This window comes from Festucalex cinctus, chromosome 7, assembly GCF_051991245.1.
Source record: "Festucalex cinctus isolate MCC-2025b chromosome 7, RoL_Fcin_1.0, whole genome shotgun sequence".
Taxonomy (NCBI): domain Eukaryota; kingdom Metazoa; phylum Chordata; class Actinopteri; order Syngnathiformes; family Syngnathidae; genus Festucalex; species Festucalex cinctus.
In genome coordinates this window covers 25,475,094-25,612,558 of record NC_135417.1, presented here as the reverse complement: position 1 = coordinate 25,612,558, position 137,465 = coordinate 25,475,094, and the positions used below count along the sequence as shown (strand labels likewise).

Here is a 137,465-nt window from a genome sequence, read left to right as displayed (position 1 = left end):
CTGATTTCATCTCTTGAGAGGTCAAACTTCCAAAACGTTTAAAGGGTTCAAATCTCGGACGATGACCTTGGCTGTGATTGGAATTGACTTTCCACTGATATTTTAACAGTTACTGAAAATTTCAGGTTTATATATTGTTCCTAAGGTACTGGTTGCTATGGACATTTGAAAGACGCAAGTACCAACACTTTAAACCCCCTTTGTTTTTTTTGTTTTTTTTTTAATCAAAACTAGGGATTTCTACCTTCCAACATAAACACTGCTCTAACTTTGTCAATGTTTGAGCTACATCCATGTATTATATATCATTTTAAAGGGGATTAAGTGCAGAATTCGAATATACCAATATCTCAATTTAGATTTTTTTTGGCACATGAGGACCCTTTTGTCACATATAGTGAATGATGGGTTAGGGGATAAGGATGGACATTCAGACAGCACCATTATAGTGCATGGACTTCAGTGCATATTTCTGAAACGTGCCCCCAACTAGTTCGCCATGCAACTACTTGTCTGTATGTTGTCCACCACTGTGTGAAATACAGATCATTCTATCTTGGAGAGAAAAACATGTCTGCCTCATTGGTTTGGGCTTCAAATCTCAGCACAGGCCTTCCTGTGCTAGTGTGAGTTTTCTCCAGCTGTTCCGTCTTCCTTCCACATTCCAAATGACGTTGAACACTCTAAATTGTGTAGGTGTGAATATGAGCGTGAATGGTTGTCTGGCTTGTCGCCCAAAGTCAGAGACAGTCAGTGACTGTTCCACTTGACTTTGGCCCAAAGTCACAGGCTTTGGCTTACCCTGCAAGGTAATGACCTTAATGATGATAACAGCTATAGAAAATGGATGGATGGATTCAAGAGAAATAGGATCAGAGTAGCCAATATGTGCGTTAACAACGCTTCAAAAAAATCCAAAGAATTTACTACCCTATGTTCTTGAATTTTTACCAGAAAAAATATATAACCTACATTTGAAATGTTGTCAAATGCATTATAAATAAAATACTAACTCAAATGTGCATAAGTATTCACCCACTTTTTGTCTCACTTTGTCTTCTTGGCGGAACTGTACTGATGACAACTGTTAATGATGTAACTGTGTGTGTGTGTGTGTGTGTGGGGGGGGGGGGGTATCTTGTTCAAGGATATACCTCAACATGGTCACAAGGGTTGAGAATCAAACTCACAAGGGAGACGACCTCTTCAGCACTTAAGCCACACCTTCATTTTGTCAGTGATAGATAGCCCTTTTATCCATCCATCCATCCATCCATCCATCCATCCATCCATCCATCCATCCATCCATCCATCCATCCATCCATCCATCCATCCATTTTCTGAACCGCTTGCTCCTCACACGGTTTGCAGGGGGTGCTGGAGCCTATCTCAGCTGGCCATGGGCAGTAGGCGGGATACACCCTGAACTGGTTGCCAGCCAATCGCAGGGCACACAGAGACGAACAACCATCCACACACACAAGCACACCTAGGGACAATTCGGAGCGCCCAATTAACTTGCCATGCACGTCTTTGGAATGTGGGAGGAGAGATAGCACTCTTATTTCTTATTAATTTTGTTTTAAGTTGTGTGGAATATTAAGCATTCATAAATCACAGCATTATTTTTGTTTGTCCGAACTTTAGTTTTGTTTCCCTATCTGTAGGTGTGTTTCCATTACTCTGAGTTTTGCACAAAAGGCAAGTTACGCAAAAGCAAGCTGGTAATGGAAACACTGGATTTGCGAAAAAAACAAAACAAAAACAAAAAAACTCTCAAATATCGCCAGAAAGTTTTTCCGCTCTTGTGAGGTGGTTCTTGAGACGTGTCGAAATAGAAGTATTTCGTAAAAGTGTAATGGAAACACTTTTTGTGCATTCCCTGGAGTCATGTGACCCCCGCCCGGTAAAGGATGTAGGAAGTATGGGGCCACTCGCTTTTGTGTCAGAACTGCACGCTCCATATCGTTGTATGAGAAATGGCCGTTTCCCCCATGCAACAAGCTATCGGGCGACATGCGGCGCATGTTGTCGTTGAAATCCGTTCTATCCGTCCGCGCCATAACACAATTAAGTTATTAGTGCGCATACACGCAACACCAACACCAAATGCCCGATCCCTTCCGATGAGGGCAGAGAGATATTTTGAAAGTAATCTTAATATTTTCGGACACCTGTCTCCCGTAAACATCATGAGCACCTCCTACAGAACTGTGAGATCTCACGAGATGGAACATTACAAAATTGCGCCTTAGAACCAAAACGCTCTTCATTGGAAACACCAACAAGTTGAAATTGAAATCAAAATATTTTTGCGAAAAACTAATGAAAATGCAGCTAGTGTGGAAAATAAACAGACATACACATACACACATTTTGAAATGTTTCCACACGACGTTGCGCACCTTAGCTGTGTTTCAGCCGTTTGCATCAGATTTTCTGACATGACAGTTTGGGAGGCTCGCTCTCTTTTCATTCTGCACAAAGTGGGTGGATTTTGCTTGGCATAGCAAGCGAAGTAGTAGACATGTTTTATGCAAGTAGCTTCAAGAAAACAGAGTGAAGTGAAACAATGAAACAAAAAGTGGAGAAAAAAAAGTAACCATTTGTGGTGGCATGAAAAGCAGAATGATGTTGCACACCATCCAAACTAAACTCAACATTGCAAAAAGAAATGGCAACTGTTCTTTTTCCTCAGGTGAACCATGTCCGAACAAGAATAAATCTCCCTTAACTACTAGTCCAGAACAACACAGCTGTAACAGCAAAAGGAAGCCAGTCCATTCCTGGAGTGTCCAGGTCCAGGGGTGTCAAGAGAGCTGACCCTCGCACATAACAAATAAAAATGATTTAGTGTTGCTTCAGCGCTTGCACCACACTTTATAAAACTGTCCCGGGCAGAGTTACGGCACCAGGTAACGCGTCTATAGACACACATTCACACAACAGACACAGATGCATGCAGACACACTTAACTTAGGAACACGCACACAGATACAAACATAGATCCAGTGATAGATGAGGAGGCTCAATAGGAAGTTGATTGTCTCTGAAGATATTTTCACGACATGCACCCAATCCATCCTTTTAAGGCAAAGAAAATGAAGCTCATGAAATGATTACATGCCCTTACATGTGCTACAATTTATAGAGGTATTAATGTTAACTACTCTTCTATAAATGTCATCTGTGGTTAGTGTAAATGTATGTCATTGTTTTTGTGGTTTGTTTGTGCTGAAACTATGGGTAGGCTACCAGATTCACCAGATTCACGTTTGAGTTGGCAAAAAGGATTAATATGATATTACCATAAAGGAAAAAATGGAGCTCGGATAGTGTTTGTCCTGGCTGTTCAGAACAATGCTGCATGCTGAAAGGGACCCTTCCATCATAATCATTTCCTCCCCACTGTTTTATGCATAACATGTCAAAATGAGTGTGCCATTAATGTTGAATCTCAGCAGTTTGTTGTTTGTATGCAGTAGCGTTTGAATGGCGAAAGGGTGCATAAAACAAGCACACTTGAATTTTGTGGTTGCCACACACCCACTGAACTCAGTGAAAATGACTGTTCCAATTTATTTTGGGAGAAATCATTTGGGAACCAGAACTGAGCTGTGTTCGGCACTTTCGTGGAGGACGGCTTTGTCAAGTCAAAGCTATAAGCTTTTACACATGCCCCAATCCATAACGCAGGTTTTCAGTCCCCTCTGGAAGCTGTGAGATTATGCACCGTTACCACAATAAATTGTTGATGTTTTTTTAAATCACCGCATCAGTCACCCTCAAAGTGCTTGCTAAGCGGAAGCAAGGTTTCCTTCCAGGCGGCACCATGGAGATGGAAGAATTGTTTTTTTGTTGTTTTTTTTTTTTGTTTTTAATCCAACGCAAGTCTTCTGGTCCATAAACCGGACGTCGGAATTACAACTGGCTGGCAGTCGCTATGTTCATGACTATGGTGTTTTGTTCTGAGCTTAGTTTAACCTGAGGATACTCATACATAGTGTATAGTAAGCAGCTAGCCGACGCCCACCCGTAGTCCTCAATGAGCATTCCGATGGACTTTCCAACTTCCAACGGTATCGAATCCTGGAAGGCAAATGTTGACCGTACTGAAATGTAGATCCCCTGAAAATAAAGGTGCAAGTCTGCAATTAAAGCACATCTTGTCCGTTTCATTTGAAATCCAGTGTTTATAACATGAATGAAGAGATGACTAAAGTTCCATAGCTACTAGAGCAGAGGTGCCCAAGTCCGGTCCTCGTGACCATCACAGGTCTCAACAGAAAGACCAGAGCCGTAGGGGGGACAGTGGAGAGGGCAAACAAACTAAATGACTTTTTCAATAGGTTCAACCAGCCCCCCCCCATCACCACTCCTCACCACTCCTCACCACGGAGCAGGTCAGAGGACAGCTGAGGAAGCTCCGACCCAGGAAAGTGTGTCCAAGACTACTGAAGGCCTGCGCTGCAGAACTGGGGGAACCAGTACAATGGATCTTCAACCTCAGCCTGCAGACTGGGAGAGTGCCAACACTCTGGAAGACATCCCGCATCGTTCCTGTTATGAAGAAGAACCCAGCGAGCTGAATGATTTCCGGCCAGTGGCACTCACTTCACATCTGATGAAGACGTTGGAGTGGCTCTTCCTCAGCTTCCTCAGACCTCAGGTGCAGCACGCCCTGGATCGCTGGCAGTTTGCATACCAACCAGGTGTTGCCATGGAGGATGCCATCCTCTTCCTGCTCCATCGAATCCACTCCCATCTGGATAAGGCATGTGACAAAATGAGGATCCTCTTTTTGGACTTCTCCAGTACCTTTAACACCATCCAGCAACCTCTGCTTTGGGACTAACGACGCAGGATGGGAGTGGACCCTCACCTGGTGAACTGGATCTCCGATTACCTCACTTGCAGACCACAGTACGTCGGGCTGAATGACATCACGTCTGACACGATGGTCAGCAGCACAGGAGCCCTTCAGGGCACAGTGCTAGCTCCTGTTCTCTTCACTCTGTACACCTCGGACTTCTGCTACAACTCTGAGATGTGTCATGTCCAGAAGTATGCCGACGACACAGCCATCGTTGGTGCATTCAAGACGACGGAGAGGAGGAGTATCGGAGACTGGTCAGAGACTTTGCTGCATGGTGCCACACCAATCACCTACAGCTCAATAGCTCTAAAACGAATGAGCTGGTCATTAACTTTAGAAGGTCCAGACCAGGACCGTGACCAGTCCTGTTAGAGGGAGCTGAGGTGAAGGTGGTGGACAGTTACAAATACCTTGGGTCGTGGCTGGACAATAAACTGAACTGGACAACACAGTCACCTGTACAGGAAGACACAAAGCAGGATGTACTTCCTGAGGAGACTCCGTTCTTTCAACATCTGCAGCAAACTTCTGAAGATGTTTTACGAGGCTGTGGTTGCCAGCGTCCTCTTTTACACCGTGGTATGCTGGGGGGGCAGCATATCCAAGAAGGACTTTTACAGACTGGACAAGCTTATCAGGCGGGCCGGCTCTGTGGTCGGCATGAAGCTGGACTCTCTGGTGACAGTGGCAGAGAAGAGGACTCTGGACAAACTGCTGGATATTATGGACAATACCAGCCACCCTCTGCACACTGTCATCAGCAGTCAGAGGAGCCTGTTCAGTGGAAGGCTGACGCTCCCCAAGTGCCGGACCAACAGACTAAAGAACTCTTTTGTCCACCCTGCCATCATACTCTACAACTCCTCACTGGGGGGGAGGAGGGTGTAGAGTGCACTACACTGCACAAAAAAGGCACTTTATTATACTGTATTTAATGTGCAATAACCAATCTCCGGTGCAATAACCTTATTTATTGATGCATTTAATTTTTTTTCTCTTCCTGTCTGCATGCATCTGTTCTTATTGATACTGGAAATGTAAATTTCCCAGAGGGAGTCATCCCAAAGGGATCAATAAAGTCAAATTAAGTCTAATGCCGATGTCAGACTACACGAAAACAGCCCGATTTCAGCCCGACCGACGTGTCGCGGACAAACGGGGCATGTCGTAAAGGATTTTGGGTTGTCTTGACGTAGCGTCGCCCATGTAATGTGTCACCTTCAACGACTGGCCGCCTGTTGTCCGGGACGGTTCACGACCATCACGACGAAAGTCTAGCATGTTAGAATTTTTGCTCGTCTTGACGCATAATGTGACATACCTACGTCGTCGTCCGTTTGGTTCCACAGCATTGACCAATAGGGAGAGGGAGCGAAACGTCAATCACACACTGAAAAGCACTTTATAGCTCTTTTTATTTATGTATACATTTGTTTATTTATTCATTTATGTATTATATATTTCATGGGATGTTCCAGACAGGTGCATCTCTCGGGGGGGGGGGGGGGGGCGCCCCGCTGCAGCGCTGCGGCTTGCATGGAGCGAGCACGCATCCGTGCAACCCGTCAGGCAATGGCGATGTGAATAGAGGACCAAAATATATTGTGACTGTTGTTCAGAGATTTGCGCATATGAGTAGGGATGGGCACATATTTAGTGAGGATCGATCACATTTTCATATTTGCGGGGCCAGGCCTGGCCGCGTTGTCACCCGCTCTCACTTGAAAGTTTTTTTTTGTTTGTTTTTTCCCCTCGGAGTGAGTAGCGTACTATCCAATGCACCATACTAAAACAAGTCAAATATGAATAAATGAAGCAGTAAAAAATACTCAAACAATATAATATTTCAGTGTTTGATAAAATAATAAAACAAGATGTCATCCGGCAAATTAATGAAAAAAATCGGCTATGTTGCCCCGTCGCATATAGGCCTAAATAAATTAAAATACAGTGTTGGCTACTAAATCATATTTTAAACACTATTGCGGAGCAGGGAGCACAAGCAATGCGCTCACATCACACTTGTCCCATCCGTGCTGCATTCACGCAAACACTCCCTGTCCTTGCCTCTTTTTTTTTCTTTTTCTTTTTTTTGTCCCACCTCCCCGACAAACAGTGGCCGACGCGTCTCTCTTGGCAAGACAACACGCGATGATCGGCAGGTGTCTTGTCACGTTCAGACGTGTAGTGTGACTACGCGCCCCGTCCACGACACAGAGCGAATTTGTCGTGCAATGTGACAGCGCAACTGTCGTGTAAGACAAAAAAATCGCGTAGTCTGACATCGGCCGAAGTCTAAGTCTAAGTGAGCCCCTATCCAGCCTGTTTTCCATTTGTCTCTCCTTCAGCACAGCTGGATCCAATGATCAGCACATCAGTCAGTTTTGCAGTGGCCTGATAACGATCCTGCTCATGAAGTGTCTTGGTGGAGAGAAAGGTGGAATGCAGGCTGGATAGGGGCTCTGGAGGACCGGACTTGGCACCCCTGACTTAGAGCATGAGTTGAGCTCATTCACACATCATGTAGACAGTGTAATAATACACAAGATAGTCATTACTCTATCCATATTAGATATGAATTATGACACATCTTTGTCTTATATCTATCAAATAAGACATACTTAGTAATTTCATTTCAACAGCATAATTGTAATTTGATCGGTAAGATCAGGAGCCATTGTTTTCCAACCTGTGGAGCCAATGCATATATTTTACATTAAAAAAAACTCACGGTAAAACAGCACAAAAATAAAAGGTTTGCAGACTGAAATAAATATTTAACCCTGGTCTTGTATAGTTGAACACAAAGCTGATATATTTGCAGGTAACCATGATTAGTCTGTTACATGAATGGCATCAGATGGACACACATAGGTTGGTTTTGCCTTTTGCCATCCAATTGAGCAGTTATTGTCATGTCTAGTGCCGATAGGCTCTGCTCTCAGGCTATGTTTTGTTTTGCAGCTACAGCTTGACCATATATATATATATATATATATATATATATATATATATATATATATATATATATATATATATATATATATATATATATATATATATATATGTGTATATATATATCCATATATATGTGTATATATATATCCATTTTTTAAACTGCTTTTCCTCACAAGGGTGTGTCTGTGAGCCTATCCCGGGGGTACACCCTGAACTGGTTACCAGCCAATCCAGGGGACACAGAGACGAACATCCATCCATACTCACAAGCACACCAAGGGACAATTCGGAGTGCCCAATTAACCTGCTATGCGTGTCTTTGGAATGTGTGGAGGAGATGTGTGCTGCAATGACGGCAGTGGTTCAAATATTTTTTTTTGTTTTTTTTTTTCCCACAGGCCTCCTGGTGGCACCCCTGATGAACAACACCAAAGTAGAAGACATATATAGCCTGGGAGATAATTACAGTGGAGTGCATTAAAATGTGAATTTTGCTAGGTGTAAGCCTTTTTGTAAGAGGATGAGCAGAACCTTCAGCTGGTGACTTTAAATCAGCCAACCCTGCCACACATTTCCCTCATCCCTCCAACCCTTAGCTGTGCTGACGCTAAGCAGATGTGCTGTGTTTTATCTTGTCATGACACAAAGCTACTGAAGAAACTGCTGGATGCTTAACTATAGGTAGAACCGTGTGGACTGGAAACATAATTAAGGAATAAGATTCGGATAAGAAATGCATAAATGAGAAGCCCACTATCTCATCAGGAGCGTGCCCAGACATTTTCAGAGTGCAAACAGGCTATACTGTAATGACGCTAGTTGGCTATACTATCGTTGGCGTCCATCGCTGCCAAGTCTTTATTAATCCAACGCAAGATTTCTGGTACATAAACGGTTGTCGGAAGTACAACTGGCTGGAAATCTTTACGCTCATGAGTCATATAGCTTGGTTTTAGCCCAGGTATATTCGATGTTAGCATAGCATACAGCTAGCAAATGCCCATAGGCCTCGAGGCCCATATAAGCGCATATGCCGGGACAATTTTCCGACTTGGGAGGCCTGGTGACCGTACCGTAAATTCCCTCAAAATCTGCAATCAAAGCACATCATGCCCATTTCATTTTAAATCTAGTGTGGTGGTGTTTAGAACATGAATGAAGAGATGAGGTTGCAAACTTCGAGCATCGGCTGAGCTCATTCATACATCATGTACACAGAGTAATAATATACACGAGATAGTCATTACTCTATCCATATTAGATATGAATTATGACATGACACATCTTTGTCTTATGTCCCTCAAATAAGACTTATTTAATAATTTTATCTATAGTTATAATCGTATAATTCTAATGTGATCTGAGAGTAATTCTAATATCAGTGTTGGAGCCCTGTGGAGCCACGACATTTATTTTACATAAGAAAAAAACAACCTGCAAACAAAATTAAAAAAGTTTGCACACTAAAATAATGATCATAACTCAGTTTAGTCACAAATGTGTGAAATCTGGGCTTGTATAGTTAAACACAAAGCTGATATATTTGCAGGTAACCATGATTAGTCTGTTGTATGAATGTCAACAGGCGGACGCCGGACACACAAGTTGATTTTGCCTTTTGCAATTGAGCAGTTATTTGTTATGCCTGCCAGTATATGCCACTGGCATAAATAGAATAATAATAATTTAAATGATAATCTGCAATTGGCTGGCAACCTGAATGGCAACCAGTTCAGGTTGCCAGTTGGGACAGGCTCCAGCGCCCCCGCGACCCTTGTGGAAAGCAAGCAGTTAAGAAAATTGATGCGTGGATTAAATGATAATACAATAATAATAATAGTAATTAGTTGTGAATAGACACAGCCACAGGTTGGTTTTACCCTTTTCTATCCAATTGAAGAGTAGTTGTGTTATGCCTGCCATTCTGCTGCTCTTTCGCAATTTAATTTTTTTTATTTTATTTTATTTTTTTAGAACATTTATTGTGCTGTATTCAAAATGTCAAAGTCAAAACACAGGACTCTATTGTACAAACAAAAAACAATCATTACTGATAAATTATAACTAATTCATTCAATAATAATTCATACAATATTAATAGTATTAACGTTATAGGCTACATACACTATAGCGCAAGATAATTTATTTACAGTTCCGGGGCCTCATTTATAAAGCTCGCGTAAGATCAAAACCCTACGCACGAACATTTCTGCACCAAAGGTGGAATATATAGAAAACAAATCAAACATGAAACCATGTCAAGTCTGTACCTACTGTACGCAGTCCGCACATTCTGGAGATAAGGGGAATCAGCGACACACACAGCTTTGTGGTGCATTTCAATTCCTCAAACACCGTGTATGGTGGTTGTTGGGTCGCATGAATGTTTGTTTTGCTCCAGACTTGCTCCGACGTCACAAGTTCGTGGGGCAGAAACGCCCGTCTTCTCTCATTGATCACCTATCTTGAAAAGCCTCATGCAACAAATCAACATTAATGACAACTAATGTGGACACATACAGTACTGCACGCATAACAGCATTGTGCCGCTCAACAATATGTGTCTACAGTAATTTTACAACCCCCAGCCCTCACAAATGTCATTAAAGGCTAAATAAAACTTTTGACACAAGACAGTAAGGATAACAATTACCTAGAAGAATACATTCTGGTACAAGCATCTTTGCTTAGGAGCTTGATATAACTATAGACTTTTGTTCTGCAAATAAATAAATAAAAGGAAGAAACGCACACGTCAATAAAGTCTGTCTTAAATGTTCATAATGCAATCCACACAGCCGAGATATATATATATATATATATATATATATATATATATATATATATATATATATATATATATATATATATATATATATATATATATATATATATATATATATATATATATATATATATTGGACATATATATTGGATATATATATATATTTCCTCTCGTCCAACACTGGACTAGAACTCGTGTCACAGAACGCTGTCAGGGGTAAGTCAGTGCTGATCGCACACACTGGAGGTGAGGATGAAGTAGAGATTCATGTCAAAAAATCCGAACGATCCTTTCAAGATTTTTATTTTACTTCTATCCCAATCTAGTCTGACTCAGACCATAGAAATAAAGACACCACCATTTGCTGCTGGCGTGGCTCGTAAAAGGGTTCATTCCACTGTACATCCGGTTCCCAAGAACTCTTCACATGTTACGAGTTGAGCATAGCAAGAGCGTTATACGACATTTTATCCAGTCCTGCTAAATCCCACGAATACCAAGATTAAGCAAATGTGCTGTACGTTATCTTGTCATGCTACAGTGGTAGCAAAGTCAATCCCTTCTTGGTTGCCTGCTGCCCTCTCATGTGGTCCGTGACGGCTCTAACAGTCGTTTGATTAACAGCAGCTGTTTGGGCAACAGAAACCTTGCATGTCAAACTGTTGGATTCCCAAGAATACAGGTATGTCATCACAAAGACCATCTTGCCAACACTCAGCCCTGGTTAAAAAAAAAAAAATATATATATATATATATATATATATATGTATAAAATATTGAGAAATCTGTGAACTTTCAAATATTGGCACCTCCAAAAAGACAATGATTTCTTCATCTGGAAAAGTGTATATCAGCTTTATGTTCAACTATACAAGACCAGATTTCACATCAATTGTAAAATGTATTGTAAAATGTTATTGTAAGGCAATAATCAACAAGTACAGTATATGACAAATAGATGGATTGTTATGTGCATTTCCTATACACCATGTCACCAAGTTATGCGGCTTAAGTTAAGGTTTCTTTAATGCTTTTTGGCCAGCCGATGTGTTTTATTTTGAAAAATGTAAAGCTATTATTTTCGCTGCGTTTAATATATATTGCCTCTTACACATCTTACTGAAACCCTTGTACACATCGAGATGAACACTCATAAACACAGTTGAAACACGCTTACTCACAGAACTGAAAGTCTTTCACACACCTATATACAATTATATTACTGAAATATATATATATTTTTTTAAAAATGGCAGCAAAAACACGTTTATATTTTTGCTGCGTATATTGGGAGTAACTCTCTCTCTATATATAAACAGAAGCCAACCATGGGAAGGTCTTTGATGTGTACTGTAGCTTGCAATTGAGACCTAGCGCTGTTTGACATGATAATGAGTGTAAGAGATGAGAAATGAATCAAACTAAGCAGCACGGGATTGCCTCTGTCCCCAGGTGCAGCACCTATTCTGTTTCAGATGGAAGTTATTGTTATTGTAAGCGAGCAGTGGACAGGATTCTTCAGCGACTCTTTGCTTTGACAATAGGATGACTTAGCCTGGCTAAACTGTGGGTTTTTGCTTGGAGGGGAGGAGTTAGGAGTCCACAAAAGCGCAAGCACGCACACAGATTGCTTCTATACTGCTTTGACCCTATGCTGACCTCAGCTAGTCTGGTTCTCCTGTCCTCAGGGTGTCCTCGTTCTTCATCACCTCCTAGTGCCCACTTACAAGTATTATATGGCTGCACACAGGAATCGATGAGATTGTTTTGAGGTGAGGAAGGTTTTATTTTATCACCAGTCAATACAAAATAGACACTGTATTGCACAGACAAAAATGTGTACCACAGCATCACCCAAAAATACTTAAAAAAGAAGGAGAAAAAAAAAGTTTCTCTTTTTTTTAAGCAGCATAGAGCTGAGGTAGAGGTTTTATGTAGCTAATGAGAAGCAGCCCTTTTGCTCCCTCCAGTGGGCAAGAGTCACGTTTTACCTGCAGTTAACCCTTGCATAGTTGCAATTCATGAGGTGACCATTATTTGGTCATAATTGTTTTGAATAGAAGTAACACTTTTCAATATGCCAGTAACTTTTTATTTACACATATGCTGTAACTGTTTATATAGATGCAGTTAAAGAAGATGATTTACATGCACTTCCTAGCAGCATTTCTTAAAGAGACCGAAAACCCTGGTTGTAAAAACGTATTTCTCCTTTCCAATACAGCACTTGCAGTTGTTGTGAACTTGTGAGTTGGAGTTAATACTAGAAAATGTGAATTCACATAATGCCTAAAACAAGAGACCAAGATTTAGCCTGTGCTCGACAGTGTTGTCTACAAAGCTCCTGGGTGGCAAGTAAGACAACAACAACAACAAAAATGTTTTGTGATGCTTTATGAAATTACAAGTGTACTGCTCAAACTGGCATCTATTACATTTACTTTCCCTCGCAAGGATTGTGCTCCCTCGCGAAGATTTGATTGCGAGAGAATGTTTTTGAGAATTTTTTTTTTTTTTTTTTGCTTTTGTCCATATCACCTGAGGCGCTCCATAGTTGTCTAGTGGCTGATGCTGAGAGTAAAGTACGTCCTTCACCTTTACATGACACCCATCCATCTACCATTGTAACTACAGCACAACAGAGCAATTCACGCGTGTGTGTGTGTGTGACAGAAATGTCCATGGTTTGGACTACTTAGCCTGTCCTATCATCAAAGCTCACAGGTGAGAGCAGCATTGTGGGTACTGACTTCTCATGTTTCCCTTTCAACTCTGGGAGGGAGGCAGATCAAAGACAAAAACATACATGCACACGCACACACACAAAAATTGGGCCCACAAAAAAAGTTTATTGATCACATCCTTCTATACACATGGTGCTCCTAAAACTAGGAAACATACCACGGGAAGTAAAGATGGAAGAAAATGGGGAGTTGGTCCCTGCCTTTCACTCATGACTGATGTTGTAGTATGTCACAATCTCAGTTTTAGTTCATTCCAAAGGTACTGATTGGGTTGAAGTCAGGACTGACTTGTTGCGGACCTCATGCTGGATCAGGAAAGGCCTTCCTACTACAACTATGGAAACAGAATTACAGTGTTCCCTCGTTTTCCGCTGGGGTTAGGTTCCAAAAAATACCTGCAATAAATGAAATCCGCGAAATAGTTAACTTTATGTTTTACAACTCTTATAAATGTTTTAAGGCTCTAAAATCCCCGACCGCACAATTTATACACTTTTCTCATTGAGGCATTTACATGTTCTCACATTTCTCTCTTGTTCAAACATTGACAATGTTCAAACCTTCATAAATTTTATAAAATGGGTATATTACTGTAAAAAAAATATGCAAAATTGCACTTAAAAAAAAATCCGCGATACAGCGAGACCGCGAAAAGTGAACCACATTATAACGAGGGAAGACTGTACCCCCAAATGTCTTGGTAAGATAAAGGTTACAACCCAACCCTGACTGATTAATTCACTACCAAATAATAGCTAAGACACTTGTTTACCTTATCGTAGGCAGGTTTTTATGATTGAATTTTCAGCCCCCTTCTCTTTAAACAACTTTGTCTGTGTCACTCTGACCTTACCCTGACATAAACTGTACATCTCTCACTGTACATCTGTATCTCATAATCCTCCGTGGAATATAGCATGGACATCTCCTTCCTGACTCAAATATGAATGCAGGCTTATAAATAAGGCTATTGCTGCTTGGGTTTGGCCATTACTCATACCCTCATCTGGCTTATGTGGGGATCCTGGGGAGATACTAGTAATGACCTGCCAAATCTTTCGGCCCATCTTTGACTGTTTTCCTCTCCTGGACTTGCATGAAGCAAACCTGTCAGACCTTGTTAGCAAGACAGTTGGGGTAGGCCAGGTGCTTCATAGCAGAAGCCAGAGCACGCTTGACACACCACTTTCAGGCGAGAGGAGCACCCAGCTCCAAACCTCAGGCTGTGGAGCCAACCACTTTTCCAAATCACCCTTTGTTTCTTCTCTTGGAATACGGTTAACGTTTAGTAACATGAACTCAACTTTGTTTCAAATCCTTGTTGTAAAGCCTTCCAAGTAATACAGCACTCACAAACGTCTAGAATTTTGTTGTTTTTGTTTTATTTTTAAGTACATCTTTCTCTTTGATGGGCAGCAAAGACAAAGAAAAGTACCTGAGGTAATGTTTTCCAGTTGTAAAGTATAGCTGCTCATGTCAGCTTTTGGCCTGTTGTGCTACTTTGAAGTCAGATCCTTCATTTGATCCAATGTCTGCTTTAATTTTTTATTTTGTCTTTGTTATCTGTGATATGCTCAGCTTGCAAATATGCATTCAAAATCCAAGTATATCTTGGTGAGATATCTAAGAGAAGACTGACCAACCACTTTGAACGAATCATCCCTGGGAGCAACCACTTGGGATCTTCAATAAACTGTTTGAGAAATATAGCTTTAGGAAAGAAGAAGAAAAAAAAAAAAAAAAAAAAAAAAGTCATTTTGTGGCACAACTTGCCCCCAGTAGGTTGTGCTATTAGTCAGAATTCAGTGGGGTAAATTCTGCCATTGATTAATTAAGTAAAAACGATCATTTTAATGTCACAAACGATAATGCTATATAAAAGGAAGACAAACTCAATAAGTAACTTTGATTTGCAGGTTTCAGAGGCCTTTTCTTTCATTTTCTTTTCCTGTTCATCCTTTTTATCTTCTCTTTCTTTGTGAGTCTTCTCCAACTCCTTCTCAGGTGTGTCAATCACAATTCTTGTTTTCACTTTCTTAATCTTACAATCCTGTCCTTTCTTTTTGTGGATTTTGGCAAGGGAAAAATCATTTCTGAAGACACATAACCCAAGTGAGCATAACAACCAGATAGATTTGTCACTCAGTGAGTGCTTGGGAGGGTAAGCCTGAACCTATTTTGGGTTTGGGTTTTGTTTTATTTTGGTGAGTGTGTTGGTTGTCTGGTGTTCATGTGTGTTTTTCCCCAGTCTCATCATTGTTAACCTTGTCCACCTGCGTGTGTCTTCCCTTCCCTTCCCAGTATGTGTGACCTAATTAGTTCCCTCTGCCTGCTGTGTGTCCCAGGTGTGTCTTGTATGTGGTTCATTAGTGTTGGTGTAAGGGAGTGGTGTTTGTTTCACGCAGTTGTGGGAGCATTGTTGTACTGTCTTGTCCTGTCAAGGTGTGTATGCTTGTAGAGTAGAGTAGAGTAGAGTAGAGTAGAGTAGAGTAGAGTAGAGTAGAGTAGTGTCTAGTTAAGTTTCTCCACGTTAAGTCCAGTTTCTTCCCGTCTAGTTCAGAGTCTTCTCCATGTCAAACCAGGTCACGCCACGCCAAGTCTTCACGCCATGCCAAGTCTGTCTGCCTTCTGTCCATCATCATGCCAACTCTTCTCACGTTTCGTCCAGTCCTTTATTCAGCAACTAAAGCTCCATACATTGTCCTTCCTGTTTGTCTCACTGCCGTCTTTCTCCGCCTTTGGGTCCCACAACATCCACATCGTAACAATTTATTTTTTATTTTTTAAATGGCCATCCTGCAGATTTGTATCTCCTTTCCCCTCTTTCCAACTCCCCAAGAGGAATGGAAACCCTGTCTTCATTTTGTATCTGGTGGCATGATGAATTTTGGTTAGAAGTTAAGAATGGCACATACTTTTAGTGATCAAATGTAAGAATACAGTTTACAACAACAATAAAATACAATAAAGTAAGATAGAGTAAATAACCATTATTTAAGGGAAGTGCCATCGGCACAACTTAAACCAGGTCCTTTGGTACAAATTACCCCAAGCCCACCATTTAGGAAAAAATGCATCCCCCAGCTGCTTTGTGCCAGCATCATGCTGACCATAGACTCATAACGTACTAACGCACCAAAACGTGTGAACTGTTTTCAAAGTTGTCTATAATTATTCAAACATAACCAGAAAAAACCTATCATAGAAATTTTATTTTGGAGTGTAAAAAATGTTTTTGTTTTTTTTAACTTATGCGCTTACCTCTCATAAGTCTCCCTTTTTTTCTTTTTTTTTACCGGATGAGCGAAATGGATGTCTCTTCAAAGATATGCGGTCACATGACCAACTTCTTCTATGGTTTTCCAAATAACAGGGGTAAGAAGTACTTGCCCCTTGGCTAAAAGTACCCCATTCTCCCCTACACATTTGTAATTGTGTGCAGCTTTAATACTCAATACTTTTTATCGTGTTATATCTTCAGAGGAGAATAACGATAATATGAGCACCAGCATTTCTGCGTAGAAATGGCGGCTGTGGCTCAGTTGATAGAGTGGTTCATCCAGTGGCTGGATGGGTCTGGTGGATATCCCATTTTTCCCCTTCTTTTTATTTTTTTTTCCATTTTCTGGTTGGGAGCCCATGATTTTGAAGCCACATTTAAATGAGGGCACTGCTTTGCTTTGGATTTGGACCCAACTTATGCCTGAATTTATTTGCTGAGTTGTGGATGTTGTGAGGCATCATCCACTTGATTTATTGGCAGTCCAGACAATATAGTGTTTCAAGCTCCTAAATTGAGCTTCATGGATTTATTGGTGGGCTCAAAAGCAAATGTTGCTCAAGCCTGATTTACATGTTAGCAGATTCAGCAAATTCATCTATATCCCAAAATATTAAACAATGTTGGCATGATAGACTTAGTATTCCATCCATCTATCCATTATATGAACCATCCTCACGAGGGCCGCGGGGAAAAAAAAGGTGCGACAACTTTGAAGTGCGAAATTGTTGAGGCCTTCCTACAGTGTTTACACAGACATCAACTGGATGTTAACCTCAATTATTGGGCCATCAACTTAACTGCTGCTGTGATTCCATTTAACTTGTGAGCAAAATGCTTTAATTCAGAAATACCTTAGCGCCGAGAACTATATGCAGATGTGTCTTCCTACCAAAGATCTTTGGCCAATTTCCCATGCATGCTTGTGTGGGTTTACTCCAGGTATACCGGCTTCCTCCTACATTCCAAAAACATGCATGTTAGGTTTATTGACTATAATGGATTGATGTTTCATGGAATTTTAAACTTTTCAGACACAACTGTTTGGTCAAAGGAAGGGAACCATCAACAACATACTATATAGTCATGCTTGCAGTTAATTGTTACGAAAGACACAAGCTATAGAGGTAAAAAGAGATTTTGTTGCCTGCAAGATCAAGCCTAAAATCAAACAAGCAAGTCTTAGTGGTTAGGGGTGGATAAACAAGTCAAGCCTTGGCTATCGGTCATGTCCTAAACTTCATCATATACATATTTATGAAAAATCACTGAAACAAAAGCTCTCACATTCTAGCAGAGGTGGCCTGTTTGTTGGGTCTCAGATTTGCTCGCATAAATTGAAGAGAAAGAAAACCTGCAACAGATTACATTGTGTGCAACTTTGTCCCAGCAGGACTCCAAAAAGCGTTGCCTGAATTCAAGCTTTGTCTACGCTCTAACAGCATACCATACATTCAGTTTACATTGTGCACATGTGGGCAGTATATTTTTCTAATAAGCATAACCTTGACCTGTGCACATTCAGTGCCCTCTGCAAAGACAACAAATGAAGGTATGGGTGGATCGCAATAAATTACACGAGTGATGTCCATCAAACAGAAGAACTCAGCCATCTTTCATTTCTGGAACGTACAGTATGCTATTCCCTGCTGTGCATCACAGAGGGATATACCGGCTGTACTGTGTAGAACACAGAATTGATACTGAACGTGTTGGTTAGCGATGGATGAGAGACGACTGAAGACATCTATTTTGCTTATATTACATTACAAATCACTGTAGTCTATTACAACTTCATAACCTCTGTTATACAGTCATTCTCTGTGCGTGTTTCTCAATCAAAAATATTGCAACACTACAAGAATGACAACTGCTCACCTGTTGAGCATTTTCCAAGGTAGCACAGTCCATGTCGGACAATAACACATCTGTTCACACTGACCTAACTGACTGTAAGTCACTTTTATGAGCGTCACCTTACATTCTAACCTAAACTTTAAATGCTAGCACCCATTATTCACCGTTAGGACTCTTCGGAGATTCTAATTAGATTAATTAGATTAATTAATTAATTATTATTAACTAATTAAAGAGAAGAATAAATAATGACATAAAAGATAGTAAAACAAAAATATATATATTTTTGTGTAAATGTAGATATAGAAATGAAGGATCATGCAAGAACATATGTAATGTAAAAATAATAGTAATTGTGTATGATGATAATAATAATAATCATCATCATCATAATAATAATAATAATAATAAACAGACACTGCCAAATAAAGTATAAAAAAAAAAGAAAAGAAAACAGACACACACTGCATGGTGAATAAAAACAGTGCGGGACAGCATCATTTTGTTCTGTGAGAAAAAAAAAAAATCATTGTGGTGGTGAGACTGGAAGGTATAGATAATATTTACATGGAGTCATGTGGCCCACATTGTGTGCCGTTCACGGGTGCTGGGAATGTCAAATGTGAACAAACAAACAAGTGTCTGGAGAAGAAACGCATGGATTGCAAGGATAAATTAAAAAGATTTCTAACCAACAAAGTCTACCAAAGTGTTCTGACCATTTTGTTTAATTAAGGTAAGTATTATTGTAAGGTGGTTAATTAAAACCCCTTAAAATTCGGATGGTCTCTGGCGGGCAAACATTCTTAAATTTTTTTTTATAAACTATGCCGATACTCTAAATGGTTCAGGAACAGCTTCAAACTTACTTTGAATGCAACTTTTTTTAAAGCATTTTCGGCTAAATTGCTCGTATGACAAGGGGTTAAAATGCATTTTACCATAATGCGATCGTGATACATGTGATCTGCTCTGGCGAAAAATAGATCGAGTGGTCCAAGATTTTGTTGCCTGCAACACAAGCTGATTCCAATCAACAGGATCGTGAACAGGCTATGCAGAGCTTACTGCTGAGCTGATTATATATCAGCTGTTTGGAGAAGGGAAACATCCAAAACCGGACCGAGTTTACCCACCCCTGTATTATGAGATTTCTTCAAATACCTGCGTTAAGGTCTCTATTTTCCATTCCTAGCAGCCCAAAAGTTGAAATTATAGTCATACGTACTAGTCAAAGTGTATGAAAACAATTGATGAGTTAAAGGTGGGTTCAAGGATATTTTTGTGGCTGCGTCTTCCGGGTGGATCATCTTAACGATTGTTTCGCGATTCTGTCAATCAATCTGCATAACGACGTCGTGCGTGCTCATTCCTAGCCGCGCATGCACACTTTGAGTGTTTGCTTCGTGTAGTGAGCTTCGGATTCGGCCATTCATCGTTGTAGCTCCACCGAGCTGACCGCGTACTTTGAAAAAACCTGAGAGCCGCAAGAGGGCATCCGCATGAAGCGAGGCCGGCTGCAGGGACTGATTAAGATGATGACGAAGATGAGCTCGGAGTCTCGGACATTAGCGACAATTGAGAGGCGTTTCCCCCAGACGAGCAGCAGAGCTGGTAAGATTGTCTTCCGTATTAGCAGTTTTTTTTAAACGTGACAAAGATGTTTGGCTTCCACTTTTCGAGAACATCATTGAATCCACATTTAACTATGTTGTTGTAGTAAACATGCTAGTGCTTGAAGCTAGTATGTGATTGGGGAACTAACTTGGTCTCAAAATAACAAGATTCTGTTATGTGCCGTGAGGCAAAGCAAGGCCAGGACCCAGGATGCAGAGTGAGAGACAAAGTCCACAGTTTATTGTTCACAAAAGTATCAACAGAAAATCACCTTGCTCAGGGAAAAAGTTCTAGAAAACAAAGTAGCAACCAAAAATCACCTTGTTCAGGGATGAAGAAACACTAAAGCGCAAAGTAGCAACATAAAACACTAGGGACCAAAGTAGCAACAGAAAGAGCCGTCTTAATAGACCGGTAGAACGAGAAACAAAAAACCACTACAAGCCGGAGACCAGGGACTAGAACACAACAAGGGTGTGGCAGGAGGAGACAAGCAAACGTAGCAGGTATGGCAAGGGAATGTTCCGGCACAGAACCAAAGGAGGGGCTGGTTAAATAGGTTGTTGGCTCATCAGGCTGATGAGCCTCAGGTGTGGGAGCAGGCCTCTGCCTGCGAGGTTGGCGCCGCCTCCTGCCACACTCTGGAACTGCTAGAGAGACAACAGAACCATCACAGTACCCCCCCCCCTAAGGAACGCCACCCGGCGTTCGACCAGGCTTATCAGGGTTACGGGCATAGAACTCACGCAGCAGTTGCGGGTCCAAAATGAGGGCACGTGAGATCCAGGAGCGGTCCTCCGGGCCGTACCCCTCCCAGTCGACGAGATACTGGAACCCCCTGCCCCGCCTGCGGACATCAAGGATGCGATTCACGGTGTATGCAGGGTGTCCATCAACGATCCGGGGAGGAGGTGGCGGTGGGGCGGGTGGCTGGAGGGGGCTATCCACGACCGGTTTCAGGAGAGACACGTGGAAAACGGGGTGGATCCTGAGGGATGACGGGAGCCGGAGTCGGACAGCATTCGGGTTGATGATCTTGTCAATGGGAAAAGGGCCAATGAAGCGTGGAGCCATTTTGCGGGAGTCCACTTGAAGGGGCAGGTCACGTGCGGAAAGCCAGACACGCTGTCCCACTTGGTAGTCGGGGGCTGGGGTTCTCCTCCGGTCAGCCAGGCGTCGGTTGCGCTCCGCTGTCCTGGACAGCGCTGCTCGAGCCTCCCTCCAGACTCGTCTGGCACGGCGGAAGTGGGCATGGATGGACGGGACGGCAACCTCGGACTCCTGGCTGGGAAACAGAGGGGGTTGGTAGCCCGAGGTCACCTTAAATGGGGACATGCCTGTGGCAGTGCTGATCAGTGTGTTATGCGCGTATTCCACCCATGGGAGGTGCGCGGACCAGGAGGCAGGAAGGCGTGAGGTTACGCAGCGCAGAGCTGTTTCCAGGTCTTGATTTGCACGCTCCGTCTGACCGTTGGTTTGGGGGTGGTAGCCGGAGGAGAGACTGGGAGAGATCCCCAGTGCCCGACAGAAAGCCTTCCAGACTTGAGAGGTGAATTGTGGACCCCTGTCCGACACGATGTCTGTGGGGATTCCGTGGAGCCTGAATACATGTTGGACCAATAGGTTAGCAGTCTCCAAGGCGGTGGGGAGTTTTGGGAGGGGGACATAATGAACTGACTTGGAGAATCTGTCGACGATGGTAAGGATTGTGTCATTGCCCTCGGATGGGGGAAGTCCCGTGACGAAATCCACCGCGATATGCGACCATGGCCGAGAGGGGATGGGCAAGGGGCGTAATAGGCCTGCCGGGGCTTGATGAGAAGGTTTATTGCGGGCGCAAACTGAGCATGACGCAACAAAAGCCCGAACATCGGCAGCCATGGTTGGCCACCAGAAGCGCTGTTGGATCAGGGAGAGTGTCCGGTGGATCCCAGGGTGGCAGGCGATTCTTGAGGTATGTCCCCAGAGGAGCACAGGAGTCCTGGCGGCAGGTGGCACGAACAGTTTCCCTGGAGGACATTCATTTGGAACTGGTTGGTTGTCAAGTGCCTCCTGAACTTTCTTCTCCACTCGCCACCGCATCGCCCCGACCACACACTCAGGGGAGAGGATCGTGCTTGAGTCCCTCTCTTCCTCTCCAGAGGCGAACTGCCGGGAGAGGGCGTCAGGTTTCAGGTTTCGGGAGCCGGGGCGGTAGGTGAGGGTGAAGTTGAAGCGTCCGAGGAAGAGAGCCCAACGAGCTTGACGAGAGTTCAGTCGTTTGGCGGTGCGGAGATAGGACAAGTTCTTGTGGTCCGTCCAAACAATGAAGGGATGAGCTGCACCCTCCAGCCAATGCCGCCATTCTTGGAGGGCTAGGACCACTGCCAGGAGTTCGCGGTTGCCCACATCATAGTTGCGCTCCGCCGGGGAAAGCCGGCGGGAGAAGTAAGCACAGGGGTGTAGTTTTTGGTCCGCAGGCAGGCGCTGAGAGAGGACGGCCCCCACTCCTGAATCTGACGCATCCACCTCTACCACAAACTGCTGCTCGGGATCTGGGTGGGCGAGAACAGGGGCATTAACAAAGAGTTCTTTCAGACGGTTAAAAGCACATTGAGCATCGGCAGACCACACGAAGCGAAGTTTGTTTGAGGTCAAACACGTGAGAGGGGCAGCTATACTACTATAGTTTCGGATAAATCTCCTATAGAAGTTAGCGAATCCAAGGAAACGTTGCAGCTGCTTCCGATTGGTAGGCAGAGGCCAATTTTTAACCGCTTCGATTTTAGAGGGATCGGCCCTGAGCTGCCCCTTTTCTATCACATAGCCCAGGAAATTAACAGTGGAAACATGAAATTCACATTTCTCAACTTTAACATACAGTTTGTTTTCTAGTAACCTCCGCAGGACATCTCTTACGTGCCCCACATGCTCTTCATGTGATCGAGAAAAGATGAGAATATCGTCTAGATATGCAAAAACATTCTTATCGAGCAGGTCTCTGAGTACATCATTCACAAATGACTGGAATGTTGCTGGAGCGTTTGTGAGCCCAAAGGGCATGACCAAATACTCAAAATGTCCCAAATGGGTATTGAAGGCAGTTTTCCACTCGTCGCCGTCGCGTATCCTTACCAGGTGGTAGGCGTTTCGGAGGTCCAACTTGGTGAACACCATTGCATTGTGGAGAGGGCTGAATGCAGCGTCCAGGAGCGGCAGAGGGTACTTGTTTTTAACTGTGATGGTGTTTAAGCCAGTGTAGTCAATGCAAGGACGCAGAGTTTTATCCTTCTTTTCCACAAAGAAAAACCCTGCGCCTAATGGAGATGAAGACGGTCTTATAAGTCCTGCAGCTAATGAGTCGGTGATGTATTTTTCCATTGCTTCCCGTTCGGGTTTGGTTAAGTTGTATAGTCTGTGTGTTGGGAGTGGAGCCCCAGGGAGCAGTTCTATAACACAGTCATAGGGTCTATGTGGGGGAAGGGAGCACGCCAAGTCCTTTCTGAAAACTGCCTTTAAATCGTGGTATTCACTGGGGACGTTACTTAGGTCAATATCTTTTGAGTAGTGGGGAGAGTTAGGACCCCTGGCAGGTAGGGCTGACTTTAGACAGTGGGCATGGCAATAGTTGCTCCAGTTCCGGATTGTGCCTGTGGACCAGTCTATGTGGGGGTTATGCAGCTTCAACCAGGGAATCCCTAGAATTGCGGTGTTGAGGGGGGAGGAAATCACATAGAACTCAATTACTTCATGATGGTTACTAGAGAGTGTCAGTTTAATGGGTGTGGTTCTGTGTGTAACCCTTTCTAGAAGCCTCCCGTCGACTGCAAGAACTTTCTTGGGGGAGGTCAGTGGAGTCAGGGAAAGATTGTTGTTTTTAACATAGTCAATGTCTATGAAGTTGTCATCGGCTCCGGAGTCTATCAGCACCTGGACAGGTAACGAGCAAAGTGTCGTGTGAATCATACCTGGTACCTGTATTTGGGAGGACGAGGGGGAAGATATTCGGCTCACCAGTGCCTCCCTTCCTACTGGTGAGCCCCGGCTTTTGGCAACTCGGGGCAGCTTGCCAAGAAGTGGCCCCCCTGGCCGCAGTACAGGCACAGTCGGCTCCTCATGCGTCGCTGTCGTTCGACAGGGGTGAGTCGAGCCCTGCCCAACTCCATGGGCTCGTCGCGAGGTGTCGTGCTGGAATGGAGTTCAGGAGCGGTGCTCGGAGATGAGGCGGTGGAGTTCCCCATGACGGTTGAGCTGGACGGTGAGAAGGTTGACGAGCGACGAGCCATGTCCATCTTCCTCTCCCGCCGTCTCTCCCTGAGCCGATTGTCCATCCGTGTTGCTAATGTAATAAGGTCATTTAGTGAGTTACATTCATCCCTTAAAGCCAACTCATCTTTTATCTCCCCAGCGAGCCCCTTTTGAAAAATAGTTTGTAGCTCAGAGTCCCCCCATCCGCTACTGGCTGCCAGAACCTGGAAAGTTAATGCATATTGAGAGACAGAGTGGCTACCTTGACGCAGATCCAGCAACTGGCCAACTGCTTCCTTGCCTCGCACCGGGTGATCAAAAATGCGTTTCATTTCTCCGGTAAACTGTTCATAATCATTTAGCACTGCCGATCCTTGTTCTGTGATTGCCAAGGCCCAAGCGGCCGCTTGTCCTGATAACAGACTCATAATGAAAGCGATTTTTGACTGGGCAGTAGCATAAGTACTGGGTTGCTGGTTAAACACTAATCTACATTGTAGCAAAAACTGAGCACATGTGCCTAAGTCTCCAGAATACCTAGCAGGAATCGGAATAAATGGCTCTCTGGGAGAAGACGGCTGGGAGGCTGGAGGGGTTGCCGCCGATGGAGAGGGCGAGCAACCAGAGGAGCTGGACGACGGCAGTTGGTGACTCATGGCTGCCATCTGCTTGTTCAGCTGGTCCACACTGGTGGTGAGTTGCTGTAGATGGTCCATCACTTGTTGCAGGGTTGATTGGTGTTGTCCCACAAGTGCTCCTTGTGCCGAAAGCGCACTCCTTAAGCGCTCTGACTCTGCTGGGTCCATTATGGCCGGAACATTCTGTTATGTGCCGTGAGGCAAAGCAAGGCCAGGACCCAGGATGCAGAGTGAGAGACAAAGTCCACAGTTTATTGTTCACAAAAGTATCAACAGAAAATCACCTTGCTCAGGGAAAAAGTTCTAGAAAACAAAGTAGCAACCAAAAATCACCTTGTTCAGGGATGAAGAAACACTAAAGCGCAAAGTAGCAACATAAAACACTAGGGACCAAAGTAGCAACAGAAAGAGCCGTCTTAATAGACCGGTAGAACGAGAAACAAAAAACCACTACAAGCCGGAGACCAGGGACTAGAACACAACAAGGGTGTGGCAGGAGGAGACAAGCAAACGTAGCAGGTATGGCAAGGGAATGTTCCGGCACAGAACCAAAGGAGGGGCTGGTTAAATAGGTTGTTGGCTCATCAGGCTGATGAGCCTCAGGTGTGGGAGCAGGCCTCTGCCTGCGAGGTTGGCGCCGCCTCCTGCCACACTCTGGAACTGCTAGAGAGACAACAGAACCATCACAGATTCTTTGCCTCTAATTCACAATTAATTTATATAAATACTAGTGCTGTCAAAGTTAAAGCGTTAACTAATTAATTAATCACAAAAAATTATCGCACTAATCATGCATTAACGCAGATTAATCGTACTCTTAATTTTGACTGCAAATGATCCTTTAGCTTGACAGCGGATGGCTACGTTAAAGGTAGCACAGGTTGTGTTTGAACAATAAGCATAACATGCATTAAAGTGAAGCATTTAATAAATGTTTGCGTGTGACATTCAAAATATTTGTTGATGTCAAACTATGGGGGTCATTTGGCGGGCAAAAAATGTTGATAAAAAGCCTTTTTAATTAAGCGATTAATCGTGATTAATCAAAATTTTAAGATGTGATTAATCTGATTAAAAAATGTAATCGTTTGACAGCCCTAATAAATAAACAGAGGAACCATTGAAAGCCAAAAGAACAGAAGACGGAAGAACGTCCGTGTTTTGAGATCGAGCCATCCTACCTCAGAGCATACGTGAATGTTGCCATGGACTCCGTCACCAGCAAATGTTTGTAATCCAATCGATTCCCTTCATCAAACAACGTTTCAACTTGTACCGCTTCAAGGACTGTTGATCTAGACATTCTGCATACGTCTTCTTTACACAAGTAACTTTAGAATAAGCTGAGGATGACATTATCAATAACAACATAACATTTGGTGTAAACAATAGAAGCACAGCTGAGAAACCGAGATCATGTCATCCCGTGACATCAGGGAATCCTATCGACACAACACAGCCAACTTCAAATAGTGGCCGGAGCCGAGCTTGGAGAATGGGGAGCGAGACACCGAGATGGTTCATAGATGTATCTGCTGCTGAGCGTATTGGCTGATCGTTTACAACTGTTGAACTGTCAACCAATATAGCATTTAGCAGCCAACACATCCACTGGTCATGAGAATGACTAGCGATGTTTTGTTATGAATAATAATTTTTTTTTAAAATAGCGATGTTTGACTTTTTTCTATATATTGGAGGGGAAAGAGGAGCAAATCCTCTTCTCTCCAGCAACAACAAACAAAACCACGCGAGACAACATCATTACAAACATGACACAACAGAACGTTGGAACTAAGAGAGTCTAATTCATCTTAAAAATGTTTAATTGGGGTTGAGCTCAGGGCTGTCTTCTCTCTTCCACACCAATCATCAAAACCATTGCCAAAAAGTTGGGTTAGTCTTGTTGAATAACAAATCAAGTGTTAAATATGTCCATTGTGGGCCATGAAGGAGGGGACAAGATAAATAGGATGAAATTACTGCAGCATGGTTCATACAAGTGTTTTGATTTCCTTAAAGTTGTGCCCATGAAACACCACCCTCTTCCTGAATTTTTCAGAGTCCTGGTGGGATCGTAGATTTCAGTCAGTCAGGTTCTCAGCAGAGTGACGGAAGTGCTTTGATTTGCCCTTGTCTTTGGTCGTGACCTTTTTGGGGGCCCCAAGCAAGATTCAAAAGAGGGGTACACCTATTTGACACATACTGTGACATGCAAAACATTTGCAGCTTAGTCACACTCAAAGCTACTAAAAAAAACTTGCTCTACATATCCTATGTTAGGCTTGCATCAAATTTGCCAAAGATGAGCTTGATCTACCCAACATTATCCAGTAGACCTCTAATCCACACATCCAGTCACGCATTATTTCCACATTAACCGAGAGACTGCACAGTTACTGTCTTGATTCAAAAGCCATGTGTGTGTCTTGAGGTGTGATCATGCTCATACATTGTCTAGACGGGTTGTGCGTGACTATTTGACGTTAATCCTTGACATGGTTGTCTTTTCCGAGCAAGAGGTTGTGAACACAGCTGGCATTTATCAAATGTAATAAAATTGAAATCAAATTCATAATGTTGGGGAAATCTCTAAAGTAAAAAGTGGATTAGTTTAAAAATTCCATCAAGGTAGAAGTGGCTAGCTATTTGCCTTATCGAGCAGTGTTTTGCTTGTGCTTGCAGCCTCATGAAAAAAAAAAAAAAAGTGACCAATATCATCTTTGCGTCCATGCCTTGAAACATTCCTCATAATTTAACGTATCCCCTCATCAACACCTTTGGGTCGTGCTGTCAGCTAATCAGAGCTTTGCGTGGCATGTCTGTTTTTCATTACAGTTGCAATTGTACTGTATTGTATTTTAACCCTGCTTAGCTTTCGTTACAGAAATGGATGACCCCCACCCCCCACGTAAATGATGATAAATGACTTTTGGAAGCATGTACAATGTTACACTTTAGGCACATACATCTGATGAGAATATAGGCACAGATGACAGGTAGGAAGGATGTTGGCGTGTTTTTTCCTTTTTCAAAATAAAGGCTCCCTTGACAGTTTTTTTTTTTTTCTATTTAGTCATCTAAATGTAAATTGGTCCATTTATTTGACTGAATGAGAGCAATCAAAGCTTATGACATCAGGCTGGAATTTCTTGCCTGACTTCCTCTTATTGTGTGCGTTGCATAAGATGTCATTTATAATTTATTTCCATGGATCACACTATGATGCTGGCTTGCTTCTATCTGAGCCCTTAATGAAAGCTGAAAAACGTTTGATCACTTTAGAGACAGAACAGAATGTGTTTGCCATCATCATTAAAAATTGGAATGCCTCATGAAAGCTTTAAGTTTACTGAAGAGATTGTTGAAGAGTGTAACCTTTTTTTTATTTTTTATTTTTTTTTTCAAATGGATGCAGCCTGTTAACAGAATGGTGTGGATGTATTGTTAGTTGGTGCTACTATAGTGGAAAATCTACCAACACCTGCCATTCAAACTCACTGTGGCTACAGGTTGGCAAGCCTCCAGTATTAGTTCCTGATTTTACAACAACTCTGTCTGGAAAAGCTCTGATGAGGTGCTAAGCATCTCATAAAAGGTGAGATAAAACTTCTTAAATACGGACATGACGCCCACCACACTACGGCAATCTCTTCATCACTTGCCAACAATTGCACTGCAGCACAGATGGTGACAATCTCATTCAAAGTTAAAAAGAACTGTGATCTTGAGTGAATAGCAATCATAGGGGCCTATTCACTAAAGGTTTGCGTCGCCTTTGCACGGCGTTAACCGTTAAAAATGGAGCAATCCGGGAGCGCCTAATTCACTAAACACGCGCAGATGGGGAAATCCGTCACTAAGTGCGCTGCCACCCAGATTGCGCCCCGGTGCGCCGGTGGTATTTGCGTGTATGTAAATTAGGTAATTTGCATACATTTGATGCAAAATATGCCCACCCCAATGCAGATGAGACTCATTGATATGCGGCGTATAATTCACTAACACCAGTGCAAATAGCCACACCGCGTTTGCGTGACGCAAATAACATTTTTGGAAAGCATGTATTAACCTGACGCAACCTCGATCCCGGGATCATGAGAGCAGTGCATGGCACAGTGCACCGTCGCTCTCTGGCTGTTCACGCAGAGAAAGAGAGAGAGAGGGAGGGGGGAAGTGGGCATTCCTCAATGTTGGTTTAGGACAACTGTGGGTGCAGCTGTAGTGCAATATTTTGCGCTATTACCGGACGCAGTGCATTCTTAGTTTTCTTTCTGATGACCCCCCCATATCACATTGCATTATTGTTTAGTGGCTAGACAACTCATCACTGTAGAAACGTGGTTATAATTCCAGTCATTTCTCTTTTTGGCAGTTCCTCACGTGACCTCAAACATGATCATATTCAATTTTAAATCCAACTATCTGAAGAATCTGTCACAATGTGATATAATTGCATTTGAACATTTTGTCCGAAATCCCAACTTTCTTTATGTCTCATCCTGCTGTTCTGTTTGAATCCACCACATCTGGTTCAGTTCTCAGAAATATCAGCAGACATTTTGAAGTGTGCCGATCGCTCCTGCCTTGCCTACAGAACTTGACATAAATGTCAGTTTATATCAGAGTATACATTGCAAACACAACTCAGCTATATTTTGTGGAGCAAAAATAGAAGAGTATATAATGAATAGGCTGCAAGTTTGCTTCATGACCATGCAGATACAGGCAGGAGAATGTACTGCCCCGTACTCTCCCTAAGCGAAAATTATACTTAGGAATAGTTGAAAGTGCCTCATTCATCAATTGTGAAACACTATCCATCCATCCATCCCTCCATTTTCTTAACCGCTTGCTCCTCACAAGGATCACGGGGGTGCTGGAGCCTATCCCAGCTGGCTTCAGGCAGTAGGCAGGGTACACCCTGAACTGGTTGCCAGCCAATCGCAGGGCACACAGAGACGAACAACCATCCACACACACAAGCACACCTAGGGATAATCCGGAGCGCCCAATTAACCTGCCATGCATGTCTCTTGGGAGAAGACCCACGCAGGCACGGGGAGAACATGCAAACTCCGCCCAGGAAGTCCGAAGCCTGTACTCAATCTTGCGTCCTCAGTACTGGGAGGCAGACGTGCTTACCAGTAATCCACCGTGCCACAGTACTATAGAACCACAATTTATACACTCCTTCACACAAAAGCGAACCGTTAGTGACTTTCTCAGTAAAATATACAAACCAACGTAATTTATTATTAATTTAAATATTATTAAGAAATATATAAAATCATGAAGATATTGTAGGTTAGGTGGGCACTTTAGCTATAGAGTGACCATATTCTGATTTCTAAAAAATGAGGACACTCGGCCCAGCCTCGAGATACGCAAGTGATAGTTTACTCAAACATGCCATACAATATAACTATTTTAACACGTGCCTCTCCTGTTTGAGTAAAAAATAAATAAATAAATAAATAAATAAATAAATAAATAAATAAATAAAACAAACCGGACAGGGTTGGGTTGGGGGTGAGAGTGGACATGGAACCCGCACCACGACCACATCTCTGGTTTAGGAGCGCAAAGCGCTACCAGTGAGCTAACATTCTGGGCCCCCAATGTATCTTAGAACCTTATATGAACACTCAAGTGAGATACATAAAAAGCTGAACTACTTTTGTCTTAAAAATAAAATGCTTTTTAATTATATAACAATAACACGCACGTGCAAATAAATCCTGACCCCCCCAATCCCTACACCCTCCTCCCCTACACCCCTCGACATTGACATCGGAGCAGTTTGCGATACAGTAGTCATGGTAACAACATGGTACACTCTGCTTCTTGTTTGCCTCACAATAACTGAACATTTTCATGAATTTATTAAAAAAAAACAAAAAAACACTCGTTTGCTGATGAACGAGATGAGACAGGAGGAAGTGTTGTCGAGTATGTTAAGTATGTCTCCCACCGTTTGATTGAAAGCTGGAAGCCAAATCAGGTTATATCCAAATAAGCGAGAGTGGATGATGGACTTTAATCCAGAGGCAAACGATCTGGCGTGTCACTATGAGTGACTATTGTGTCATATCCTGTTTTCTTCTGCCCTCTACTTGTCATGTGTTTCATTCATTTCAGTGGAGTATCGGTGGGCGGAGTCCTCTGTGTCTCAGCTACTGGCAACCTCAATCAGCGGACTATTTAGACGCAGGACTCACGGGAGGTAGATTGCAGTTATTGTTCTCGCTTGTTGCCATTGCCACAACATTTTCTTATTCTTGTGCTTGTACCTGTAATCTCCTAGTACAAAGGTCTCAAACTCCAGTCCTCAAGGGCCGCAGCCCTGCACGTTTTAGAGGTTTCTCTCCTCAAACACAGCTGAATCATATGAGAATCGTTATCAGGTTCCTGCAGAGCTTGCTGATGAATCAGGTGCGTTTGAGGAGCGAAACCTCTAAAACATGCAGGACTGCAGCCCTCGAGGACTGGAGTTTGAGACCTGTGTCCTAGTAGCCTACCTGCCAGTAGTAATGCTTGTCTTCTGTTGTTTCCAGTAAGTACTACTGTGATTTTATTATTGTTGATTTTAACAATGTGGTGACGTCATATCCGCCCCAAACATGGTGACTAGTATTAAAATTAACGAGCTAGCTTATTTTGGCAAATAAAAAATAGACACATAAATGGGAACACTAAGTATTTATCACAATTTACAATATATGTATCAATACTTCATAAATGTTGTTCCGGAGATACACTTTAATACGGACCATGAATTATGAAGGGCTGTATTTTGCATCCAGCGTTTCTTTGTATAGATTGTGCTATATCTCCGTGTTAATTTTGACAACACAACAGATGGAGATGCTGATCGACTTCCAGAGGAATGCAGCCCCGCCTCCTCCCGTCATGCTGGGGGTATCGAGGTATCCCTTGTGGTGTCATGCTGCTTTCCTGGCATAATCATCTCCCAGGACCTAAAGTGGGAACACAACACCACAACCCTGTAGAGGCTGTACTTTCTTCAGGCAACTTATCAAATTTAGACTGCCGAGGTCTATGATGGCCCATTTCTATATGGCCATCATCGGTCCCGTCGCCATGGGCGGCCCTTGGGGGTCCGTGCCCGCCCTGTCAGTCAGCCGTGCCCGCCCTAGCAAGATGACTCACCAACTATTCGTCCTATCAGTCACGTAAACTTGCGCCTTCTGGTTCAAGTAAAGCATGGCGTGCCAGCCAACCACATACCTCCTTTCAAATTTGGCTTTGATTGACAACTAAGGCTAGCCAATTACAATCCGGATCACGAGGGGTGGGGTGGGGTGGGGGGTATGACGCGCGCTCTGCAGACGTGCCTTAGCCAAATCTACTTCCGGGTAGATAGTGCGCATTTGCCGGGTGGCGCTGGCATAAAGACTGAGCAGCGAGCACGTCGTGCCGCTTTAATGGAAGCCACCAAACCCCGATCCAGGATGACACAGTTGACATCATTGGGAATCCTGAGTCCATTGGTTACGTTTACAAGTGAGTGGCAAACTTTTATTTTAATTAGTCAAGCCACACAGCACGGATGAATTGTAACAATACACAGTATGCGGTTAACAGACCCAAGCAGTCACACATACACAACAACAACTAAGGAGCATAAAATTATTTATCACTAAAGCAGTTGCAGTACAATGTGAGTTGAATTCTCTTTTTTTATTGCCAAGTTTGTTCATGTTGATGACTGTCACGAAGTTCTAATTTTTAAAAAACAGCACTTTACACATCCTTTTGGATTGATATTCTGCTTAGTTTTTCCACTGAACCCATATGTTGTTTCTGTATATCATCGACATAACTCAACCTTATTTCTAAATCACTTTAAAACATCAATTGCTGCATACAAAGTGCTGTGCATGGAATAGAAATTAGTCTTTTAGTAGACACAAGTGAAATAAAATAACACAAAATAAAATTAATTAGAGTAAATATAAGTAGATAAGTATACACGCAAATAAAATTAATACTAAAAAAGAAATCTGTATAAGTATAGAAATAAAATAACACAAAATACAGAAGGCACCATAAAAAAAAGTAAAATGATGTGAAGTCTCATGCTGAGTCAAAGATCAAAGAATAGAGATGTCTGGCAAAAATGATATCCATATCGTACAGCCCTATTCCAACATGCAAATGAAGACAACTGCTAGCCAATTCCAGATAGAAGGGGCTGGGTTGCAGTCATTCATTCGGACATAGTTGTTTATAGAAGTGAAGAGTGGATTTGTTTCAAATGAACTTTTGAGTTGAATAAATGCAAAATTAACTACACATTTTTTTCAGTTTGTCTTTTAGATTTCAGATTTCCGCTTTTAAGTGACAGAAAATATTTCTGAGCACTTTTGCAGTTGTCACAATGCCGCTGTTCAACCTGATGAACATTAGATTTAGGTTGATGAAGTGTGCCCCCCCAAAAAAAGGTAATGCCCCCCCCCCCCCAATTTCTTTATGGTGATGGGTCTGGCCATCATTGAATCCATCCTCACAAAATTCATCATCACCTGGTTCCCCGCCACAGTGGCAAGAGATCTCGCCAAGCTGCAGCGGGTGATTGGTTCTGCACAGGTGGTGATCGGCTGCCCTTGCCTTCCCACAAGTCAATGCACGATTCCAGTGCACTGAGGAGGGCAAGGAAGACGCTAACTGACCCTTCCCATCCTGGTCATGGCCTCTTTACCCTGCTCCCCTCTGGGAGAAGGCTCCATTTGCCCAAGGCGGTGAAAACCGCCACAGACTGAGCTTTTTCCCCTCAGCAGGCAGGATAATTAACGACTCTGATCTCCCGACTACCAGAGTGACACTGGCATATTATTATCCTCAGCACTTTTATGAGTTACCTTCACTTTGCACTGCACTGTATGTTGTGTGATAAGAGGTAAGGTCCCAAATGCAGACACAAATAAGATTTTATCAATTTTATTCACATTGAGAAGCAGAACCTATTAGAGCTGTACACAGGAACAGTTGAGCAATAATCCGGCAAAACACACACAATTCTCAGACCCTTAAATAGACAGTCAATCAATCTCATTGGTTGTGGCTAGACATGTGAGTAATAGTACTGACATGGAATTCTCTGATTGGCTGTTGACTCCGTAATTACAGATAGTTCCTGACATCAACAAACATCATATAGCATAAAAGATCCTTCTACGGAAAGAAACTCAGTCAAACTGTTAGGCAGAACCTTGATAGTTCTCAGCAGGCTTACTTGTTCAGAAAAGACAGGTGTGATATTGTTGGTAGCCAGGACCCACTTCACCCTGCAGTGATATGGGTGATCGAATCCACAGAGTACGGGAAGAGAAAACATTGGAACATACATCATAATGCATATACCCTGGCCACAATCAACTAACATACACATACCCTCATGGATAAGACATTCCAGTCAGCTAAAGGGCATGATAGTAGTGGGCAAGATGTTCACACAAATGGTGTATACTCTCATTTGACACATGAACTACACCTGCATGATCTGACTTTCAAAACGAGGTCATATTAAAATGGCATTCAGTAGAGCATATACCAGTGATAATTTCGTCGTCAAAATTTTTTTGTCATACTTTTCATCATGAAATTTTTTTTGTCAGACGAAAATTAAACAAAAACTAAAGTAGAAGCCATTCATTGGGACTATAACGATAACGAAAATTGACTGACAATTTCGCCAATGACTAAAACGAAAATGAAAACAACACAGTGACGAAAATGCACACAATCCAATCAGAAGGACTGAAACGCGGGTGGGAGAAAAGAACCACTCAAATTGTTTAGTGTTCACTGCACTTTATTTAGTATGTTCACACATGTTTACATTCATTGTGCAACTGTAAGATTAATCTCAAGCAATAATGTACCTTTTTTTAATTTAGGTGAAAACTAAGTTATATTATTGTTAGTTCAACATGTTTCGTGGAAACAATTAATAAACAGTTGTATTAAATGTGTCTTGCTTGTTAAACTACAATTACAAATAGGTGTGTTATAATTTTCTGTTGAAATGTTTTAAGTTGAAATGTATGTAGAAGAAAAATAGGCTGAACTGTTAATTTAGTCGAATAAAATTACTCTTTTTTTTTTTTCTTTGATTAAAATTGCTCTTTATTTTCGTTGACTAAAATTGGACTAAAAAATACAATCAGATGACTAAATTAGGACTGCAATTTCAATTTTAGTCAAACGATACTAAATTTACCAATCACTGTGAAAAGCGCTATACAAATAAAGCTTACTTACTAACTTCATCCCTCCAGTTTCCTTCACAAATATGTCCGTTACAATCTGCACTAATCCAGAGTCTCCCTGCCTGGGATGCTCATCACTACTTTGTTTCATACATTCTCTTTCTCCTCAAGTTCACATCCAACCTGTGGGGCAAAACCACTCATTACATTAAAAATAACACCCTTGATTTCAAGTTTCAGCCTCATTAATCTAGCATTCTTTGCACTTCCAGGACAACCCCTACTTTTATCTGCCAAAATCGGTATCAGTCTAAAAGAAATGCATATTGGCCGGGTCCTAATTAGAATGGAATGTCCTTAAAAAAAATTATGTGAGGTGCTTTGATATCTGGTTTACTATATATGGGAACTCATTATTGGTATTGGACACTGGATGTATTTGGTGAGATTGTACCATCTCAATTCTGTGGCAGTGATAAAAAAAAACAAAACCTTATTTGGTGACACAATAGGGGCAAAATAAGAGAAAAGCTTCTGAGAGGGATGTGGTTCCTACACAAATTAGTACCTTTGAAAATGTCATTCCAAATTGAAGCGGAAGTTGTAAAACTTGTAGTCTTACGGATGCAACTCAAACAAACTTTCCCTTTATGTGATGTCACCTTTTGTGAAGCATCAGGAGCGTCCAGTTTTCCAGTTACATGTAGTGAATGTAATAGAATACCAGGACGAGGGTCTACATATTTGCCCAGTACGGCACAATTAGTTGTCCGGCCTGTTATTAATGAATGCTGTCATTGTGTCCATTTCCTCTTTGGTGTTTGAAATTTAGCCAAACTACAGACATTTGTTGTTTATGATTCCATTGAGAGAAAAGGATATGCGTCACAATTGCCAATGTTTGCCATTATTCCTGCGTGCATGTGTATGACCACTTGGCAGTTACAGTAAGTCATCATAGTTGGGCTTCAGGGAAAAGCTTTGGGCATGAATAAAGAACAGCACTCGCTGACCGCACACCAACATAAGCAGTATGCGCGCAAATTGAGCAGACTTCCTTCTTTTGATGGAAATAATGATGTAAGACAGTTGCAAACAAAAAACGGAGTGGAAAATTATTGGTTTATTTAAAGAAAAGCATCAGTAGATGTAGCTTCCTGCGATAACACACTGCATGGTGACATATGAGTCAAAAAAGCTCACTGAGAGCAAACTAGATGAAAGAAGGAAAAGGAAGTTGGCTGACAGGACGTTCAGTAACCCCTTTCTCTTCCGAGGCTAACAAACTTCTTTGCCACTTCCCGGCGAGTGTCTGAAAGAGGATGTTGCGTGTTCAGGGCTGCTCTGCACTCCCTCAAGTGTAGCTCTATCACTTCAAAAGTGTGGCCTCTTAACTGTTTGTTTACAAGCGACACAACACTGATGATAAATGGTCTGTAGCCTGGACTACAGCGCTTACAAGTCAGAGTGGGACACAATCAATATGAAGGCTTGCTATTGCTCAAGTCTGTCATCTAGTGGCACTTGCATTCAGTAGCTGACTGCTTCCCTGGAGGTCTTTTTCTGGTTCCTTTTCTTTTCTTTTCTTTTTTTTACTCTGAACATGGTTTGAATTTCACAAAACTGAAAGAGGTGAGACTCTTTCTGTGATTTGTTTCCCATAATAGTTCAACTGTGACGGTAATTTTCCTCCCAGACATGGTGATAACAGTTCTCACCTTACCTCGATCAGCGAGGGGCTGTGCTGCGGACAGCTTCCCGAGGGCACTCTACTGACCTGAGGTTAAGTGAAGCAAGGTGGAAAAAGGGAGGACAATCTGCGGATGTCAAAAATCCCCCAGCTATGGAGAGGTGCAGTGCACCTGCGCCACACACAATACAGTAGTCACAAAAAGTTAGGGGTACAGTATTGGACTGTTGGGTCAAGATGAACCCAAAGTAGTCTAGAACCTAAAAGATTAACTTAATTTGACCTTCTCTAAACTCTTTGTTCAACTGTTGAATTTGACTTTTTTTTTTTTTTGCACGAGTACTGAAACATTGAACAGAAAAGGTCAAATTAGGATCACCTGTGAACGTAGGAGGACAGTTTAGGTTCATCCTGATGTCTAATCTGAAATTTGAATATCCCTAAACTGTTGTGAGTCACGTATGTGTGACGAACAAAAATCATCCTAACACAAAAGCTCCGAGGGTCATCGATGTACCACTTTCATGACTTCATGTGCAGCCCTACGGAGATTAAAGGAATGCAAGGATTTACGATGGAGCTACGTTTCAGCACTGTGGTGGCAGTCCAAATGCGTAGGTACCGTAAGTCAAATTCCCGAGAATACATCTTGTACAGAGTCTGCTGATTTTCAACAATATTAACCACCAATCACAAAGCAACATTGTCTTTGGGGGCGGAATATGCAGCTGTGATGAAAGTGCCAAAACCGTGGGAAACAAACAAACTGACGAATGCATGGACGCTACAATTAATTGTGTTCTTGCAGAATTACTTGAGTGAATCACAATATTAATCTGGCTATTGCCAGGTTAGGAATATGCACGTCCAGAAAAAAAAAAAAAAAAAAAGTCCATCTCCTACATCTCTCAATATGCCAGCAAATGGGCAAAAGACTATAGTAAATAGAAGCAACAGCGAAGGAACTTCAGGCAGCTGATCGGATTCAGCAGCTTTGTGGACTTAGCAACATTTTTGTTGAAATTACCACCTTTTTTTGTTAAATAGGTTTGATACAGTTCATAAATAACAATGCTAAATCAATGACTGTTATAGTAACATAATGCTACTCGTGCAGCAGCTGTGGCTAGGCTTTGTGTGGTGTTCATGCTAGCTTAGTATTGCTACAGCTGCTATTTTATTGAAGCTCGATATTAGGGGTGTGCTCAAAAAATTGATACGGCAATATATCGTTGCGGGCTTCATTACAATACACACATCAACAGAAGAGCTACTAACAAAATTTTTTTTTGTCATCCAGCATAATAAACACATCCACCCAAACATATGACTGTTATTATACATAAAATGCAAGTAAATTAATGTAAAATACCGGGATATGTATCGCCTTGAAGATCGTGTATTGGGATACATATATATCGCGATACGTGTCGTATTGTTACCCGTGTATCGCGATACGTATCGTATCGTGAGGTTTGCAGCAATACCCAGCCCTACTCGATATATGTTCTAACTTCCCCTTTTTAAGCTAAATGTGTGTCCTCTGGAGGTACCAGTGCCACCAGTCAGCACTGTCAAGTAGTGATGCAACGATAATGGCAATATCATGATATTGCGATATTAAAACTGCCACAATATATCGTTGTTGCCATGTCACGATATTAACTCATTCACTCCCAAAATTTTAGGTTTTTGTTTGCTAGAGTTTTTGTATGAAGGCTTTGATGCAGTTTCTGGCCTGAAGTGGTCGCTTAAAGCGATAGTAGTTATTACAAAAAACAAAAAAAAGTGTGCTTCATCTGTTTCATGAATGAAACTTTTTTTTGTAATAACTACCATCGCTTTAAGCTTCCACTTCAGGTCAGAAACTGCATCAAAGCCTTCATACAAAAACTCTAGCAAACAAAAACCTAAAAAACGTATAAATACGTCTTTGGGAGTGAATGAGTTAAAAGCGGCACATCTGTTAAAAAAGTCCGGTTGATTTACATTTCTGCAGTTCTAACACCCTCTGGTGGCTATTTTTTTTTTTTTTTTGCCAGTTTAATTTTCACCAGACATGTTTTGGCCCTTCTGTTTTTAAAATCCCCACTGATGGTCAGATCAAGGAGAACGTAATATGCTTGTGAACCGAGTTAATATTTGGAGGAACTCAATGTGTGCTTACACTATCAAGTAAGTGCCTCAATCATAAGTATTGTTTACAGTATATGCATTGCTGTATTGTACAAAAGCACTTTTTTTTTGTATGATTTTTTTTTTTATATATATACAATATTGTGACCTTTTTTGTATCACCATCCTCCCCACAATATCATGATAATTATCGTATTGTGACCTTCATATCGTGATAATAGCATATCATGTTTGGATATCGTTACATCACCACTGTCAAGTAGACTCGTCTAAAGCTGACTCTCCTTGAAGAGAGCCAGAGTGAGGAGAAGATTGCAAATGGGGGGGAGCTTGAGGGCGGAGGTGAAGACGAGGAGGAGTACTTAGTAGAACTGAGGAAGATAAGTGGTGGGGCATTTAATTGGTCAGTGTGAGACAGAAACACAACGTTTGGCTGAGATTTGACACTTTGGAGGCTAGGCACAAGACCACAACACTATCTATTAAACACTAGATACTCAAATTCACACACAGTGAACATTTATGCAATGTCTGGAGAGAATTACTATATGTGCTTTTGAAAGAAGGAATCCCCTCCGAATTATAGTCTCTAGTCTCTAATTATGAAGATTGTGGGCTTTTCTGTCACTGTTTTGTGGCACCACAAACAAACACAAACGCAGCAAGCTTCAAACAGAAATCCAAGCAGCTCTTTAAACTTAACACGCTTGGTTTTCCATGTGGAAAACACACGACTTGTAAGACAAGTGATAAGTGTGAGGTTTCCAATTGTTTGCCCTTGATGAAGATGTGTAACAAAAGATCATGGAGGGTACAATAAACAACATGCGCCACAAATGATGCGAGCCCGGCCTAATGTGAATGTGCCAAGGACGCAATACCTTTGGAAAAAAAACCCGAACAGGGTAGTGTGGTGGTCTAGCTGATAAAACATAAGGGTCTGCTGCATCATTATCAGAAGAAGAAGAATGAGCCAGACTGAGGGTTGTTTTACTAATTGTCTGCTGTCTGCTCAATAAACAGGCTGCCTTTGTCTAGCACAAATAGACTCTGATTTAAGACTCAGACTCCTAAGTAATTCCCGCCAAAACCAGGTAATATAAGTAGTTATGCTGGAAGATTTTTGTTGTTGTTGGTCATTGCCTTGTGAATCATTCAGCTAACTTCTAAGTTACCATTGGAATCGAATCGTAAGGAGAGATTTAAAAGAAACAATCCATTATGTTTAAACGAGTTGCAAATCCAGCTCTGACATTCCCTCTTGTTTTTCTAGTATACTTCAGCAATTCTCAAATGGCATAAAACATTTGATAACCTCATCTCCGGGATTCTACTTTGGAAAATGAGGTGACATCATGCAATATAAATATAAAAATATTAAAAGGTTTGGTTTGTAGGATGTGGAGCAGAGTAGGGGAATGTATTGTATTGTAGAAATTTAGAAAAACATCCCATAGCCTTTTTAGATTTTACACTGCTATGGTCACTAAACAGAGACAATGATCACTCGGAATTTGTTAAAAGGTCATAGATTTCTTAGAAACAGTAATTAATAATAATAATAATAATAATAATAATAATAATAATAAACTAAAAAAGTGTTAGTTTGCTACCTTCACTATAGGTTACACTCACATTATATACACTTGCACAATCCTTGGATCAACAAGAACTGTTTATAAAAAACAAAACAAAACACCTTTATAACCGTAAGTTGTCCGATTCATTTAGCAATGTGTAATTTTGTTGTCAAACTGCTAAAACAGTTTGATATTCACGTCATATACCTCTCTGGTCGTGTCAATCAAAACAAACAATTAAAAAATATCATTATTTTTGCAAAGGCTTTTCTTTTGGACATTTTACATGTGAACTTATTGAAATGGCTGGCGTTTGTCTGTTTTCTTTTGGAGCCTGCCAACAGTCGTTACTTGAGCTTTGCTCTATTTGAATAATTGAGTCTCCATTGGCATCATATTTGTTCTCTTTGCCTTTTGTTGAGTCCACTGAAGTACTTTTCTCTGAAGGTGTTGTGTCCCTGGTAGGCGCTGAAGCGAGGATCTGACAGATGTGCCAGACTTTCCAGTCCCTTTGAAAGGATAGAAAAAGGTTACAGGTGATGTTTTAGGACGCCAGTGGAAAAAAAAAGCATCTATCTAACAAAGCAATTTCCTTTCAAATTTCACTTGAGATCAGTAGACTGATCATTTTGAAATGAACTTTCAGTCTACTAACATGACTACGACCCAGTCTTCCCACACTCTTAAAAACAATTGGTTCAATTTGATCCAACTTTCTTTCCATTTTTGGGGTTATAGAAAGTTGGGTGAAATTGATCCAAGTAGTCTTATTTTTATTTATTTTTTATTTTTTTTATTTTTTTTACTTAAATTGGGTTATTTTTGAACCAGCTGTTTTCGAGTTAAAGCAAAAAAACCCTGACTTGGACCAACCAGAGAATGTTAGTCCAGTGTTAATTAGTTAATATTGCTTAGCAGAATGTCTATAAATGTGACAATATGAAACTGTTAATGCATCTCAATCATATCACTTCAACATAATTAAGCTTGACTTTAACATAGCCACAAAAAAGGAGGTGTGAAGTGAATAATCTGAGTGGAAGTGATGACTCAAATTGCTGGAACTAATTTGTCAACGTTTCTTTTTTTTCTCTTTTGTTTTGCTCAGCATAAATGAGTACATCCCAACAGATTTCTAAGAACACTTTGTTTCCTTTCAGAATTAAGATTTTCTATGGGATACTATACTACAAAATACTCCCACAAATGTTGTTAATTAGTCCTGCAAAAAAGTGTTTTTTTTTGTTTGTTTTTTTAATTGTGAGGAATAAGCGGTCAAGAGGATGGATGGATGGATGGATGGATGGATGGATGGATGGATGGATGGATGGATGGATGGATGGATTAAAGTACATTTTGCACAAATAAGTAGCCCCCAAGAAAAAGACTGAAAACTTGTTAATTCCAGGCCTAGCAGACATGTTGCTATCCATAACAGTCATGGAGGTCATAGAAAATACTAGATGTAGTTGTTTTTGTTGTGGGTTGCATTAATTAATTTGATTAAATTGAAGATTTTGTAATCTATGAATTCTATTATAACCGTTACTTTCATGTTGTGAGTTAAGTGCATATTCTACAGAAAACATTTTGTCAACATTTTGGAAACTGTCCTTATGTTCATTGAGATATTGAATAAAATCTTTACATTATTCGAAGGCGGTGTAGTCATATATGCTGAGCACTGTATGCAACACAAAAATTAGTTTTCCAACATAAGATTTACAAATGCCCAGTATGTAAAGTAAAAATATAGTAAAACGGTGCATCACCAGTATGGAGGACAAAAACTGCCAAATTCGAAATAACTAACTAACTAACTAACTAAATAAATAAATGACTATAAGTGAACACAACAGTTAATATAAAAAATATATAATTCAAAAATTATATTTAAAAAAAATAATATAAATGAAAATAAATCCGTTTTTATTTAGTTTTAGTTTTATTATTGTCATTTATTTATCTATTTAGTCATTTATTCATTTATTTATTAAGTCATTTATTAAGTCATTTATTTATTTTGAATTTTGGCAGTTTTGGGCTGTACTGCCAAGTCGAAATGTTGTTCAAATGAGGGGGCGGTCCTAAGCGTGTCTTGGGTTGGACTCCGCCGTTGCAAACTGCCTGTCATTGGTCGAGTGAGCAGCTCGGCGAACACGGAAGTCTCGCCGGCTTACAACTTGCGACTTGAGTTGTTAGACAACAAGTGAGAGCAGACAGTGGACACGATAGTCGTCCATTGCTGGAGGTCTCCATTGAAAGCCGGCGAGACTTCCTCGTATATGATTTTATTTTTATTTTTTTTTGACCCAAACTGAAAGTTTGTGGAGTAACCTGAAGAGAATTGTGCGAGCAAAAATATATAGTTTTTGTTATTTTTATCCGAATACCCGGCCAGCTATTCTATAAAATTTTCAGTAGGATATCCGAATACCAACATATTTGATAGCTGCAGCACTAAAATTATTCAGTAAGAGGAAAATCTCAGCTGAAGCTGCTGTTGCAGCAACATTTGAAAAATGAGCCAGCCTGTAACAAAAGTGACATTTGCACTTCAGAGTGAAATCATTAATTTTCTTGCTGTCCGCTTAATAAAAAGAAAATATTTTGAAAACTGGAAAATGTATACATATTCGGCATTATGTTACATTAGAAATTTTGTGAAAATCTCATCTCGTTCTGTTGGACTCAATCTCGTGAGACATCTCATCTCGTGGGATTTGTGTCGTCCCATCCCTAAAATAGACGCTAATACCCATCCATCCTCTCGCATGCACACGTGCACACACGCACATTCACATCCATTTATTGCCAGAACGCTCAGAACAATTCTGTGATAACACAGACCAAGAAAGGCATGCTGGTGAATGACTAGATGGGAGCGGAAGGAAACCTTCAAAATATAAAACACTCCAGCAAGAATAAATGCATTGAGGGGCACCTCTTGGTGAAAGTGATATCCAAGAGGGATGGTTTGTTTTCCATATGAAGTGTGATTAAGCCATTTGGGTTTCCAGTAGGGAAGAAATAAGTTAAGCACTGCCAGATGGTGAAGCTTCAGTCAAAAATGACACCGTGGCTTCCATTCTACATGCATGTACATGACACATACTCATGTGGTTACACATAAAAGAAAGTTGATGCAACGCAATGAAGGGGGAGTATAGACATTCAGGCACATGCTCCCATTTTACATGAATTATGTCATATTTTTGTTGTTGTGCATGCACACGCACGTACTGTATTGTAGTAAATGCACACGTTGTTACTGTGCAGATGTGTTCCTGTCACTTATATTTAGGAAACCACAAGATATAACTTAAAGCAGCACACACTGAAAAGTTCTGACTGCAATTGTGATCTGAATTTAATTACATTATAAGATGAACTATATGCACAGCAGAAAACAATATTCTTGAACTCAGAACTGGGCGATACGGAACAAAATTCATATCACGGTATCAATTGCATCCCTTCACATTAATGATGTATATAGCAATATAAAATTAAGGTTAAAAAATACTTCACTCATTTCATCAATTATTCATTTCAGGACAGTTTTAATCATATAGCACATTAGATAAATAAGGATGAAACAAATGTGAATTAAGAGAGCATTTGTTATGCAAATTTCACGTCAGTATTAAAAGTTAGCACGCCCTTGTGCAAAATAGTGCAAAAAATACAGCTGACACATGAAATAAAAAATAATTTTCTATCATTTATTCAAATATCCATGTTCACTGCGATTGGTTGGCAACCAGTTCGGGGTGTACCCCGCCTACTGCCCGAAGCCAGCTGGGATAGGCTCCAGCACTGAATCATTTAGTCATGTAGATGTAGCTCGAATGTATATTAAAAAAACAAAAAAAACAAAAAACAAAAAAAAAAAACCTCCTGACCCTTCATTGGCAATTCAACCTGTCCACCTCGCGCATGTATGTCATGTCTTTTTCATCAAAGTGACTGTCAATGCTCTTGGATGGAATAGCCCTCCTCGCTATAGTCCATTGCGCCGCTACTTCCCTGCCACAGGGGCGTGTTCAGAGAAATAGTCATGTGACGTCCGGATCTCTATTAGCAGGTAATGGGATCATCTGAGATTTGAACCCCTTAAAAGATTGGAAGTTTGACCTCTCAACAGATGAAATCAGCCTCACCTTTGAAGATCACATTGAGCTTAGAATTCATCTTCTGAGATGTCAGCAGCCAAGGTTTGATTATTTTGTTGTTGCTCCTTGTGGTATTTTCTTGTTCAAATGAGGTCATATAACCACAGTGGGAAATTTGATTTAATAATTTTGGTGTATTTTGACTTTTTTTTTTGGTTGCTATGTCCATTTTTAAGACAAATACATACCTCTGGTTCTTTGACCTTCTCCATGGTGATTAGGCGCCGAGACGTGTGGCTTGAGAGTATCTGTTCACAGTTGCTAATGAGCCGCAGACATGGATGGAGAGGAACCATCTCCTCACAGTATCTGCAAACATGTCAGGCTATTAATTAGTCCCCAATTAGTCAGCCGAAGGGAACCCTAAAGACCACAGAAATATGATTAACAAAAATACTTATCATTGGAATATACTGCACAGTACAGAAATGATAACTTAATTCTAATTAATCAAATTCACATTCAAATCAATAACTTTAGCTTTAGACCAAATTTAACCCAAGGTTCAAGAATGTGTTTGCACATTTGTGACAAATTAGCATAAATGCTACAAATGCAGGTTAGGTCTGCTAATTACAGTTTGGCCCAATGCCATGACGACAAATAGTACAAAACCTTTGTTTAGTTGTCACATTAAATAGACATGAAGGCAGCCTACAATTCTCCGCGGCCTATCGGAAGTCACATAATACAACTGTGCGCCATATCACACAAAACACAGATGAATACATGCTGTGTTGGTGTTCATCCATCAATTTTGTATACCGTGTGCATTCAGTACGGTCAGAGATGGTGGTCATTCCAGCTGAGCTTTGGCAAGAGGTGGGTTACACACTAGCGATGTAACAATAGCCAAACATCACGATACGATAAATATTATGATACTGTGGGGAGGTTGGCGATATAAAAAAAAAAAAGCTCATGAAACTGTATTAAAAACTTGATATTGTTAAAAAAATTAAAAATAAATTAAATCTCATATCCTCCTTTTGATATTCCCCAATCTTTGTGAAGTAACGAGAATACTGCAAAAGAAATAAATAAAAAAAAAAAGTTTTTATTGTAAAGCTATGATGTGTCCACTACAGAGGACATTTTTTTAAAACTTAAATGCTAGGCTCAAATACAGTTAAAATAATTCAAACAACACTTTAATGTGTTCTTAAGAGTCTTATAGAAAACATGCTAACAACATTTAAAGCCTAAATTTGTTCAATAAAAAGCGTTATACACTTACTTTTCCTCTTTCCTAAAAAATACTTGCATTGGGGGAAGCCATTTTGTTTTATGATGCATCAAAGGCAGCAAAGCCCCACCCCTACACACATTTGGTATCATTGGAAAGCTCTGAGTGTCCTCGACAGAGCACAAAAGGAGTTAATTCAATTGTATGCACTCGGTGGGAGAAAATCAGGTTTAAAAAGGTCCACTACAGAGGACAAATTTGAATTGCTGGTAGTGAGAGGATATTGGGAAAAAACACAATAGTGGTTCATAAATAATAACAGAAATGACAAAAATAATGTCATTATCATGTGCTCCATTTGGCTCAGTGGCGCAAAGTATCATGGTCTATATCAGGGGTGTCAAACTCATATTAGCTCGGGGGCCGCATGGAGGAAAATAGATTACCAAGTGGGCCGGATCGGTAAAATAATGGTATATAACAAAAACAATTGCCATCAATTATACGCAGATTTTCGCTGGGGCTCGGACTTACAGAGCTCAACTGTCATCATATTGTACCAAAAGTAACAAATTCAAATGGAATGCGGCAACACTTTTGCTTGGTTGAGTTCCAGATGTGTTTAAAAATAATAATAAATGTTTTGCATATATATATTGTTCCCAGAATGCATTGTGTGGCACAGTTATTGAAATTATAAGTTAAGTCAAGTCATCTTTATTTATATAGCGCTTTCAAACATTGACATTAATCCTTGTCATATGTATTTGTGTTACCAGTTATTTAATTTGTGTCAAATTTAACATGTTTATGTTGGTCTCTGATTAAAAAGAAATAAATTCATTAAACAAACCGCAGCTTTAGGGTGTGTGTAAAATAATAACATCCAGGACGATTCTGTGTACAAGTTACATTGCTTATTTGAGCCCTGCTTATGAAATTACAAATTTATATGTTTTGATTGTGACCGGCTGATTAATTGGTCCGACATTACATTTTTTTTTTTTTTTTACTTTACAAAATTGTCTCGCGGGCCGGATTACACCCCTTTGTGGGCCTGATCCGGCCCGCGGGCCGTATGTTTGATATCATTGGTCTATGTAATTCACAACGCTGTGTGAGGGGGAAGGTAACATTTTTTGACGGAAATGTTGAAAAATATTTGCTGGTATGACTGATTTATGGGATTGATAACTGTAACAGTGGCCAAAAACACTCTTACTTAAAAATGAACCACCACTAATAAACGAACCACCAGAGGGGTGGTAGTATTGCACAAATACGTACAACCTTACCTTTTTAACAGATGTGCTGCTTTTAGTATCGTGACATGACGATGACAATATTGTGGCAATTTTAATATTGCAGCAATTTTAATATTGCAATACCGCAATATTGTAGTTATTGTTACATCCCTAGCACACATTGAACTAGTTCTATTCACACGGATGGACAATTAGAGCTGAGATTTGAACCTAAAACCAATAGTGCGCTTCTGGTTCGATACGCATCAAAGGTACATATACATCTGCACACACACTAGCATGTGCAAGAGCACACAGAAGGCAGACTGACGCATAAGCTTACCATCATTCCAATTATCTAATCATGGCTGCAGATATTTACACAAATTGTGTGTTGGGGGCGTGTACAGTAACCTGATAGCTGCCATGTAGTGCTTCAGATTAGGCCCAAGAGACACAGCACATTTGGGCTTCTACACAGACACATATGAAAGCACGCAGGGGTCAGCCGACACAGCACACAGACAGACAGTTGACATACATCTGACGTGCCTGGCCTCAGATGTTTATTTTGGCAGTGCTCTGACAGACATGGAGTCAAGCACTAGTAGATGAGTAGGAAAGACAAATGTGTGAACTTTATGATACATGTACGAACGTGCTTGCTGGGAAGGCCACACACATTCACGCAAACTGTGTGTGAATGCAACCACATACAGAAAGTATGTGTAAACAAACAGTAGCAAGTAAACAAAAGTATGCATCAAAGTAGAGCTGTGGGGAAAAAAAAGTCGGAAAAAAAAGTCGGATAAGTCGCTTTAAAAAAAGGTTGACTAAAATGTTCTGCCTTGAAGCTCCGCGCCGTAACCATGTTTGTACGGAGCCCCTCTGGTGTCAGGGTCTGATTTATTTATTTATTTATGGCTAATCTGTACCCACAGTTTAGTAAACGTTACCCACAGTTTAACAATCTGTACCCACAGTTTAGTAAACCGTAACCACGGTTTAGCACTTCTGTGGCGTTATGTAATACGCATGTGCACGCAACGTTCGAGTGGTTGCTTGACAGCAGTATTAACAGCGAACGGCTGCTTCTTTTCATCTTAAACTGTAGATTTATGCGTTCAGCTGATGTGTAATGTTGCGCTTGTGCCACTGTGAGGTGCTCGAACACTTTTCTTTTATCTTTCTTTTACTTCCGTGTTAAGCCTGAAGGCTGTTGAAATGCAAACGTGTTTTGTTGTGCTCCACTATAAATACGCCATACTTGGCTAAAGAAACGTCATCTTTCCGTCATCCATTCATCTGAATGCATTGTTAAAGGGGCAGGATGCAAGATTCAGAGTTTTTGCACATTTGCGACCCCTCTGGCGAAACGTTGAATGGACCCCAGCGACGTGACGTGTACACGGCCAGAAGCGTGCGCGACGTTTCGGGACCGAGCAAACCTCCAAGTTAATCAAACAATCGTAAACACGGAGCACAACACCTTTTTCATAGGCTTAATAATGTCTACAGAGGTAAGAAACGTATTCATCTTCAAGTTACTTTGTATGTGAAAGTCATTTTGAGTGCCAAAAGCTTACGTAATTACAACCTTCCAAACGTAAATAGTGCATCCCGTGAATCCGGTGACATTGAGGATAGCAATACGTTGCTAATATGCGGAGACATTAGTTAGCGACCGTGTGGTAGTTTTATTCTGCACTGCTAATCATAAATAGACCCGATCGTATTTTCGTTACGAAGTCTTACCTTTTTAGCAAAAAGTCAGGAAGCTAAGGGTCCCGTTTCACCCCCATGGTAGTTCTTAGGTCTCTCCACCTGACGAACGCTGCTCCTATATTTATCCGCGTCCTTCCGTGACGCTGGTCTGAAAGTTTTTTTTACTACTCTTTGTCTTCCGTGGAGTCTCCATAAGGGATTGAGACGTATCGGGTGCAGGTCTCTTTAAATCCAGTTTGAATTAGCTGTCCTGTCCGTGAAGTTGCGTGAACAATCGCGAGAGCTAACAGGGACAATAGCGAGCACGCGCATGACGTCATGCTCACAGCAAAAGCTAAAGCTTCCGGCCCGAATCCTCCAACATTTTTTCCTTTAACAGAAAAATAGGGGCAACAGTCATTGTGCCACAGTAGTGTCTCCTGTCCATTATACAATTCTTAAAACATGTGCGGGTGAAAAATATGGTTATTTTAACACTCAAATTTGAGTGTAATCTTGCATCGTGCACCTTTAAGCTGCCAAAACTGTAGACTACAGTTTAAGATGAAAAGAAGCAGCCGTTCGCTGCTAATACTGCTGTCAAGCAACCACTCGAACGGTGCGTGTGCATACTGTATTACATAACGCCACAGAAGTGCTAAACCGTGGGTACAGATTGTTAAACTGTGGGTACAGTTTACTGAACTGTGGGTACAGATTGTTAAACTGTGGGTACAGATTGCTAAACTGTGGGTAGAGATTAGCCAAAAAATAAATAAATCAGACCCTGACACCAGAGGGGCTCCATATGTTTGGCCTGCCATGACTGTTTTTTTTTTTTTGCAGACACGCAGTATTGCAATGGTGGCTGTAATCTGATCTTTATTTCTTCTGTTAGTGCACCATCTAGTGGCCAAATGGCAGATGTTATTTTGTCTGCTAAAAAAACGCTCACAATTATAACCTGCCACTCGGTTTTAGGTGTTCATCACTTAATCAGTAGAGGGAAGTCATGCACTGAACGTGCCCAGAAGAAGACAGGAACAGGAAGTTATTGACCTCATGTAGTTAACAGCTAGCTTTACTCATGTAATAGTGTTTGTTCACCTTGAGCGGTAAACGCTAGCACACTAATTTAAATTAGTGTTTAATTTGTATAGAATATAATAAATTATGAGTACTAATATCCACTCAATTGAACTTAGGTCCAACCTTAGTGGAAAAACAAGGGTGTGTTCGTGTGTGTGTGTGTGTGTGTGGGGGGGGGGGGGGGGGGGATCAATTATTCGATGGAATAATCAATACGATAATTGATTTTAAAAAGATTCTATAGTGACAGCACTATGTCAGAGGTTACTAACGTGTGGATTTGTTGACAAACTTGCCGAAAAACCCAAACAATGCAAAATTAATCTCATCCACATCTCCCTGCAGGCTGTTCTTTTACAAATGTCCGTCGTGGCTGCTGCTGTTTGTTGTGGGTTTTACCTTTTCCAATTGACACCTGCGTATGCAGTCAACACTACGTGTGTACGGAACATTCAACAATAAACACTTTGTTTCACGTGATGTCGTACACTTGTCAAGTCAAGGTTAAAAGGGAGGTTAATTTTTTCAGTTGTGGTTTACTGGGACCTAAAGTGACACACCTGTAGACTACTCACAGAAAACATTGTCATTTACACAGGTGAGTATGCGCTTACAGGAAAATGTTTTCTATAAGTGCCAATGGAACAGTGCTTGAGGGTGTCTTGCAAGGCAATGGGAAATTTTCCTTTGTGGTTCTGGTTAACAGCACAAACTGAGACAGATGGTCAAACTGCTGAAACATTTCCCCAAAATATCTCTCAGGTCTCTAGTTTTTACTGTATACAAAACAGTGTTGAACTGTAGTATGTGTTCTATGCTGTTTTTTGGTGCAAAGATGCCCCCTCTTGGTAGCTCATTGCATTACCTGACAAGATGATAAGATATGTTAGTGAAACGCAGCACATTGAGTAAATCACAGGGAAAATCGACTGACTTGAGTTGAGTTCCAAAGAACCAGGCACGAATTTAATTTATCATGTGTCACTGCCTGTGTCAAGTTTCCTCTCTGTCTCGGACATATTACTGGTCGATGACTGCAGCAGGTCACATTGGAACAATATACTCAAAGTGGTTATTACTTACTCTGGCCTATAAACAGGTAGCCAGTAGACCAGCCTTCCACCCATGACCAGACGATGTGCAGAGAAGTTTAGCATGTCCGCTAATATCTCACTCAGTTGGTAGGACTGGGAAACGGCCACGTGCGACTCGGCATAGCTAGAATGAACAAAATATTTTAGCATTTACTGATCCTGTAACGTTTTCTTTAACCTTTTTGGTGGTAGACTCGTAAATAAACTTACACGCCCTCCACAGGTTTTGTCGTTTCTTTCTGGGAGCCTGTTCTCCTTGTGGACTCGCGTATACCATATGGAGCTGACCACACGAGACAAAAAAAAAAAATATATACATATATACACACACACAAAACATTTTTTTTAAACACATCTGGAACTCATCCAAGCAAAAACAGTATTTACAATATTAAACTGGGTTAAACTTGTAGCCTAAGTTTCAACTACTCTAAAATAAGCATTGCAATTTTTAGAAGGGAAGAATATTTAATGTGTAGCTCCAAATGCAAAATTGTGAAAAATGACACCGATGCCACGATGACAAATGAACATACGATCAGTAATGATGGCATCAAAGAGAGCGGTCTCTCTCCACACAGGCTTGGATGCATCAGACACCATCACATCCACGTACATCTTCTCTGTTCCGTACTGTCGCAGGTTGGCTAGGATGTTCTCATCTGGTCCTCGCCACTTCTGATCTTTGCGGCTTGACCTTCCTGGGGATAAAAACGAAAATAACACTTGGTGGTACAGCTGAATAATAGCCCAAATTCAGACCTTGACCTTTTATAACACTTCCACTTCTTTACTAAAATACAGAATGACTACAACTATGATTATGGAGAAAAAATGATACCTTTGCCATGGACAGTGTTGTAATCAATATCTGATCCACACACATAGGCTCCAAAATGAGAACAAGCAACCAACAGGCTTCCTTTAACAAATCAAAAGAGAACCATTAAGACATTCAATACTTTGTGTGATCAAAATATCTGAAAGTCACTGCATTTTTCAAAATTTGAATGTCACTGTTACTTTAATTACAAACTGATAATTACTATAAAGGCGCAACTTGATGTTTTCATCTGCATGTGCACGAAGGAAATACAGTAAGCCAACTAACTCACCAGTGCCAACAAACGGGTCAAAAACAAGATCATGCTGTTTGACCTTGGCATGGTTTGCCATGATGAAGGAGAGGCCCGCATCCATACTCGTGTTTCCAATGAAGTGTCTGTTCTTCACACTGTGAGAGCGTATCAATTCACGCTGACCATCTGCTACCTGTGTTGAGGTTAATCACAAACCGTATGGCAAAAAGTTAAAAATAAATCAGATCTGCACATCTTAAAGGTACTTTGTGTGTCCACATGTGTTCATAGCACTGACGCTCTAATTGAAATCACAATTATTGATTTGGATGCTTGTTCAAATACAGATGTCATTTGCAGTCCAGTCTCTCCAGTTTCTCACCCATCGGCCAAAATAAACACAATATGGATGCTGGGGGATGTTGTTTGGGTCAGTGCCGTAATCTTCCAACAAACAGAAGACATGCTGAGGACTGCTTAGACTTACACGACCCTCAAATGGAAGATAATCCATTGCCTGTAGAGAGAATACACAATAGTTACTTTTAAACTTGAGGTACACCTACACCTCTAATGAGCTCCAATACAATAGGTGTGCGAAAAGTGAAAAATAAAAATAAAAAATGAACACGGCAGCCCCTGATTATAACTGACTGTCTATCTTTTTTTTCTTTTTTTAAAAACTTGTATTAGATCATATTAGATTGTACTGGCGTATGCCAGAACACAGTGCGGTGTTGGGTGATTTGATGCACGAGCTGAGCTTAAATTCAAATTCAATTTCAATTCAATTCAATATAACTTGATTTATCCACTAGGGGCAATTAAGAAACAGCAGCAATTGAGCAGCATTACATTTAAAAGAGAATAAAACGTATAAAATGAATATACAGACAAAATCTAAAATTATATAATATAAATACACATTATCAATAAGGTGACTCGATACATAGGATAAAGTGTCAACAATATATATATCAGGGGCGTGCATGAACTTTTGAGGGGCAGAGGATGGATGGATGGATGGATGGATGGATGGATGGATGCCTTGTAAGATTCATCTGTGTTGCTGAGTTGGAGATCTGACTTCAGGAAGCGGGTTGATTAAAACTCTAAGTCAAGAGTTATAAATTCCGATATTTTCTGTGTATCTTAAACGTATTAGTAGTTGTAGCAGATGGAAGAGGAAGGTTAGTTTTATCTGAGATTTTTGCCATGGCGAAAGTGGATGGGACGGGTCATCGTCTTTATGAAACTGAGGGGGACGTGTCCCTGTCATCCACGTCCTCAGTGACGTGACTGCGCTGAGTTTTCTGCCTTATATGAACTTTGCTTTTGTTTATTGTTAGTGAAATTAAAATAGAAATTAGCGACTGCAGGTGCAGCAGCGAGCGACACGGCTTAGAATGAGGACACGTCTCATAGCATGACGTCATCTTTGAGGATCTCATGATGAAAGATATCATAATAACTTATGGAAATTATGTTGTTGAATGTTTGTTTTGAAAAGCAACAAAATGACTTTCATCCCCCCTTCTGCACATACCTGATATTCATATATTAAGAAGATCTGTCCGTATGTTAGAAAGTATTGCTACTGGAATTAAGAAGCAAAATTGCTTTGGGGACAAAAGTGGCTCTCCTCTCTGTCCTGCAGCGAAGGCGCCACCCGGAGGGGAGCCACTGAAATGCAGGATGAAAAATGCGAGAGGGGTCATTTACGATTTTAGCTGTCTGTCTGAGAGCCTGCCTGTTGGTTAAAAACAACACACTGATATTTTTAACTATTACCTAACTATATTAACCATTGCCTACAGGGCAGAGAGAGGAGAAGAGCCACTTTTGTCCCCAAATTTACATATTAATTTCAAACACTTACATCAATTCGTTTAATTCTCTCTGTGAAATCCAGGGTTTTGTTGAAGGTGTAAACATTTATTCTGTATGTAGACTCTTTATGCATGAATGGCACCTGCACAGATAAAGTGGAGCATTTATGTTTTCGTAGAACCATAAAGTTTGTTTAACATTACACAGCAAAACTTGGTATCACTAACCATCTTCTCTGCTGGGTAGTTCAGTAAGGATGTTCTCAGCTCACTGTGGTTTCGTCCGCGGCCCCACAACTCAAATGCAGACCTTGACGTACGTTTAATAACAATTACAAATATCAGCGACACACACCAGGAAAAAAAAACCTCATAAATGGCAATACATGAAAACATTGTAAGCAGTGCAATATGAAGGCAAGCACCAAAATTCTTACTTTGCACAAACAGATCGGGCCATAACGCAGCAGACATCGTCCTCTGTCAAATCCTCCAGACACCAGAAAGGACACTTGGAAAGAGTTCAGGTACTGTTAGTGTTAACATTACATTTAACTTAAAATGACCTGTTTTGTATCATTTACATGATATAATCCTGCTCAGGGTCACAGGGAGCTGGAGTTGATCCTATCTGACGAGAAGGGAAAGCCAGACTACACCCGGGATTGGTCATCAGTCAATTACAGGGCACATACGGAGACAGACAATCAAAGTCATCTAAGATTGGCTCCAGCTCACTTGCAACCCTAATGAGGACAAGTGGTCTCGAAAGGGATGGATGGGTGGATGGGTGGCTGGATGACTGGATGGATGGATAAATGTCGCCTCTTAACAAATACAAGTGGCTGAATTTATAAAATGGAACAAAAACATTTGCTTCATTTTTTTTCTGAAAATCAGAGTATGGGTACTTGTGTTGTGTCGCCAACTAATCTCATATAAAAATAGGGATGGGAATACACAGGATATATACAGTAATGCTCGGTGTCTGTATGTTGGGATTCATCCCGGTAGATAAGAGGGGGATCTCTCTCTACCTTTGGGTGGGAAATGAATGGGTCCAGACTGTTGTGTTTATGCACACTTGTTACAGACCTGGGATTTAAATGTATTACATTACAGTGAAAAATTGTTGCAAGCCAGATGCAAATGCGTATGCTTTTGTTCATATTCAACTTTGTCCATTAATTTATTTTACTTTGTTTTATGTGTTGTTTTTTTTTTTTTTTTTTTTGCATTGTACACGCACACACACTCTTTACTCCCATCTCCACATTTTAATAGCAAGGAGTTTTTCATTTTTATTGCCATGATTGCCTTAATTTAGGACGAAATAAGTTATTTTTATGGGCTCCAATTGCTACAAAAACAAAATGGTGTTGGGTTTCTCACCTGTTTCCCACTCTACACCGCCACATCTTTCAAATGAGAGAATTATAAAATAAATAAATAAATAAATAAATAAATACAAATCCGATTGGCATAAAAAATGTTAAAAAGTTCGAAGTGTCCAACATAGGTGTTTTCAATGCCAAAACAACATCAGTTTTGGATAAAAGCAATAATTTTGATGGGCCCCTATTACCACAAAATAACAACATGACATATTGATAATAATAATAATAATAATAAAACATGATACACCATTACGTCTTTGAAATGAGAACCTTTGTTTAAAAAACAAAAAACAAAAACACCCATTTGGCAAAAAATTAAATACATAAGTTCCAACATTAGAATTTTCAACACCAAGATTAGATACACTTTGGATGAAATCAGTGATTTTGATGGGCCCCTCTATTGAAAAACACAATGGTGTTGGGCAGACTCTACACCCAGGGGTCACCAACGTGGTGCCCACCTTCACCAGGTAGCCCCCAAGGACCACATGGGCAGCCCACAGGCCTGTTTCATAAAATAGCTCATCAGTGATTGTTGGTCATAGTGATATTCGAGGAATGTTTTACAACAACAAAAACAGTATGGAGTCATAAGGACTGAAGGTCAATACATCCAAGACAGAGGTAATGCTCAGTAGTAGAAATGAAAAGATGATTGACATTGATAATAAAAAACTCCAGGCTAGGTAAAGGTTTTTATACCTAAGTGTAACGCTAAATAGGAAAGGAGGCTCTGAAACAGTGGTAAGAGCAAGAGTCACAGCAGTATTAGCAAAGTGGAGAGAATGGTCAAGTGTTAATGGGAGATCATTTCAAAATGTAAATACTGGCAGAGATTTACAGAAAAACTGTTGTATATTTATATGTGTAATTATTAATCTGTTTCCTATAAGAAATCATTACCATGATCAGTGTCTTCAAATGAACATCATTAGTTAAACTTATGAATGATGATGATGATATTATTATTATTATTATTAGTATTATTATTAATAATAATAATAATAATAATAATAATAATAATAATAATAATAATAATAATAAATAAAAAGTAATTTGAACAAATTCGTTATTTCAGATGTGTATATTAAACTGGTAGCTCTTTGCACTAATCAGTAGCCAAGAAGGAACTTTCAGTTTCAAAACGTTTGGTGACCCCTGGACCACACCCAAGTCCAATTAACCATGATGACCCATTGGTCACTGGACAACCCACAACCAACTGAGCAACAGCCACCCAAAACACGTCATTTAAAAAAAAACCAAAAAAAAAAAAAACATCAGATCAAAAAAAGGTGGAGGTAGAGTGGCATTCTGGGGCTACTCATCCGCTTCAAGGCCTGGACAACTTGCTGTGATTGATTGAACCATGAATTAATTTTACAAGAAAATCCTGAGAGAGACTTTTCGGCCATCAGTTTGTGGCTTGTACAGAAACCAAAACATCCTACACATTTTGTTTTTGTGGCAATGGCAGGCCATCAAAAGCATAGATCCCATGTAAAATTGATGCAATCTCGTCATTCAAACCGCAAATATTGGACACTTTGAGCTTAATTTATTCCCATTTTTTGGCAATCACTTTCCATAACGAGTTTCATTAGAACGCTGAATTCAACACCGTGTTGTTTTTGTAGTAATAGGAGCCCATCAAAATCACTTATTACATCCAAAGTAGATGTAGTCTTGGCATTGAAAATGTCCATTAGACACTTGGAACTATCTAAAAGACTCATTGATAATCAAAAATTAATTATCAATTCATTTGATGATTGCTTACTGGTCGATTAATTGTTTCACCTCTATTAAATGTGCGTGTGCGCGCGTGTGCGTATGCAGGTGTGTGTATGTGTTTAACTGTAGACAAAAATTAATTAGCGTCGTCTTTACCCATGCTAAACTGTGAACATTGCGATGTACAGGACAGAAAGCACAACTGCAGTCTTTCATGCTTTAAAGCAGAGCTGCATAGATGGGAGCCCAACGGTAGAGCCACCTTAGTGTTGTTGGTTTATAGATACCTTTTCTTTAAAGTTCTCCCCAGGGTTGAAACCTTTTCCCCTGAGAGCCAGCAGAGCCTTTATTTCCTGGAGACATGAACACATAATTATTTGACATTATTAGACTTTGGCACACCCAAGTGAGGATAAGCAGTTCAGAAAGTGGATAGACAGGAGGAAGGAAGGATCCTTGGCGCATTTTACTATTACAACTAATTGAATTTTGTGTTTTAAATGATTGTATACTCTGTGTGAATAGTGCTTGCTTGTTTTATATTTGGAATTTGTTTTGTAAATTATGTGTAAGCAAATACAGTTCTGTAAAAAACGGAAGGAAGGATAATACCGGCCCTATTTTTTATTTTTTTTAAGTATGGTCGCACCAGTCATGAGAGACGAATGATTATGATGACAACTAAACGCCAATCACTATTCGGAATGGATAAACTCTCCTCTCACACAGTAGGCAAAAGTTGGCCCATTTAAATGCCAAAAACTAACGATTTACAACAGCAGAACCAAAAGTTAACCCCAAAAGTGTAATTTTCAATAGTCACTGATAATCAAACCCTTCATCCATTTGGCTTGATTCCACCATTTCCTCAAAGCTTCCGATTGCATTAGCAGACAGCTAACACATGACAGACGGATGTCGTCTATGGCTCCGCTAATTTCTAAAAATATATGTATTGTCTCATGAAAATAGCAGGATGGAGTTGATGTCAGCTTATCCACATTTACCGGTAACCTGAAGTCTAAGTTATCTTGAGCAAGATGAAATAAATATTGACGGCATGCACGTCTACTGGAGGCCGCCATCTTTGTTGTTAGTTCAAAATACGCCCGGCTAGAAACAAAGTTGAGGGGTGAGAAGTCCCACCCATCGTTTGGTAGGACGAGACTCGACCAAAGACGTATCTTTTTATTGAGCACGTTTTAATGTGTCACTCGTGATTATATAACTGCGTACTATATGAAAAGAATAAGTCCTATTAGTTGACTATTCAAAGTCTCAAACGGGTGTATGTGGATTGGTTTTAATAACACTGGCGTACGTGTGGTTTTGAATGTCAAACTGCGCTATCCCTCGAGATGTCATTTAATTATAAAATGTGGATGTTGTTAATTACAAAAATAACTAACACTAGTAGTACTACACGTAACTTGCGTGTCAAAACCAACTAGTTCATTCCAGGTTGTAATCAGCTTTGCCTCAACAGGGCAGGCTCTTGTCTGTCCCGCGTTCTCTCCGCTGCGATTGGCCGTTTGGGTCACCTCGAAGAGTTCATTGGTTGAAGAAGTGTCTATCGGAGAGCGGTTTTCATTTGGCACAGTAAAGTATCTGTACACTTGCTATTGTCAAGCAATGCTGCTGCACCGTCTACAGGAGCTGATTTTAATACCAGTGGGCACTATGCACTTGTGCTCACTTCTGCTCAAGTGAACTTGTATTACACCAGAGGCTTACAGTTTGAGATGTAAGTTTCATCACATTTGTTTACTACTATGCATACCATTCCTTAAAAGGGTTAGTTATAAAATACAAAGATCATATATTTTTATTGTCCATACAAACTGTTCTGTTAAAATGATATGAGGATGCCTTCTGTTTCGTAGGTTTGACTTAAGCCATAACTCTGAATATAAAATCTAATTTCAACGTTTCCTCTCTAACAAAGCATTAATCCCTGGAAACTAACAGATACAGCCAAATCATGGATGGAAATACTTCTGCTCAGTTCGCGGATGACAAAGCAGTGTGCATCGTGTCTGTTAAGGGCCTGAAGGACAACTGGCAGAAATGGTCTGAAAACCACCAGGAGCACCAGAAGCACAACCCCTTCAGTCATGACACCAGACCCATTGCAGTGGTCCCCCAGAGGGGTCAGGATGACTATGGGAGGCCCCTGCAAGGTTCATTGACAGCACAACGTGGGGAGGATGCTCACACACACATCAGCAGAGAGGTTCAAGAGTTGTGTGATGTAATAAAAGACATTGGAGTGCAGGGCCACGAAGATGGGAATGGGGGCAATATCTCTGTAGCATTTGGCAGGCTGTTTGAACATTATGTGACTATCTCCAACAAACTGGTGGGGATTCTTCTAAGAGCCCGGAAGCAGAAGCTGGTTGACTTTGAGGGGGAGATGCTGTGGCAAGGGAAGGATGACCACGTTATGATTACTCTCTTGCAATGACCACAACAAGAGTCATGTTACATGCTGCCACTGTTTGTAGTTGCACATTACAACTTTTGTTTTAAATTGGAATGCTTTTATTTCAGTGACATGCATGAAGACGGTGCTATAATGTACTTTTTTTTTTTTTTTTAATGAATATTGTATTTTAGAAATGCATTTTTTCCAGTTAGTGGATTAATTAACAGGTTGAACATGCATGCTTGAATAAATAAATAATATAAAGTGCACAGCGATTGGCTGGCAACCAGCTCAGGGTGTACCCCGCCTACTGCCCGAAGCCAGCTGGGATAGGCTCCAGCACACCCTGCGGCCCTTGTGAGGAGCAAGCGGTTTAGAAAATGGATGGATGGATATAAAGTGCAATTTGTTTTGTGACTGAGGATCAATTTGAAAGTAATAACCTATATAAAAAAAAACAACAACAAACAAAAGCGTGTTTTAATCACAATATATTAATGCTTCTTAAAGTGCATACATATTTTACAGAACTGAGTGTGATTCCCTTTACATTCCCTTAATATGTAGTGCTTGACAAATGAGTAGGCTTAAACATCAACACCTTCAATTTCTTTTCAGAATTACTCTTTTCTATGGCATACTATTATATACACAACTCCCACAGCTTTGGCCCATTGCTGTTATACAAATTAGATTTGGCAATATGAACGCAAACATTTTCTTCATCTAATGTTGCAAAAATGTGTACACATCAATAAAAGTCTAAAGTTTTAGAACTGTTTTGTGTGTGTGTGTGTGTGTGTGTGTGTGTGTGTGTGTTCTTGTACATAATACATAGTGAGGACCAAAATACGTCTTTATCCAACAGAATGAGGGCATTTTTGTGAAGTGAGGACATTTTGGCCGGTCCTCACTTTGCAAGACCTCTTTTTGAAGGTCAAGACTTGGTTTTAGAGTTTAGGTTTGAATTGGGCTATGGTTGGAGTTAGGGTAAGGGTTAGGTTTAGGCAATCATTTTTGATGGTTGCGGTTAGGGTAAGGCTCTAGGAAATGCATTATGTCAATGGATGTCCTCACAAAGATATATGTACAAGGATGTGTGTGTGTGTGTGTGTGTGTGTGTGTGCGTGTGTGTGTGTGTGTGTGTTCCTTGGAGAACTGTCCAGTTTACTTGTACAAGTACTTAAGTTGGGCAATGCGTAATACACCTAATCACAACACCACATTACTAACTTACAGACACAAAAAATAAATGAATGTTTTATACATTAACAAGCTTTTGACCATTTACTGCTTAGGGCTATTAGACATACTATACTTAACCTGAAGTGTCAGGATTACTTACTTGTTTCTACATAAAAGATGCCTTATAAATAGTTCATGCAGATGCTACTCGTTGCTCCCACTCTTGTTTCCAATGGTACAAAATACCCAGCAGTATATATAAGATACCATATAGCTGAGGTAGTCAATGTAATTTGCTATGATAAAATGATGATCCAAGGCTAATATCATGCTCATTAAGGCTTTTGTACCTTGATTAAAGATTGCTTTCAAATAATGTCATTACCGGTAATTAGCCATTTCTGTAACACAATATTGCCACTATTCTAATTCTATTGAAGGAGATTTAATACATGGTCTATAATCTTGAGTTAGATTCATTTCAACTTAAAAGGTCATGATGAACAAGATAATGAATATATGTCATGTGTAATCATTTGCCCCAATTTAAACACTGATTATCAGCAGGCAAGTGGTCACAAACTGAGATGGATCCCAAATACATAATCAGCTGATTTCTTCTTTAGAGTTCAGATGTTCTATCAGTTGCTCCACCTGAAAAGCATTCAAATAAAATAATTGCACGGGTGCTATTTCTTTCTAATTAACCATAAAACGCTAATAGAGTAGTGTATGAGAAAGTATTAACACAGGTGTCATGTCAGAGACAAAATTACTAACGGTTGTATTCAAGGATCTTTTGTTGCTGCGTCTTATGCCGAGTTCAAGCTACACGACTTTATTGTCTTTCAGGACAGTCGCGCTGTCAGATTACCCGATAAATTTTCTCTGTTTCGTAGACCGAATGTGTTGTTACACTAAAAGTCTGAAACTGACAAGATCCCACGCGATCATCGCATCCTGTGATGCCAAGTGCAAGTATCGGCACTGGCTGTCGGGAGGCGGGACAAAAAATAAATAATAATAATAAAATAATAATAATAATAATAATAATAATAATAATAAAAAGAAAAAAAAAGAAAAGAAAAGGGACTGTTTGTTGTTTGAAAGGAGGACGTGACAAGTGCTCCCTGCTCGGTAGTTGTTTAAAGTATAAGTTCGTACAATTACTGTATTTTAATTTATTTAATTCAACTCAACTCAATTTTATTTATAAAGCGCTTTAAGAACAGGTATTGCTGTATACAAAGTGCTGTACATAAACATAAATATATTTAAATGTGCTGGAGTAATATAGCCCATTTTGTGAATTAATTTGGAGATGACAAATGCTATTGTTTTATTTGATCAAAAACTGAAATATTAGGCCTATATTGTGTTTGAGTACATAATTTTCTATCCTGCTTAAATATTTATCCCTATTAGAATTGTTTTAGTATGGTGCATTTGATACACACATTCACTCCCAACTGTCAGGTTTCGTTCCTCCGAGGGAGGCAGGAAAAAAAAAAAAAGACGCATAGCCGCACGGTTGTCAAGGCGGCATGCAACACCTGGCCTGACTTCTATAAAAACATATAGGCTGTATGGCCGTCCCAAAGCCGTGATCAATCTTCACTTATGCCCAAATCATACTCTAAAATATGTGAACAACAGTCCCGATATTTTTTTTGTACTGTTGACGTTGCCATTGCCCATGTATGACGGTGTATTAGGGCCACGTATAAATACATGTGGGTTTTTTTAGAGGGCGGGGTCAATATGACGAGAAAAAAAATGGCAAATTTGCCACTTTATAAAGTCACTTTTTTCTCGTCATATTAAAAAGTGGCAAATTTGCCACTTTTTTTCTCGTCATATTGACCCCGCCCTCTAAAAAACCCCACATGTATTTATACATTTATTTATTTATTTATTTATTTATTTAGGGGGCGGGGGCAATATGACGAGAAAAAAAATGGCAAATTTGCCACTTTATAAAGTCACTTTTTTCTCGTCATATTAAAAAGTGGCAAATTTGCCACTTTTTTTTCATCATATTAAAAAGTGGCAAATTTGCCACTTTTTTTCTCGTCATATTGCCCCCGCCCCCTAAAAAAAATAAAAATAAAATAAAAAAAATAAAAAATTGTACGTGGCCCTAATACGCCGTTGTACCCATTGCTCCTGTTCATAAAAGAATAATGTGACTTTTGATATCTTTAGAGTATGTTTCTGGGATGAGTACAGAAGTGCACATTTGGTGAAGATTGATCACAGTTTTGGAACGGAGGAGTCGTGCTCGCCGGCGTTTTTAAAAAGTCACAAACAGATGCTTGGTTTCTACTTTTCGAGAAAATCCTTGAATACACCTTTAATAATATAAGCATAGTTGTATGGACGATAGCTTACTGTAATGAACCAGTAAGAATTTAATCTGTAGAACAAGCGTGACATGAAGCTCATCTGGCTGGCAGGTGCCAGAACATGAAGGTGTAGATGTGTGACTGAACAGAATGGGGGCCAATGGAACCCAAACCTGCAGAGAAAGGAAATAAGATTTAACATGTACAGTATTTGAGAAACAGAAACAATTACCATATTATTTGGATTATAAATCACGCATAATTTCAAACTTTGGCTGGTGCTGCAACTTATACTCAGGTCCAACTTGCATAAATTAAAATTGAGCTCAGACTGACACCTGAAATTCCAGGATAGGTGTGTTTGGAAATTTACTTCCATTTCTTCTTCTACTTCCTTTTGACAGCAATTGGCTTAAATATAAATGAGATTCTCGTAGGATTTGTGTCTCGTCCCATGCCCAAGTCTTTCTTTCAAATTATGTCTGTTTTTTTGTTTGTTTGTTTGGTTTTTTTTGGGGGGGGGTTATGTACCAAAGCACTAAATATTAGGGCTGGGGAAAAAAGTCGACCAAGTCGACTAGGTCGACTTTAAAAATAGGTCGACTGGAAAAATTTAAGTCGACGCTCCGCCCGGAACCATTTTTGCGCCGTCGCCGTCCATGTTTCACACGGACCTTTTATGCCGCCGCGCAGAGTGTGTTGCAAACTTCAGTGAGAAGAAGGCGGACAGAGTAATATTTATTTATTTATTTATTTATCTATTTAAATGACTTCTGTTTGGTTGGTCTGATTGGTTGTTTGAATTTGGCGGTGTGTTGCACACCGCCATTAGCCTAATTGCACATACAGTTCTTTTACTGCAAGCGTACATGTACACTCGTACAGTATTTACAATATTTATTAGTTAAGATTATGTCCTCAATGGTTGCACTATTTTAAAATGGAGGAAAAGCGAATGGATAAGAGGACAGAGGTACAGGCTCTTCTAAACATTTGGGAGAGGAAGAGAGCACGACATGAATCGGAGTCACCAAGCCACCATGCACGTTATTACTGCCAAGCTTGGTTAGTGAGGTGAACAAGGACCCTCAAAAAGTCTGTAAAAGCTGCAAAGATACACCAGGACTTTTAAACGCTCATGGATCAGTACAGCAGCATGACTGCCGAGTGAATGGGACGGCCAAATCGACGCCACGGTTCATAGATACCGGAGCAATAACATGGATTCAGCGCGTCACAGATAGACAAAGGTAAACGCAACAATAACGTTACAGAAATACTTGTAATATTGTCATTTAGTTCGCTCCCTCGTGTGGCACTTGGCAGCTGCTTAATTGTGTGACAGTCACTTCGCTGCGACCGACAAATCTCCTGCGAGCGTTATTTTGCCGTGAACACTCGGAACAAAAATTCTTGGCCTGCCGTGAATACCACGATTGCTTATAGACATTCACAAGCGTATATGAATAACACAAATGTGCACGACCAGTTCGTTGCGGCGTCGTGATGGCCGTTTTGTGGAGTCAAACACATTTCACGGGCAGTTCGCTTAGCGTTTCACGGCAACGTAGTCAAAGTTTTACACTCACCGTGACAGAATAACCCCCTCACAAACACGGCTTGAATTGCAAAGCACGTCATCTTGGTCGCGAAAGAAGAGCTTGTTCCCCTCGGATAAAAAAATAATAAATAATAAATAAATAAATAAATACCCTCGGCGTGGCATTAAAAAAATAAAATAAAAAAAACATCGGCGTGACAAAATAACACTCGGTGATCAGTTGCTGGCCACGGCAAACAACTAACAAACAAACAACCACCATCGCCTACAACATTGAAATGAAGGGAGGGGCATGAAGAAGTTGTGTGCATGTGCGTGCGTGGCTGCGTGCGGGCGCGCCGCAGTTACACTAAATTGAAGACTATTATTGTACAGGAAATATAAGGAACAATGGATTTTATATACAGATTATCCACTCAATTCAACACATGTTCAACATTTGCGGCCTCAAATCTAAAAAAAATAAAAAAATAAAAAAATAAATAAATAATAAACAAAACAATAAAAAAAAATAACAATAATAATAATAATAAGTCGATTAGTCGTTAAAAATATGAGAAGTCGAGTCGATTTTTAAAAAAGTCGTTAGTGACAGCCCTACTAAATATATATATATATATATATATATATATATATATATATGTATATATATATATATATTTAGGGGTGTTAAAAAAAATCGAGTCGGCGATATATCGCGATACTACATCGCGCGATTCTCGAATCGATTCAATAAAAAAAAAATCGATTTTTTTTTTTTTTTTTTTTTTTTTTTTAAAGAGCTCAGAATTGTTCATTCGGTAGTCTTACCGATTCAACGTCTTATCATCATTGCCTTTTTTTTTTAATCGATTTTTAAACTTCCATTTTTAATGAAAAATATTCAACAAAACGTCTGACTTCGGGTTAGGATTCACACCTTGAGCATGGAAGAATGTTATATGAACGGAACATTAAGCCTTAATATTTTATTTTAATGCTGTTCAAACATGAAACAGATTACAACCTCTATAAGACTGAAATTTCAGATAAATAAATAATACATTTTCATATAAATCTTACACTCTACAAGCTTACTGATTAGTATTTTCTAAATTTGAATGAAAAAAAATCGCAACAATCGACTTATAAATTCGTATCGGGATTAATCGGTATCGAATCGAATCGTGACCTGTGAATCGTGATACGAATCGAATCGTCAGGTACTAGGCAATTCACACCCCTAATATATATATATATATATATATATATATATATATATATATATATATATATATATATATATATATATATATATATATATATTAGGGCTGTCAAAGTTAAAGCGTTAATAGATTAATTAATCAAAGAAAAAAGTTAAATTAATCACATATTAATGCAGATTAATCGCACTATTTTTTTTTTGGACCGCACTTGAGCCTTGAACGTAACCGCGGATGGTTACATTGAAGGCTGCGCAGGTCAGTGATGAGGTCAATGCACGGCATTTCCTATGCCTGTTGTTCCAAGATGAGCGGGGTGACTCCAGTTGGTGTGCTCGGTGGTACATTTCGCTTTCAAAAACACCCCGACGGGACTTTAGATAAAACAAAAGTAATTTACGTTTAATTAATTGCTGAATTGCACCCAATTGTTATGATGCTGTTACGTTTTGAGCAATACACGCATGCATGCAATTTCATACATGCATTTAATCAATGTTTGCAAATGATATTCATATAATAAAATGCGTTAATGTCAAAATATTATGGTATTTTGTATTTATTTTATATTACGCAAATACGCGAGTAATTTAGCTGATTAATCGTGATTAATCAAAATTTAAAAGTGTGATTAATCAGATTAAAAATTTTAATCGTTTGACAGCACTAATATATATATATATATATATATATATATATATATATATATATATATATATATATATATAAATGTATGTATATGGCCATGTGTGACATCATATATTCGACTGCCCACACTGCTCTTCTGAACTATTCCATGTTTTTCAGCACAAGTACAATTACTAATCCATTCATATTGATTTGGGGGATGTTGATTAAATGGTAAACGAATATGCGATTGCAGATTTTGGGTGCGAGTCTGAGTTCTATTCACTATAAGTACTGGTAGTGAGCAGATGTTAACTAGTGCACAGTTTTGCCACACTAGTAACATGTAGATATTGTAAGTATGCCAAAGTTGGGTTACTATAGTAAGCATACTCGTACATCAACCTAAAGGATATTGAATAATAGCTCAAATCGCTTGCCACACCACTGACAACAAATAGGAAGACGTAACACTAGTTATGTGGCAGCTAGCTTGGAAACCAGTGAGGCCACGATACATTCAATACTGCTTCACTACACAGAGACCAAGCACAAATTTTGTAATGACAAGTATAATTTTTGTACTTTGTTTCCATGTTAAAATAGTTTTTATTAAGTTCTAAAAATATATATATATATATTGGAGATCGCTGAATTGTGTTGGGGTAAGAGTTGTGTGCTTGAAGCTCACCTGACGTCACTGAGATCCGTCACATGGTTTTTCTGCAGGATTTCCTTCCCTATTTCCACCATGCGATTTACTGCACATAACAACAAACACAATTGTGTGAAAACATGGAAATGTTCAGACAATTTTATTGGCAATATGTTTGGACTTACAGTCTTCATCAGGGCTACTGTTATGAGTACGTTTTGTCTACTTCCACGACTTCACCTAATACGCTTTTTATCCAAGGCACTACTGGTACTGTCATTCTCCACGCTTTTTTTTTTTTTTTTTTAGAAATACAATTATGTGTTGATCAGTGATCAAACAACTTGCCATTTAAACTTGTTTTTGAACAGAGTACAACTTAAACTAGCAAGCTGTTAAAATATACAGTTTAAACACAAAAGGTTGCTAATTGTATGGGTACAGTGGAAATAAAGTCTACACACCCCAGTTCAAATGCCAGGTTTCTGTGATCCCCCCCCCCCCCCCACCCGATTAATTTTACCTACAGCTTGTACAACTCAATGGATCTTTAACTTTTTTTAAGCGAGGGAAAGTAAAAATCAACATCTGAGAAAATATGGTTGCACAAGAGTGCACAACTGCACACCCTCATAATGGATAATGGGATGTGACTGTGTTCAGCATTATCAAATCACATTCAAACTCATGTTAAATGGAAGTCAACACACACCTGTATTCATTTTTAAGTGCCTTTGATCACAGATACTTTTCAGTAGAGGTCCCGATAAAGAGCGTGCTCTTTCTGATATTGATTCGATCCGTTTTTTTTGTTTGTTTGTTTTGTTTTAACTTCAAACCCAACTTCAACCTCTTCAAAATCTGAAGAGAGCTTATAACAGTGCAATAACATTTACCTAATAAGACTGAGTAAATTAATAAACCCACAAATTACTAGTTTGAAAGTATCCACATTTATGCGACCACATTTTTAAATAAAATGTGAGTTTCCCTATCATTTGAGTAGCGTCAATTTTACATCATTTAAAAAAACAAAACAAAAACAACAAAAAAACTGGTTAACAATAAAGATTGCCCACTGTCAATATGATGTACCTGAGATCCTTATAACTTGAATGCCGCATGCATGAACGAACTAATGTAAAGCATATTTCACGAATTGTAAAATGTCACTTTACCCAGGGGTAGGTGTTCTTTGCGGAGTGATTTACAGTTTCCAACATGTTTAGTGGGGACAACTAGGTAATGGTGCGGAGCTCCAGGATTGATGTCTCTGAAACATGCGATCTCCTCATCCTGTGGTAAACAAATGGAGATGTTTGCTTGCAACATGCCGAGGGACCCATAAATGCTAACTACAGTAAACTTACATTCTAACCGCCGATACTTGTTACAGTACATACAATGAGATAACTGTATGTAAACAAGAGATTGCAAGCATGAACCTTCTAGACTAGTATTGAGTTCGTTAAATGACTATATTAGAACAGAATGTGAGGCTGACATTGTTTTTAACAAACAGTTGAATGAAGAGGTAATTACAGTGTTGGGTGACTCGACTAGAATCGACATGCTAGCTAGCGAGTACAGTTAAGTAAAACTACTGCCGCATATTAAAATGTTCTCACACAATGAAGAAGTTCCGTGTCCATTTCATGATTAACAATCCTACAAAAAATACATTTTTTGTCATAGCTTTCGGCTAAAACGTTAGTCTTGGAAATATCCTGTGCAGGTTGTGTCATAGTAACATTGCCCCCGTCCATTTTCAAGAGTGACATAAGAAGACCAAATCTGTCGATCATAGAGGTAATCGAACTACTACAGGGATTGTAAAACTGATTAACATTTCCAACACCAGAGGGTGCTATATACGTATGGTATACGATAGCAGAAATAGAAACTGTTATAAATGTTCAGTTCAGGACGGAGTCATTATCGTCCTTTACCAGATGTCCGTAAGAAGTTAGGTTAATATAAGTGTCAATTTCTATCACTTATATAATTTCTTAAGTATTTAATTTAATTTATTGTTATTTTATTTTTTAGCAGAAGGGGCAAAACTACTCACACTATGTACCTACTCTACGTGGAAGAAATATACAAGCTGATAAAAGTGCCTGAGTGATTCAACTCGTGTTCTTCACCAAAAGTAAAAAATATAATAAAAAAGTAATAAAACATAATAAAACAAAACATAAAAAAATCTTATGCAAGCAAACTCCTTTTTTCAAAATCCTCCACAAAAGACAATTTCCTTCCGCAGGCATAAAATCTTTATTAATAATATCCTTTATTTGGACCTTGTAGCCATTTTTGTATGACCCCATCACGGGCAATATGTACAGCATTTAAGTGATGATATATTAAATAAATGTTAAAAATCTAATGTTTTGCTGCTAGTAAAATGTCATTTTTTGTAATTTAACCTAATTAGTTTTTTTTCTAGGCTCATTAGCCATGAAATATGAATTTCACATGTCATCAGTGGTATAATAATAATAAGAATTATTATTATTATTATAATTAAGGATGGGCGAGTACCCATACCAGGTATCGGTATCGGGCCGATACCAGCCTTTTTTCAAGTACTCGAGTACTCGTGACGCATACGAGTACAAGCGACCGATGGCAGAGGGGGAAGACGTTAAATGAGTCCTCCTTGCCTGTAACTGGCGCTAGCTTGCAGCAGTTTTTCACCAAAACTTCACCGGTTTGGAAATACTTCAAAATTGTGAATCTTAAACTAAAAGAGCATGTTTGTGTTTTATTTTGAGCGTTAAGACTAGGGGTGTTAAAAAAAAAAAATCGATTCGGCGATATATCGCGATACTACATCGCGCGATCCTCGAATCGATTCAATAAAAAAAAATCGATATATTATTATTATTTATTTTATTTTTTTAAGAGCTCAGAATTGTTCATTCGGTAGTCTTACCGATTCAACGTCTTATCATCATTGCCTTTTTTTTTGTGTGTGTGTGTGTGTGTGAATCGATTTTTAAACTTCCATTTTAATGGAAAAATATTCAACAAAACGTCTGACTTCGGGTTAGGATTCACACCTTGAGCATGGAAGAATGTTATATGAACGGAACATTAAGCCTTAATATTTTATTTTAATGCTGTTCAAACATGAAACAGATTACAACCTCTATAAGACTGAAATTTCAGATACATAAAGAATACATTTTCATATAAATCTTACACTCTACAAGCTTACTGATTAGTATTTTCTAAATTTGAATGGAAAAAAATCGCAACAATCGACTTATCAATTCGTATCGGGATTAATCGGTATCGAATCGAATCGTGACCTGTGAATCGTGATACGAATCGAATCGTCAGGTACTAGGCAATTCACACCCCTAGTTAAGACTATTGAAGAGTGACTGCGCTGTTTTGTTTTGTTTTTTGTCAAAATTAAAGGAAATATATGTGTTTAAAAATATCTTTTAGTGATTTTTTTTATTTGTCAAAATGTACTACTGGTATCGGCAGTTGGTATCGGTATCGGTGAGTACTGAGGGTCTGTGTATCGGTATCGGTCTGAAAAAAAGTGGTATCGAACACCCGTAAATATTATTATTATTATTATCATTATTATTATTATTATTATTATTATTATTAGTAGTAGTAGTAGTAGTAGTAGTAGTAGTAGTAGTAGTAGTAGCAGTAGTAGTAGTAGTAGTAGTAGTAGTAGTAGTAGTAGTACCGAAAATTGACTTCAAAATTTGAAACAAAACCTATAGTCCTTTGATTAGTCCACAAAACAAGAACGTTATTCAGCATTAATTTATGAAGAACTGACTCTGAATGACTTACTCTTACTATGGACTTGGATTAACTTAATTTAATCGCGTGGTACCACTCGAAGCTATTCAATTAAGTTGGTCAACAATTGTCTTTTTAGGCTTAAATTGGTTCAGCAATTCTCTTATCATCATCATGCCTTTCCAACACCAGATCAGTATTGAACCTCTTTTAGTGGACTCCTGGGGTGGGCTAGTGTCCCCCAGGACTGAACTGGTTTTGTGATGCCTAAATTCTTATTATTATTATCATCATCATTATTATTATTATTATTATTATTATTATTATTATTATTATTATTATTATTATTATGCCTGTGTGGGTCTTCTCTGGTTGCTCCAGTCTCCTCCCAGTCATTCCAAATACATGCATGGCAGGTTAATTAATTGGATGCTCTGAATGTCTGAATTGTCCCTAAGTGTGCTTGTGAGTGTGGATGGTTGTCCGTCTATATGTGCCCTGCAATTGGCTGGCAGCCAGTTCAGGGTGTACCCCGCCTACTGCCCAGAGCCAGCTGGGATAGGCTCCAGCATCACTGCGACCCTTGTGGGGAATAAGCGGTCACATAAATGGATGAATTGATTATTATTATTATTATTATTATTATTGTTATTTTGTTTGTTTGATTTACATTTTTTTATATGCAACTTCAGATATGAAGTAACCTTCCTGGTTGCAATAATGGAACTGTCTACTTTCTCCTTGAAGTGGGCTGGTTGTGTGATAATAGCGAAGAGACTATTCCACTATTCCATATCATTGTTTTACATACGATGCATTAATGTCCAAGAATTATAAATTATATGTAGCCTACTTTTATTTTGAAGGTGGCTTTTGCAGCACGTTGGTGGCATATTACTGTCGTGCACTGCATAGTTTGAACAAAAGTTGAAGCGGCAAGCTTGGCTGTGTCTTTTTGAGGGGAGGCTGGCCTCACTTACCCCACACTCAGTGACAAAAGCGATGACTGAACCTTCGCCTTTCTGTAAAAGCTAGCAGCCACTGAGCAAACATATCTAAGCAGAGAGCTGTAAATGAAATAAGACACAGACAGATAGATGGATGGAGGAGTGAACTTTGGTGGAATGTAGCATCCGACATGCCCTTACACATCAAATTGTTAACGAGAGTTTAAGTGGAAAAGTAGGCTACCTGTACCCTAGAGTGGATATTGCATCACTAAAGTGGAGATAAATGGGGAAAAAAAACCTACTTCATATTTCATGTATGCTATTTATCCTGCATAGACCCTGCAACGCTTAGATTTGTTGAGAATTTTCATAAGTTTGTTAGCTCTTGGTTAATAATTTTCATGTTGTAAATTACTAAATCATTTTGTGTAATAATAGCTTAACGTGTTAAGGTGACTAAAAAGGATTATGTTAATTCATGTTAATTTTCACAGTGTCACATGCTCGTGTTTTATTTATTTCTATACTTCACTTGTGCTCTGAGTTAGACTGACGTTACAAAGATGATAACGCAGATAAAGAAACTTTGACGATATTACTTGACATTTCACCTTTTTTCATGGCAGGCGGCCAACGAGGTATTTATTTTCTATTTTGTACTGTTTGTTGCTCATAAATGTAGTTCAACTTATCACGGCATTTGCAAGGCTGTGCAAATTGTATACACGGCCTGACCAAATAAGCAGAAGATGTGCAAGCAATGAACACCCATTCCAAAGAACCACCGGTGTCAGTTTTGTTGAGAAGGGAGGTACAGTACAATACATATTAAAAGTTTTGACAGACACAATTTAGAAAACAAATTTACATGGTAATGTGATTTGTGTCACACCCCCCCCCCCCCCCCCCCCCACACCCCCAAAAAAAAAAAAACGCAAATTGATTCAAACCAACAGTATGAGCACTGCAATGCATTCTGGAATTTGTATTACTAGTGGTGCACATGTTATGCAACAATGCCAGTTCAGGTAGATATTTGCAAACAATGTCATCCAAATAAATATGCTATTTTATTCAGTGCCAGGAATAAAGACATAGCTTTTGATAGACACTGGCAAACACTGGCAGTGCCAGCACCACCAGAGAATGTTAACAACAACAACAAAAAAAAAAGAAAGAAAAGAAATTGGTTCACTTTATGGCTTGTTTTCCTCAAATGCAAAAATTCCAAAAGACAATACATTAAAAAAAATCTTTTGACAACATTTTAACCACAGAAAAGTCACAGGAAAAACACTGCAACTGTTGAAAATGTGTTACATTTCCAATTCAAATGGCAAACATAACTGATTTTACTGTCTTTATAAAACTGGGAACTTCTATTTTGTCTGACCTTAATTCCTTTCAACCAACAAATGTGGTTCTTAAATGCATAATGGTAGGCCACTAATATTCAAATGATACTCAGCGTCTAGTAAAAACAAACTACTTTGAGACACATCATCATTAAAGTGGTTGTACCATGTATCATTTTCCTTCAAAAGGGTTATCTAAAACTGAACTTAAACATTCCAGCTCCGCACACTGTAAGCACAGTTGTAAGTTACACACAAACCTGTTACAGTAAAGTACAGTATTTATCATTTCGTTTCATCCGAAAGGTGCTTTGCTTTCACAAAATGCTTTACATGGCCAACAGGTTTAGGAACTATGAATTGTAATGCCCTCCACAAAACAGGAAGGCATGGAAGGCTTTGAGGCTTGATGTGACTGCAGTGATGGCAGGCAATAGTTTAAGGCAACAGACCGGAAACACCCGCCTGAGAGGCAATAGAACAGCCCTGCTCATTCGGTGCCACCTACACACATTCAGCTGTATTGGTGGAAGATTCCACACTCATCTTTCATCATTTTCCTAATATTTTTCAGTTGTTCTTGTTCAGTTCCGTATTGTCCAGACCTCAAGGTCTTGTATGATGAAGTCCTTCTGTGTGGAGAGTGGAGCGTTGTGGAAGGTGGGACATGAAAAACTGGATCCTCGATACAGATCTGCATCTATCCAAAGGCCAAATTCTCCCCTATACAAGCAAATAATCATTGTCTGGTTAGACATGGCAAAAATTAACCCATATTTAGATACCTCACAGATAGCTGTCAAAATTATTGTTATTCAGTCTATAGTGATGCTCTGATACAAAACATTTCACATAAGCTATAGTAACTCCTACCTACCCTCCACCTCCAAGATGAAGAGACTCCAGGTTGCCGCTTACAAAATAGGAGTTCTCACCAGTCCACTTATAAGCCTGAATGAGTGGCAAATTGAAAGACATGGAAAGTTTACACTCAAGGCTCATTCACTGCTTAGTTTGGTCAACTGAATAATGAAGTTTGTACCTGGAAGTCGGGGTTGAAGGTGAAAAGAAAAGTTTCACCAGTGCCATAGCAGTATTTGCTGACTCTAAACGGATCAGATGAAAAGGCTCCAAAAATCTGAAAATCATCAGACAGGCAGCATGTTGTGACGTGTTTACAGTAGATACGGTGTCTTCATCTTATCTGAATAGTACAGCCAAGACACCGACCTTTTTCTGCATGTCTTTGACGACCAGCAGCACAGGACTGTCCAAACCTGCCATATTTCTGTAGAGTGTCTTTAAGCTGCTCCCATGGACAGCAATGCTGTAGACAAGTTGCCACTGATAGCCTTGTGTTCTTTCCGGCATGTGAGATGCAAGCTGTGAGAAAACAGGGAATCAGTCACCTCATCACTGCTTATAGAAACAATTCATGGAAAAAGACTGTACCTTATAATATATAAGAGAGACCATAATTGTCACCCTGTTCTGAGTTCCAGTCAGTAAAGTCACACCAGGTGAACCACTGACTCCAACTTGGGGGGGAATGGTTGACCCAAAAGATCCGAAACAGGCTTTGGCATATGGAGGACCAAAAGTGCCAATAAATACACCATTAAATAATTAAATAAAAGTGTCATTAATTAATTAAATGTGACATTAATTAATTAAATGTGTCATTAATTAATTAATTTCCCTGTGATTATTTATTTATTTATGTATTTATTTATTTATATATTTATTGATTTATTTATGTATGTATGTATGTATGTATGTATTTATTTATTTATTTATTTATATATTTATTTATTTATATATTTATTTATTTATATATTTATTTATTTATTCATTTATTTCTCTATTTAATTATTTCATGGTCGCTGTTTTGCGGCGTTTCGTGAATTTATTTTATCTGTCAAGCTCGCCCGTCAAAGTTAGTGGGCGGGGCTGAGGCCTGATTCACTCAAATCTTGTTTAAGCGACTGCCTCGGCCTGAAGTGCTTGTCAGTGGCGCGGGCAGCAAGTCAAACAGCGACATCTGCTGGCTTTTAGGTCCACACGTTTGGAATGTGATAGTTTACTGTTTGTATGTTGTTAATTTTAATGTTTTAATTGTTTTCGTAAGTCTGATTTTTATTCCATGTTGGCTCCAGCAGTGTTCATTGCAGCGATTTTTTTAAAGTGCTCTCAAAATAAAGTTGAGCTGAATTTAAATTTGCTACTATTTTTAGAAACGTTTTGCATACATAAATGCAATTTTGTTTTGTGTGTTTTAATCACTTTGGTGATGTTTGTTGTTGGACTTGCAGCAGTTGTTCAATCGAGCATTTTGCACCGTTGTGGCTTCTCGCTGAGCCACTGATCCTGTACTTCCTTTTCCCCGTGACCGGGCAGAGTCACGTGACTAGTAGGAAATGCGGGGGAAAAAAAAGTGTTTCTATTAAAATTTTGCGAAGAACTTCCATTTCAGCACGTCTCAAAAAGCACCTAATGAAAGCGTAAATCTAATGTCTAATGGAAACGCACCTATTTAGGTGAAAAGCGCCACCCAGCCTATCAATTGTGTTTACTGGCTACTCACTCCGCATCAATTGACTATTCTGAAATGGATTTGCCTTGACTTGGTGAGCAGGGTAACCAATCAGGTGTTTGGACCTGCCCACCAAACGTTGACGAGCGAGTTTGACAGATAAAATAATTTAACGAAACACCGCGACACAGCGACCATGAAATAATTAAAAAGCGAAATAAATAAATAATTAAATATATAAATAAATAAATATATAAATAAATCATAAAATAATCACAGGGAATTTAATTAATTAATGACACATTTAATAAATTAATGACACATTTAATAAATTAATGACACTTTTATTTAATTATTAAATGGTGTATTTATTTATTTAATGTTGGCACTTTTCGTCCTCCATATTGGCATGTAAAGATTGGAAATTCGTAGAGAGTCAATGTCCTTTGAAAACAAAACGCCTACATTTATGGAGAACAATATATGACTTTGCTGACCGGCTTAATTCGCAAAAAAAAATAGTTAACCTGTAGGATAAAATTAAGACAACACGTAAAAATGACAAGACGTGAGACTTGCGCTGGCGCCAAGATTAAGACAATGAAAAGTTTGGGCCTTTGGCGTAAGACTTTGATTTTGTAATCATGGGGAAGGCAGGAAGTGTTTGGTCGGTGCTGGATTTCACTTTGATTTATCTTTCTTTTCTCTTTATTTTTTTATTTATTTTTTATTTTTTTTTCTGACCTTTTCTCTGGTCTCCTGACCATTTAAACTTCACGACTCTGGCAAGATTCTGAAGTACCTGGTTAAGGCGAAGGGTAATGGGATATTTATAAGGCTTTAGGTGAATTAATGAGTATAAATTTATACGTATTTGCACGCACACGCACGCACGCACGCGCACGCACGCAAACGCACGCACGCAAACGCACACACGCAAACGCACGCTCACACACAAAAAAAAAAAAAAAAAAAAGAGCAATGATGATAAGACGTTGAATCGGTAAGACTACCGAATGAACAATTCTGAGCTCTCAAAAAAAAAAAAAAAAAAAAAAAAGAAAAGTTTGGGCCTTGACAGCCTATTGGTGTCATAACTGCGTCATGTGAAGAAAGTGTATGTGAGTGTGGCTTCTCGCTGTGTTTGTCCGTCTGTGAGTGAGTACACTGAAAAAAATATATATAAATGTGTAAATGTGACATAAATATATACGTATGTATAGTTAATAAAAATGTTGAATATCATCAGGATGAGTATTTGATTTGACAGCATCAAAATTTATTAGCGAAAATCCAATAGAAATCGAAATAGAAATTAGCTTGAAGTATTTGTAATTATCAAACAAGTCAACTCAATTTTATTGGACAGTAACTTATGTAAAAAAAACAAAAAAAACAAGTACCGTCCGGATAAAGTGATTCCCTGTACCTGATTTATTTATTTATTTATTTATTTATTTATTTTTATTGAACATACAGCATAAATACACAAACAGAGAGACAGCAGAAAAGAAAATTTTAAAATAGAAGAAACGAAATCAGTCAATAACAATCTGCATGTTCAAAAGGGAGTAGGAAGAAGATTTTTCATTACAGCCTTCCTGATTTACTCACGCATTAACGTTAGTCATCGAGACACCGGACCAACTCGGCACGACCAACGGTTTCTCCACAATTTTAACTGCGCTTATTTGGCTTATGGGCTTATTTGAAACATTAGCTTGAACATGTAGCATATTTCAAGGTGGAGACAGCTACGTTTGGCAAAACGTTTCTGGGACACGGTTTGGTAATTACAATTTATGCTTAATGTTGCTGCAATGTGCAGATGTGGGGGAGGGGAATGTAATTTTCTGTGGGAAAGTTGTGTTAAAATAAATGTTTCCTCTATTGTGAGCTCTTGGTTCATATTCGTTCATAGTAGCACTGAATTTCTTAAAATAACAATCAAAGAAAATCAGTCAGTACAACACAATTTTAATTAAGTTATTAGCACAAATGTTTTCAGTTATATTTGCTGAGTTTCTTTAGTGTTTGTACTCAGATTTGTCATATGGTTACCACCAGTGTGCGGCAAGTTACTTCCAAAATGTAACATATTCCATATTGCTAGTTACTTGCATTTGAAAGTAACAACTTGTGAGGCAGCTCATCACTTTGCCGCTCAGCTAAAACTCTGGGCCACCGTTGCAGCCGAGGACAATATTCGAACGCTAACTAATGTACGCAAATGTGCCCCGGTGCAGTGCACTCCGCCTCCCATTTGCCGCACAACGAAAACCGGACAATTTCATTCATTAATAAAACCCGTCCGGACGCCTGGAAAGGATGTAATAAAGTGGACATTTCCCAGTAAAACAGTCTAATTCCTTGCAAAATCAAGCTAGCAATAGCAATGTCAAACATCAATGTAAGTGAAACCATCCACAAAGCCAGTATTTTCTTTTGTAGCATTCTTTGTGAAAACTATGAATAATTCTCTATCCCTTACTTTGCTGAAGATCCGGTAGCTAAGGTAGCTAAGTTTTTCCTCAAAAGAATGGCGTGAAAATAGTTTTATATTTTCCAGAGTGGCGTCATCTACCGGCGTACTCAGTCAGCACTAACGCCGGGTTTTCACCGGTTGCGGTTGCGGTGCGGTTGCGGTGCGGTTGCGGTGCGGTCCGGCGACGCAAGCAATTAGATTCCATTCATTCGAATGGTGCAGTTTACACCGCTTGCGGGTGCGTTGCGTGTCGACTGCGGAAGGCCTGCGGCGTGCCGCAAGCCTTCCGCAAGGATAGACCTATTTTCTATTTTTGCCGGACGCCGCAGCGGTAGGCCTCCGGCAAATGGCAAGCTAGCACAAAACACATCGAGCGGGACAGGAAGACCGAGGCAGTTTCAAAATAAATTTCCGGTTACCTTTCAGAATAAAACACTCGCCAGCTCCTATTTCTCAAGTTTTTCAGCAAAACGTGACGTGGGCGTCGCCGGGCCATGTGCTCATTCACGGTTTAGACACCAGCGAACATGGACGAGGAGAGGTTTATATTGGAGGTGGAAAACCACAAAATAATATATGACACGGCACATCCTTTTTATAAGGACTGTAATGTATTGTGAGTTTGATGTTCGCGATTGCTTGTTGTGCCCGTCTCGCTTGCCGTACTGAGCGGCAGCCGGACGGGGAAGACAGAAATAAAGAGTGGACCCGCACTGACCCGACTCTCGTTATTAATATACTTTACAAGGACAACCAAAAAAAGGATGCTGCATGGAATCTCATAGCAGAAGAAGAAGAAAAAGTTAAATCAAAAGAAGTCCACCTCTCTTTCTGCTTCTCTTTTGAGCACAGACATTCTGTATGTTTGTCGTTGTGAAATGCCACATGATCGCGCGCGCGCGGTCCCGCGAGACACGTTGGGAAGTGGGCGGCGACGGAGCTGCCGGACCGCAGCTGTGCGGAGCCGGTGTGGATTGACAAAAAAATTGACCCGTCCGGAGCACGCAGTCAAGACGCACCGCACCGCAACCGCACCGCAACCGCATCCAGTGAAAACCCGGGGTAAGTGTGTTCTGAATTCACGAATGCACTGTGCGAAAGTATGTTCGCATAGGAATAATAGAGCTACGTAAAAAGGCTGCGTAGCAATCTGCCTATTTGCATAAAGGACTTTTCTACTGGGAAATTGACTACGCATGCTCTAACACACATCGCTACTCAGAAAGGCTGCTGGAGGCATCGGAGGCGTGTGCCTTCAGCAGGAGAAATTTTGCAGCATTTTTGCCTGCAGGCCAGAAGAAGTCGTGAGTCCTTTTTAATTGAGCTATGAAAATTGCCAGATGTTGTCACTTTCAAATCTATATAGGTAGTGTAGGCTATGTGAAATGCAAAAATAATTTAAATCAATAGAAGAAGCCAATTAATTTTCGTTTCATTTCAGCCTTGGTCAGGCACTGCCTACCTTGCCTGCCCTGACCGCATGTCACTGCTGTTTAGTGAACCTGACAGAATGACACTTACACTCAGCAGGTGTCTGTCGTCCAGAAGCACACTATAATCACTTAGGACAGGTAGAACATTCTTGAGTTTCCCCTGGTACTCAGGTTCCTCTGTTTCAGAGTCTGAACTGCACAGACTCAAACGGCGCTTTTGGTCTTTTCCCGTGATAATCTGAAACAGAGTTAAAAGAAAGTCATTTAAAGTAGATGGAATTTATGTCTTCAGTCTACCTTTTATGCCAACCACATCATAGCTCAAAAATTTAAATGCTAACATGTAACACACCACCCCACACTTACTTATACTGGTAAAATCAGTGGTGAGAAATATGTTAACTATCGCCCCTTCCTCCTAAACCCGAGAATAGGGTTAAATCCAAAAATATGATCAAATCCACCAAAATAGTCCTGTACCTGAACATAGGGCTCCATATGATCACTGGCAAAGTAAAACACCTTGACATTTTCTGGTAACAGCTTCATAGCTCCTGGTTTCTTTGTCAGATACTCTTCTTTGCTATACCACGTTTAATCAAACCGCCTGCACCCACCACGTGTGTGCTATTCAAATGGTGAAACGAAAGGATGCAGGCACATTTCATTGGCTTTGCGCTACCACTCTGCATGGTTTCTTTTTCCTGTAAACCAGGAAATGGGTGTGTATTTAAGTCTATGCTGGTAAAAGGATGTCCATATAAAGAGAGAGTGGGAGTTGCAACTCCTGGGATTAATGCCAAGCCAGCATTGCACTGCCTCAAGGCACTCTAGCTGGACACAGCAAGCAATTGCAGTATGAGTGCTTATTCTTTGGACCTCAGTGTGATGATGGGTCGATGTAACAAAACAAACATTAAGTAACATACTATGTGTATTTGTGCAAACTCTTACCCCCCAATTAGTTGCTGCAGGATTGCTTAGCTGTTTACTTGAAGGCCCCTTTCCTCCATGGCATCGATTCTGAAAGTGGGGTTTGCTGTTCTTCTTATTGTTACTGGTTGTGCACATATCTGGTGACCATTGCACAAAGAAGGTGTAGAGGTGGTCAACCCTACACAGATAAAAGAACAATGAGCCTGATTACTTCAAAGAAAACATAGAATGTTCCAAATAATAATAAAAAACAAACAAACAAACAAATGAAGTACACCTGCACAATGCAATGACATTCAGAATGTTATTATTCGGCACTACAGTGTGATAACAAGTGTTTCTCGTTAAACATATTGGCCTGCTCGTCCAGCTAAATAAGGTAATCATAAATATAACGTCTCTACAGTATTGCAAACTACAACCATTACAATAATGCATTATTTATTCATTAATACTGTGTCAGGCGATTAAAATTTTTAATCGTAATTAATCACATAACTTCAATAGTTAACTCACGATTAATCGCAAATTTCATATCTGTTCTAAATGTACAACTTGTACAACAATATTTTTTTTCTACACTGTAAAAACAGATTGGTGAAATCTACCAGAAAAAAGGGTTAAATTTAACCAATCTCGCTGGTAGTTATCTCCAACAGATCCTTTGGTTAAAACAACCACTCTCGAATGGTGGGTATTTTCAACTAATATATATTGGTGATTGGGCCAACCGACACAAATTGGTCATTCTGACCAAGAGATTGGTTAATCTGTGTGGGGAAAAAAATCTATCACTGACTGCCACATCCACCTAAGTGGGGTGAAATTCATTCTTCACCTTTGACCCATTTACTGAGGGAGTGGTGAGCAGCACCAGCCACATTCAGTGAGCTAGCCCCCCAATTCAAACACTTAATGCTGAGTGTCAAGTAAGGGTCCCATTTTTATAGTCATGGGTATGACCTGGCTAAGGATTGAACCCACAACCTCAAAGGATGAGGGTGGCCACTCTACCACTAGGCCACGGAGCTGATCATGCCTAATGTTCTATCTAGACACACATTTCCATTTTTAAACACCATATATATATATATATATATATATATATATATATATATATATATATATATATATATATATATATATATATATATATATATATATATATATATATATATATATCCATCCATCCATTTTCTTGACCGCTTATTCCTCACAAGGGTCGCGGGGGCTGCTGGCGCCTATCTCAGCTGGCTCTGGGCAGTAGGCGGGGGACACCCTGGACCGGTTGCCAACCAATCGCAGGGCATATATATATATATATATATATATATATATATATATATATATATATATATATATATATATATATATATATATATATATATATATATATATATATATATATATATATATTTATATTAGATAAAATAATGTAATCACTTATAATAATTAATAAATACATTTAGAATACAATAAATTGATACAATAAATATATTTCCAAGTAATCTATCTAGACTTACTTTCTATTGTAAACAATTTCATTGGTTGTTTGACTAGCCAATAAAATTGGTATGTCCATAACCACCCGGAATGGTCAATGTCTTACCAATTTTTTGGTTAATCAAGCCAGTATGAACTTAACCTACTAGATTGGCAGGTTTTTTTTAATCAATCCATTTTTAGAGTGTAAGTTTTATGCTTTTGTTAACATAAAAGTGGGAAAAATGTTAAACTAATAAAATATGGCTGCATATTTTAGTCATTGATACAGTAATTTCACAATAATTCATAAAATTGAGTTAAAAATTAGAAGATGTACTGTAAATAACAAGTGTGATATTTATTTGTGTTGTCATTTTTCTGCCACTAGATGGCATAATTGCATTTATAAGACGGTCACAGTTCAGTGCATTTTTCTTATCATAGTAAGAGCTATCTAATTTTAAATATGAAGTAACTTGTGAAATTCTGCACATACTACTACTGCTAAATTTTAACGTGGACGAATCTGCTGTGTTGCGACTGTAATTCCCCCAGTACAGGCTTTCCAAGTAAGGGACGATCATTAATCGTGCGTTAAAAAAAATTGTGGCATTAAAGGAACTTTAAATTAACTCAAAATTAGTGCACTTATTTGGACACCCCTAATTAATACATCTCAAGACAAGACCTTTGGATTCAGCTATTGCATTGGATCTCTTTAGCGTGCGCAGGGGTACCTAATGTGATGAGTGAGTGCATTTGTTCAAAAAGACATATATATTTCATCTTAAAATGCAGATAAGTATTATTAAAAAAAAAAAAAAAAAGATTAAACTACAGTGACTCCAGTTCAAATGTGAAAGTAATGAATCTGACAGTGTTGCCTCAACCTGGTGAACGAAAACTGGTTGAAGCAATACTTCCACTATATTTGTTGAGACATGCACATTTCACAAGAATGAGGTACGCCTGCGACGTCTTAAGTATTAATCATGCACATTTGAAGAATCATTGCAACATTTCACAGCAGTTATATCTTGCTTGCGCAATATAATAATAACAAAAAAGCTCTTTGTTTGACACATGCATGCAATTGTCATCCTGTCAAAACAGCTGTGCAACTACCATGCACATTTGAAGAATCATTGCAACATTTCACAGCAGTTATATCTTGCTTGCGCAATATAATAATAACAAAAAAGCTCTTTGTTTGACACATGCATGCAATTGTCATCCTGTCAAAACAGCTGTGCAACTACCATGCAGATGCAGTGACAAAAATATCTCGCTCTTGGATGTTCTTCCCATGCACACATGCAAGCATTCATAATCCATCCAAAATGTCTCCAGTATCCTCAAATACGCTCTTCACTTACTCTCCAACACTGTAGGCAACTCCCATGGTTAACTTGAAAAGTAGAGATGGTGGGGGGTGTGGAAAGAGGAGAAGGCAAAAGATGGTGTTTGGAGGCTCAATGCTGGAACAGCATGTCCACGCTGTGCCTGTGTGGGAGCTCCTATTTTATACTGTTGGACCAGTGCTGAGTTAAGCCCCTTAGACCATAAACCCTCCCTTTCCCTCTGAAAGCTGTACTTGGATCGTTTTACACAAGTATGTCACGATGGGGGCTGGAAACATATGTTAGTGATTAACTCAACACACTATCCTGAACATAGAGTAGTTCAGTGAGTTAATGTGTCAAGGATACATTGCATTGCATTGCAAAGTAAGAGTGTAACACTCAAAGAACAACCCTAAGTAGTTTTTACACCATATATACATTTAACTTACATATAGAATCCACATGTGCATGTGGTAAGGGCAACACATTTTAGGACGAGGAAGTTGCAAGCAAACCCCTCAATGGATGCCTTGCACATGGGAATCACAGCATAAGCAATCTGTCACGTCCAACAAACACTCCCAATTTCCTACATTTTTTTGTGTCCTCTACTCTTCTGGATCTTGCACGTTTTTGTGTTCCGAGTGGGTCTTTAAACTTGGATCTTTCCGCTCTCCATGCCAAGACTTAGAACTAAGTGTTACAGCCAAGACCTGACAGAATGAGGCAATTTTGATAGACTAAATAGTTGTTAATTTCTCCTTTTTAGTTTCTTCTCTCAGACTCATGTATGTTAGACAATTCATTCATTAGTTGGAGGATTTCACAATAAGCAGACTGATCTTAAAAGGATAATAGTCACAGTTTAGTACTAGTGCTTGATTTTTCACCATCAAATTAAAGTACAGGTATTCACACAAATACAGCATGTGTGCAAAGAAGGACATGAGATGTCTATCAGATTAAAAAAAAATTAAAAAAAATGAAATGGAGTCCAATTATAGAAAAAATGACATGCTTGTAATCCACACTCATCTGTAAAAAGAGTGAACACATCTGATTCCCATTTTTTTTTCTCTCAGTCTCTCAGTACTTTCTGTCCTACTTTCAGGCTGAACCAGTACATAAAGGAAGCATGGAAAAAAACTGGTCGGTTGAAAATGATATATTGTTGGAGAAGGCAAGAGGGAGGGCCTGTGATCTGCAGGAAGACGGCGCTCAGAGTGCAAGCCAGAAAGTCTTTTTTTTTTTTAAACCTTATGTAAGGTTCAGGATTTTCCGTAGGGATGGGACTATGAGAGATACGTGTATTTGTTCACGTTCTATCTGCTGCTAAAGTAAATATTAGTGTACAAAAGTTCAAACACTATTTCCCCACCAGTTAGGGGCAATATGTTGACCTCCACTTTTTTGCTAGTGTTCAATTTGAGTCGTTTACATTTTGGTCATTCCAAATGTAGATTCCTAAACTAATACTGTACTCAACATTTTTACTCCTCGCCTGATGTATTAACCGTCACTGCATTTCTCAACAGCCTATTTAAATTCAGTGATCTACTGTGATTTCAAATAATTCATCATATGTGTATGTTTACTGAATGCCTGAAACAACTTGCACGTGCACATGGCTAAAACAATAGTAAACAATAGCATTCCTGTACAAAATCAAAAGTACTCGCAAAGGTTGTAATACTTTTGAATTTTTCATTTTGATTACTATTTATTTCATTTTCAAATATTTTTTTTTGTCCCAAAATGCTTTATTTTAGTTTAGTTTTCAAATGTGATCTTCCTCTTCTGTACGGATGCACATCATACATTTGAAATGAACCCCAAAAACTCATGTATGATATTGACAACAATAAAAACGAAAGCCATTTTTGCTCTAATTATACTGCAGTTAGTTTTGGCTCGTTTGATTAATGTAAGTTGTCGTTTCAGATTGTTTTCATTTATTTAAAAACATTTTCATTTTTGTTTTAGTTTGGTGACAAAATCATTTTTTTTTTAAATATTTTATTTTAGTTTGAGTGATTTTGTTAGTTTTCCTAAACTATAATAACCTTTGTGCTAAAGCACAAACAACAGTCAGGACCCATCCTCCAACCCGAAGGTGGAGGGAGGCTGCCCTCTTGTCCACCAGAGTGAACTCAATTTTCCAGGTGCCAACCCATGGGGCAATAAGTATGCCCACACTGTCTCTTCGCCACCTACCGTGGGCAAGAGTCCAACCCCTCTCGAAATGACACGAAACAGAGGCAAAGCTGTGTGTGGAGGCGTGTATTTCTAGTCACTCCTTCCCTGCCAGAGGTGACATTCCATGTCCCTAGAGCTAGCTAGCTTCTGTAGCCGGAGAGCGGACCATCAAGGTTGCCTCCTTTGGCTGCTGCCCAACTCACACAGCACCCACATTGCCTTTTTGGGCTTTGCCCAGCAGGGCCCTATAGGTGCAGGCCCGGCCACCAGATGCTTGGCTTCGAGCTCCACCCCCAGGCCTGGTTCCAGATGAGGGCCTCGGTGACCCACCACCGGGCAGTAGAAAATGGGATCCAGTTGTTTGACTCATCATAAGTTTTTGAGTCCGTCACCTTTTCGACCTGTTTGCCATGGGTGACCTTGTCAGGGGCATAAAGCCCCAGACTATTTAGCTCCAATGATCATTAGGACACAAACCCCTCCACCACTGTAAGGTGACGGCTCACAGAGGAGCTGTTTCAATTCATTTCAGCCCAACCATGCATGGTCATCTAGAAGCGGAAACGGAAATGCAGTCTGTTACTCAGTTGTAATTTTTTACAAATGACAAATAAGCAGCCAGCGCCGGGTGGGGGAGGGACTTAACTGAAAGTACTGAAGCTATTGGCTTTGCCATTCATTCATTTCTACCATGACATTTTCAAACTGGGATCACTGAACCATGAAGTGCATGTGTTGTTTGTAATAGCAGGATCATGCAAAAAAAAAAAAACAACAACAACAACGTAACACCAAACTAAAAGATGGAGACAAAAAAAAAAGACGCAAAGCTAGCCAAGATCCAGTCCTCCTCAGTAACTATCGGATCACATTCACCAGCCACCTTCCTCTCTCCTCATCATTAGTCACTAACTAACCTTCAGATTTGCCCTACAACTGATCTTCATTCCATAGCATCATCTCTCCCAGCCACTTCAACCAGCTCCGCTGGCGGGATCCCAAGGCGTTCCCAGGCCAGCCGAGAGACAGTCTCTCCAACGTGTTCTGGGTCATCCCTGGGGCCTTCCGCCGGTGGGACATGCCTGGAATACTTCTCCAGGGAGGTGTCCAGGAGACATCCTAATCAGATGCCCGAGCCACCTCAGCTGACTCCTCTGAACGTGGAGGAGCAGCGGCTCGACTCTGAGTCCCTCTGGTTAACCGAGCTTCTCACCCTATCTCTAAGGGTTTTCGGTCATGACCCATAGCTCGTAACAGAGTCCGCATCACTGTAGACAATGCACCGATCTGCCTATCGATCTCCCACTCCATCCTGCCCTCACTCGTGAACAAGACCCCAAGATACGTGAACTCCTCTACTTGTGACAGGATCTCATCCACGATCCGGAGAGGTCACTCCACCCTTTTCCGACTGAGGAACATGGTCTCGTATTTGGAGGTGCTGATATTCGTCCCAACTGCTTCACACTGGGCTGCGAATCGCCTCCAGTGAGAGTTGGCGATCACGGCTTGATGAATGCAACAGCACCACATAATCTGCAAAAACTAGAAATGCAATGTTGAGGCCACCAAACGGACCCCCTCAACATCTCGGTTGCACCTAGAAATTCTGTCCATAAAAGTTCTAAACAGATTCAGTGACAAATAGCAGCCTTGGTGGAGTCCAACTCTCACTGGAAACGAATGCGTCTTCCTGCCGGCAATGCGGACCAAACACTAACACCGGTCGTACAGGGACCGAACAGCCTGTATCAGGTGGCTCGGTACCCCGTACTCCCGAAGCACCCCCCACAGGACTCCCCGAGGGACATGGTCGAACACCTTCTCCAAATCCACAAAACACATGTAGACAAGTTAGGTGAACTCCAATGCACCCTCAAGGACCCTGCTGAGAGTGTAGATCTGGTCCACTGTTCCACGACCAGGACAAAAACATCACTGCTCCTCCTGAATCCAATATTCGACTCCCCAACGGACCCTGGTCTCAAGCACCCCTGAATAGACCTTACTAAGGAGGATGGAGTGAGGGGGACCACCACCCCGGTCTGCCAATCCAGAGGTTCTGTCCCGGATATCCATGCGATGTTGTAGAGGCGTGTCAACCACAACAGACCCACAACATCCAGAGCCTTTAGGAACACTGGGCGGATCTCAACAACCCCCGGGCTGAGTTAGTTTGGTCGTCAACAAAAACTGTGTTTTTCTATTCATGTGATTACAAAGTACATTTCATGACTACTCTGGGTATAATTTAAGTTAACAGGGTTCACATACGTTTTCTTGCAAGTACTGTATATGAGTTGCACTTTTTGAATATAAAAACCTTGAGGTACCTGTAGGCCTACTTTTGCTGTAAAAATCAAATTATAAACCAGGAGCACACTGCATAATAGATCTGTTTGTTTTATATTTCCAAAATGTATATATAAACAAATTGTAAAATAAATAAATAATTAATGAATTAGTCATCACATTGAGTAAATTTTATTGAAACAAATGATTGTGTTTCATGCAAATGAACGCAAATGTTCAACAAAACGGCCAGCAAAAATAACTGTTATTTTGATTGCTGGAAAAAACATGTTGTCAGTCATATTGTCCTTGGCAGCATATTTTGGGAACAGTTCTTGGGCCATTGTGTTCTCTCAGCTCCTCTCCAATTTTTGCAAATCCGTCCTAATCCTAACGCACACAGTCAGACCGACACTAACAAAAAGTACAACAAAAATACTACACATGGGCCTTTCTGGGGGCAAAATACATTAGTTGAATGTAGTAACTCGGGCGAATGTGTTGGCACACGTGCAGGCACACACTTACCCCGGGTTTACACCGGTTGCGGTTGCTGTGCGGCTGCGGTGCGGTGCGTCTCGACTGCGTGCTCCGGACGGGTCAATTTTTTGGCCAATCCACACCGGCTCCGCACAGCTGCGGTCCGGCAGCTCCGTCGCCGACCACTTCCCGCCGTGTCTCGCGTGACCGCGCGGTCATGTGGCATTAAAAACAACGACAAACACACAGAAAGTCTGTGCTCAACAGAGAAGCAGAAAGAGAGGTGGACTTTTTTTATTCTGTGGCTTTCTACCTCCAATATAAACCTCTCCTCGTCCACGTTCGCTGGTGTCTAAACCATGAATGAGCACCTCGCACGTTAACTCCAGGCCCGTCTACGCCCACATCACGTTTTGCTAGCATGCTTGCGAAATAGGAGCTGGCGAGTGTTTTATCTTGAAAGGTAACCGGAAATTTATTTCGAAACTGCGTCGGTCTTCCTGTCCCGCTCGATGTGTTTTGTGCTACCTTGCCATTTTCCGGAGGCCTACCGCTGCGGCGTCCGGCAAAAATAGAAAATAGGTCTATCCTTGCGGAAGGGCTGCGGCACGCCGCAGCTGAGACGCAGTCGACACGCAACGCACCCGCAAGCGGTGTAAACTGCACCATTCGAATGAATGGAATCTAATTGCTTGCGTCGCCGGAACGCACCGCAACCGCACCGCAACCGCAACCGGTGTAAACCCGGGGTTACGCGCACACACAACACACACAATGACCTGGATGGATGAGAATATCCATAACAGGCATTTTATATCTCTGAATGAATTAGCAATTTGGACCCTGTAATGAATACATACTGCTCACCATTTTTTTGTACATGCACACTGCTGTGTACAATATTAGTGTTGTTCCGATACCATTTTTTGGCCCCCGATACTGATTCTGACACCTGGCTGTAGAGTATCAGCCGATGTTTAGAATAAATAAATAAATAAATAAATAAATAAATAAATAAATAAATAAAATATTGATATGGTGATAATATATTATGTTTTTGTTTGTTTGTTTGTTTGTTTGTTATAAATGACTGCATTGGATATAAAATCACTGGTATGATGGCTGTCGGTCAGTCCCAATGGAATGCACACCTTTGGCTAAAACAAGCAGAATCACTGGTTCCTGGAATGATGGTTTGTACCCAAACTTGATTCATTCCTTATTTAACCAGGTAAGAAACGCAGAGCACACATTGTTGAATTTCTTCAGGCGTTGTGCTGATCCATTCATAAAAAGCAAATTACCATATTCCAATTAAGGTACAAAAGTTGCTGACATAAGATTTGTCCTTGCTGTAAAAGAAAGACAAGATTTGTTCCTATAATAGAACCCCAGTTTTAGCTTCAATTTTCGAACAAGGCCCTCGATATGTGACTTGAAAGACAGATTGTGGTCAATAACATACCTACTGCCTAAGTAGGCAGTATTTAAATTTCTACTCCTTCAACAGTTTCACTCATAGGTAGAATTGAGGGTAGCAGTTTTCCATTTGAAAAAAATCATTAATTTAGATTTGTCTGGATTTAAAACTAGCTTTAATTGTGTTAAATGAGACTGCACCACACCAAAGGAAGACTGTAAAGTTTTAAAAGCTTCTCCAATTACATTGGAAGAGCAATAAATAACTGTCATCTGCATACAAATGGAAACGGGCATTTGCCACATTTTGACAAACATCATTAATATAAATAGAGAACAACGGCGGACCTAGAACAGATCCCTGAGGTACGCCTTTAGAAACATGTAAGTAGGGGCACAACAATCCCGCAAAGAGATAAAAATGTTGCTTTCTTTATCACTTGTGTGTTTGGACAAAAATACAATATGCATGTATAATTTATTTATACATGGATAGATATATGATATAAGCAGAGGTGGCCATTCTATCAGTACTAACGGAGAGTCTGTCAATCCGTCACTGATGCCCATTTTGTTGACGAATGACAGGAAATTAAAAAAAAAATCTGATGGACTGAGCACTGATGGAAGTACTTTTTTGTCTGTCACCGTAATTGACAACAACCAGGTCAGTACTAGCGGACGGATTCCCATTTTACTTGTGACTGAAGCTTGGTTTATGCTTGATGCGTCCATGACGACCACAAGGCTCCATGCGGTGAAATTACATCATTTCAGCAGTCACGCCGTCGCCAAATCCGCGCGGCATCCGTATTGTCAACATTTTCCGCAATGCCCACACCTCACCTCACACCTATGAGAATTTTGTAACCTACGCAGACCGGTACCCACGGAAAAACATGGTGGACAAGCAAAAGCTGTAGTAAACAACAGTGTTTTGTACTTCCCCATTCTGTTTTAGTGTATTTTGGTTAACTCAACTCAACTTTATTTATAAAGCGCTTTAAGAACAGGCATTGCTGTATGCAAAGTGCTGTACATAAACAAACATCAGTTTTGCAGTAAACAAAAACAAAGCAAACATTTTGAAGTGTGAATACAGGTTGTTTTTTTTTACAAGTAAATACATTTTACATCAGTAAATAAATAAGAAGTAGTGAATAAATAACAAAGAACACATTATTAACTAGGTTAATTTTATTATTATTTTTTTTAATTTGATCATGGATAGAAGATGCACAGGAGCAATTGAGACGGGTGCACTCGTGTGTCTACTAGTAGTAATGAAGAATGTATCAAGTCCAATAGTGCCGACAAACTAATTTAGCAATGATGGAAGTGTGGTTAAAATAACAATGACGTATTGATGACTGATTAACAATTGTTAGTAGTAGTAGATTAGTAATCATCAATTGCAGTTTGGTCTGGCTGGAATATTGTCTGATTGATGGTGGCCAATGGGTGCCGTTGGCGAAATGACAAAAGACATACCTGCAAAATTTATTGACGCGCTCACCTCTGTATATAAGATTTAAAAAAAAAAAAAAAAAAGGCTATACATCTAACATGGTCGTTGATAGCCCTTGAAGACAGCTTGTGTAAAACAAATAATGTTAATATTTAAAATTTCTATAGTTGCTTTATCCTGGTTTCCTGCCATAGGGCTCTGCCAATGTGAACCGGAAGGAAGTGCTTCAACCTGTTTTATCGAATGCAGAAGTTGTTTGCGCATAACCCTCATTATACAGCAACAAAATTGAAGTGAAAATGCTGAGTAGCTAGTAACTCTGAGAAGCCATGAGCCACAGTAGCTGTTGAGCAAAAAAAAAAAACAAATAAAAAAAAAAAAAAAAAAAAAAAAAAGCAATGTCCATCCATGCTTGATAATAAATGAATGAGAATATACACAGGCACAAAAAACAAAATGTCCTGTACACACACTGTTTTTTTCTGACTGCACATGTCAGGTTAAAGGTTCAAAGATGACGACAATAGGGCCTTCTGGGGGTGTATTGATTTTCACCAAATACTCCGAAAGTGTATTCTTGCACGTATTCTCATTGCAGTCTGGTCTAAAATTGCACACTGTTGGAGCAGAAGAATGAAGTGCAGAGAGATAATTGTTACCATCTGTGGTAAAGCTGAAGTTGGCCAAGAAGTCTGTCCTACTTGGCACGCTCTAAGATTATGCAAGAGGAATTCGGAGGGTAAAAAACAGGATGAGACTGTGATAATGATTCTTAGCAAGGACTACATTTAATCCCAAGGCTATTCCTAAAAACACCCTCGGAAATAAACTGCTTACTTTGTGGTACTGCTGGACTTTAATTAATTACGTATTGACAATGTTAGGAAAAGTTTGTTGCAGTGACCACTTGACTCACATACAGCACAAATTTATTCAGGGAGTGCTTCAGAGATAACGTTTGCGTCGGTCGAGCTTTGTCCTTTGGGCTATAAGAAACTTTTGTAACCCTCACATGAGCTGCAATGGCCTTTGCATAGAATGGGCAACAAATTGTGTGATTATGTAGCAAAATCTACAAGCCAAGTGAGCAGACCTATTAAACACCTTCGATTTTTTGCTTGCCTTTTTTAAATGTTCATTTTTAGAACAAATAATCCTATTACATAATTAGTCACATTACTCTGTTCATATTGTGAGAGGGGATTGTAAAACCCACGTATTTAGCCAAATTAATTATAGCACTCAGAGCAGTGTTTCATGTGTTTGTGTGCAAGGTTTCAGTCTTTGAGAGACCATGACCCATTTGTGGTTTGCATATGATTTCAAGCTCACGTAGGCTGGCATACTTTCAGATGTTTTTCCACACTCGTAAATGTTAGTATGTGTAAAACTACTAAACATTTACAGAAGCGTGTATTGCTGGTGTGCCAAATGCCAATCGACAACCTCAGGTTGAATACCAAGTTGGCCTTTGGTCCCCAGTCATCACCTTCAGCTTGGCTCTGTGTTGCTTAATTTTTATATTTAATATCCCAGGATTTTTCCTCCCCTTTCATATACCGGACTGGGGCCATTTGGCCCTTCGCTTTTGAATTAACATATAGGTGTCTTATTAACTCATTTACTCCCAATAATGTATAAATAAGTTTTTTTTATAATGTTCTATGTGTCCCAAAGACGTATTTATACGTTGTTGTTTTTTTTTATTGTTTTTTTTATGCTAGAGCATACAGAAGGCTTTGATGCAGCCTTTCAACTGCAAAGAATGGTTGCAGAAATTGTAGTTATTACACAAACGGCCAGCAGATGGCAGCAGAGCAAAGGAGATCAACCAGGGCCATCTAGAAAAAAAAAAAAGCTCAATTACTTCGAATTTTAAATAGATTTGTGAAAACTGATGAAACTTGGCTCTCTTCTAATGCTAATTGCTGCAAAACGGAAACAGATAGAAACATACTTTTTTTTCCTGATGAAAGAAGAGACTTTAATCTTTCTTTTGATAGGATGCTTTTATAGCAACAGAACACAATATTCTGTGGGCCTTGCAAAATCAGTCAAAATCTAGTAAAACAGCCGGGAGCGAACGGGATTGCTTCTGTGAAAATGGCTGGGAGTGAATGAGTTAAAGGCCTCAGTATGCTTCTGCGAGAGGCTCGCGCGGAGGCGTCACGTTGGAGCTCCGCTCGTGCGTTTGCCTTCCGACTTGTGCGCAATACACATCTGTGTCTGCTGGAGTTTCACACCAAGTCCCGCTGTCGCTATGGCTGGGACGCCACAGAGTGGCGATTCCTCTGCATTTTATGACGGATTCAGGAAGTTCAATTTAATTCAGAAACACGAAACAAAGCCGGGTGGAGAGTAAATTCATCACCGTGGCAATTAATCATTGCCAATTTGCACCGGTGTCGGCCGTAAACTCGCCAAAACACAACAGCCGTGCACTTAGCGAACAGTTTTTTTTTTTAAAGTTATTGTTTTCCGCCTCTCGTCCCAGGCACATATCCACATGCACAGCCGTGGTCTCCGACCAGGAAGTCGATTTGCGCCGCCAGTTGCCTTCACGGAAACTAGGCGGGGGGCGGGAAGAGAGAGAAAAAAAAAAGAAAAAACGCCATCGAACGGATGATCCTGAGGATCTGATAAGGGTCTGAATGGACAAGTTGCAAATGCTTTTTTTTTTTTTGATACAGATTCAGTCCTACATTTTCGACAAGCCACACATACATACATTTTATGCTATAGCAAATGTTTGCACACAAATAAACTTAAGGAATGTCTTATTTTCAACAAACAAGTTAGCAGGAATTAATGACAAACATACAATTTTATTGTTTGGAAAATTTGATAGTTTTTGCAGTTTTACTGCGAGAATACAACTGGTTCATTCTAGTCACTCAGCCAAATTCTCAACTTTGCCTGTTCTAAACAAGAAACAAGGGGAGATCTGGGTCCATTTGGCCTCAGCATCAGTTGAATATTGGTGTGTGACACTGGGGCACATTCCAGCATAATGGCTATGTAGTTGCTGCATTTACATATGATAGGTGGCTAACTGATAGGACAACAACTCGTTAAAAAGTGCAGGAACAGATGGACCTCATCTGGTATTCGAAGAGGGAAGGGCCAACCGCACACTCCTTGGTATACATTCGCAAATTATAGGTGGATGCTAATACGTGAACGATTAAATTAATGCAAATGGGAATTTACATGAATACATTAATACATACATTTGCATTACAAATGTGCTCTGGGTTTGTTAGGTATAAGTGTGGGGGGTATAAGTGTAAACTGCCGAATGCGCTGACCTATTGCACCACAGAGACCTTACAAATAGGGGTAGATTCCGTTTTTTGAATTTCAACAAGCTTATCAAGAATTTCTGAAGTAGTGTACCTCGAACTTAGGTGGGCTCAAACCACGACCCTTTCAGCTCATAGCAAAATGCAGTGACCGATTGAGCTTGAGGGACGCAACAAGTCATGGCATTTACAGCTTTGAATTTCAACACATAAACCAATTAGCTCAAATCCAAAGGGAAACTGAACCACGTCCCCAGTTGGCCTCGAACCAGCAACCTTTCAGTAAAAAGCCTAATGTACTGGCATATTGCGCCACAGAGACGTTGGAAAGACCGGTAGATTCCGTTTTTTAATTTTAACAAGCTTCTGAAATTCTGAAGTGTACCTCGAACTTGGGTGGGCTCAAACCATGACCCGTCCAGGTAATAGCCAAATGCACTGACCTATTGAGCAAGAGAGACGCAACAAGTCATGGCAATTACAGCTTTGAATTTCATCACGTAAACCAACAAGCTCAAATCCAAAGGGAAGCTCTGTATCACATGGGCTCGAACCACTAACCTTTAACAACAGAATGCGCTGATCTATTGCGCCACAGAGACGTTAGAAATATGGGTGGATTCCGTTTTTGAATTTCAACAAGCCAAGCTTATAAAATGAAATTCTGAAAAAGTGTACCACGTCCCTGGGTGGGCTTGAACCACCAACATTTCAGCTACCAGCCAAATGAGCTGGCCACAGAGATGCTTGAAAGTGGGGTAGATTCCATTTTTGAATTTCAACAAACCAACACTTTTCAAATAGAAATTGAAAAACAGTACCACGTGCCTGGGTGGGCTTGAAAGACCAAGCTTTCAGTTCACAGCCAAATGCGCTGACCTATGGTACCACAGAGATGTTGGAAAGATGGGTGGATTCCGTTTTTGAATTTTAACAAGCAAACAAGCTTATAAAGATGGAAATTCTTAAAAAGTGTCCCTCAAACGGGTGGGCTCAAACCACCACACTTTCAGGTAATAGCAAAATGCAGTGGCCGATTGAGCTCGAGAGACGCGACAAGTCATGGTGTTTACAGCTTTGAATTTCAACACATGAGCCAACTAACTCAAATCCAAAAGGAACTTCTGTACCAAGGTGGGCTCAAACCACCAACCATTCAGTTAACACCCTTATGCAACGTTCTCACCAAATCCGAAAAGGCGAACTGGAACGCTTCATTCGCGAGCGTTTCACCGCATAGAGTGTTTTTGGAACGGTTGCTGCTCATTCGTGCTTCCGTGCTCACCGGAGCGGAGGAGGCGTGTCCCTTGGTGAACAAGGAAGTGGATCACTTTAGCGAGTCAACAAAAAGTGAGCACCGCCAACTACTTTCACGTCTTTCCTGGGACTAAACAGCCGTGGCACTATTTTCTCCTTTTTTAGGTACGTGATAGCACTTTCTCTTTTTTATTGGCAATCGGGCAGCCGGCATTTGAGCTAAAAATAGCTTTGACGTTAATAATAAGCACTGCTGCTAACTCGGTACAGTTCAAAAGCAAGTAAATAGACTTACCAGCACTTTCTTGATCATCATTCAGTCACGGCTGGCCGTGTTGTTGCGCTCGGGTGACAATAGAGAGGACGCTGTGTGTGACGTGGCCCGTACTCGAAGCCGATTGGCTAACGCGCGGTGAAACGCAAAAAAAGTTAAATTTTTTGAACTTCGACGAATATGCAAATGTGCGGATTTTCGTCGCGAATGTGCGGATTTTCGCTGCTGCGTACCGCGTCCCAACGCACGAAAGGCGTCCTCCGCGCTGCCCCATGCACTTTCGTTCCGTTGCGCGCGAACTCCAATGTCCTTGACTACAATGCAAACGCGCCGCCGAATCGCCGTCCCTCGCTTTTGGTGAGAACGCAGCATAATGCGCTAACCTACTGCGTCACAGAGACGTAAGAATGATGGGTGGATTCCGTTTTTGAATTTCAACAAGCCAACAAGGTTATAAAAATGGAAATTCTGAAAAAGTGTACCACGTCCGTAGGTGGGCTTGAACCACCGACCTTTCAGTTAACAGCCGAATGCGCTGACCTACTGCGCCACAGAGACGTTGTAAAAATGGGTGGATTCCGTTTTTGAATTTTAACAAGCCAACAAGGTTATAAAAATGGAAATTCCGAAAAAGTGTAAAACATCTCTCGGTGGTCTCGAACCACCAACCTTTCAGTTCACAGGCGAATGCACTAACCGATTGCGCCACAGAGATGTTAGAAAGACGGGTGGATTCAGTTTTTGAATTTTAACAAGCCAACAAGATTCTCAAAATGGAAATTCTGAAAAAGTGTACCTCAAACTTGGGTGGGCTCAAACCACCACCCTTTCAGCTAATAGCAAAATGCAGTGATGATTGAGCTCGAGAGACGCAACAAGTCATGGCATTTACAGCTTTGAATTTCAACAGATAAGCCAACTCGCTCAAATCCAAAAGGAACTTCTGTACCAAGGTGGGCTCAAACAACCAACCTTTCAGTTAACAGCCTAATGCGCTGACCTATTGCGGACTAGAGAGATTAGAAAGATGGGTGGATTCCGTATTTGAATTTTAACAAGCCAACAAGGTTATAAAAATGGAAATTCTGAAAAAGTGTAAAACATCCATTGCTGGGCTCAAACCACCAACCTTTCGGTTAACAGCCAATGTGCTAACCTATTGCTCCACAGAGACATTAGAAAGATGGGTGGATTCCGTTTTTGAATTTTAACAAGCCAACAAGCTTCTCAAAATGGAAATTCTTTCAAAGTATACCTCAAACTTGGGTGGGCTCAAACGAGCACCCTTTCAGCTAATAACAACATGCAGTGATCGAATGAGCTCGAGAGACGCAACAAGTCATGGCATTTACAGCTTTGAATTTCAACACATAAGCCAACTAGCTCAAATCCAAAAGAAACTTCTGTACCAAGGTGGGCTCAAACCAACACCGTTTGAGTTAACACCCTAATGCGCCAACCTATTGCGTCACAGAGACGTAAGAATGATGGGTGGATTCAGTTTTTGAATTTCAACAAGCCAACGAGCTCGAAATTCTGAAAAAGTGTATCTCAAAATTGGGTGGGCTCAAACCACCACCCTTTCAGCTCATAGCAAAATGCAGTGACCGATTGAGCTTGAGAGACGCAACAAGTCATGGCATTTACAGTTTTGAATTTCAACACATAAGCTAACTAGCTCAAATCCAAAAGAAACTTCTGTACCAAGGTGGGCTCAAACCATCAACCTTTCAGTTAACACCCTAATGCGCCAACCTATTGCGTCACAGAGGAATAAGAACGATGGGTGGATTCCGTTTTTGAATTTCAACAAGCCAACGGGTATAAAAATGGAAATTCTGAAAAAGTGTACCACTTCCCTAGGTGGGCTCGAACCACCAGCCTTTCGGGGAACAGCCGAATGCACTTACCGATTGCGCCACAGAGACATTAGATAGATGGGTGGATTCCGTTTTTGAATTTCAACAAGCTTATCAAAATGGAACCTGAAAAAGTGTACCTCAAACTTGGGTGGGCTCAAACCACCACTCTTTCAGGTCATAGTAATATTCAGTGACCTATTGAGCTCGAGAGACGCGACAAGTCATGGCATTTACAGCTTTGAATTTCACATAAGGCAAGGCAAGGCAAGTTTATTTGTTTCGCACATTTCATACACAAGGCAACTCAATGTGCTTTACACAAGGAAAGACAACACATAGGTATCAAGAAACAGTAGTTAACATTCAGAGGAAGACAAATAAATGAAAATAGGTTACAAAATTTACTAAAAAGAACATACAATAACAATCTTAAAACATTATTCAACAAACTTTAAAACATTTAACATAAGGAAGTTTAAAATAATAAAAAACACTTAATTAAAGCTGTTTAAAAAGTCCCTAATCAAAGGTATCTCAAAAAAAGCCAAGTTTTTACCCTGGATTTAAAAGCATTTACACTCGGGGCTGACTTCACTTCTGTTGGTAGCCTATTCCAGCTGTGTGCAGCATAATAGCTAAATGCAGCTTCACCATGTTTGCGTCGAACTCTAGGTTCCACTAGTTGGCCCAAGTCTGTAGATCTCAGAGCCCTGCTGGGTTTGTACTCAGTCAGCATTTCTTGGATATATTCAGGACCCAAACCATTTAGCGATTTATAGACGAGTAGCAGAACTTTAAAATCGATTCTACAGCTGACAGGGAGCCAGTGTAAATCCTTAAGTACTGGAGTAATATGTTCTGATCTCTTTGTTTTGGTCAGAACTCGAGCTGCAGCGTTCTGAATGAGCTGCAATTGTCTCATGTTCTTTTGAGAGAGTCCAGTCAGAAGACTGTTACATTAATCTAGTCTGCTGGAGATAAAAGCATGGATAAGCTTCTCTTTGTCTGCTTGAAGCATGCAGTCCTTCAGTCTGGATATGTTTTTCAGCTGGTAAAATGCTGTTTTAGTGATGAATTTAATATGATTGCTGAAGGTCAGGTCTGAGTCTATTAGTACCCCAAGATTTCGAACTTGGTCTTTAGTTTCTAAAGACAGTGACTCAAGCTGTTTGTTTTTTTTTAACAGCAATCCTGTTTTCTTTATTGCCGAAAACAATGAGCTCCGTTTTGTTTTCGTTCAGCTGAAGGAAATTTTGGTTCATCCAGTTGTTAATTTGCTCTAGAGAATGACACAATACGTTAATAGAACTGCTGTCATTTGGGGACATTGATAAATACAGTTGTGTGTCATCTGCATAACTATGATAGTCAACATCGGCGTTCTGAAGCATTTGACCCAAAGGTAACATATACAGACTGAACAACAGGGGTCCAAGGACTAACATTGAGGAACCCCACATGTCATGGCCTTTCGATCAGATTCAAAATTTCCAATAGTCACAAAGTAACTCCTTTCCTCCAAATAGGACCTGAACCATTTAAGGACTGTTCCATTTAATCCCACCCAAGTTTCCAGCCTGTCTAGCAGTATATTATGAACAATTGTGTCAAATGCTGCACTGAGGTCCAACAAGACGAGCACTGATACCTTACCTGCATCAGTGCTCAATCTTATATCGTTCAGTACTTTAATCAGAGCTGTTTCTGTACTGTGATGAGGTCGGAAACCTGACTGGAATTTATCCAAAAGTCCGTTTAAGCTCAAGAAATTGCTGAGTTGATTAAAAACCACTTTTTCAACTACAGTGGAACCTCTACTTACGAACGTCTCTTCATACGAAATTTTCGAGTTACGAAACGCCTCAACTGGAAAATATTGCCTCTTGTTACGAAATAAATTTCTAGATACGAAAGGTAAAAATACATTACCGAACGCAACATACTTTCGGCTATGGCTATTTCCTACCATAGGTATCCATGAGCGTAAATACTAGATCGGTGTTTGTGCATCGTTCTGACATCCCATTGGCTAAGAGGAAACTATATCATAGGTATCTATGAGCGTATACTAGATCGGTGTCTATACAGCGTCCTCATCATTCATTCCGCGGCCCATGAGGTGTTGGATAGTTTTTCGTAAATGTATGAACTAACGGCCAACGAATTTGTGCAAAAATTCAAACAAATGGTGATTGATGAAGGCACAGTAAGTTTTTAATTGCGACGAGACGGGCCTTTTTTGGAAAAAGATGCCTCGCCATACCGGAAGTTTCCATGAAGTTTCAGAATTTGTTTAAAAGAATCGCCCAGAAAAAGTGTTCACCAGTCGGGCGTTTGCTCACTAAGATGATGTTTGCCTTGGACATTTCCGGAAAAAAAAAAACATCCATGGATCAGTTCTTTATAAAACACCAGGCAAAACAAAAAAAAAAAACTTCTGAAAGAGGAAAACATGAACCAGAGGGCAAAAAACGATGAGGACAGCAGTTAAAAAGGTAAATGACCATCATTTTTATTCCTAACTCTATTATTTGTTATTTACATTATGCACAACTCTCATTTATTGTGCAATAATCTAATTGCAATATGTATTTGTTACATGTTTTGATGCATTTTTATGCTTTATAAAACATTTATGTCTGAAATTTGGGAGGGTTGGAAAGGATTAGGGCATTTACATGGAAAATGACTCTCTACTTACAAATTTTTCTACTTAAGAACTTTCTTCCAGAACCAATTAATTTCGGAAGTAGAGGTACCACTGTATTTTAGTTACGAAGGGAAGGCTTGCGATTGGTCTATAATTTGATAGCAGGGAGACATCCAGTGTTCTCTTTTTTAGAATGGGCTTAACGGCGGCTACTTTTAGAGATTTAGGAAGCTCACCTGATTGAAGTGAGCAATTAATTATTTGTTGAAATCGATCAACAGATTTCACAATGGTTTTGAAAAAGCCAGATGGTATTGAGTCAAGACAGCTCGTGGAAGGTTTCAATTGCTGAACCAAGTCTACTACAGTATTTTGATCCACTGAGTCAAATTCTGTCATGGTAATTAAATTATTCCTAGGTGGTTTTAAGTGCTGCATCATTTTGTTATTTTGCTGGTTTGTAACAATGTTTGACCTGATGGCTTGTACTTTTTCACTAAAGTATCAGGCAAATTCATTGCATTTATCTGTTGAGAGGAGTTCTGGCGCTGTTTGATTTGGGGGATTTGTAAGTGTGTCAACCACGGCAAATAGAGTGCGTGTATTGTTGAGGTTCCTACTAATAATTTCAGAAAAGTGTTGTTGTCTAGCTATTACTAACTCTTGGTTAAAATGACAAAGACATTGTCTGTACAGGTCAAAATGAACTTGGAGTTTAGTTTTTCTCCACTTTCGCTCTGCTTTTCTGCATTTAGATTTCAAAGTCATTATGTTGGTAGCACACCTCCAAGGTGTTTTAGTTCGGGATGAAATGGTCTTAGTTTTAATAGGAGCAACAGCGTCCAAAACATTCGAGATTTTTGAGGTGAATTCATCCAGAAGTTCATCAACGGTCTCTGCATTTACAGTTGGTGATGCAGCCATTAATTCCATAAACATGTTGCGTGTATTCTCATTTATGTACCTTTTTTTAATAGAGACAGTAGTTGTTTGAACTTCTGGGATTGTTTGGAATTCAAAAAACACACAGGAATGATCTGAAATAGCCAGATCTTTCACCTCAACAGATAAAATGTCAACACCTTTAGAGATGACGAGATCAAGAATGTGACCTTGATTGTGTGTTGGACCTTTTACATGTTGTGAGAGACCAAAAGTATCAAGTATATTACAAAATTCTTTGGTATTTTTGTCTAAGTTGTTGTCAACATGAATGTTAAAGTCTCCAGTTAAGACCAGATATTCATAGTCAGTACAAATTACTGACAGCATTTCTTCAAATTCCTCCATGAATCTGCCTTTTTGTTTTGGAGGTCTATAAATTATGACAATGACGATGTTTGGTTCACCTTTTACCAAAAGACTAAGATATTCAAATGAATTAAAGCCTCCCAATGAAATTTCTTTACACTGAAATAGAGATTTAAAAATGGCAGCAAGTCCACCGCCTTTTTTGCCATTACATTTGTTCATGAAACTAAAATTTGTTGGTGTTGCCTCATTGAGAACAGTGTTGCAGGAACCTTCTGTGAGCCATGTTTCACTGAGGAGAAATAAGTCAAGATCATATGTCATAATAATGTCATGAATCAACAATGATTTGTTAACTAGTGATCTTATATTTAGTAGTGCTAGTTTCACAGTGGTAATCGGAGACGCTGGTTTAGTCAGAGGTTGACAAGCTATACTGACTAGGTTTGTAGCTTCTGACTTATTTCTTCTCATTTCTTTTGCCAACTTTCTATTTCTTGTAATCAGGAATGCTACAAGCTTCCTTGGGTCCTGACTTATTCTGGGAACACACATTTTTTATATTGTATATGTAGTCTGGACCCAAAGCATATCAGACCGAGCTGTAGTTGAGATTCTCCTTAACCAAAGATGGAGGTCGGCGGGTGGGGAGCTGTTTGCTGAGGTTTGGTGGAGTCAGACGATTAGTAGATAGCTGAATGTGGCATGTTGGGGGGGGCATGGGCGAACCGTCATCAGCAGGCAGCTGCCTGGAGAGACTTTTATTTAGCTGTATGGAGAGATTGCTCTCCATACAGCCCTCTCAACCTATTGGTGAGACTCGCTGGCGAGTCAGTCATTGGGTCATAAGCCAACTAGCTCAAATCCAAAAGGAACTTCTGTACCAAGGTGGGCTCAAACCACCAATCTTTCAGTTAACAGCCTAATACGCTGACCTATTGCGCCACAGAGACATTAGAAAGATGGGTGGATTCTGTTTTTGAATTTTAACGAGCCAACAAGGTTATGAAAATCTGAAAAAGGTCCCTAGGTGGGCTCAAACCACCAACCTTTCAGTTAGCAGCCTAATGTGCTGACCTATTGAGCCACAGAGACATTCAAAAGATGGGTGGATTCCGTTTTTGAATTTCAACAAGCCAACAAGGTTATTAAAATGCAAATTCTGAAAAAGTGTAAAACATCCCTAGGTGGGCTCAAACCACCAACCTTTCAGTTAACAGCCTAATGCGCTAACCTATTGCACCACTGGGATGTTAGAAAGATGGGTGGATTCCGTTTTTGAATTTTAACAAGCCAACAAGCTTCTCAAAATGGAAATTCTGAAAAAGTGTACCTCAAACTTGGGTGGGCTCAAACCACCACCCTTTCAGCTAATAACAAAATGCAGTGACCGATTGAGCTCGAGAGACGCAACAAGTCATGGCATTTACAGCTTCGAATTTCGACACATAAGCCAACTAGCTCAAATCCAAAAGGAACTTCTGTACCAAGGTGGGCTCAAACCACCAACCTTTCAGTTAACAGCCGAATGCGCTGACCTAATGCGCCCCAGAGACATTAGAAGATGGGTGGATTCCGTATTTGAATTTTAACAAGCCAACAAGGTTACAAAAAATGGAAATTCTGAAAAAGTGTTCTACGGCCCTAGGTGGGCTCAAACCACCAACCTTTCAGTTAACACCCTAATGCAGCAACCTATTGACCTTTCGCAAATTCCGCCCCCAAAACGAGCATTGACCAATCACACATTTAGCAACCGTTGCTATGTAAGCATAGTCCGTCACGCTTTACTCAGCTCTCGATGACATCCATAGTCTGATTGATTTTATTTGATGGCTTACGAGACTGCTAACCACCATAAAACTTTACAGATTAAGAGTGACAACCATTAACAAGCTCCGGACCTCCAAAATGATGAAGCGGTGTGCCTACCGAGTATGTAAATCGCACTGTGCTAAGGTAAGACTATGCTAACTCTATCGGGCTAACTAGCTAGCTGTAGTGTAGTTTGCTTTCGGGGCAATAACAAAACGATATCAAAGAAAAGAAAACAGCCGTCCCGCTATAAATGCTTGATCCGGGGGCCACAGTGAAATAAAGGCATATCGGTGACCCAAGTCGGGCGTGCCATCCATCCCATAAAATCGACTTTGTATATATATATATTACTAGAATGTCATTGCCATCTAAGTTAAGCTTGTTCAGTCAGTGGTTAATGTTAGTTTAATGTCTTCTGTTAGCTTTTGCATTTGTCTAAATGTTGCGAGCTAACGTTAACACAAAGCTTCGTCAATTTTGGAAAACTTAGCGTCCTAATAAGTGCCTCGAGCTTATCTTGTTTTCATTTTTCATGCAGCATTTTGTGAACGGACACCCGTCTCCGGAGTATCCCAACCTTGTGCTTGCTGTACAAGTGTTGAACCAGACAAGAGAGCAGCTCGAAGGCTGTTAACCTTAACTAAATCCATGGCTAGTGTAACAACTATGGCCTCTAGGCCCACTCCACCCTCCAACTTTTTTTTTAAAGTTTGCCTCTTCTAAAGCAAATTCTCTGCAGCCGCATAAATATTCCACTGCCCAGACAGGATCTAAACTTGGTTATCTCTGCAGGTGGTCACCCAACCACCAACACAACTCTTTTGAAGCCGCTGACCAGGTGACAAAGGAATTTATGCGTCTGCCGAAGGAGTGTATTCAAGCCCGTCTTCTTGGAGCCCGAACAAATGGCTCCAATGATTTGGAATACACGAATGACCGATCAAAGGAATGTTCATGACTTCTTATCAATCACAAAGGGTATTCTGGCGCCTCACCCTTCCTGGAACGTCTAGATGGAGCAACAGCACCGCCAAGTGGTGAAACTTGGAACTATCCTTAGTGACAATTCACATAAGTAACCGCATTTTACACATTTATACCATGATAATTCTTGACAGACAACTGAACTACGAATGATTCATGTTATATCTTTGTGTGTATGAACATCCTATTTCATTTGTACTCCATAAAGAATGAAAGATAATCAATATCTCTCAGTTCAGTCAGATTAGACAAGTAGAAGTTACCTCACAAGTTAGTTTATGATGCATTAATTACGATGTGTGTTAAATGGGTTGTGTGGGAAAACTGATTTGCCAGACTGACCAAATTTAATGCCAAATTATTAATCTCTTTAAGAATTTTTTCTTAAAGTCTGCCCGAGCGAGCAGAAGGGTGTGTCACCACCCACTGAAGTCCCGCCCAAAGACTTTAAAAGGATGAGGGGACCTCGCTCTTGCCTCTTCCTGCTCTTCCCTCTTCCTGCTCTTCCGCCTCTTGCCTCTGGCTTCCAAGCCTCTTCCAAAACTCTCTTGCACGACCTGCAAGTGCCCCAGCCTGCTCGAACTCTTTGTTCCAAGAAACTTGCCAACCACGTGGCCCTTCTCTTTTCTGGCAGCAACCGTTGCCGAGAGCGGACCCTCGCTCCACGCCACGCCAAAGCAGGTGCAAACTGCAACGCTGACTAAAGACTCTTTTGCTTTTTTTTTTTTTGTTTTTTGTTCCACCATCGGTGCTTGCCCGCCCGGACTCCGCGGACCCGGCGTACACTTGCAACGTATCGCCGGACTCAAGGTTGTGCACCTAAGCCGCGCACCTCACCTGCTATTCGGTGGCGCTCCGCCGCAGTGCCAACGCACCTCCAACGGCTGGCCGTCCCCGTACGCAGGCGCGTACTGACCGAGCTGCAACACCTGAACTCGGACAGCTGCCCGGCAGAGCCAACCTTGGCGAGAATCAACCTCGCCGGATCACCGACCAATCAAGGGACGAGCCGCGCAACTACGTCAGGCCCCTGAGCGGCTTTCCCTTGCTCACCTGTGGAATAAATCCCTTTTTTTGATTTTCTTGCCTTTTTGGAACGAACATTGACTATTTCTCCCCCTTTTTTTTCAAGACCTTTCTGCTCATTCGACGCAAACGATTCTCGTAAGTGTGCGTTTGATTTCTAGCTCGGCGTATCCACTGTGTGCCACTTACGTTTGAAACATATCACAAATCTGGCAGGTCAAATTTCTCTTTTCCCTGTTTCTTTATTCATTCGCATTCCTTCCTTATTTTCATTCGCTTTATTTTATTCCTTTTCTTCTGACGGTAGAATAGTTAGATAGGCAGTGTTTTGATTCTGTAGTGTAGCAATCATGAATAAATGCATGTTTTATGAACTCTATTCCGCCTAAATCATCTGTGTTTCCGAGTGGATTATTATTCTTTTGTTAGTACAACGAACCACTGAATATCGAGTGTGGCGACTTTAGATTATAAATGACTGATGAAAGAAGGATTTTGGTCGTTGTTTGCTCCTGTTAACCCAAAGCAAAACCAACGTGGTGCCCCAGAGGTTATCGAGGTAAATATAATTTACCTCTGTAACGTCCAGATTATTAATTCGTCCAAAAGACGACCCAATTATCGCTACACTAGGGTGACATAAATGTTTTTTTTTTTATGATGCACAAAGAATAACAATGACTGATCTGATGCTTTCAAAGACAAAAAAAAACACACACTAATGTTTAGCTAGCTATAAACACCGAGGTTTAGCTAACTTGCTGACCTAACAGTAATCCTCATATTTTAACAATAGTAGACTAATATAAGTAAGAAAACTTACCCGGCAGTACAAGAGCACGACTGGTCCATAATGCTGTGCTGGTTGCATCTGAAGTATAGGTCATGGGGTTTTCTCAGATTTAGCGTACGTCCTGTATGTTTCCCCTTCGCTGGCTAATTTAATATTATGACTATAACCCTCCACTGCATATTGTAAACCTTTTTGCCTCGATCTGGAGGATATTGCACTGGTATTGCTCCAAAAGACATCACTAATACACACCGGTGTAAGTCTTCCCGTCACGGCTTGTGCTGTCGGAGTCACCAAGCTTGACGGACTAGCAACAGTAACTAAGGGGGGCGGAGCTTATGCAAAAGGTCAATTGCGTCACAGGGACATAAGAACGATGGGTGGATTCCGTTTTTGAATTTCAACAAGCCAACAAGGCTATAAAGATGGAAATTCTGAAAAAGAGTACCACGTCCCGAGGTGGGCTCGAACCACCAACCTTTCGGTTAACTGCCAAATGCGCTGACCTATTGCGCCACAGAGACGCTAGAAAGATGAAAACAAGCTTATAAAAATGGAAATTCTGGAAAAAAAAAACCAAACTTGGATGGGGTCAAGACACCACCCTTTCAGGTCATAGCAATATTCAGTGACCAACCTTTCGGTGAACAGCCAAATGCGCTAAGCTATTGCGCCACAGAGATGTTAGAAAGATGGGTGGAATCCGTTTTTTAATTTCAACAAGCTTATCAAAATGGAAGTTCTGAAAAAGTGTACCTCAAACTTGGGTGGGCTCAAACCACCACACTTTCAGTTAATAAAATGCAGTGATCGATTGAGCTCGAGAGACGCAACAAGTCATGGCATTTACAGCTTTGAATTTCAACACATAAGCCAACTAGCTCAAATCCAAAAGAAACTTCTGTACCAAGGTGGGCTCAAACCACCAATCTTTCAGATAACAGCCTAATGCGCTGACCTATTGCGCCACAGTGAAATTGGAAAGATGGGTGGTTTCCGTATTTGAATTTTAACAAGCCAACAAGGTTATAAAAATGGAAATTCTGAAAAAGTGTACCACGTCCCAAGGTGGGCTCGAACCACCAACCTTTCGGTTAACAGCCGAATGCGCTGACCTATTGCACCACAGAGACACGAGAAAGATGGGTGGATTCCGTTTTTGAATTTTAACAAGCTTATCAAAATGGAAATTCTGAAAAAGTGTACCTCAAACTTGGGTGGGCTCAAACCACCACCCTTTCAGCTAATAGCAAAATGCAGTGACCGATTGAGCTGGAGAGACGCAACAAGTCATGGCATTTACAGCTGTGAATTTCAACACATAAGCCAACTCGCTCAAATCCAAAAGGAACATCTGTACCAAGGTGGGCTCACACCACCAACCTTTCAGTTAACACCCTAATGTGCCAACCTATTGCACCACAGAGATGTTAGAACGATGGGTGGATTCCGTTTTTGGGACTTAGAAAAAATTCTGGCCAGCATGGGACTGAAATATTTCAGGCAGGCATCAGACTTTGAAAAAATCTGACAACCAGGCCAGAGAGCAGGCTGTCTGCCCAAGGAGGCCGCCCCAACCCTCCTCTTTGTCGGACATACGTCTGGTGAGCCTCCCTTGTTCAGCCCTGGAGGTGTCACGTCTGAAATGGCTCCCTTCTGAAATCGTGACAACTCCATTTTGCGGTTTGGGTGGAAAGGTCCCCAGATAGGGAACCGGGTGCCCTATCTGCAGCGCCCGATGGTGGCCCGCGGTACTGCAACCCTTTTAACTCAGGCTATTGAAAAGATTGTGGTGGGACTTTGAAACTTTTCAGACAGGCGTGGGACTTTGAAAATGTTTGGGCCTGCATCAGACTTTGAAAATGTTTGGGCCGGCGTCGGACTTTGAAAATTTTCGGGCAGGCGTCAGACTTTGAAAATTTTTGGGCAGGCGTGAGACTTTGAAAATGTTTGGGCCTGCATCAGACTTTGAAAATGTTTGGGCCTGCATCAGACTTTGAAAATTTTCGGACAGGCGTGGGAATTTGAAAATGTTCGGGCCTGCGTCAGACTTTGAAAATTTTCGGACAGGCGTGGGACTTTGAAAATTTTCGGGCAGGCGTGGGACTTTGAAAATTTTCAGACAGGCGTGGGACTTTGAAAATGTTTGGGCCTGCATAAGACTGAAAATTTTCGGACAAGTGTGGGACTTTGAAAATTTTCAGCCAGGCGTGGGACTTTGAAAATTTTCGGGCCTGCATCAGACTGAAAATGTTTGGGCCTGCATCAGACTTTGAAAATTTCCGGGCAGTCGTCTGACTTTGAAAATGTTTGGGCCTGCGTCAGACTTTGAAAATTTTCGGGCAGGCGTGGGACTTTGAAAATTTTCGGGCCTGCATCAGACTGAAAATGTTTGGGCCTGCATCAGACTTTGAAAATTTTCGGGCAGTCGTCTGACTTTGAAAATGTTTGGGCCTGCGTCAGACTTTGAAAATTTTCGGGCAGGCGTGGGACTTTGAAAATTTTCGGGCCTGCATCAGACTGAAAATGTTTGGGCCTGCATCAGACTTTGAAAATTTTCGGGCAGTCGTCTGACTTTGAAAATGTTTGGGCCTGCGTCAGACTTTGAAAATGTTTGGGCCAGCGTCAGACTTTGGAAAATTTTCGGACAGGCGTGGGACTTTGAAAATTTTCGGACAGGCGTGGGACTTTGAAAATTTTCGGGCAGGCGTGGGACTTTGAAAATGTTTGGGCCTGCATCAGACTTTGAAAATTTTCGGAGAGGCGTCAGACTTTGAAAATGTTTGGGCCTGCATCAGACTTTGAAAATGTTTGGGCCTGCGTCAGACTTTGGAAAATTTTCGGACAGGCGTGGGACTTTGAACATTTTTGGGCAGGCGTGGGACTTTGAAAATTTTCGGGCCTGCGTCAGACTGAACATTTTCGGACAAGTGTGGGACTTTGAAAATTTTCAGACAGGCGGACTTTGAAAATTTTTGGGCAGGCGTGGGACTTTGAAAATGTTTGGGCCTGCGTCAGACTTTGAAAATTTTTGGGCAGGCGTGAGACTTTGAAAATTTTCGGGCCTGCGTCAGACTGAAAATTTTCGGACAAGTGTGGGACTTTGAAAATTTTCAGACAGGCGGACTTTGAAAATTTTTGGGCAGGCGTGGGACTTTGAAAATGTTTGGGCCTGCGTCAGACTTTGAAAAGTTTCGGGCAGGCGTGGGACTTTGAAAATTTTCAGACAGGCGTGGGACTTTGAAAATGTTTGGGCCTGCGTCAGACTTTGAAAATTTTCGGGCCTGCGTCAGACTTTGAAAATTTTCGGGCAGGCGTCAGACTTTGAAAATGTTTGGGCCTGCATCAGACTTTGAAAATGTTTGGGCCTGCGTCAGACTTTGGAAAATTTTAGGACAGGCGTCAGACTTTGAACATTTTTGGGCAGGCGTGGGACTTTGAAAATTTTCGGGCCTGCGTCAGACTGAAAATTTTCGGGCAGGTGTGGGACTTTGAAAATTTTCGGCTATTCGGTGGCGCTCCGCCGCAGTGCCAACGCACCTCCAACGGCTGGCCGTCCCCGTACGCAGGCGCGTACTGACCGAGCTGCAACACCTGAACTCGGACAGCTGCCCGGCAGAGCCAACCTTGGCGAGAATCAACCTCGCCGGATCACCGACCAATCAAGGGACGAGCCGCGCAACTACGTCAGGCCCCTGAGCGGCTTTCCCTTGCTCACCTGTGGAATAAATCCCTTTTTTTGATTTTCTTGCCTTTTTGGAACGAACATTGACTATTTCTCCCCCTTTTTTTTCAAGACCTTTCTGCTCATTCGACGCAAACGATTCTCGTAAGTGTGCGTTTGATTTCTAGCTCGGCGTATCCACTGTGTGCCACTTACGTTTGAAACATATCACAAATCTGGCAGGTCAAATTTCTCTTTTCCCTGTTTCTTTATTCATTCGCATTCCTTCCTTATTTTCATTCGCTTTATTTTATTCCTTTTCTTCTGACGGTAGAATAGTTAGATAGGCAGTGTTTTGATTCTGTAGTGTAGCAATCATGAATAAATGCATGTTTTATGAACTCTATTCCGCCTAAATCATCTGTGTTTCCGAGTGGATTATTATTCTTTTGTTAGTACAACGAACCACTGAATATCGAGTGTGGCGACTTTAGATTATAAATGACTGATGAAAGAAGGATTTTGGTCGTTGTTTGCTCCTGTTAACCCAAAGCAAAACCAACGTGGTGCCCCAAAGGTTATCGAGGTAAATATAATTTACCTCTGTAACGTCCAGATTATTAATTCGTCCAAAAGACGACCCAATTATCGCTACACTAGGGTGACATAAATGTTTTTTTTTATGATGGACAAAGAATAACAATGACTGATCTGATGCTTTCAAAGACAAAAAAACACACACACTAATGTTTAGCTAGCTATAAACACCGAGGTTTAGCTAACTTGCTGACCTAACAGTAATCCTCATATTTTAACAATAGTAGACTAATATAAGTAAGAAAACTTACCCGGCAGTACAAGAGCACGACTGGTCCATAATGCTGTGCTGGTTGCATCTGAAGTATAGGTCATGGGGTTTTCTCAGATTTAGCGTACGTCCTGTATGTTTCCCCTTCGCTGGCTAATTTAATATTATGACTATAACCCTCCACTGCATATTGTAAACCTTTTTGCCTCGATCTGGAGGATATTGCACTGGTATTGCTCCAAAAGACATCACTAATACACACCGGTGTAAGTCTTCCCGTCACGGCTTGTGCTGTCGGAGTCACCAAGCTTGACGGACTAGCAACAGTAACTAAGGGGGGCGGAGCTTATGCAAAAGGTCAATTGCGTCACAGGGACATAAGAACGATGGGTGGATTCCGTTTTTGAATTTCAACAAGCCAACAAGGCTATAAAGATGGAAATTCTGAAAAAGAGTACCACGTCCCGAGGTGGGCTCGAACCACCAACCTTTCGGTTAACTGCCAAATGTGCTGACCTATTGCGCCACAGAGACGCTAGAAAGATGAAAACAAGCTTATAAAAATGGAAATTCTGGAAAAAAAAAAACAAACTTGGATGGGGTCAAGACACCACCCTTTCAGGTCATAGCAATATTCAGTGACCAACCTTTCGGTGAACAGCCAAATGCGCTAAGCTATTGCGCCACAGAGATGTTAGAAAGATGGGTGGAATCCGTTTTTTAATTTCAACAAGCTTATCAAAATGGAAGTTCTGAAAAAGTGTACCTCAAACTTGGGTGGGCTCAAACCACCACACTTTCAGTTAATAAAATGCAGTGATCGATTGAGCTCGAGAGACGCAACAAGTCATGGCATTTACAGCTTTGAATTTCAACACATAAGCCAACTAGCTCAAATCCAAAAGAAACTTCTGTACCAAGGTGGGCTCAAACCACCAATCTTTCAGATAACAGCCTAATGCGCTGACCTATTGCGCCACAGTGAAATTGGAAAGATGGGTGGTTTCCGTATTTGAATTTTAACAAGCCAACAAGGTTATAAAAATGGAAATTCTGAAAAAGTGTACCACGTCCCAAGGTGGGCTCGAACCACCAACCTTTCGGTTAACAGCCGAATGCGCTGACCTATTGCACCACAGAGACACGAGAAAGATGGGTGGATTCCGTTTTTGAATTTTAACAAGCTTATCAAAATGGAAATTCTGAAAAAGTGTACCTCAAACTTGTGTGGGCTCAAACCACCACCCTTTCAGCTAATAGCAAAATGCAGTGACCGATTGAGCTGGAGAGACGCAACAAGTCATGGCATTTACAGCTGTGAATTTCAACACATAAGCCAACTCGCTCAAATCCAAAAGGAACATCTGTACCAAGGTGGGCTCACACCACCAACCTTTCAGTTAACACCCTAATGTGCCAACCTATTGCACCACAGAGATGTTAGAACGATGGGTGGATTCCGTTTTTGGGACTTAGAAAAAATTCTGGCCAGCATGGGACTGAAATATTTCAGGCAGGCATCAGACTTTGAAAAAATCTGACAACCAGGCCAGAGAGCAGGCCGTCTGCCCAAGGAGGCCGCCCCAACCCTCCTCTTTGTCGGACATACGTCTGGTGAGCCTCCCTTGTTCAGCCCTGGAGGTGTCACGTCTGAAATGGCTCCCTTCTGAAATCGTGACAACTCCATTTTGCGGTTTGGGTGGAAAGGTCCCCAGATAGGGAACCGGGTGCCCTATCTGCAGCGCCCGATGGTGGCCCGCGGTACTGCAACCCTTTTAACCCAGGCTATTGAAAAGATTGGTGTGGGACTTTGAAACTTTTCAGACAGGCGTGGGACTTTGAAAATGTTTGGGCCTGCATCAGACTTTGAAAATGTTTGGGCCGGCGTCGGACTTTGAAAATTTTCGGGCAGGCGTCAGACTTTGAAATTTTTTGGGCAGGCGTGAGACTTTGAAAATGTTTGGGCCTGCATCAGACTTTGAAAATGTTTGGGCCTGCATCAGACTTTGAAAATTTTCGGACAGGCGTGGGAATTTGAAAATGTTCGGGCCTGCGTCAGACTTTGAAAATTTTCGGACAGGCGTGGGACTTTGAAAATTTTCGGGCAGGCGTGGGACTTTGAAAATTTTCAGACAGGCGTGGGACTTTGAAAATGTTTGGGCCTGCATAAGACTGAAAATTTTCGGACAAGTGTGGGACTTTGAAAATTTTCAGCCAGGCGTGGGACTTTGAAAATTTTCGGGCCTGCATCAGACTGAAAATGTTTGGGCCTGCATCAGACTTTGAAAATTTTCGGGCAGTCGTCTGACTTTGAAAATGTTTGGGCCTGCGTCAGACTTTGAAAATTTTCGGGCAGGCGTGGGACTTTGAAAATTTTCGGGCCTGCATCAGACTGAAAATGTTTGGGCCTGCATCAGACTTTGAAAAATTTCGGGCAGTCGTCTGACTTTGAAAATGTTTGGGCCTGCGTCAGACTTTGAAAATTTTCGGGCAGGCGTGGGACTTTGAAAATTTTCGGGCCTGCATCAGACTGAAAATGTTTGGGCCTGCATCAGACTTTGAAAATTTTCGGGCAGTCGTCTGACTTTGAAAATGTTTGGGCCTGCGTCAGACTTTGAAAATGTTTGGGCCAGCGTCAGACTTTGGAAAATTTTCGGACAGGCGTGGGACTTTGAAAATTTTCGGGCAGGCGTGGGACTTTGAAAATGTTTGGGCCTGCATCAGACTTTGAAAATTTTCGGAGAGGCGTCAGACTTTGAAAATGTTTGGGCCTGCATCAGACTTTGAAAATGTTTGGGCCTGCGTCAGACTTTGGAAAATTTTCGGACAGGCGTGGGACTTTGAACATTTTTGGGCAGGCGTGGGACTTTGAAAATTTTCGGGCCTGCGTCAGACTGAACATTTTCGGACAAGTGTGGGACTTTGAAAATTTTCAGACAGGCGGACTTTGAAAATTTTTGGGCAGGCGTGGGACTTTGAAAATGTTTGGGCCTGCGTCAGACTTTGAAAATTTTTGGGCAGGCGTGAGACTTTGAAAATTTTCGGGCCTGCGTCAGACTGAAAATTTTCGGACAAGTGTGGGACTTTGAAAATTTTCAGACAGGCGGACTTTGAAAATTTTTGGGCAGGCGTGGGACTTTGAAAATGTTTGGGCCTGCGTCAGACTTTGAAAAGTTTCGGGCAGGCGTGGGACTTTGAAAATTTTCAGACAGGCGTGGGACTTTGAAAATGTTTGGGCCTGCGTCAGACTTTGAAAATGTTTGGGCCAGCGTCAGACTTTTGAAAATTTTCGGACAGGCGTGGGACTTTGAAAATTTTCGGGCAGGCGTGGGACTTTGAAAATGTTTGGGCCTGCATCAGACTTTGAAAATTTTCGGAGAGGCGTCAGACTTTGAAAATGTTTGGGCCTGCATCAGACTTTGAAAATGTTTGGGCCTGCGTCAGACTTTGGAAAATTTTCGGACAGGCGTGGGACTTTGAACATTTTTGGGCAGGCGTGGGACTTTGAAAATTTTCGGGCCTGCGTCAGACTGAACATTTTCGGACAAGTGTGGGACTTTGAAAATTTTCAGACAGGCGGACTTTGAAAATTTTTGGGCAGGCGTGGGACTTTGAAAATGTTTGGGCCTGCGTCAGACTTTGAAAATTTTTGGGCAGGCGTGAGACTTTGAAAATTTTCGGGCCTGCGTCAGACTGAAAATTGACTGATCTGATGCTTTCAAAAGACAAAAAAAAACACACACTAATGTTTAGCTAGCTATAAACACCGAGGTTTAGCTAACTTGCTGACCTAACAGTAATCCTCATATTTTAACAATAGTAGACTAATATAAGTAAGAAAACTTACCCGGCAGTACAAGAGCACGACTGGTCCATAATGCTGTGCTGGTTGCATCTGAAGTATAGGTCATGGGGTTTTCTCAGATTTAGCGTACGTCCTGTATGTTTCCCCTTCGCTGGCTAATTTAATATTATGACTATAACCCTCCACTGCATATTGTAAACCTTTTTGCCTCGATCTGGAGGATATTGCACTGGTATTGCTCCAAAAGACATCACTAATACACACCGGTGTAAGTCTTCCCGTCACGGCTTGTGCTGTCGGAGACTTTGAAAATTTTCGGGCCTGCGTCAGACTTTGAAAATTTTCGGGCAGGCGTCAGACTTTGAAAATGTTTGGGCCTGCATCAGACTTTGAAAATGTTTGGGCCTGCGTCAGACTTTGGAAAATTTTCGGACAGGCGTCAGACTTTGAACATTTTTGGGCAGGCGTGGGACTTTGAAAATTTTCGGGCCTGCGTCAGACTGAAAATTTTCGGGCAGGTGTGGGACTTTGAAAATTTTCGGGCCTGCATCAGACTGAAAATGTTTGGGCCTGCATCAGACTTTGAAAATTTTCGGGCAGTCGTCTGACTTTGAAAATGTTTGGGCCTGCGTCAGACTTTGAAAATGTTTGGGCCAGCGTCAGACTTTGGAAAATTTTCGGACAGGCGTGGGACTTTGAAAATTTTCGGGCAGGCGTGGGACTTTGAAAATGTTTGGGCCTGCATCAGACTGAAAATTTTCGGAGAGGCGTCAGACTTTGAAAATGTTTGGGCCTGCATCAGACTTTGAAAATGTTTGGGCCTGCGTCAGACTTTGGAAAATTTTCGGACAGGCGTGGGACTTTGAACATTTTTGGGCAGGCGTGGGACTTTGAAAATTTTCGGGCCTGCGTCAGACTGAACATTTTCGGACAAGTGTGGGACTTTGAAAATTTTCAGACAGGCGGACTTTGAAAATTTTTGGGCAGGCGTGGGACTTTGAAAATGTTTGGGCCTGCGTCAGACTTTGAAAATTTTTGGGCAGGCGTGAGACTTTGAAAATTTTCGGGCCTGCGTCAGACTGAAAATTTTCGGACAAATGTGGGACTTTGAAAATTTTCAGACAGGCGGACTTTGAAAATTTTTGGGCAGGCGTGGGACTTTGAAAATGTTTGGGCCTGCGTCAGACTTTGAAAAGTTTCGGGCAGGCGTGGGACTTTGAAAATTTTCAGACAGGCGTGGGACTTTGAAAATGTTTGGGCCTGCGTCAGACTTTGAAAATTTTCGGGCCTGCGTCAGACTTTGAAAATTTTCGGGCAGGCGTCAGACTTTGAAAATGTTTGGGCCTGCATCAGACTTTGAAAATGTTTGGGCCTGCGTCAGACTTTGGAAAATTTTCGGACAGGCGTCAGACTTTGAACATTTTTGGGCAGGCGTGGGACTTTGAAAATTTTCGGGCCTGCGTCAGACTGAAAATTTTCGGGCAGGTGTGGGACTTTGAAAATTTTCGGGCCTGCATCAGACTGAAAATGTTTGGGCCTGCATCAGACTTTGAAAATTTTCGGGCAGTCGTCTGACTTTGAAAATGTTTGGGCCTGCGTCAGACTTTGAAAATGTTTGGGCCAGCGTCAGACTTTGGAAAATTTTCAGACAGGCGTGGGACTTTGAAAATTTTCGGGCAGGCGTGGGACTTTGAAAATGTTTGGGCCTGCATCAGACTGAAAATTTTCGGAGAGGCGTCAGACTTTGAAAATGTTTGGGCCTGCATCAGACTTTGAAAATGTTTGGGCCTGCGTCAGACTTTGGAAAATTTTCGGACAGGCGTGGGACTTTGAACATTTTTGGGCAGGCGTGGGACTTTGAAAATTTTCGGGCCTGCGTCAGACTGAACATTTTCGGACAAGTGTGGGACTTTGAAAATTTTCAGACAGGCGGACTTTGAAAATTTTTGGGCAGGCGTGGGACTTTGAAAATGTTTGGGCCTGCGTCAGACTTTGAAAATTTTCGGGCCTGCGTCAGACTGAAAATTTTCGGACAAGTGTGGGACTTTGAAAATTTTCAGACAGGCGGACTTTGAAAATTTTTGGGCAGGCGTGGGACTTTGAAAATGTTTGGGCCTGCGTCAGACTTTGAAAAGTTTCGGGCAGGCGTGGGACTTTGAAAATTTTCAGACAGGCGTGGGACTTTGAAAATGTTTGGGCCTGCGTCAGACTTTGAAAATTTTCGGGCCTGCGTCAGACTTTGAAAATTTTCGGGCAGGCGTCAGACTTTGAAAATGTTTGGGCCTGCATCAGACTTTGAAAATGTTTGGGCCTGCGTCAGACTTTGGAAAATTTTCGGACAGGCGTCAGACTTTGAACATTTTTGGGCAGGCGTGGGACTTTGAAAATTTTCGGGCCTGCGTCAGACTGAAAATTTTCGGGCAGGTGTGGGACTTTGAAAATTTTCGGCTATTCGGTGGCGCTCCGCCGCAGTGCCAACGCACCTCCAACGGCTGGCCGTCCCCGTACGCAGGCGCGTACTGACCGAGCTGCAACACCTGAACTCGGACAGCTGCCCGGCAGAGCCAACCTTGGCGAGAATCAACCTCGCCGGATCACCGACCAATCAAGGGACGAGCCGCGCAACTACGTCAGGCCCCTGAGCGGCTTTCCCTTGCTCACCTGTGGAATAAATCCCTTTTTTTGATTTTCTTGCCTTTTTGGAACGAACATTGACTATTTCTCCCCCTTTTTTTTCAAGACCTTTCTGCTCATTCGACGCAAACGATTCTCGTAAGTGTGCGTTTGATTTCTAGCTCGGCGTATCCACTGTGTGCCACTTACGTTTGAAACATATCACAAATCTGGCAGGTCAAATTTCTCTTTTCCCTGTTTCTTTATTCATTCGCATTCCTTCCTTATTTTCATTCGCTTTATTTTATTCCTTTTCTTCTGACGGTAGAATAGTTAGATAGGCAGTGTTTTGATTCTGTAGTGTAGCAATCATGAATAAATGCATGTTTTATGAACTCTATTCCGCCTAAATCATCTGTGTTTCCGAGTGGATTATTATTCTTTTGTTAGTACAACGAACCACTGAATATCGAGTGTGGCGACTTTAGATTATAAATGACTGATGAAAGAAGGATTTTGGTCGTTGTTTGCTCCTGTTAACCCAAAGCAAAACCAACGTGGTGCCCCAGAGGTTATCGAGGTAAATATAATTTACCTCTGTAACGTCCAGATTATTAATTCGTCCAAAAGACGACCCAATTATCGCTACACTAGGGTGACATAAATGTTTTTTTTTATGATGGACAAAGAATAACAATGACTGATCTGATGCTTTCAAAGACAAAAAAAAACACACACTAATGTTTAGCTAGCTATAAACACCGAGGTTTAGCTAACTTGCTGACCTAACAGTAATCCTCATATTTTAACAATAGTAGACTAATATAAGTAAGAAAACTTACCCGGCAGTACAAGAGCACGACTGGTCCATAATGCTGTGCTGGTTGCATCTGAAGTATAGGTCATGGGGTTTTCTCAGATTTAGCGTACGTCCTGTATGTTTCCCCTTCGCTGGCTAATTTAATATTATGACTATAACCCTCCACTGCATATTGTAAACCTTTTTGCCTCGATCTGGAGGATATTGCACTGGTATTGCTCCAAAAGACATCACTAATACACACCGGTGTAAGTCTTCCCGTCACGGCTTGTGCTGTCGGAGTCACCAAGCTTGACGGACTAGCAACAGTAACTAAGGGGGGCGGAGCTTATGCAAAAGGTCAATTGCGTCACAGGGACATAAGAACGATGGGTGGATTCCGTTTTTGAATTTCAACAAGCCAACAAGGCTATAAAGATGGAAATTCTGAAAAAGAGTACCACGTCCCGAGGTGGGCTCGAACCACCAACCTTTCGGTTAACTGCCAAATGCGCTGACCTATTGCGCCACAGAGACGCTAGAAAGATGAAAACAAGCTTATAAAAATGGAAATTCTGGAAAAAAAAAACCAAACTTGGATGGATCAGACTTTGAAAATGTTTGGGCCTGCGTCAGACTTTGGAAAATTTTCGGACAGGCGTCAGACTTTGAACATTTTTGGGCAGGCGTGGGACTTTGAAAATTTTCGGGCCTGCGTCAGACTGAAAATTTTCGGGCAGGTGTGGGACTTTGAAAATTTTCGGACAGGCGTGGGAATTTGAAAATGTTTGGGCCTGCGTCAGACTGAAAATTTTCAAATTCCCACGCCTGCCTGAAAATAATAAAAAACAGGCGGACTTTGAAAATTTTTGGGCAGGCGTGGGACTTTGAAAATTTTTGGGCAGGCGTGAGACTTTGAAAATTTTCGGGCCTGCGTCAGACTGAAAATTTTCGGACAAGTGTGGGACTTTGAAAATTTTCAGACAGGCGGACTTTGAAAATTTTTGGGCAGGCGTGGGACTTTGAAAATGTTTGGGCCTGCGTCAGACTTTGAAAATTTTTGGGCAGGCGTGGGACTTTGAAAATTTTCGGGCAGGCGTGAGACTTTGAAAATGTTTGGGCCTGCATCAGACTTTGAAAATGTTTGGGCCTGCGTCAGACTTTGAAAATTTTCGGACAGGCGTGGGACTTTGAAAATGTTTGGGCCTGCGTCAGACTGAAAATTTTTGGGGAGGCGTGGGACTTTGAAAATTTTCGGGCAGGCGTGGGACTTTGAAAATTTTCGGACAAGTGTGGGACTTTGAAAATTTTCAGACAGGCGGACTTTGAAAATTTTTGGGCAGGCGTGGGACTTTGAAAATGTTTGGGCCTGTGTCAGACTTTGAAAATTTTCGGAGAGGCGTCAGACTGAAAATGTTTGGGCCTGTATCAGACTTTGAAAATGTTTGGGCCTGCGTCAGACTTTGAAAATTTTCGGGCAGGCGTGGGACTTTGAAAATTTTCGGACAGGCGTGGGACTTTGAAAATGTTTGGGCCTGCATAAGACTGAAAATGTTTGGGCCTGCGTCAGACTTTGAAAATTTTCGGGCAGGCGTGAGACTTTGAAAATGTTTGGGCCTGCGTCAGACTTTGAAAATTTTCAGACAGGCGTCTGACTTTGAAAATGTTTGGGCCTGCGTCAGAATTTGAAAATTTTCGGGCAGGCGTGGGACTTTGAAAATTTTCGGGCAGGCGTGGGACTTTGAAAATTTTCGGGCAGGCGTGGGACTTTGAAAATTTTCGGAGAGGCGTCAGACTGAAAATGTTTGGGCCTGTATCAGACTTTGAAAATGTTTGGGCCTGCGTCAGACTTTGGAAAATTTTCGGACAGGCGTCAGACTTTGAAAATTTTCGGGCAGGCGTGGGACTGAAAATGTTTGGGCCTGCGTCAGACTTTGAAAAGTTTCGGGCAGGCGTGGGACTTTGAAAATTTTCAGACAGGCGGACTTTGAAAATGTTCTGGCAGGCGTGGGACTTTGAAAATGTTTGGGCATGCATCAGACTGAAAATTTTCGGGCAGGCGTGGGACTTTGAAAATGTTTGGGCCTGTGTCAGACTTTGAAAATTTTCGGAGAGGCGTCAGACTGAAAATGTTTGGGCCTGCGTCAGACTTTGGAAAATTTTCGGACAGGCGTCAGACTTTGAACATTTTTGGGCAGGCGTGGGACTTTGAAAATTTTCAGACAGGCGTGGGACTTTGAAAATGTTTGGGCCTGCGTCAGAATTTGAAAATTTTTGGGCAGGCGTGGGACTTTGAAAATTTTCGGGCAGGCGTGAGACTGAAAATGTTTGGGCCTGCGTCAGACTTTGAAAATTTTTGGGCCTGCGTCAGACTGAAAATTTTCGGACAAGTGTGGGACTTTGAAAAATTTCAGACAGGCGGACTTTGAAAATGTTTGGGCCTGCATCAGACTGAAAATTTTCGGATAAGTGTGGGACTTTGAAAATTTTCAGACGGGCGGACTTTGAAAATTTTTGGGCAGGCGTGGGACTTTGAAAATTTTCGGGCAGGCGTGAGACTTTGAAAATGTTTGGGCCTGCGTCAGACTTTGAAAATGTTTGGTTCTGCATCAGACTTTGAAAATTTTCAGACAGGCGTGGGACTTTGATAATTTTCGGACAGGCGGACTTTGAAAATGTTTGGGCCTGCGTCAGACTTTGAAAATTTTCAGACAGGCGTGGGACTTTGAAAATTTTCGGACAGGCGTCAGACTTTGAAAATGTTTGGGCCTGCATCAGACTGAAAATTTTCGGGCAGGCGTGGGACTTTGAAAATTGTCGGACAGGCGTCAGACTTTGAACATTTTTGGGCAGGCGTGGGACTTTGAAAATTTTCAGACAGGCGTGGGACTTTGAAAATGTTTGGGCCTGCGTCAGAATTTGAAAATTTTTGGGCAGGCGTGGGACTTTGAAAATTTTCGGGCAGGCGTGAGACTGAAAATGTTTGGGCCTGCGTCAGACTTTGAAAATTTTTGGGCCTGCGTCAGACTGAAAATTTTCGGACAAGTGTGGGACTTTGAAAAATTTCAGACAGGCGGACTTTGAAAATGTTTGGGCCTGCATCAGACTGAAAATTTTCGGATAAGTGTGGGACTGAAAATTTTCAGACGGGCGGACTTTGAAAATTTTTGGGCAGGCGTGGGACTTTGAAAATTTTCGGGCAGGCGTGAGACTGAAAATGTTTGGGCCTGCGTCAGACTTTGAAAATTTTCGGACAAGTGTGGGACTTTGAAAATGTTTGGGCCTGCGTCAGACTTTGGAAAATTTTCGGACAGGCGTCAGACTTTGAAAATTTTCGGGCAGGCGTGGGACTGAAAATGTTTGGGCCTGCGTCAGACTTTGAAAAGTTTCGGGCAGGCGTGGGACTTTGAAAATTTTCAGACAGGCGGACTTTGAAAATGTTCTGGCAGGCGTGGGACTTTGAAAATGTTTGGGCATGCATCAGACTGAAAATTTTCGGGCAGGCGTGGGACTTTGAAAATGTTTGGGCCTGTGTCAGACTTTGAAAATTTTCGGAGAGGCGTCAGACTTTGAAAATGTTTGGGCCTGCGTCAGACTTTGGAAAATTTTCGGACAGGCGTCAGACTTTGAACATTTTTGGGCAGGCGTGGGACTTTGAAAATTTTCAGACAGGCGTGGGACTTTGAAAATGTTTGGGCCTGCGTCAGAATTTGAAAATTTTTGGGCAGGCGTGGGACTTTGAAAATTTTCGGGCAGGCGTGAGACTGAAAATGTTTGGGCCTGCGTCAGACTTTGAAAATTTTTGGGCCTGCGTCAGACTGAAAATTTTCGGACAAGTGTGGGACTTTGAAAAATTTCAGACAGGCGGACTTTGAAAATGTTTGGGCCTGCATCAGACTGAAAATTTTCGGATAAGTGTGGGACTTTGAAAATTTTCAGACGGGCGGACTTTGAAAATTTTCGGACAAGTGTGGGACTTTGAAAATTTTCGGAGAGGCGTCAGACTGAAAAAGTTTGGGCCTGCATCAGACTTTGAAAATTTTCGGGCAGGCGTTGGACTTTGAAAATGTTTGCGCCTGCATCAGACTTTGAAAATGTTTGGTTCTGCATCAGACTTTGAAAATTTTCGGACAAGTGTGGGACTTTGAAAATTTTCGGGCAGGCGTGGGACTTTGAAAATTTTCGGAGAGGCGTCAGACTTTGGAAAATTTTCGGACAGGCGTGGGACTTTGAAAATTTTCAGACAGGCGTGGGACTTTGAAAATGTTTGGGCCTGCGTCAGACTTTGAAAATTTTCGGGCAGGCGTCAGACTGAAAATTTTCGGACAAGTGTGGGACTTTGAAAATTTTCAGACAGGCGGACTTTGAAAATGTTTGGGCAGGCGTGGGACTTTGAAAATGTTTGGGCATGCATCAGACTGAAAATTTTCGGACAAGTGTGGGACTTTGAAAATTTTCGGACAGGCGTGGGACTTTGAAAATTTTCGGAGAGGCGTCAGACTGAAAAAGTTTGGGCCTGCATCAGACTTTGAAAATTTTCGGACAAGTGTGGGACTTTGAAAATTTTCAGACAGGCGGACTTTGAAAATTTTCGGGCAGGCGTTGGACTTTGAAAATGTTTGGTTCTGCATCAGACTTTGAAAATTTTCGGACAAGTGTGGGACTTTGAAAATTTTCAGACAGGCGGACTTTGAAAATGTTTGGGCAGGCGTGGGACTTTGAAAATGTTTGGGCATGCATCAGACTGAAAATTTTCGGACAAGTGTGGGACTTTGAAAATTTTCGGACAGGCGTGGGACTTTGAAAATTTTCGGAGAGGCGTCAGACTGAAAAAGTTTGGGCCTGCATCAGACTTTGAAAATTTTCGGACAAGTGTCGGACTTTGAAAATTTTCAGACAGGCGGACTTTGAAAATTTTCGGGCAGGCGTTGGACTTTGAAAATGTTTGCGCCTGCATCAGACTTTGAAAATGTTTGGTTCTGCATCAGACTTTGAAAATTTTCGGACAAGTGTGGGACTTTGAAAATTTTCGGGCAGGCGTGGGACTTTGAAAATTTTCGGAGAGGCGTCAGACTTTGGAAAATTTTCGGACAGGCGTGGGACTTTGAAAATTTTCAGACAGGCGTGGGACTTTGAAAATGTTTGGGCCTGCGTCAGACTTTGAAAATTTTCGGGCAGGCGTCAGACTGAAAATTTTCGGACAAGTGTGGGACTTTGAAAATTTTCAGACAGGCGGACTTTGAAAATTTTTGGGCAGGCGTGGGACTTTGAAAATGTTTGGTTCTGCATCAGACTTTGAAAATTTTCGGACAAGTGTGGGACTTTGAAAATTTTCAGACAGGCGGACTTTGAAAATGTTTGGGCAGGCGTGGGACTTTGAAAATGTTTGGGCATGCATCAGACTGAAAATTTTCGGGCAGGCGTGGGACTTTGAAAATTTTCGGAGAGGCGTCAGACTGAAAATGTTTGGGAATGCGTCAGACTTTGGAAAATGTTTGGGCCTGCATCAGACTTTGAAAATTTTCGGACAAGTGTGGGACTTTGAAAATTTTCAAACAGGCGTGGGACTTTGAAAATGTTTGGGCCTGCGTCAGACTGAAAATTTTCGGGCCTGCGTCAGACTGAAAATTTTCGGGCAGGCGTGGGACTTTGAACATTTTTGGGCAGGCGTGGGACTTTGAAAATTTTCGGGCCTGCGTCAGACTGAAAATTTTCGGACAAGTGTGGGACTTTGAAAATTTTCAGACAGGCGTGGGACTATGAAAATGTTTGGGCCTGCATCAGACTGAAAATGTTTGGGCCTGCATCAGACTTTGAAAATGTTTGGGCCTGCGTCAGACTTTGAAAATTTTTGGGCAAGTGTGGGACTTTGAAAATTTTCAGACAGGCGGACTTTGAAAATTTTTGGGCAGGCGTGGGACTTTGAAAATTTTCAGACAGGCGTGGGACTTTGAAAATGTTTGGGCCTGCGTCAGACTTTGAAAATTTTCAGACAGGCGTGGGACTTTGAAAATGTTTGGGCCTGCGTCAGACTTTGAAAATTTTCGGGCCTGCGTCAGACTTTGAACATTTTCGGGCAGGCGTGAGACTTTGAAAATGTTTGGGCCTGCATCAGACTTTGAAAATGTTTGGGCCTGCATCAGACTTTGAAAATTTTCGGGCCTGCGTCAGACTTTGAAAATTTTCGGGCCTGCGTCAGACTTTGAAAATTTTCGGGCAGGCGTGAGACTTTGAAAATGTTTGGGCATGCATCAGACTGAAAATTTTCGGACAAGTGTGGGACTTTGAAAATTTTCGGACAGGCGTGGGACTTTGAAAATTTTCGGAGAGGTGTCAGACTGAAAAAGTTTGGGCCTGCATCAGACTTTGAAAATTTTCGGACAAGTGTGGGACTTTGAAAATTTTCAGACAGGCGGACTTTGAAAATTTTCGGGCAGGCGTTGGACTTTGAAAATGTTTGCGCCTGCATCAGACTTTGAAAATGTTTGGTTCTGCATCAGACTTTGAAAATTTTCGGACAAGTGTGGGACTTTGAAAATTTTCGGGCAGGCGTGGGACTTTGAAAATTTTCGGAGAGGCGTCAGACTTTGGAAAATTTTCGGACAGGCGTGGGACTTTGAAAATTTTCAGACAGGCGTGGGACTTTGAAAATGTTTGGGCCTGCGTCAGACTGTGAAAATTTTCGGGCAGGCGTCAGACTGAAAATTTTCGGACAAGTGTGGGACTTTGAAAATTTTCAGACAGGCGGACTTTGAAAATTTTTGGGCAGGCGTGGGACTTTGAAAATGTTTGGTTCTGCATCAGACTTTGAAAATTTTCGGACAAGTGTGGGACTTTGAAAATTTTCAGACAGGCGGACTTTGAAAATGTTTGGGCAGGCGTGGGACTTTGAAAATGTTTGGGCATGCATCAGACTGAAAATTTTTGGGCAGGCGTGGGACTTTGAAAATTTTCGGGCAGTCGTCTGACTTTGAAAATGTTTGGGCCTGCGTCAGACTGAAAATTTTCGGGCAGGCGTGGGACTTTGAAAATTTTCGGAGAGGCGTCAGACTGAAAATGTTTGGGAATGCGTCAGACTTTGGAAAATGTTTGGGCCTGCATCAGACTTTGAAAATTTTCGGACAAGTGTGGGACTTTGAAAATTTTCAAACAGGCGTGGGACTTTGAAAATGTTTGGGCCTGCGTCAGACTGAAAATTTTCGGGCCTGCGTCAGACTGAAAATTTTCGGGCAGGCGTGGGACTTTGAACATTTTTGGGCAGGCGTGGGACTTTGAAAATTTTCGGGCCTGCGTCAGACTGAAAATTTTCGGACAAGTGTGGGACTTTGAAAATTTTCAGACAGGCGTGGGACTATGAAAATGTTTGGGCCTGCATCAGACTGAAAATGTTTGGGCCTGCATCAGACTTTGAAAATGTTTGGGCCTGCGTCAGACTTTGAAAATTTTTGGGCAAGTGTGGGACTTTGAAAATTTTCAGACAGGCGGACTTTGAAAATTTTTGGGCAGGCGTGGGACTTTGAAAATTTTCAGACAGGCGTGGGACTTTGAAAATGTTTGGGCCTGCGTCAGACTTTGAAAATTTTCAGACAGGCGTGGGACTTTGAAAATGTTTGGGCCTGCGTCAGACTTTGAAAATTTTCGGGCCTGCGTCAGACTTTGAACATTTTCGGGCAGGCGTGAGACTTTGAAAATGTTTGGGCCTGCATCAGACTTTGAAAATGTTTGGGCCTGCATCAGACTTTGAAAATTTTCGGGCCTGCGTCAGACTTTGAAAATTTTCGGGCCTGCGTCAGACTGAACATTTTCGGACAAGTGTGGGACTTTGAAAATTTTCAGACAGGCGTGGGACTTTGAAAATGTTTGGGCCTGCATCAGACTTTGAAAATGTTTGGGCCTGCGTCAGACTTTGAAAATTTTTGGGCAAGTGTGGGACTTTGAAAATTTTCAGACAGGCGGACTTTGAAAATTTTTGGGCAGGCGTGGGACTTTGAAAATTTTCAGACAGGCGTGGGACTTTGAAAATGTTTGGGTCTGCGTCAGACTTTGAAAATTTTCAGACAGGCGTGGGACTTTGAAAATGTTTGGGCCTGCGTCAGACTTTGAAAATTTTCGGGCCTGCGTCAGACTTTGAAAATTTTCGGGCAGGCGTGAGACTTTGAAAATGTTTGGGCCTGCATCAGACTTTGAAAATTTTCGGGCCTGCGTCAGACTTTGAAAATTTTCGGGCCTGCGTCAGACTTTGAAAATTTTCGGGCAGGCGTGAGACTTTGAAAATTTTCGGAGGCGTCAGACTGAAAATGTTTGGGAATGCGTCAGACTTTGGAAAATTTTCGGACAGGCGTGAGACTTTGAAAATTTTTGGGCAGGCGTCAGACTTTGAAAATGTTTGGGCCTGCGTCAGACTTTGAAAATGTTTGGGCCTGCATCAGACTGAAAATTTTCGGACAAGTGTGGGACTTTGAAAATTTTCAAACAGGCGTGGGACTTTGAAAATGTTTGGGCCTGCGTCAGACTGAAAATTTTCGGGCCTGCGTCAGACTGAAAATTTTCGGGCAGGCGTGGGACTTTGAACATTTTTGGGCAGGCGTGGGACTTTGAAAATTTTCGGGCCTGCGTCAGACTGAAAATTTTCGGACAAGTGTGGGACTTTGAAAATTTTCAGACAGGCGTGGGACTATGAAAATGTTTGGGCCTGCATCAGACTGAAAATGTTTGGGCCTGCATCAGACTTTGAAAATTTTCAGACAGGCGTGGGACTTTGAAAATGTTTGGGCCTGCGTCAGACTTTGAAAATTTTCAGACAGGCGTGGGACTTTGAAAATGTTTGGGCCTGCGTCAGACTTTGAAAATTTTCGGGCCTGCGTCAGACTTTGAAAATTTTCGGGCAGGCGTGAGACTTTGAAAATGTTTGGGCCTGCATCAGACTTTGAAAATTTTCGGGCCTGCGTCAGACTTTGAAAATTTTCGGGCCTGCGTCAGACTTTGAAAATTTTCGGGCAGGCGTGAGACTTTGAAAATGTTTGGGCCTGCGTCAGACTTTGAACATTTTCGGACAAGTGTGGGACTTTGAAAATTTTCAGACAGGCGTGGGACTATGAAAATGTTTGGGCCTGCATCAGACTGAAAATGTTTGGGCCTGCATCAGACTTTGAAAATGTTTGGGCCTGCGTCAGACTTTGAAAATTTTTGGGCAAGTGTGGGACTTTGAAAATTTTCAGACAGGCGGACTTTGAAAATTTTTGGGCAGGCGTGGGACTTTGAAAATGTTTGGGCCTGCGTCAGACTTTGAAAATTTTCAGACAGGCGTGGGACTTTGAAAATGTTTGGGCCTGCGTCAGACTTTGAAAATTTTCAGACAGGCGTGGGACTTTGAAAATGTTTGGGCCTGCGTCAGACTTTGAAAATTTTCGGGCCTGCGTCAGACTTTGAAAATTTTCGGGCAGGCGTGAGACTTTGAAAATGTTTGGGCCTGCATCAGACTTTGAAAATTTTCGGGCCTGCGTCAGACTTTGAAAATTTTCGGGCCTGCGTCAGACTTTGAAAATTTTCGGGCAGGCGTGAGACTTTGAAAATGTTTGGGCCTGCGTCAGACTTTGAACATTTTCGGACAAGTGTGGGACTTTGAAAATTTTCAGACAGGCGGACTTTGAAAATTTTTGGGCAGGCGTGGGACTTTGAACATTTTTGGGCAGGCGTGGGACTTTGAAAATTTTCGGGCCTGCGTCAGACTGAAAATTTTCGGACAAGTGTGGGACTTTGAAAATTTTCAGACAGGCGTGGGACTTTGAAAATGTTTGGGCCTGCATCAGACTTTGAAAATTTTCGGACAAGTGTGGGACTTTGAAAATTTTCAGACAGGCGTGGGACTATGAAAATGTTTGGGCCTGCGTCAGACTTTGAAAATTTTCGGACAGGCGTGGGACTTTGAAAATGTTTGGGCCTGCATCAGACTGAAAATGTTTGGGCCTGCGTCAGACTTTGAAAATTTTTGGGCAGGCGTGGGACTTTGAAAATTTTCGGGCAGGCATCAGACTTTGAAAATGTTTGGGCCTGCGTCAGACTGAAAATTTTCGGACAAGTGTGGGACTGAAAATTTTCAGACAGGCGGACTTTGAAAATTTTTGGGCAGGCGTGGGACTTTGAAAATGTTTGGGCAGGCGTTGGACTTTGAAAATGTTTGGGCCTGCGTCAGACTTTGAAAATTTTTGGGCAGGCGTGGGACTTTGAAAATTTTCGGGCCTGCGTCAGACTGAAAATTTTCGGACAAGTGTGGGACTTTGAAAATTTTCAGACAGGCGGACTTTGAAAATTTTTGGACAGGCGTGGGACTTTGAAAATTTTCGGACAGGCGTGGGACTTTGAAAATTTTCAGGCAGGCGTGGGACTTTGAAAATTTTCAGACAGGCGTGGGATTTTGAAAATGTTTGGGCCTGCGTCAGACTTTGAAAATTTTCGGACAGGCGTGGGACTTTGAAAATGTTTGGGCCTGCGTCAGACTTTGAAAATTTTCAGGCAGGCGTGGGACTATGAAAATGTTTGGGCCTGCGTCAGACTGAAAATTTTTGGGGAGGCGTGGGACTTTGAAAATTTTCGGGCAGGTGTGGGACTTTTAATTATTTCGGGCCTGCGTCAGACTTTGAAAATTTTCGGACAGGCGTGGGACTTTGAAAATTTTCGGGCAGGCGTGGGACTTTGAAAATTTTCAGACAGGCGTGGGACTTTGAAAATGTTTGGGCCTGCATAAGACTGAAAATTTTCGGACAAGTGTGGGACTTTGAAAATTTTCAGACAGGCGGACTTTGAAAATTTTTGGGCAGGCGTGGGACTTTGAACATTTTTGGGCAGGCGTGGGACTTTGAAAATGTTTGGGCCTGCGTCAGAATTTGAAAATTTTTGGGCAGGCGTGGGATTTTGAAAATGTTTGGGCCTGCGTCAGACTTTGAAAATTTTCGGACAAGTGTGGGACTTTGAAAATTTTCAGACAGGCGTGGGACTTTGAAAATGTTTGGGCCTGCATCAGACTTTGAAAATTTTCGGACAAGTTTGGGACTTTGAAAATTTTCAGACAGGCGTGGGACTATGAAAATGTTTGGGCCTGCGTCAGACTTTGAAAATTTTCGGACAGGCGTGGGACTTTGAAAATGTTTGGGCCTGCATCAGACTGAAAATGTTTGGGCCTGCGTCAGACTTTGAAAATTTTTGGGCAGGCGTGGGACTGAAAATTTTCGGGCAGGCATCAGACTTTGAAAATGTTTGGGCCTGCGTCAGACTGAAAATTTTCGGACAAGTGTGGGACTGAAAATTTTCAGACAGGCGGACTTTGAAAATTTTTGGGCAGGCGTGGGACTTTGAAAATGTTTGGGCAGGCGTGGGACTTTGAAAATGTTTGGTCCTGCGTCAGACTTTGAAAATTTTTGGGCAGGCGTGGGACTTTGAAAATTTTCGGGCCTGCGTCAGACTGAAAATTTTCGGACAAGTGTGGGACTTTGAAAATTTTCAGACAGGCGGACTTTGAAAATTTTTGGGCAGGCGTCAGACTTTGAAAATTTTCGGACAGGCGTGGGACTTTGAAAATTTTCGGACAGGCGTGGGACTTTGAAAATTTTCGGGCAGGGGTGGGACTTTGAAAATTTTCAGACAGGCGTGGGATTTTGAAAATGTTTGGGCCTGCGTCAGACTTTGAAAATTTTCGGACAGGCGTGGGACTTTGAAAATGTTTGGGCCTGCGTCAGACTTTGAAAATTTTCAGGCAGGCGTGGGACTTTGAAAATGTTTGGGCCTGCATAAGACTGAAAATTTTCGGACAAGTGTGGGACTTTGAAAATGTTTGGGCCTGCGTCAGACTGAAAATTTTCGGACAGGCGTGGGACTTTGAAAATTTTCGGGCAGGCATGAGACTGAAAATGTTTGGGCCTGCATCAGACTTTGAAAATTTTCGGACAGGCGTGGGACTTTGAAAATTTTCGGACAGGCGTGGGACTGAAAATGTTTGGGCCTGCATCAGACTTTGAAAATGTTTGGGCCTGCGTCAGACTTTGAAAATTTTCGGGCAGGCGTGAGACTTTGAAAATTTTCGGGCCTGCGTCAGACTGAAAATTTTCGGACAAGTGTGGGACTTTGAAAATTTTCAGACAGGCGGACTTTGAAAATTTTTGGACAGGCGTGGGACTTTGAAAATTTTCGGACAGGCGTGGGACTTTGAAAATTTTCAGGCAGGCGTGGGACTTTGAAAATTTTCAGACAGGCGTGGGATTTTGAAAATGTTTGGGCCTGCGTCAGACTTTGAAAATTTTCGGACAGGCGTGGGACTTTGAAAATGTTTGGGCCTGCGTCAGACTTTGAAAATTTTCAGGCAGGCGTGGGACTATGAAAATGTTTGGGCCTGCGTCAGACTGAAAATTTTTGGGGAGGCGTGGGACTTTGAAAATTTTCGGGCAGGTGTGGGACTTTTAATTATTTCGGGCCTGCGTCAGACTTTGAAAATTTTCGGACAGGCGTGGGACTTTGAAAATTTTCGGGCAGGCGTGGGACTTTGAAAATTTTCAGACAGGCGTGGGACTTTGAAAATGTTTGGGCCTGCATAAGACTGAAAATTTTCGGACAAGTGTGGGACTTTGAAAATTTTCAGACAGGCGGACTTTGAAAATTTTTGGGCAGGCGTGGGACTTTGAACATTTTTGGGCAGGCGTGGGACTTTGAAAATGTTTGGGCCTGCGTCAGAATTTGAAAATTTTTGGGCAGGCGTGGGATTTTGAAAATGTTTGGGCCTGCGTCAGACTTTGAAAATTTTCGGACAAGTGTGGGACTTTGAAAATTTTCAGACAGGCGTGGGACTTTGAAAATGTTTGGGCCTGCGTCAGAATTTGAAAATTTTTGGGCAGGCGTGGGACTATGAAAATGTTTGGGCCTGCGTCAGACTTTGAAAATTTTCGGACAGGCGTGGGACTTTGAAAATGTTTGGGCCTGCATCAGACTGAAAATGTTTGGGCCTGCGTCAGACTTTGAAAATTTTTGGGCAGGCGTGGGACTGAAAATTTTCGGGCAGGCATCAGACTTTGAAAATGTTTGGGCCTGCGTCAGACTGAAAATTTTCGGACAAGTGTGGGACTGAAAATTTTCAGACAGGCGGACTTTGAAAATTTTTGGGCAGGCGTGGGACTTTGAAAATGTTTGGGCAGGCGTGGGACTTTGAAAATGTTTGGTCCTGCGTCAGACTTTGAAAATTTTTGGGCAGGCGTGGGACTTTGAAAATTTTCGGGCCTGCGTCAGACTGAAAATTTTCGGACAAGTGTGGGACTTTGAAAATTTTCAGACAGGCGGACTTTGAAAATTTTTGGGCAGGCGTCAGACTTTGAAAATTTTCGGACAGGCGTGGGACTTTGAAAATTTTCGGACAGGCGTGGGACTTTGAAAATTTTCGGGCAGGGGTGGGACTTTGAAAATTTTCAGACAGGCGTGGGATTTTGAAAATGTTTGGGCCTGCGTCAGACTTTGAAAATTTTCGGACAGGCGTGGGACTTTGAAAATGTTTGGGCCTGCGTCAGACTTTGAAAATTTTCAGGCAGGCGTGGGACTTTGAAAATGTTTGGGCCTGCATAAGACTGAAAATTTTCGGACAAGTGTGGGACTTTGAAAATGTTTGGGCCTGCGTCAGACTGAAAATTTTCGGACAGGCGTGGGACTTTGAAAATTTTCGGGCAGGCATGAGACTGAAAATGTTTGGGCCTGCATCAGACTTTGAAAATTTTCGGACAGGCGTGGGACTTTGAAAATTTTCGGACAGGCGTGGGACTGAAAATGTTTGGGCCTGCATCAGACTTTGAAAATGTTTGGGCCTGCGTCAGACTTTGAAAATTTTCGGGCAGGCGTGAGACTTTGAAAATTTTCGGGCCTGCGTCAGACTGAAAATTTTCGGACAAGTGTGGGACTTTGAAAATTTTCAGACAGGCGGACTTTGAAAATTTTTGGACAGGCGTGGGACTTTGAAAATTTTCGGACAGGCGTGGGACTTTGAAAATTTTCAGGCAGGCGTGGGACTTTGAAAATTTTCAGACAGGCGTGGGATTTTGAAAATGTTTGGGCCTGCGTCAGACTTTGAAAATTTTCGGACAGGCGTGGGACTTTGAAAATGTTTGGGCCTGCGTCAGACTTTGAAAATTTTCAGGCAGGCGTGGGACTATGAAAATGTTTGGGCCTGCGTCAGACTGAAAATTTTTGGGGAGGCGTGGGACTTTGAAAATTTTCGGGCAGGTGTGGGACTTTTAATTATTTCGGGCCTGCGTCAGACTTTGAAAATTTTCGGACAGGCGTGGGACTTTGAAAATTTTCGGGCAGGCGTGGGACTTTGAAAATTTTCAGACAGGCGTGGGACTTTGAAAATGTTTGGGCCTGCATAAGACTGAAAATTTTCGGACAAGTGTGGGACTTTGAAAATTTTCAGACAGGCGGACTTTGAAAATTTTTGGGCAGGCGTGGGACTTTGAACATTTTTGGGCAGGCGTGGGACTTTGAAAATGTTTGGGCCTGCGTCAGAATTTGAAAATTTTTGGGCAGGCGTGGGATTTTGAAAATGTTTGGGCCTGCGTCAGACTTTGAAAATTTTCGGACAAGTGTGGGACTTTGAAAATTTTCAGACAGGCGTGGGACTTTGAAAATGTTTGGGCCTGCATCAGACTTTGAAAATTTTCGGACAAGTTTGGGACTTTGAAAATTTTCAGACAGGCGTGGGACTATGAAAATGTTTGGGCCTGCGTCAGACTTTGAAAATTTTCGGACAGGCGTGGGACTTTGAAAATGTTTGGGCCTGCATCAGACTGAAAATGTTTGGGCCTGCGTCAGACTTTGAAAATTTTTGGGCAGGCGTGGGACTGAAAATTTTCGGGCAGGCATCAGACTTTGAAAATGTTTGGGCCTGCGTCAGACTGAAAATTTTCGGACAAGTGTGGGACTGAAAATTTTCAGACAGGCGGACTTTGAAAATTTTTGGGCAGGCGTGGGACTTTGAAAATGTTTGGGCAGGCGTGGGACTTTGAAAATGTTTGGTCCTGCGTCAGACTTTGAAAATTTTTGGGCAGGCGTGGGACTTTGAAAATTTTCGGGCCTGCGTCAGACTGAAAATTTTCGGACAAGTGTGGGACTTTGAAAATTTTCAGACAGGCGGACTTTGAAAATTTTTGGGCAGGCGTCAGACTTTGAAAATTTTCGGACAGGCGTGGGACTTTGAAAATTTTCGGACAGGCGTGGGACTTTGAAAATTTTCGGGCAGGGGTGGGACTTTGAAAATTTTCAGACAGGCGTGGGATTTTGAAAATGTTTGGGCCTGCGTCAGACTTTGAAAATTTTCGGACAGGCGTGGGACTTTGAAAATGTTTGGGCCTGCGTCAGACTTTGAAAATTTTCAGGCAGGCGTGGGACTTTGAAAATGTTTGGGCCTGCATAAGACTGAAAATTTTCGGACAAGTGTGGGACTTTGAAAATGTTTGGGCCTGCGTCAGACTGAAAATTTTCGGACAGGCGTGGGACTTTGAAAATTTTCGGGCAGGCATGAGACTGAAAATGTTTGGGCCTGCATCAGACTTTGAAAATTTTCGGACAGGCGTGGGACTTTGAAAATTTTCGGACAGGCGTGGGACTGAAAATGTTTGGGCCTGCATCAGACTTTGAAAATGTTTGGGCCTGCGTCAGACTTTGAAAATTTTCGGGCAGGCGTGAGACTTTGAAAATGTTTGGGCCTGCGTCAGACTTTGAACATTTTCGGACAAGTGTGGGACTTTGAAAATTTTCAGACAGGCGGACTTTGAAAATTTTTGGGCAGGCGTGGGACTTTGAACATTTTTGGGCAGGCGTGGGACTTTGAAAATGTTTGGGCCTGCGTCAGAATTTGAAAATTTTTGGGCAGGCGTGGGATTTTGAAAATGTTTGGGCCTGCGTCAGACTTTGAAAATTTTCGGACAAGTGTGGGACTTTGAAAATTTTCAGACAGGCGTGGGACTTTGAAAATGTTTGGGCCTGCATCAGACTTTGAAAATTTTCGGACAAGTGTGGGACTTTGAAAATTTTCAGACAGGCGTGGGACTATGAAAATGTTTGGGCCTGCGTCAGACTTTGAAAATTTTCGGACAGGCGTGGGACTTTGAAAATGTTTGGGCCTGCATCAGACTGAAAATGTTTGGGCCTGCGTCAGACTTTGAAAATTTTTGGGCAGGCGTGGGACTGAAAATTTTCGGGCAGGCATCAGACTTTGAAAATGTTTGGGCCTGCGTCAGACTGAAAATTTTCGGACAAGTGTGGGACTGAAAATTTTCAGACAGGCGGACTTTGAAAATTTTTGGGCAGGCGTGGGACTTTGAAAATGTTTGGGCAGGCGTGGGACTTTGAAAATGTTTGGTCCTGCGTCAGACTTTGAAAATTTTTGGGCAGGCGTGGGACTTTGAAAATTTTCGGGCCTGCGTCAGACTGAAAATTTTCGGACAAGTGTGGGACTTTGAAAATTTTCAGACAGGCGGACTTTGAAAATTTTTGGGCAGGCGTCAGACTTTGAAAATTTTCGGACAGGCGTGGGACTTTGAAAATTTTCGGACAGGCGTGGGACTTTGAAAATTTTCGGGCAGGCGTGGGACTTTGAAAATTTTCAGACAGGCGTGGGATTTTGAAAATGTTTGGGCCTGCGTCAGACTTTGAAAATTTTCGGACAGGCGTGGGACTTTGAAAATGTTTGGGCCTGCGTCAGACTTTGAAAATTTTCAGGCAGGCGTGGGACTTTGAAAATGTTTGGGCCTGCGTCAGACTGAAAATTTTTGGGGAGGCGTGGGACTTTGAAAATTTTCGGGCAGGCGTGGGACTTTTAATTATTTCGGGCCTGCGTCAGACTTTGAAAATTTTCGGACAGGTGTGGGACTTTGAAAATGTTTGGGCCTGCATCAGACTGAAAATGTTTGGGCCTGCGTCAGACTTTGAAAATTTTTGGGCAGGCGTGGGACTTTGAAAATTTTCGGGCAGGCATCAGACTTTGAAAATGTTTGGGCCTGCGTCAGACTGAAAATTTTCGGACAAGTGTGGGACTGAAAATTTTCAGACAGGCGGACTTTGAAAATTTTTGGGCAGGCGTGGGACTTTGAAAATGTTTGGGTAGGCGTGGGACTTTGAAAATGTTTGGGCCTGCGTCAGACTTTGAAAATTTTCGGGCAGGCGTGGGACTTTGAAAATTTTCAGACAGGCGTGGGACTTTGAAAATGTTTGGGCCTGCATAAGACTGAAAATTTTCGGACAAGTGTGGGACTTTGAAAATGTTTGGGCCTGCGTCAGACTTTGAAAATTTTCGGGCAGGCGTGGGACTTTGAAAATGTTTGGGCCTGCGTCAGACTTTGAAAATTTTCGGACAGGCGTGGGACTTTGAAAATGTTTGGGCCTGCGTCAGACTTTGAAAATTTTCAGGCAGGCGTGGGACTTTGAAAATGTTTGGGCCTGCGTCAGACTGAAAATTTTTGGGGAGGCGTGGGACTTTGAAAATTTTCGGGCAGGCGTGGGACTTTGAAAATTTTCGGACAGGCGTGGGACTTTGAAAATTTTCGGGCAGGCGTCAGACTTTGAAAATGTTTGGGCCTGCATCAGACTTTGAAAATGTTTGGGCCTGCGTCAGACTTTGAAAATTTTCGGGCAGGCGTCAGACTTTGAAAATGTTTGGGCCTGCATCAGACTGAAAATGTTTGGGCCTGCGTCAGACTTTGAAAATTTTTGGGCAGGCGTGGGACTTTGAAAATGTTTGGGCCTGCGTCAGACTGAAAATTTTCAGGCAGGCGTGGGAATTTGAATTATTTCGGGCCTGCGTCAGACTTTGAAAATTTTCGGACAGGCGTGGGACTTTGAAAATTTTCGGGCAGGCGTGGGACTTTGAAAATGTTTGGGCCTGCGTCAGACTGAAAATTTTCGGGCCTGCGTCAGACTGAAAATTTTCGGACAAGTGTGGGACTTTGAAAATTTTCAGACAGGCGGACTTTGAAAATTTTCGGGCAGGAGTGGGACTTTGAAAATTTTCGGAGAGGCGTCAGACTGAAAATGTTTGGGCCTGTATCAGACTTTGAAAATGTTTGGGCCTGCGTCAGACTTTGAAAATTTTCGGGCAGGCGTGGGACTTTGAAAATTTTCGGACAGGCGTGGGACTTTGAAAATGTTTGGGCCTGCATAAGACTGAAAATTTTCGGACAGGCGTGGGACTTTGAAAATATTTGGGCCTGCGTCAGACTTTGAAAATTTTCGGGCAGGCGTGAGACTGAAAATGTTTGGGCCTGCGTCAGACTGAAAATTTTCGGACAAGTGTGGGACTTTGAAAATTTTCAGACAGGCGGATTTTGAAAATGTTTGGGCCTGCATCAGACTGAAAATGTTTGGGCCTGCGTCAGACTTTGGAAAATTTTCGGACAGGCGTCAGACTTTGAAAATTTTCGGGCAGGCGTGGGACTGAAAATGGGCCTGCGTCAGACTTTGAAAAGTTTCGGGCAGGCGTGGGACTTTGAAAATTTTCGGACAGGCGTCAGACTTTGAAAATGTTTGGGCCTGCATCAGACTTTGAAAATTTTCGGACAAGTGTGGGACTGAAAATTTTCAGACAGGCGGACTTTGAAAATTTTCGGGCAGGCGTGGGACTTTGAAAATGTTTGGGCCTGCATCAGACTTTGAAAATGTTTGGTTCTGCATCAGACTTTGAAAATTTTCGGAGAGGCGTCAGACTTTGGAAAATTTTCGGACAGGCGTGGGACTTTGAAAATTTTCAGACAGGCGTGGGACTTTGAAAATGTTTGGGCCTGCGTCAGACTTTGAAAATTTTCGGGCAAGCGTCAGACTGAAAATTTTCGGACAAGTGTGGGACTGAAAATTTTCAGACAGGCGTGGGACTTTGAAAATGTTTGGTTCTGCATCAGACTGAAAATTTTCGGGCAGGCGTGGGACTTTGAAAATTTTCGGGCAGTCGTCTGACTGAAAATGTTTGGGCCTGCGTCAGACTGAAAATTTTTGGGCAGGCGTGGGACTTTGAAAATTTTCGGGCAGGCGTGGGACTTTGAAAATTTTCGGAGAGGCGTCAGACTGAAAATGTTTGGGAATGCGTCAGACTTTGGAGAATTTTCGGGCAGGCGTGGGACTTTGAAAATGTTTGGGCCTGCATCAGACTTTGAAAATGTTTGGTTCTGCATCAGACTTTGAAAATTTTCGGGCAGGCGTGGGACTTTGAAAATTTTCAGACAGGCGTCAGACTTTGA

At 41.2% G+C, this 137,465-nt stretch overlaps 4 protein-coding genes and 3 non-coding genes across 11 annotated transcripts; 1 reads left to right on the top strand and 6 right to left on the bottom strand.

Moving 5' to 3' along the window:
* Nucleotides 1-40,017: 40,017 nt before the first annotated feature.
* On the bottom strand, nt 40,018-58,596 carry trmt11 (tRNA methyltransferase 11). Of its 4 annotated transcripts, none has more exons than XM_077526773.1 (13): nt 58,567-58,596; nt 57,445-57,510; nt 54,461-54,534; nt 54,252-54,333; nt 54,074-54,166; nt 52,577-52,711; nt 52,231-52,387; nt 51,957-52,037; nt 51,652-51,816; nt 51,326-51,398; nt 51,105-51,239; nt 44,987-45,107; nt 40,018-41,132 (listed from the first exon to the last, which is right to left on the bottom strand). In XM_077526773.1, the coding sequence occupies exons 3-13, from the start codon at nt 54,481-54,483 to the stop codon at nt 41,016-41,018; spliced, it is 1,182 nt and encodes a 393-aa protein (XP_077382899.1). In that variant the 5' UTR covers nt 54,484-54,534; nt 57,445-57,510; nt 58,567-58,596; the 3' UTR covers nt 40,018-41,015. The 4 variants fall into 4 exon arrangements, with proteins under 4 accessions (XP_077382899.1, XP_077382897.1, XP_077382898.1 ...); XM_077526771.1 differs by lacking the exon at nt 58,567-58,596 and adding an exon at nt 58,165-58,329; XM_077526772.1 differs by lacking the exon at nt 58,567-58,596 and adding an exon at nt 57,993-58,306.
* LOC144022193 (actin-binding Rho-activating protein) lies at nt 58,250-59,851 on the top strand. 2 transcript variants are annotated; one of them, XM_077526775.1, is made up of 2 exons: nt 58,250-58,901; nt 59,126-59,851. In XM_077526775.1, the coding sequence occupies exon 2, from the start codon at nt 59,139-59,141 to the stop codon at nt 59,619-59,621; it is 483 nt and encodes a 160-aa protein (XP_077382901.1). In that variant the 5' UTR covers nt 58,250-58,901; nt 59,126-59,138; the 3' UTR covers nt 59,622-59,851. The 2 variants fall into 2 exon arrangements, with proteins under 2 accessions (XP_077382901.1, XP_077382902.1); XM_077526776.1 differs by having other exon boundaries at nt 59,103-59,851.
* A 206-nt stretch (nt 59,852-60,057) lies between these two features.
* On the bottom strand, nt 60,058-68,922 carry hint3 (histidine triad nucleotide binding protein 3). The gene is made up of 5 exons (XM_077526777.1): nt 68,786-68,922; nt 68,336-68,453; nt 67,194-67,263; nt 63,159-63,285; nt 60,058-61,421 (listed from the first exon to the last, which is right to left on the bottom strand). The coding sequence occupies exons 1-5, from the start codon at nt 68,900-68,902 to the stop codon at nt 61,374-61,376; spliced, it is 480 nt and encodes a 159-aa protein (XP_077382903.1). The 5' UTR covers nt 68,903-68,922; the 3' UTR covers nt 60,058-61,373.
* Nucleotides 68,923-72,932: 4,010 nt separating this feature from the next.
* Nucleotides 72,933-83,649, bottom strand: ncoa7a (nuclear receptor coactivator 7a). The gene is made up of 7 exons (XM_077527326.1): nt 83,485-83,649; nt 80,642-80,801; nt 79,776-79,925; nt 74,467-74,619; nt 74,279-74,374; nt 74,114-74,187; nt 72,933-73,959 (listed from the first exon to the last, which is right to left on the bottom strand). Exons 1-7 carry the CDS (start codon nt 83,508-83,510, stop codon nt 73,821-73,823), a joined length of 798 nt encoding a protein of 265 aa, XP_077383452.1. The 5' UTR covers nt 83,511-83,649; the 3' UTR covers nt 72,933-73,820.
* A 12,974-nt stretch (nt 83,650-96,623) lies between these two features.
* Nucleotides 96,624-96,697, bottom strand: trnan-guu (transfer RNA asparagine (anticodon GUU)). The gene has a single exon. It is a non-coding gene; the product is annotated as a tRNA-Asn (tRNA).
* A 10,885-nt stretch (nt 96,698-107,582) lies between these two features.
* On the bottom strand, nt 107,583-107,656 carry trnan-guu (transfer RNA asparagine (anticodon GUU)). Its single transcript has one exon. It is a non-coding gene; the product is annotated as a tRNA-Asn (tRNA).
* A 4,408-nt stretch (nt 107,657-112,064) lies between these two features.
* On the bottom strand, nt 112,065-112,138 carry trnan-guu (transfer RNA asparagine (anticodon GUU)). The gene has a single exon. It is a non-coding gene; the product is annotated as a tRNA-Asn (tRNA).
* Between the last annotated feature and the right edge of the window lie 25,327 nt (nt 112,139-137,465).

Coding starts and splice junctions, on each gene's coding strand:
- trmt11 (XM_077526771.1), bottom strand. CDS start 58,242: ATGGCGGCCTCCAGTAGACGTGCATGCCGTCAATATTTATTTCATCTT. Junction 52,038..52,230: donor TGACCCGTTTGTTGGCACTG/GTGAGTTAGTTG, acceptor GATTTGTTAAAG/GAAGCCTGTTGGTTGCTTGT. Junction 51,399..51,651: donor TGATGCCATCATTACTGATC/GTATGTTCATTT, acceptor TCGTGTGGTCAG/CTCCATATGGTATACGCGAG.
- LOC144022193 (XM_077526775.1), top strand. CDS start 59,139: ATGGATGGAAATACTTCTGCTCAGTTCGCGGATGACAAAGCAGTGTGC.
- hint3 (XM_077526777.1), bottom strand. CDS start 68,902: ATGACACAACCTGCACAGGATATTTCCAAGACTAACGTTTTAGCCGAA. Junction 68,454..68,785: donor ACACGGAACTTCTTCATTGT/GTGAGAACATTT, acceptor TGTTTACCACAG/GATGAGGAGATCGCATGTTT. Junction 67,264..68,335: donor CAAAGAACACCTACCCCTGG/GTAAAGTGACAT, acceptor TGTTATGTGCAG/TAAATCGCATGGTGGAAATA.
- ncoa7a (XM_077527326.1), bottom strand. CDS start 83,510: ATGGGAGTTGCCTACAGTGTTGGAGA. Junction 79,926..80,641: donor CTGCAGCAACTAATTGGGGG/GTAAGAGTTTGC, acceptor ACTCTGTTTCAG/ATTATCACGGGAAAAGACCA. Junction 74,188..74,278: donor CCTTCAACCCCGACTTCCAG/GTACAAACTTCA, acceptor CCACTCATTCAG/GCTTATAAGTGGACTGGTGA.